The 120113-nt window shown below is 35.0% G+C and overlaps 11 protein-coding genes and 1 long non-coding RNA gene across 21 annotated transcripts; 6 read left to right on the forward strand and 6 right to left on the reverse strand.

Annotated features, from left to right (window-relative positions):
* The first annotated feature begins 2347 nt into the window (after positions 1-2347).
* LOC104891371 (protein DETOXIFICATION 27) lies at positions 2348-17314 on the forward strand. Of its 3 annotated transcripts, none has more exons than XM_010677061.4 (9): positions 2348-3138; positions 4586-5127; positions 5444-5530; positions 5849-5905; positions 5993-6231; positions 6315-6433; positions 6665-6751; positions 6866-6953; positions 17195-17314. In XM_010677061.4, the coding sequence occupies exons 1-8, from the start codon at positions 2821-2823 to the stop codon at positions 6917-6919; spliced, it is 1503 nt and encodes a 500-aa protein (XP_010675363.1). In that variant the 5' UTR covers positions 2348-2820; the 3' UTR covers positions 6920-6953; positions 17195-17314. The 3 variants fall into 3 exon arrangements, with proteins under 3 accessions (XP_010675363.1, XP_048497644.1, XP_010675358.1); XM_048641687.2 differs by lacking the exon at positions 17195-17314 and adding an exon at positions 16869-16956; XM_010677056.4 differs by lacking the exon at positions 17195-17314 and adding an exon at positions 7102-9631.
* LOC104891380 (agamous-like MADS-box protein AGL61) lies at positions 15490-18009 on the forward strand. The gene has a single exon (XM_057394040.1). It carries the CDS (start codon positions 16898-16900, stop codon positions 17798-17800), a length of 903 nt encoding a protein of 300 aa, XP_057250023.1. The 5' UTR covers positions 15490-16897; the 3' UTR covers positions 17801-18009.
* Positions 18010-18355: 346 nt separating this feature from the next.
* On the reverse strand, positions 18356-22257 carry LOC104891366 (uncharacterized). 6 transcript variants are annotated; one of them, XR_008968937.1, is made up of 7 exons: positions 21901-22257; positions 21543-21620; positions 21010-21085; positions 19468-19538; positions 19313-19380; positions 19131-19249; positions 18356-18980 (listed from the first exon to the last, which is right to left on the reverse strand). XR_008968937.1 is itself a non-coding variant. In XM_057394041.1 (6 exons), exons 1-6 carry the CDS (start codon positions 22006-22008, stop codon positions 19213-19215), a joined length of 438 nt encoding a protein of 145 aa, XP_057250024.1. In that variant the 5' UTR covers positions 22009-22256; the 3' UTR covers positions 18990-19212. The 6 variants fall into 6 exon arrangements, 2 of the variants coding, with proteins under 2 accessions (XP_057250024.1, XP_010675351.1); XR_008968936.1 differs by having other exon boundaries at positions 18356-18985; XR_007272945.2 differs by having other exon boundaries at positions 19131-19380; positions 21901-22246.
* A 4427-nt stretch (positions 22258-26684) lies between these two features.
* On the forward strand, positions 26685-33381 carry LOC104891360 (glucose-6-phosphate isomerase 1, chloroplastic). Its single transcript, XM_010677045.4, has 14 exons — positions 26685-27527; positions 28448-28564; positions 28760-28858; positions 28953-29036; positions 29347-29490; positions 29565-29630; positions 29926-29994; positions 30105-30212; positions 30822-30874; positions 30996-31134; positions 32159-32315; positions 32414-32492; positions 32799-32865; positions 32976-33381. The coding sequence occupies exons 1-14, from the start codon at positions 26985-26987 to the stop codon at positions 33108-33110; spliced, it is 1860 nt and encodes a 619-aa protein (XP_010675347.1). The 5' UTR covers positions 26685-26984; the 3' UTR covers positions 33111-33381.
* Positions 33382-41379: 7998 nt separating this feature from the next.
* LOC104891356 (hypothetical protein) lies at positions 41380-52085 on the forward strand. Its single transcript, XM_010677040.3, has 23 exons — positions 41380-41527; positions 41657-41736; positions 42059-42652; positions 44211-44413; positions 44508-44579; positions 44715-44849; positions 45333-45451; positions 45525-45833; positions 46213-46300; positions 46374-46479; positions 46588-46701; positions 47349-47512; positions 47616-47736; positions 47873-48097; positions 48174-48364; positions 48883-49050; positions 49137-49242; positions 49718-49855; positions 50082-50243; positions 50338-50538; positions 50622-50816; positions 50900-50971; positions 51442-52085. The coding sequence occupies exons 2-23, from the start codon at positions 41689-41691 to the stop codon at positions 51592-51594; spliced, it is 3684 nt and encodes a 1227-aa protein (XP_010675342.1). The 5' UTR covers positions 41380-41527; positions 41657-41688; the 3' UTR covers positions 51595-52085.
* A 2266-nt stretch (positions 52086-54351) lies between these two features.
* On the reverse strand, positions 54352-58193 carry LOC104891343 (hypothetical protein). Of its 2 annotated transcripts, none has more exons than XM_010677029.4 (6): positions 57424-58193; positions 57164-57254; positions 56832-57001; positions 55515-55542; positions 55247-55355; positions 54352-54653 (listed from the first exon to the last, which is right to left on the reverse strand). In XM_010677029.4, the coding sequence occupies exons 1-6, from the start codon at positions 57646-57648 to the stop codon at positions 54572-54574; spliced, it is 705 nt and encodes a 234-aa protein (XP_010675331.1). In that variant the 5' UTR covers positions 57649-58193; the 3' UTR covers positions 54352-54571. The 2 variants fall into 2 exon arrangements, with proteins under 2 accessions (XP_010675331.1, XP_010675338.1); XM_010677036.4 differs by having other exon boundaries at positions 56832-56998; positions 57424-58059.
* A 16487-nt stretch (positions 58194-74680) lies between these two features.
* Positions 74681-88410, forward strand: LOC104891330 (rho GTPase-activating protein REN1). 2 transcript variants are annotated; one of them, XM_010677013.3, is made up of 25 exons: positions 74681-74906; positions 75042-75098; positions 75390-75476; positions 75850-75886; positions 76110-76186; positions 76916-76986; positions 77432-77510; positions 78431-78575; positions 79382-79501; positions 80100-80177; positions 80799-80854; positions 80952-81021; positions 81258-81342; positions 81564-81810; positions 82109-82363; positions 82616-82921; positions 83098-83147; positions 84513-84573; positions 84672-84755; positions 85279-85392; positions 85488-85651; positions 85835-85901; positions 86659-86724; positions 86830-87042; positions 87661-88410. In XM_010677013.3, exons 2-25 carry the CDS (start codon positions 75048-75050, stop codon positions 88180-88182), a joined length of 3105 nt encoding a protein of 1034 aa, XP_010675315.1. In that variant the 5' UTR covers positions 74681-74906; positions 75042-75047; the 3' UTR covers positions 88183-88410. The 2 variants fall into 2 exon arrangements, with proteins under 2 accessions (XP_010675315.1, XP_010675320.1); XM_010677018.4 differs by having other exon boundaries at positions 74682-74906; positions 85482-85651.
* LOC125496248 (uncharacterized) lies at positions 82480-82972 on the reverse strand. Its single transcript, XR_008968938.1, has 2 exons — positions 82831-82972; positions 82480-82729 (listed from the first exon to the last, which is right to left on the reverse strand). It is a non-coding gene; the product is annotated as an uncharacterized LOC125496248 (long non-coding RNA).
* A 151-nt stretch (positions 88411-88561) lies between the features above and the next one.
* LOC104891322 (NAD(P)H-quinone oxidoreductase subunit N, chloroplastic) lies at positions 88562-90199 on the reverse strand. The gene is made up of 4 exons (XM_010677004.4): positions 89653-90199; positions 89141-89257; positions 88970-89055; positions 88562-88846 (listed from the first exon to the last, which is right to left on the reverse strand). Exons 1-4 carry the CDS (start codon positions 90067-90069, stop codon positions 88783-88785), a joined length of 684 nt encoding a protein of 227 aa, XP_010675306.1. The 5' UTR covers positions 90070-90199; the 3' UTR covers positions 88562-88782.
* A 7777-nt stretch (positions 90200-97976) lies between these two features.
* Positions 97977-99101, reverse strand: LOC104891313 (heme-binding-like protein At3g10130, chloroplastic). The gene has a single exon (XM_010676992.4). The coding sequence runs from the start codon at positions 98765-98767 to the stop codon at positions 98147-98149; it is 621 nt and encodes a 206-aa protein (XP_010675294.1). The 5' UTR covers positions 98768-99101; the 3' UTR covers positions 97977-98146.
* A 1541-nt stretch (positions 99102-100642) lies between these two features.
* LOC104891302 (hypothetical protein) lies at positions 100643-102368 on the forward strand. The gene has a single exon (XM_048648572.2). It carries the CDS (start codon positions 100982-100984, stop codon positions 102245-102247), a length of 1266 nt encoding a protein of 421 aa, XP_048504529.1. The 5' UTR covers positions 100643-100981; the 3' UTR covers positions 102248-102368.
* A 765-nt stretch (positions 102369-103133) lies between these two features.
* On the reverse strand, positions 103134-104780 carry LOC104891295 (aspartyl protease AED3). Its single transcript, XM_010676969.4, has one exon. The coding sequence runs from the start codon at positions 104704-104706 to the stop codon at positions 103387-103389; it is 1320 nt and encodes a 439-aa protein (XP_010675271.1). The 5' UTR covers positions 104707-104780; the 3' UTR covers positions 103134-103386.
* Between the last annotated feature and the right edge of the window lie 15333 nt (positions 104781-120113).

Below are 120113 nucleotides of genomic sequence, written 5' to 3' on the forward strand. Positions count from 1 at the left end.
CTTAGCTAATATTTGTTTTATATTTGAAATTTCATATTTTGATTTTTGAGTATCTTGTATTAGTGAAAAACTTAAAGTTGTTATATCAATTCATCTTTTTCATTGTATATTTTCTCTCTCCTCTAAATTGGTATTTAGCTTGAAAATAATTCCATAACGGTTTTTGTGAAAATAATAAGAATGACCGCTAAGATAATATATGATTTTCGTTTAAAAAAAAAAGATAATATTTATTTGTTTCTTAATTGATAATTGGTTGATTGATTCCTTTAGTTATTGTAGTTGATATTATTTCCTTCATTGTTACACAATCGGAGGAATTAATTGATTATTGTTAAAATTATTTTTAGCAATGCCACGTGGCATAAGCAAGCATTAGGTCGAAAAGTTGAGGGTGAAGGAGAATAGAGGAAGGTTGAGGTCTTGCCACGTAGGACAATTTTTTCTTGCTTTAATATTATATATGATATGATATGTTTAAAATTTTGCATTCTTCTCAAAGCCTAATCCCTAATTCTATTAAATAAAGCATAAGTTTCTCAATCCCTAAGCAATAATGAAAACCACATGTGGTGAGATGGAAGGAATTATTTTGTTTATCATATACTACCTCCGTTTCATATTAATTCACTTTGACATTTTACACTATTCAAAATTGCACTTTGACCCTCGTTTATGATTTATACGTGAATAAAACATAGTCATGTGGGATCTTGTTAGATTCGTATTAGTATGTATTTTATTAATATGTATTTTTATAATTTTTACAAATACAAAACTAAAGATATTGTCTTCAAAGTTTTGCATTGACATGCGTGAAAAGTGTAAGTGTGTAGATTAAATTGAAACGGAGATAGTATAATATTAGGAAGATGAAGAATTTGATAGCCATAATACAAAATGAATTGCCTTTGCTATATTATAATTATGTTGAAGAATCATACGTTTTGATCTAAGAAGAGCCCAATATTTGGAAAGAATCACCAACCATGTTGAAGAATCAATTATAATATAGTAGCAGCACATTTGAAGAATTTGGAAGGAATTGATTTGGTGCTAATTTGCCTACACACTTCATTGCCTCAATTAAAAGGATTTGCAAAATTACTTTAATAAGTGACACGTGGCAAGTGAATGAGAGGGGTGGAAAAATCAAAGAGCAATGAGAGGTGAGAAAGAATATGGAACTGCCACGTTGGATGTTTTTTTCTTGCTTTAATATTATATATGATGATTCGATATGTCAGGAGAGACTAGAATTTTTTGCACGCGATGCGTGCTTGAATTTTTTCGAACAGAAACTCAATTTTCTTCGGTATAAGAGTCAAAATTTGAACATTAGACATACAAAGTATAATTATCATTAGTTGCAAAATTTGATTGGTTTAGTTTCTGTCACTTAAGTCTCTCACTATTTTTTTTTTTTACTTTTCAAAGTTAAATTCTATGAATAAAATAGAATTTTTTTGAATTTATTTATGATTTCTAATATTATAATTTTTTAGTTGATTTTTGAATTAAGTACAATACTTCATAAATTGTAAAGAAAGTAGACAATTTGATTTCAAGTCAATTTTTTCATAGTTTGTAGTTTGTAAGTGAATTTTTGAATTTTTGTAAAGTTTTTTCTCATTTTAGTGATTTGCATAACGTAAATTATGCAATTTTATGATTTTAATTGACTTGTGAGTGATTATTATAATTATATTTTTGATATTTTTATTTGAAGCCCCCTTTGATTTGTAAGTGAATTTGTAATTTAGCATGGGAAGGGGGTAAGATAGTCTCTTCATTCGGGAACACCATAGTTTCCCCCTTCCCTTATATAATAGAGATATGTTGTACTTTAATTCTTGAATGATATTTTATATAAACCTTTTTACCTTGATAATTTATCGCTATTATATAATAGAAAAAAATACGTCCAAATATATGTAAAAGTTTCATTACATATAGGAAACCGTATAAAAAAGTAAATAATTTTTTCCTTGTCTAATTTCTAAATTCTGATTTCACTACAAATACACCTCTAATTTTTATCATGACCCACCGTTAATTGTGAATGGTCTTGAAATAGCGATTTATAAGTAATTTTTGTATGTATTGAGTTCTATGTTATTAGTTTTAGTTTATATATTAATTTAAAGTTTTAATAAAGTTTCCTGATTATTTGATGATTTGCGTGTTTTTATAACATGATTTTCTCAATTTTATGGGTGATTTATAAAGTTTCTTTTTTGAAGTGATTTGTGAGTGAGTGTTGTAAATTTATTTTCGGTATTTTGATTTTGACATTGCTTTTGTAATTTAGAAAGAAAAGGGGGGCAAAATAGGCATTTCAAAAAAGGACACCATTGCTCCCCCCTTCCCTTATATAATAGAGTTAGGACACCAAAAAAAGAAAAAGAAAGAGTAACTACTTATTTTAATTAAAAAAATAAAAAATGTAAAAATAAAAAAAGAAACTACCTAATTGGTTTAAAAAATAAAAAAATACATTACAAAAAGAAAATCATCAACAATTCAAATATCCTTAATTTATTAAATATAATTAATAATTAATTTAATTTTCTACATCTCCTAAATAAAATTAATTTTTTACATATTTCCACTGTGCATATAAAACTAGTCATTTGTCAACGAAATCCTTTTTCTTCTTCTCGTAGGAAAAAAAACCACCACTTTTGCCTTTGAAAAAATGAATCTTCAAGCTGTGAGACAGCGACAGCCAACAAAATGACAAACAAGGAATCATTGAAAATTCATAGTACTACTACTTAGATTCCAAAATGATTCAGAAAGAAATCCCAGATTCCAAAAATGGTAGAAGAGCAAAAACACCCATTGTTGCTCCATCCAAACCCCAACAATGGAGTTGCTAATGTTAATGAAAGATATGGAGGAGACATATTATTAGAGAATATGAGTGAAACACTTTCCATTTTTGATAGAAAAAGAGAGACATGGGATGAGCTGAAGAAAGTATGGCAGATAGGTGGGCCATCAATCTTTTGCCGTCTTGCCATGTTTTCTCTCACCATCATCACTCAATCATTGGCTGGCCATTTAAGTGATCTTGATCTTGCTGCTTTCTCCATTGCAACCACTCTTCTTATTGCCATAAGCTTTGGCTTCTTGGTATACTCTCTATTCTTTAACGTTTTTGGGTTTTGTTGTCTACTTGCATTTGTTTTGGTATTGATTGTGGAGTTTATCTACGGCCCGTTTGGTAGATGGTTATAAATCGTGGTAGTAGTATTGAATTTTAGTGTAATTCTGTAAGAAAAGTTTTTGTCAATATTAATTATTTTAGGGAGAAAATAGATGTTTTAGCATTACTATGAATAAAAAACTGTGCCACGTGGCGCTCTCCAAATTAAGAAATTGCATAGTATAGGTTTGATCCCGAGACTTCAAGCACATATAATAAAATTTTAACCACTAGGCTATGCTATATTTAGTGCTATTATCATAAAGTATTATATTAATAAATGAAATTTTTTTTACCCGGGCATAGACCGGGCCTAATAACTAGTTTACACTAAAACACGTTACCATTGCCACCATCTATGGCTGCTTACAATAGTTACAAAACGGGGCCATAAACGGCAAATTGTTTTCGGTTTTGGGAAATCTGTGTTGGGGTTCATTTGCGGTAAAAGGAATTTTAGTTTTGATTGTTATTTTGATAGTTGGCTTTATGTCAAACTTTGATGTCAAGAGAAAAAAAGGTGTTTTGGGATTTCTGTGTGTGCATTCATGCCAATTGTGGGGGACTGAAGTAATTAATGGCTGTGTTTATGTTTTATTCAAAGTGAAGAGGTTTTTAAGTAGGATAATTATGGTGTTGTGTAAAGTACTTTTCATTTGGATACCTTGATATTTGGCCTATATTCATCTTGAAATTCTAACAGTTAAAAAAGAAATTTTCAATTTGGCCCCTAAAGTTTTCGAGGATTTGTTCATTCAGTACACTAGGAAAATGTTGAATTATGCTAGATTGCAGACGAGTTAAGTCATAGATTATGTTGTAACGATAGAGTAGCTCTCTGAATAGTGAATAATAATACTAGTTATCTTCCTTGATATATAAAAAATCTTAATAGCACCTTTAGTAACCATTCTTGTAACATTGAACGTATTTTTGATGTTACATGTACATGAAGGAAAATAAATTGTTATTATGTTAGGAGTCACAAAGTGGTACTTTTGTTTCTCCACTTGTTTATATAGCTGAACTGCTAAATGGATTAAGTTTCCAAAAATAGTTTATCAAAGTAGAAGCTTCAAGTCATAGCATGTAAATTGTTAATGGTCAAGAATTTATCACAATTGTATCTCAAGTTAAAACTGAAAAGCTATCAATATGTGCGATCTTGGTGGAGCCATGGAGGAAACATAACTTGTTTTTGTTATAAAATATGATGGGCTGTATTTAACTATTTATTAAGCTCTTGAACCGACAGGCGAGGGCAGCTAGGTTAAGATGCTATGTGCAGTTCAATCTTTTAAGTTATGTGAGAATAGGTTCCTTTTGAGTTCTGACACACTCTATTTTTCTTTTGGGTGGATTTATGATGTTAAGATAGGAATGTCAACCGCATTGGAGACATTATGTGGGCAAGCCTATGGTGCTAGACAACACCACATGTTAGGCATCTACATGCAACGTTCCTGTGTAGTTCTCTTTCTTTGCGCCATTCTTTTGCTTCCCATGTTCATATTTGCGGCACCTCTACTGAAGATCCTAGGCCAATCAGCTGAAGTGGCAGAACGAACTGGCTTAGTGGCAAGATGGTTGATCCCCATGCACCTCAGCTTTGTATTTCAGTTCTCATTTCAGAGATTCTTACAGAGCCAACTTAAAACGGCTATCATTGCTTGGTCCTCTGCTGTATCTTTGGCAGTTCATGCGATTATTAGCTGGATTTTTGTTTATAAGCTCGGCGTTGGCATAGTAGGCACTGCCCTTACTCTTGATTTTTCCTGGTGGCTCTCAGTTTTCATATTTTATGGGTATGTGGTTTATGGCGGGTGTCCTAAGACATGGAATGGTTTCTCATGGCAAGCTTTTACTGAATTGTGGGACTTCTTCAAGCTTGCCTTGGCTTCTGGTGTCATGGTCTTGTAGGTATTTCTAATTCCAAGAATATCATCTTTTCTATATTACTTTTCTAATTCAACACTTGATCCATTGTTTAGCTCTTCTGCGTATTTTATTTCTGTCCAGGATTCTTCAGTCCACTATGATGAACTATCTGATACTAACTCTTGGCCTTGACAGCTTGACTGATGAAACTTAACTTGATGTGTTTATTAATTCATTTAGTTCTTTTGGTGAATTGATTTTTTTGTTGCTACCTTCTATATGTAGCTGGTATAAGTTAATGAACAAAATGTAATTAACTTTTATTTTCCTTGTCAAACATATATTGTGTTCTAGGTTGGAGAATGTCTATTATCGGTTGCTTGTAATAGCATCTGGGGATGCTGGAAGTTCACATGCTGCTGTTGATGCTCTCTCCATATGGTTGGAAATGGATTTATTTCACTGCTTATCACTTATTAGTTTTGTTTCTTAAATTCTCTATGAATCCTTTATTTCATATTATTTGTCTTCTAAGGTTATGCACACATATTAAAAACATTTTAGTTATGACATCAAAATTCCAAATGGATTAGTACTACTTTATTGGTACTATAGAAGACAAATAAATTTAAATTAGCATTCTAAAATTTAGGGGGTAAACAATGTGGAACGAAATGGATATGTGAACTGACAATATAAAATGGAGTACTATATCAAAACACGTTTCTCGAATTATAATTGGAGGTTTTTCATTGACAGTGTGACTTTGTTTGGCTGGGAGTCCATGGTTCCACTAGGAATACTTGCTGCCACTGGGTATCTTCTTCTCCATCATGTCTTTAGTCTTTACAAGCTCACTCTTGTGAAAGTTAAGTTTTAAAGTGTTCTATACTTGGTCTACAGTGTGCGAGTAGCCATTGAGTTGGGGGCTGGAAATGTTGGTGGGGCCAAGTTTGCAGCTAAAGTGTGCATGCTGACATCTTCAGTCATTGGACTGATATTCTTCGCACTGGTCATAGCCATCCCCGACAAGCTAGCACTGATTTTTACGCCTAATTCATCTGTGATTTCTATTGTTCGTGAGCTAGCAGTTATGCTGGCCTCTACCATTCTCCTGAATAGCATTCCTCCAGTTTTTTTAGGTGATTGAATTTCAAGGAAATGAGAAAAGAGTTCAAACAGGTGTTGTTATCACTGTCTGACAGCTCTGTATGATTTTCCTCAGGCATAGCAGTTGGATCAGGTTGGCAAGTATTGGCAGCATATATAAATATTGGAAGCTATTACTTGATTGGCTTCCCTCTCGGAATTTTTCTAGGACGAGTGATGAACTTTGGATATATGGTAAGTCCAAGAGCTACTTGGTTATTCATGTACTCCTATCTTTCCTACTTTGTCGAAATTTCATGTTTGCACAATCTCCAAACTGATCAATGGTGGAAGATACACACAGTTCAAAATGATGATAATGAAGTGCTAGCGCTGAATGATATGAGCTAAAAGTTCTGATTATCTAAAAATTAGATTCGTTTAGATGGCTAAAAATGCCCCTTTCTTTTTCTTCCAAATATACAGGGAATCTGGGTTGGAATGCTTGGTGGGAGTGTGACACAGATACTGCTTCTGGCCACTGTCACAAACAAAATTGGATGGGAAAAGGAGGTACTGAACTTGGAACTTATTAGGACATAATTAACAAGTCCATTTAAATGAATCTGATCTTATTATTCCACAAGATGCTAAGTCCTGATAGTTTGTTATTCTGATTGTGTGCAGGTTCAGAAAGCTCGTGGCAAACATTTCTTGACGAATAAAGTCGTGCATGACTAGGCAATTTGATCTGTGAATTTGATGATTTACAAAGGTTAGTTATATACCAATGGTTTTATGAATACCCGTCCTTTCATATCCTCTCTGCTTTCCTCTATGCCTTATTGCTATGGAATGTGGGTACTCTTACATCTCATTTTCCCCTCGCCCTCCTTTCACTTTCTTCCATAACTGTCTTTCAGGTATGATACACAACACACCAATCCACCGACTCCCCTTGCGCACATTGTCGCTAGCGGGGTGGTAAAATAATTCATTTTTCGCTCGTTTTTTCTTAGGATGAAAATTGAAGTTCTTGCAATAGCAGTCATTCCATGCACTTATTTATCTTTCTATTTCTTTTCTTTAATTAAAATTTTCAAGATTTTCTATACGCATCCACAAAACATGGGTGCAGATCATTTTTGCAAAGACTCGAAAACGGAAACTTGAATCTAATTACACTTCTAATATATGTGAATAGTGTGATAAAGTGATAATTGTATAAAAATTATTTACTGAAAGTGGCATTAAACACCACGATGAACCTATTTGATTCAAGTATGATAAAAGATTGGAATGTCGAACAATTTGAATTTAATCCATACCGTCGTTTTATTACCTCTATTGGGTTTACTATATTTAGAACCTGTTTTTTTTGGACTTATTTTCAGTTCAGTGCAGTTAATTTCAGTTTAATGCAGTTTCTCTCAGTTAAGTTAGTTTCAGTTCAGTTCAGTTTCTCTCAATTCAAAAGAACAGGGCCTTAGCCTCGAATTTGTCTCTTTTTCCTCTATTGTTTCTCTCCCTTCATCTCCTTCTTGTCCTTCCAAACTTATCTTCACTCCCTTTTCTCTCCTGTAAATGCAATCCGCTACCTAATTTTGTTAGGGGTAGCAGTAGCAATTGCGTTATTGTGGTCTATGGAAATCACCGATCTTTCAACCCCTTCACGAAAAGATAAGGCTAAGTCTTACCCTAACATACACAAAGTTATTATCTGATTAGACCTTAAATTTCCATATTTCCCAATGAACAGTTTAACAAGAGTCGAACTACTTTACAAGCTAAGCAACAAGGCGTTTGCTACTCTTAACAGAAGTCTGAACAATATTGAGTTAATATGAGCACATACACAAAGTATATGCAAGAGGCGCTTACAACTAGATACACAACAAACTCTTCATCCTTGTCAGAGTAGTCTTCAGTCATAACTACGTACGGAGTACTTGATTACACCATCTTCTAACCTGTAGTTCATAAGAGCACCCACAATGGCAAGCTTCAACTACTTATTGCTTTGTATGCCACATCAGATTTTCAAACTACAACATTCCTAAACTACAACCTTTTCCATTGGAAATCTACAACCACTTGTAGTTTTTGTATGTCCCACATGTCATCACCATACAACAATTTTTAATGTGAAAGAGTAAAGTGAAAGTGGGGTCCACAAAAAATTGACAAAACAAGTAGCTTTGTGGAGCTACTTGGCTTCACAAAGCAACAAGCTTGTTTTCTCTCCAACAATAGAGCTAGTAGCTCCAACTTTTGGAAAATTGCAAGCTAGGACCTAAGAGCAACCATTGGAGTTGCTCTAAGCATCCATATCACAAGACAGTAGAATACCCTGCAATCCATTACCCGTTTATGTCATTTACGGCCCTTTTAGTTAGTGATCATTAATAGTGGTAATGGTAATAAAATTTAATGTAAATTTGTAAAGAAGTTCTCATGTCAATGACCATGGGAATAAAATTTTATCACAATGTAAATTTGTAAAGAAGTTCTCATGTCGATGACCATGGGAATAAAATTTTATCACAAAACATAGATTTTCCTTTATAAATTTCCATTACCACTCAATACTATCTTTCCAAGTGGTAATGGATAGTAATGAGATTTTACGAAGAAAATGGATATCTTGGGATGGGATAGCATTACCATAGGTAATAACATTAGATTTCTTGTACAGATTTACACTATAATGCATTACCATTCCCATCATTTATGGCTCTCAACAGATAGTTAATGTCAGAAGAGGCGGTTGCGAGTCTGAATTCAGAAGTACACTTAATATGAGTACATGACCCCAAGTGGCTGATCCAGATTTAACTCACGTGGTTTGAAGTACTTTGAAAAAATGCCAAAATAAAACAATGAAAATTGTCAATGCATTAGCAATTATATAACATTTATCTAAGCATTCAAAAAATATAGGTGTATAAAAGGACAAATAAATCCTTTTTCTTTTTTGTAAGAAACATAAATCCAAGTAGCTAGATATTTGCAAACTTAAAATTGGAAGGCAAAAAATTCAAAAGTAATATGTAGAATCACTGTCAGACATTAGTTTGGTATCTAAAAACAATTAAAAGAAGAAATTTGATGTGAATAATCAACTTTCTGGTTTCAACTTTCAAGCTTTGGGATGGTTCTCATAATAATAATCCAAATATTTTTCTTTTTTGCCATTACATGCAGTGTCACCTACACATTTTGAGTATATTGTACATAGGAAATTGAAGAGTTCATATTATTTTGTTAAGATAGCACTTGAACTTGGGTGTTTTTAAAGTAATCAAAAACAGAGATTATTATTCATATGGGTAAAAATTGGGGTTATTTATAAAAAAGAAATGAAGTATAGTAAGTGCTCTATAAAATTAAAACTAAAAAAAAATTAAAAAATAGAGGTCTATATGAATCAAAAAAGAAAAGGAAAAAAGTAAAGTTGTATAGAAAAGAAAAAAAATGTGGGGCCCGTTTGTCATCAATGTAAGTTTCAGCCTTTGATTTTATGAATACAAAAGTTATATGATGTAGTGGCATATAATAGTAAACTTAAAATCAGTAATACTCATACTATACATGTCAATTTTGATAATGGACAACAAAAAACTAGAAACTAGAAAACTGGAGAGAGGGAGGGGGTTGGGGAGGGGAAAAAAGAGAAGGAGGGGGTCGGGGAGAGGAGGAGAGGGGCCGAGGAGGGAGAGGGAGAGGTAGGGGGAACAAAAGGGGAGGGTGGGAGGGTTCCGGGAGGAGAGAGGGAGGGAAAGGGGCCGGGGGGGAGAGGGGGATAGCAGAGAGAGGGGTGTCGTTGAGGGAGAGGGATGGGGAGGGAGGGGAGGAGAGAAAGAAGGGGCGAGGGAGGGGAGAAGAAGGAGGGGCTGGGGGAGGCGGAAGATGGGAGGGAGATGTAGGGGGAGGGGTCGTGGGAGGCGGGAGGGAGACCGAGATGGAGGGGTCGAGGAGGAAGATATATGAGGGGGTTAGGGAGGGGCCAGAGAAGGAGGTGAATGAGGAGGCGTGAGATAGGGAGATGGGGTCCAGGAGATGGGTGGGGAGGAAAGGGAGGAGCCCTGGGAGGGAGGAGGGACAGAGAGGGGGCCGTGGAAGAAGAAAGAGGGACCATGGAGGGAGAGAAAAGGGACGTTAATTACCAGCACAAAATATGTTGGTGGTTACACTCGCGGTGGAGGGGCAATATTATGAAGGTGCGACAAAGGGTTAGTGAGGCTGCAAAGAGGGAGGAGGAAATAAGGATTTGTGGGTTTAGGGGGAACTGAAACAAGGAGGGAGAGGAGTGAGGAATGGAGTTGAGAGCGGTGGTGGCGAATGAGAGGAAGGATTTAAGGTTTAAATCAGAGGAGGGGGAAGAGAACATTCGATTACATCTAGTTGTTGGTGCCTTCGAGCTTTAAGATAGTGTTTAAAGTTTACAACTGGTTGCATCTTGCCTCCCCAATGCTCGGTGTGCGTATGAGTGTAAGAACAACCAGGCCATAATTCGGCTACCGTGTTGCCTCGCCAAAACTTCCTCTCTTATGTTTCTAGTCTGATTGCCGGCCATCACTAACCAAAATAAAAGAAACATTTTATTATGATCAGACAAAGGTAAAAAAATTCAAATGGTTAATGAAAATCACAAATCCATTGAATAATCTCTCCAGTAAAACAAACAAAAATAATTGCAAAAATCACAAATTTATCTATTTTCCAGTTGTAAAAACTTCGCAAAATAATCTTAATCTAAGGATTAATTCACTGCCTCAACAAAGAGCCGTCAAGAAATCATCGCGAGAAAAGGGTAAGTTGTCTCCTGGTAGAGCGGGGTAGCTAGTAGACAAGTACAAGTGTTATGAAATGAAGCGTTTGTCATCTTCTGATCTAGGTAAATACGAGATAGACACTTAATGTAATAAAGTACCTTATTAATTTTAGCACCTTAATAGTTTTAGCTATTAGCTTATCAATTTAAGCTAACTTATCAATTTAAGCTAACTTATCAATTTTGCCTCTTCTTTAGCTAGTGTTGCCAAACAAACAAGTCATAGTATAGCCTAACAAGGGTTCTAATAGGGGTTACAACATACAAGGTATGAAGATATTTTAGTGTACATATAAGTTGGGAGAAACTATGTTGACACAAATCTATATTTCAAATTTTTGTATCGAGAAGGATTATCTGAAATTAGTATCTTTCTCGAAACATGGATTCTATACTATTCTAGTAAATACTACCTCTGTTTTTATTTAGTTGCAACGTTTTGACTTTCACGCTTGCCAATGTACAATTTTAAATCGTTTTATCTCTAATTGTATGTAAGTAAAAATTATAAAAATTTGATATTATGAAAGCTTACATCGAAACGAATCAAACAAGACCCCACATGACTATATTTTGTTTAACATATAAATCAATAAATGTGGTCAAATAAGAGAACATGAATAGTGCAATTTGTCAAACGTTGCAACTAAAAGAGAACGGAGGTAGTATATCTCAAACATATATATACGACGCTTTGACTTGTCAACTACCACACAACATAAAATATCCACCATTGATTCTGATTTTTTACATATTGAGCATTAACCATTCAAAAATAAACTGATTTGAAATCATTTTCCTTCACGTTGACTTCACACGTTTAGGTCGCTTCATTTTTTTTCTTCCTTTTCCCCTCATTTTTCATTATTTAACTAAGGCTGATATATATTTGGGAAAAACGAGTGAGTTGAAGGAAAAGAAGAAAATAATCAGGTGATTGGCACGCGTGTAGTCAACGATGGAAACCTTAATCAACACATTGAAAATTTATTACTTCCTCCGTTCCATTTTAAATGAAACGTTTGTTTTTTCACGCAACCCAATACACTTCTTTAGTCATTAATATCTTTAGTTGTGTATACGTAAAAAATATAAAAAAGTTATAATTTGATAGTATGCATCGAGATGAATCTAACAAGATCCCACTTGACTATGTTTTTTCTTTATATAATAGCGATAAATTGGAGTCAAAATTGATCAATGAATAGTGTCATTTCACCCAATGTTTCATTTAAAACAGAACGGAGGAAGTATATCCTTTCACAACCTTTTCGACGATAAAAAGTAGTTTTTGACCAAAAAAATTGATATTTTATCCTAGATCGGTCATCAAATAATAGAAGCAATCCTTTATTGTAAGAGGTGACTTGTCTTTATACGTGGATCCATTTGAGTAGAAACCGACCATCATATATAATATTAAAGCAAGAAAAAATTGTCCTACGTGGCAAGACCTCAAACCTTCCTCTGTTCTCCTTCACCCTCAACTTTTCGACCTAATGCTTGCTTATGCCACGTGGCATTGCTAAAAATAATTTTAACAATAATCAATTAATTCCTCCGATTGTGTAACAATGAATGAAATAATATCAACTACAAATAACTAAAGGAATCAATCAACCAATTATCAATTAAGGAAACAAATCAAATATTATCTTTTTTTTTAAACAAAAATCATATATTATCTTAGCGGTCATTCTTATTATTTTCAAAAAACCAGTTATGGAATTATTTTCAAGCTAAATACCAATTTAAGAGAGAGAGAGATATACAGAGAAAAAGATGAATTGATATAAACAACTAAGTTTTTCACTAATACAAATACTCAGAAAGTCAAAATATGAAATTTCAAATATAAAACAAATATTAGCTAAGTACAAGCCAATGGGTGCGTTGGTATAACAACTTTAAGTTTTTCATCACACCTATCAAACTTATATAATATAATTAATTTAAAAATTACCTAATTTCAAGCCAATGGGTACATTGGTCTAATAAGTTTTTTTTTAATATTTTCACTTTTGGTAATGAATACCACACCATTATCATGAGATGCTAGCCCCTTCAAGAAAATATGCAAATGTAATAATAATAGTAATGCAAGTTTATTTTATTACCAAACAAGAAATAAAAAGATGATTTTGTTGAAAAAAATATAACACACCATGATTATGACTAGAGATTACATATAACAAAAACAATAACAACTCAAATATTCAATTTTTAGTCCCAAAGTGGTTTAGGTAAGCTAATATGATAATCATAAAAAAATCATATCCATGACCAATACATACTAAAAGTATTTTTTTTAAAAAAACAAAGTTAAAGTGAGAGAGGTAAAATAAGAGTTCATCTATATATATGTTCAAGAAATTGAATTAGGTAAAAAAAAATGAAAACCAATATATAAGCATCTGTCTACTTTAACTAATTTTGACATAACTATGATAATATAAGTTTGGAAAATTTAGATAAGATTAAACAAATTTAGATATAATAATTAAGTGTTTTTCAGACAACTTAAGGGAGAATTAAGAAAATGTCAGACAAGATAAGTTGTTTAAAGATAAAAATGGATATTCTTCTCACTACTAAAAAGTTAAGGTCAAGAGTACATTAAAACATTAATCTATGGCAATTCTCTCTCCAATTTATTGGATATATATTAATATATTATTCTATTATTGCGACAAGAAGGTTGACAACCTTAGGCTTAGGGACTAGGGTCACTCAAATATTTTCCCACATTCTTACATTCAAATGAAACAAACGATATAAGTACATACACTTATGAACTTACGCTTGATACTAATATCATTTTTAAAGAAAATTCACACTTTGAATTTGGCCCATTCTATAAAAATTATAAAATAAAAGAGTAGGAGAGAGAGTGAAAACATGACACATGTGCTTAAATTATAAAATAAAGCTTTCTTTAATTTTTATAATAGTTTGCGAATTATTTTGCAAGTTTTATGAAATATCCAAAAAGAAATATGTTGCGTGTATTAAGAAACTAAGAATAGTAATTATTTTTCTTCAATATAATCCAATATTCTTTAACTAATTATTCTTGCAAAAAAAAAAACTAATATAACTGTTCATAAATTTAACATCCTAAACTCAAATTATATATGAAAGTATGAGTGAATCATGAAGTAGTTGACATTATAGGATATCAATAATTATTTCTTATATGCATGATTAAATATAGTTTCCTTGCTAAAATAGATATTTCTCACTTATTCATCATTAAAGTTAAGCAGCGCCATGATTTTCTTATATAATTAATATTGTATAATACTCATTCATTAGATGAAATGGGGAATGATGTAAGATAAAATATATCATCAAAATTGTGGTCATTTTAGGGAACTACAAGTAAAATAATTATCTTATAATTTTATATAAAAGTAATGTTACAATTTTTAAACCATAAATCGTGTGGACGATATTAGACTGGAAAGAGAGATATCTAATGAGCATTGCGACACTAATTTAGAAGGTGAATCAACAAGATGAGTTAATTGTCAAGCTTATATGTAAAAAAAAAGGGGGATTTATAAGTATTCAAGTTTAATTGGTTTATAATAGAGTGAAACTTTTTGAAAAGATCAAATAAAGTTATTGAATTGGAAAAGTTGTTAATTTATTTAACTTTGTTTTGGTTTTTTTTTTCTTTGATGTAGAAGATAATATTGAAATGTACATCTTATAAAGAACCTATAAAACACACATATATTATACAAGTAGTGCGTATTTATATTTGTTTACATTTTCTAAATTAGTCTTAATGAATATTAAAACTTTAGTTCGCTTAATATATTCGAAAATTGGTTTTAGGAAGAAATTAATGAATAAGGGTTAATTGTGGACCATTGAAGTCACTTGAGGTAGTCTTTGGGAGGTGAAAAGTAAATTGAGAAACCCTGTATTATACTCATTCCGTCAGATGGAATGGGAAATAAGGTATGATACAATATATCATCGAAATTGTGATCATTTCAAGTAGCAACGGGGAATAAGGTATTTAGGAAAAAAGTAGAGTGGGAAACCCTGTATGATACTCATTCCACCAGATGAAATGGGGAATAAAGTATGATACAATATATCATCGAAATTGTGGTCATTTTAGGTAGCAACGTGGAATAAGGTATTTATACCCCGTATGGTACTCATTCCGTCAGATGGAACAAATTTCCTCTGAGGTTTCAAAAAAGGCAATTTTAGTTGGTCGTGTGTCAAAAGTCAAGGACAATCCCTATCGCATGGTGGGTTTGTATCTCCCGAGACCAGTTCTCAGTCATGGCCAATTTTATGTAGCCATTTCTCAGTCATTGGTAAAAATTGCCTAATAGTACTCCTATATCAGAAAGATAATGGGAAGTCTAATACTTTAAGGCCATTTCGAGGAAAAAATGAAGATGTAATGTAGAGGAGTTTTGAGACGATTGCCCCCCCCCACTGGTTATGGGATGAAAACCAAGTTCGTGCAAATTTTCTCCCTGTTGAGGCGGTTGAGATCCTTAACCTTTACCATCTCAACCCTTAGATGATGGCTTTCTATGGGGCTACACCAAAATTGGTATGTTCTACTAAATAAGACCATCACTTTATTAATTTTTTTAAGAATTCCCATACAGTTGTTGGCGATTCTATTGTATCGGAAGTGTGGAAGAAAATCTGGAATTCCAATCTTCCTCCTAAGGTGTTGTTGGCTTTACTTATGATGATATAATTGCTTCTGACTATATTATACTTCCTCCGTTCTTTTTCTACTGCAGCAATTGGGTTTTCACGCTTGCCAATGCTCAATTTTTACTATTAATATCTTTATTTACTATTTAGTAAAATTATACACATTTGATATTTTGAAAGTATATATCAAGACGAATCTAACAATACCCACATGACTATATTTGTCTTTACATAAAAATAACAATATATAGTGAAAGGGTATGATAGTGAATGAATAGTGTAAAAATCTCATTGTTATATTAGACTACGAACGGATGAAGTAGCTTCTTAAAACATTTTGTTTTGCTCTAAAAGAAGTCTTCCAAAACATATGAATATCATGTATCTGTTAAACAACTTTATAATTAATATAAATGTGTATTTCTCTTAAACACAAAGTTTTTTGATCAAGTAGACATAAATAATCGTTTATATGTTTTCGATGTAGCGGATATATAAACATTTTTATTGTATTAAAGTTTCCGTGCATTATGCACGGGTCCAAAACCTAGTTGTTATTTAAAAAGTGACACCCTTTATGATAAAATAAGACGGTCTTATAAAAGATGACAGAATATATCGATTAGTTTTTACTCTTATAAAATGTAGTATTTTTGATAAAAGAACTTCAATTCGAATCAATGTCGAGTGCTTAAATTTATTCCCTTTGAATTTTCCTTTCTATATGTAAATCATACTACATAATATGTTGATGATTTCTTACAATTTTCTAGAGGGTGGATATTATTTTTTGTTCTTTGACAGTAGAGGGTGGATATTATTATGTTAATGATTTCTTACAATTTCATGAATATGCTACTTGCTATATTCTGAGAAGTTACTGCTTTAACCTATATCCTTTTCAATCAAAAAACAAATCATTCGAGAAATCAACAAGAGATATTTTTATATATTCTTCTTTGTTTATAGACACTATACCATTTATAGTTTCCTTTATGTGCGTAGTCTAATGCATCTTGCATATGAACTTTGATCAGTAATTATTGCTTTCCTTTCTTTAAGTATCCTATGAATCATTTTCTCTTAGATTTATCTTCTATAAATTCTCTGTTACATAAGATATAAAGCCAGTCCTAAATGATAGCTGAAAACAAACAGTCCTCTCTACCATATTTATCCCATTATCAATGGCTAACAATAATAACAAGGAGACAGAGGATAGTAAAAAGGGAGCAAGCAAGAAGAGAAACATTGGGAGAAGGAAGATCCCTATTGAGAAAATAAAAGATCCAACCAAGAAACATGTTACCTTCTCGAAACGCCGCCTAGGGCTCTTCAAGAAAGCCAGTGAGCTATGTGTATTATGTGGGGTGGAAATGGCCATCTTAACTTCCTCTGAGAGAGGCAAACTATTCTGCTTTGGCCATCCTAACTCTGACAATATCATCCACCGTTATCTTAACTGCGGGTCCTGCTGTCTAAAGGAACAGGATCATGAGCACGAGCACAAGTTTAGTTCAATGGTTGAAGAGAATAACAGGCAGCACAAGGAGATCAAGAGGAAGATTGATGAGAAAAAGAGGTTTGCTGATCATAACGGAAGTTGTGGGTTTTGGTGGGAAGAAGCTAGTGTTAATGAAATGGGGTTAGATGAACTTGAAGAGTTGAAAGATTCTCTGATGGAGCTTAGGAACAATGTCGCGAAAAAAGCTGATGAACTTAATGTTCAGATGAGCAATATTGTTTTTGATCACATCAATACTGACAACAGCAGAAGTAATAATTCAGGTAGGATTGGGAATGCATACTGTGTAGACAGCGTTTGTAGATTTGATACTCCTGTGCTAGGCATGATCAGTAATAACAACCACCGTGTAGAAGTTCAAAGTAGGGATGGTGATGTCGTTGCCCAGAGCGTCAAATTTACGTTCAAGAATGAGGTTCATATGACGAATGAAACTGATATGTTCAACTTTGCTGTGATGAATCAATATCATCAAGTGTCAGTAACAGAGGATCACAAAGGTACTGCAATGATTCCTGGTGTTGTGCATCAGCAGGGTTTCGAGTTTGGGAATGGGAATCTCTAGGGTTGGCTGAGTTTCCTTTACATTTGACTGATTGAGGCTGCTGGATATTAGTAGTATTAGTACTTGTAATCTTCAAATCTCAGTTGGTGGATTAGATAAAGGGTTTTTGTAATAAAGGTGTTAATTATTAGCAGATCGCAGTCTGATTTTAATCTGTAAACTGCTGCTCAAAGTAACGAAATGTTACATTCTTTTTTGATTCATTTTAACTCAAGATTTAGTTCACATAATTTTGAACTGAATGGAAAAGAGTTTACTAACAATACTATCATGAAATTCAGAAACTGAATTTCAGATAGGAAAAGAAAAGGCTGTATATGCATAAAGAGCGCATATCTTGACTTGAGTTCGTTTAATATCGCTTCAAGCTTGATTTCTCGGATGCTAGTGTCTCTGATTTCTGAAGGTCTATGAACCTCTGATGAATCAGTTTGTTTGCAACTTATGCCACAAAATTCTCGTTTGATTAGATGTAGGAAGTTACACTCACCAAGAATTTGTGATGTGCAAGCAAGTAGCATTTCTTGGAAAGTACTGTTTTTAGGAGACTCAGGGTAGAATACTAACTTCCCATTCATACCTGCTGGCTGCTGCACAGCAAACTGGCATTGTTCCAGAAGAACAGGGCCTCTATTGCAGACTCTGACAATTTACCTCTCCTTTCTACCTCAATTAATAGACACAGTCTTAGTTTTTGTTCATTATTTTTGCACAAGTTTTCTAACATTTAAACATATGTATCCGACAATTTTTGCCAAAGAATTGTTGAACATGGAAGCATGCCTACTGAAAAGCAAGCTACCATTAATCCCCAACTCCTTTTTCGTTTGTAGTATAATGTTCAATCCAATTCCTGATATCAATTTTCTGGTTTCATTTGATAGAAGTAAAGAACATACGAAGCTTCCGCTAGATAATTGCTTCCTATATGGTTCAAAGGCTTATTCGATATTCATTCAACTCATCAACTTTTCCCAGCTGACTTGACAAAGCAATAAATCCCTCGCAGCATCGTCTCTAATTTGAATCATTAATATAGAGGGCCGGACCGACTTTGTATCTGAACCAGGAAGTTAAACATATGCTTCAACTCATTTCAATCTTATACTACTTCAAGGTGAACACCAACTAGCAACAGCCGGCAGATCACCTTCACAACAGCTACCATGGGCCATCAAAACTGCTCTGGTAAAATTCAAACGAGTTCGATGTATATCAAGTATATTACTTGTTAGTACTACATTAGTAGAGATAAACATACATGTCCCATACATCAGCTAAAATAAAAGGCCAAGCGCAAGAAATTAGATGGAAAATGGTAAAGCTATACATGTATTTTCCAATGCTGTTAAAAAGATCAGACTTCTAACTCTCGAGGCTTCACCCATCTCAGCATAAGGTTTGCATTTCAATCAGCTACATCTGGAACCGCATCCCCTGCTCTCTATGCTGTATCCTGTTTAGTTCGCAGTGATCTAAAGCACGATCTCTGAGCATGTTTAGGAGACCTACCAGATAGAATGCTTCATGCCGAGGCCATTGCAAGTTAGAATAAGCCCCTTATAGCGATTTAGATATTCCTACAGCATAAAGATAAGCTTATAAGAAAGTTCATCGACATGAGAGTGATGAGAAGAAACATGTACCAAAGAACTGAGAATTCTTACAATAGTAGTGTAGTCATAAACCATCATCCCTTTCATGTCATATTCTTGCCGCTTTACGGGATCGATCAAAACTGCCAAAGACCATCAAAGAGCATTCCTCATAGTATCAATAAAAACACTGACAGATATAGATGATGGAATCAAGCCCTTTGTTCTGTTACAAATTGCCTTTCTGCAATTTCATGATTGAATAGAAAGCTACATAATGCAATGCCAGCAGATTCATTGGATGGTACTAGATGGCTTCACCAAGACACTAACGACCCGTTTGGTTAGTGGTCATAAATAGGGATAATGGTAATGAAATTTAGTGTAAATTTGTAAGGAAGTTCTCATGTCAATGGTTATGGGAATGATACTTTATCACAAAATATGGGTTTCTCTTTATAAATTTTCATTACCACCCAATACCACCTTCCTAAGCAATGGATAGTAATGAGATTTTAGGAAGAAAATAGATATCTTGGGATGAAGTAGCATTACCATAGGTAATGACATTGGATTTGTAGAACAAATTTAAACTATACATTCCCACCATTTATGGCCTCTTACCAAACGGGTTGTAAAGGTATATTCTCCTCAACTTACCCAAAACAGAAATGTTGAAACACTTGCAAGTATTATGAAACGCACGTCGTATATTAGTATATATATTAATAAATTCGGGTGAGAAGACTTCTTATATGAAAACGTGAGCACACTAATATAGTATCTAATATATAGTTAAGATATAAATCAAGTAAGTTATTGGTTTAAATTACACATATACTCAAACGAGAACATCTGATTTCCTTTAGTGACATTTACTTATTTTCAAGATTTTAGGCAGAGAATTTGAATGTTGATTTTTAAGAAATTTGTCAAACATCAACCAATGGCAAAAAGATGTGGCAAAGGTGGTTAGCATTATGATATTTTCCGATTTTTCCTAACTAGATGCAATGGATCATATTAGTGTGTGCAAAATAAATTCTAGATATTTGAGTGGGTGCAAATGATCAATTCTCAAAAGGAAAAACCACAACTTTTCATACATCTTTTTTTTTTAATACAACGCATCCAAATTAAAGTGGGGTCATTTGGATATGCCTACATTTCCCGAACCAACTTTTGAAGAGTTGTAGCATGTATAATTTCATAAACAAAGTAATCATTCACTATGAGGCAAATATTATAGGACATGTTGACAAACTAAAATCATAGTCAAAGATGATTTCAAAAAAAAAAATCATAAATCCAAAATGTATATGTAGAAAAATACCGAATCTTCAATTAACATTATGAAACACTAACATTGCCTCACCCAAAGTAATGTACAAATTAAAAATACACCCAGAGCCATTACCAATAATCATCATGCAAATGAAGATCAAGGGAAAACCGATTCTTGTGCTGTTTCACATGTGTATGTGGTTCAGACATTAACTAGAATTGAAGCATCGACGTAGAAATCCAACTTGAACAGATTTATAATCTAAAAACCTGAAAGGACGTTAACTAGCATGAAATACATCAACAACAAAATGACCAAGGAGCACTAACCTTGGTAAGCCTCATTTATCTCTTGAAACTTTGATGTAGCACCATCCTGGTCTTTTTGCTTATCTGGGTGCCACTTCTATAATGCAAAGGACAAAAATTTAATCAGAAATTCAGAACATATAACTTCTAACTCCAATGAAACAATAAGAAGTATTCCAATGCCAAGAAGAAAGATTTTATGTTTTGAAAGTAAATCAATAAAAGTCATACGACATCTACAATATAAATCATAATACTTCCTCCATTTCTTTTTAGATGTTACACTTTCTATTTTAGGAAGTTTTAAATTAGATGTTACACTTTTATTTTGGGTAATAACTTCTCTCTATCTCTCTCCTATCACATGTTCATATGGGACTCTTTTGTTTTTCATTCTCTCTATCTCTCTCCTCTTCAAAAATTACTTAGGAGTCCGTGATTTTAAAAGTATAACATCTAAAAAGAAAGGGACGAAGTACAAAGTTTGAAACCCACAAATTAATTACTCCACTTAAGGAATTCAAAACCAGAATTAACAGAATTTTGACACCAACCAGAGCTAGTCGAATGTAATTAGACCGAATTTCTTCCTCTGAAGCATCATAATCAACTTCCAGTATCTTATAATAGTCCTGCACAAAACCAATTTCATCCCAAAAACAGGAAAATCAGTGCAATGCAATAAAAAAAAGCTAACAACAAAACCCATAAACCAAATTCATCCCAAAAGTGCAAAAAAACAACTTCAGCAAGAAAACCCATCAACAAACAGATGAATAACTGATAATTTAAAATAAATAAACAGCAATTTTCGTATTAAGTAACAAAATAACTTACTACCATTCAAGATAAGTTAAAAAACAAAAATGGGGAAAAGAATAAATGGTTGCTGCAAATTTAAGCTAAAAATACCTTGGGTTTAGAAAGAAGAGAGAGAAAATCAAAATTGAAGGAAGATTCTTGGTGTTGCTCATCAGTGTTGTTATTCTCGTCGAACCAATTTTCGTCCCACATCATCATTTTTGTTTACTTTTGTTTTTGTCACTTGTTCTTTAATCTTAAAAATGAGAGTGATAAACCCAGAATCTATAAATTTATGAGGTGAAATTGGGTTTCTTCAGGTTGCAATATGGAAGTAGTGTGTATACTAGGGTTTATAAGAGAGAGAGTAGCAGATAATTTTGTTTTGCATTTCTGGGGAAAATGGAGTCTACGTGTAGTAAAATGGGTGTCCTCGGACTTAGCTTTTGATGAGGCTTTCCTAAAGTATTCATGGGTCTCCCTTCAAAAAAAAAAAAAAAAAAAGTATTCATGGGTCAAGACTCAAGAATGGGGAATTTGAACATCATGTTTTTTTTTTTTTTTTTTTTTTTTTTTTTGACGGGTATTTGAACATCATGTTACTTATTGTACATCACCTCAATTTTAATCATCAAGAGTGTTTTTTTTCACCTTGTTGGATCTGAACTTATTTGGACTGAACTTATTGGACCTGAACTAAATTTATTATACCTTATTAGACCTGATTAAACCTTATTGAAACTTATTGACCTGATTGGAACTTATTGGAACTTATTAAATCTTATTGGACCGAATTGAAACTTATTAAATCTTATTGGACCTAATTGGAACTTATTTGACCTTATTAGACAAATTATTGATGAGTTATAACATAAATATTATCCCTAATGTACTACCCCTCAAAATTTATTATGAAATAATTATTATTTAAATTTACCCTTTAAAAAATATTTATTATTAATTATCTCTTACGATAAATAAATTAACAAAAAAAAATATATTATTTATATACTTGTCTATCTAAACTTTCACCACTAATATATCTAATAGTCTTGTTAATAGTAATATGAATAATAAAATAATAGACAATAATATAAGTATAATACTATACATTGTGCTATTTTAATTCAAAAAATTTAATAATAACATGCTCCCTCCATTTCCTAAAGATCTTCCTTGTTACTGTTCCTACAGATACCAAGGAGAATCCACTTGTGTGGGGGTGGGGGATGGGTAAAGTAGGAGAGAGCAAGAGGTTAAGATAAATAAACAAATAAAAAAAGGTTAAAGTAGGAGAGAGAAATGAGTAAAATTGAATTAATAATGTCATGATGGATCATATGATAGGTACTCCCTCTGTTTTTTTTATCATTCTCACTTTTCTGTGCGCGTTTCCCAATGCACTTCTTTGAACTTAAATATCTTTCATTATATATTAGTAAAAATTATAACGATTGAATATTAATAATGTACTCATTGAGACGAATCAAACAAGACCCCACATGACTATATTTTTTCTTATAGATTGACAACAATTAAAAAGATTCTCTCTAACTATGAATAGTGTCAAGATTCTAAGTGAGAAAGATAAAAAAAACAGAGGGAGTACATGAGAGGGTAAAAAGGGGAAAAAAATTTCAAATAAGGAATAAAGTAAAAGAGGGAAGATCTTTCGAAAACGCACTTAAATGGAAAGATGGAAGATCTTTAGGAAACGGAGTGAGTAATCAGCTAATAGTAATATGAATAATAAAATAATAGACAATAATACAAATATTTAATAAAATAATAGACAATAATACAAGTATAATATGATATAATCATTGTTGTACTTTAATTAAAATTCTAATAATAACATAATCAACTAATAGTGATATGAATAATAAAATACTCCCTCTGGTTTTTTTTTATCATTCTCACTTTCCTATGCGCGTCTCCCAATGCACCTCTTTGAGCTTAAATATCTCTCATTATATATTAGTAAAAATTATAACGATTGAATATTAATAATGTACTTATTGAGACGAATCAAACAAGATCCCACATGACTATATTTTTTCTTATAAATTGTAAAACAATTAGAAGATTCTCTCTAAGTATGAATAGTGTCAAGATTCTAAGTGCGAAAGATAAAAAAAAAAACAGAGGGAGTAATGGACAATAATACAAATATTTATTGATCATTGACTATTTGGACCTTATTAAAACTCATTGGACCTGATTAGACCTGATTGGAACTTATTGGACCTTATTAGACTTGATTGAAACTTATTGCCTTGATTGGGACCTGAATGAAACTTATATGAACTGAAACTTAATTTATTAAGGTGAAGAGAACGCACCCTAAGTCAAGACATTTTGGGTGGGTCATGTTATACTTTGATATTTTACACTATTCACAAATTTCACTTTGACCATCATTTGTGATCTATACGCGAATGAAAATATAGTCATGTGGGATCTTGTTAGATTCATCATAACATATATTTTATTAATATGTACTTTTTATCATTTTTACAAATACAAAACTAAAGATATATGTCATCAAAGTTTTGCGTTAGCATGAGTGAAAATTGTAAGTGTATAGATTAAAATGAAACAGAGGAAGTATAAATTAAGAGTTTCTCATTTTAGTGTTATATTTTATAGAGTTTACGCTATTATTCTTTTCTAGGAAAAATATAATTATCATTAATAAATAGGCACGTGACATCCGTAATAGTAATTTTAAGGAACACTAGGTAAAAATAATATGAATGTTGATCGAGGTTTGCCCAATTATATAAAGTTGAATTGTTTGCTATGTATCATAAACTAGATATTAAACTTTTATTTTCACTTTTAATATGTTGACGTATGTGATTTGCAAAATTATACAAGTTGGATTATTTGCTATGTATCATAAACAAGATATTAAACTTTTATTTTCACTTTGAATGTTGACCTATGTGATTTTGCACAATTATAAAAGTTGAATTATTTGTTATGTATCATAAACTAGATATTAAACTTTTATTTTCACTTTGAATATGTTACGTATGTGATTTTCTCTTTACTTTTATTTAAAAAATTCCAATTGAATTTGTTTGAAATATTTTGCGTCAGTGAACACCATATTATTTTGCATGATTAAGAGTAAGGTTCATATCATATTATACTACTATAACAATGGTTCAATTTGTATTATTTGCACACATCAATAAAAATTCATCTTATTTTTAGACATTTTTTAATTTCTAAGTTCATTAGCTCTAGGTTAAATGAACAAGAAAAACCATTAACACGTCCTTAACTTAAAATCATAAAGCATATTATATATAGAGAATCGTTAAAGTATCAATTAACAATAGAGAATCAATAATATCATGAATATTACTGATAGTTAACACTTAACCATAGTCCATAGAGTAAAGTATTATTATGATCCTGTTTGGGATAAAATATGGAGACCATTTAATGGTTTCTTTAATTTGCTTAAATCTGCCTTCAAATTAAACAAATCAAGTTCCTCCAATCTGTTCAAGTTTGCGTTCCTTCAAGTTGCTCAAGCCTGCTGCCTGCCCTACGCCCTTCATGCGTCCAAAAGGCCATTTGTCTCCAACTTTTTATTGGGTGCTTCTTAGATATGCTTTAAGTCTAATAATATTAAAACTACATTTCTATTTTTTTAGTTGCAACACTTGTTTTTTCACATTTGTCGAGATGTTTTTTTAGACGTTAATATCTCTTATTAGATATAAGTAAAAATTATAAAAATTTGATATTTGGAATCCTCACATTGAAACGAATCTAACAAGACTCCGCTTGACTATGTTTTTTCTTATATAATGGTGCAAAATAACTTAACATAGTTTGATAAATAGTGCTAAAAAGACAAATGATGTAACTAAAAATATGAAGGTAGTATGTAATAAGAGGATAGCTTAGTGGGGCGGGTTTTGTAAAAACCACCTAGCGTTTGTTCGAGTCCAATGGGGATGAGAGGAAATTTTGCAAGTGATGGACGAGAATAAGGATGAAAATCGCATTTGTCATGAGTAATGGGATGTATGTGGATATTAGATTATACCCATTCGAACCTCACCCACCCGCTTCTTATACTCATTGAATGAAAACAGCCTTATGAAATAAACTATTTTATGTATATTTATTTACTTTTTTTTTTTACAAAAACTCTACAGTTTTACACTTGTTAACTTAAGAAGATATCTTAGACATCTTTCTTCATTAGGTCATATAGCTAAACATTAGCAAATTATTTTTTTTTTTCATTAATGAACTCATTCTCCATTTACATCTTATTTAAGTAAGAAAATTTGAACGGAAAAACAAAGGAAAACAAAACAATTAATTCGTCCCTTAACCACACATTTTCTCTCATATATAAGGGCTTGTTCTCTTCGGCATAAAACAGTTGGACTGAACTGAATTGATCTGAACTGAACTGAATTTAACTGAACTGAACTGAAATGAATAGTGATATGTGAGAGTAAAAGTATTGTCAAGAGTTGAACTGAACTGAATTGAACTGATCTGATCTGAACTGAACTGAACTGAACTGAATTGAACTGAATTGAAAATAAGCTGGGGAGAACAGGCTCTAACTCTAAAAATCTTCAAGGTTTTTTTATTTTATAAAAAGATCTTCTTTTTTCTTAACTTACTTTACAGTTTTTCAATTCAATTCAGTCAAATTTAATGGAAAAACACAGCTAAAGGAAAAGAAACAAATGAAAAATCAGCATGAAGTCATGAACCATGGAGAAAAGGCATAAAGGAATCAAAGTCGGTATCAAACATGACAGATACAGAAACCATCAACAGTTTAGCAGCCTAAAAACAATAAAATCATATTCAACCCACCATTTATTTCATATATATATCATTTTTATACAAACAATACAAACCTTTATCATTCACAAAAAGCCAGAGAATCTCCAACCTCCTTTGTTTGCCACAAAACCCATTACTTTCTCCCCCTTCACTCTCTTTTTCCCTGAATTTTAAATACTTTCTCCTGAAAATCTCAACTTCAACTAAATTTCAGTCTTCAGACATTCACTCAATACTTTCCGTTTTTTTCACACATCAAAATATCATCTTACCAACCACTCAAATGGCCTAAAAAAACCTCCTTTTCTACAAGTGTCTCTCTCTCTCCTCGTTTACATCAAAGTTTTTTCAGTCAAACAACAATGGCGGCTTCTTCACTCTCAAATCTCTACTCTTCAACAACTCTCAAACCCAAATTCTCCACCTCCACCAAACACGCCCTTACAGGCCCAAAATCTCTCTCTTTTCGGCCCATTTCATCATTGGCCCGTGACATCTCATCTGATCTCTCAACTTCTTCTACATCTTCTTCTTCCTCCAACAATAATCTTCCTTCTTTACAGAAGAAAAAACTTGATGGGCTTTTGGAAAAAGACCCACGGGCCTTGTGGGCCCGTTACGTGGACTGGTTGTACCAGCACAAAGAATTGGGCCTTTACTTGGATGTTAGTAGAATCGGGTTTAGTGATGAGTTTGTTAAGGAAATGGAGCCCCGTTTTATGAAAGCTTTTAAAACAATGGAGGAACTTGAAAAAGGCGCCATTGCTAACCCTGATGAAGGTAGAATGGTGGGTCATTATTGGTTGAGGAATTCAACTCTTGCTCCTACTCCTTTTTTGAAGACACAGATTGATGTTACTCTTGATCGTGTTTGGGATTTTGCTCAAGATGTTATTTCTGCCAAGGTTTGTGCTTTTTTTAATTATTATTTGATCTTCTGTGCTAAATGAACTTGTTTTAAGCTAAATTTTGATTATTGTTATATTAGTACTACCTTGCCTTTTAATTAGATGTGATATTTTGATTATTTTTATCGGCTCATCGTAAAGGCGAATGAATGTTTTTTTGGGTGTAAATGAGTGACTAAGCGCAGTGATGTAGACGGGATTCGATCCGAGGTCTCAGTACCGCCCACAGGTAGATGATATCCATAGCCGAAAGGCAAATGTAGTATCTAAAAGAAAAGACAGGTGGTATTTGTGGCTTAAAGGGCGGATTTTTTGTTGAGTTTGATGAGGTACTTTGTGAATTGTGAAATCATTGTAGGTGAGAAGTGGAAGATTTGTAGATTGATAGAGAAGTGTGATTGTTAGTGATCAAGCAAATGTGTGGTTGTCTTATAACTAGTACAACCTGAAAAAGGGTGTTATTGTTTTTTAGTAGAAGCTGCCTACATGTAAATGTATATGTAGGTTTCAAGAATTTTTGAGGATAAGTGAACTGGAAATTGATGGAAGTTGGAGGTGAAAAGATGAATCATGGCACTTAATTGGGGAAGTGTTAATGATGAAGATCAACTTTGTAGAAGTCGTGATGAATGACGAATGACATAGGAAGTGTTAAGAATGTACATCAAGTTGAATTGAATATGTTAATTGAAGAATTATGTCATTGATTTTTTGCGGTTGTGCCGATCAAGAAGCATGAGAAATGGGGTGTGTTGGTGTAATTGTAGGAAATTATGTGTTGTGTTGGATAAGAGTTGCATTTTGGCTCTGTGAAAAATTATAATGATGATCATGGTTGTACAAGTATTTCTGTTTCATGGATGTTATGTTTGGACTTTTTGGTATCATGAATCATGATCCACACTTAAGTTTTGCAGATTAAAGCCCCGACTGGAGAACGATTTACCCAAATACTGTCTGTGGGAATTGGTGGTTCAGCGCTCGGGCCTCAATTTGTTGCAGAGGCATTGGCTCCTGACAATCCTCCCCTCAAGGTATCTGATGATATGTCCATGCGCAGTAGCTTCATCGCTTTTGCATTAGCCCCTTTCTGCTCATTATTGTTTATAACCCTCTATGGTTCTTTATTGAGAGTCTATCAACTTATGTTGCTTAACTTTCTCTTTTTCTAGTTATTGCTTTACACTTTCTTTATTAGTTGTGAACATGTGATGTTGTACTCCATGCAGATAAGATTTATTGACAATACAGACCCAGCTGGCATTGATCATCAAATTGCACAGCTTGGTCCTGAGCTAGCTTCAACACTTGTAATCGTTATATCAAAGGTCTGTTTAAAATTTTCTTCTTTGGAAATGCACGTGAATTCCTCTGATGTCAATCTCAACTAGCTGCTTGCATGATTTTCTTCCTGATCATCAGAGTGGTGGTACACCAGAAACAAGAAATGGTCTATTGGAAGTACAAAAGGCCTTCCGTGAAGCTGGATTGGAATTTGCAAAACAGGTTTTGATCTCAGGTCCTTGCTTTTAACTTCTTGTCATAGATGTTTGCTGAAAACATCAATTTCTGATTTGTCTTTGGCTTGGCCGTTGCCGTTAATTTTAGAAATCTTCTGCTTTTAGATTTTCCATAGACCGGTCTTTCAAATGGCTATAAATTCAGTTTCTATGATTTCATGTGTGGATTTTTCAAATGTTATAAGCTTAGGTTTCTCGATTGAAAGTTCTCCTTTGATGGTAAGATAAGAATGCATTGACTTCTATTGCACTTAGATAATGGAACTTATTCTGGTAATGAAATTGCTTTCTTGCAGGGTGTTGCTATTACACAAGAAAACTCATTGTTAGATAACACAGCACGAATTGAAGGCTGGTTAGCTAGATTTCCCATGTTTGATTGGGTGGGTGGTAGAACTTCTGAAATGTCTGCAGTAGGTCTACTTCCAGCTGCCCTTCAGGTCTGGGATCTCACTAAGTATCTAATATTACTTATTTCAGATTATGTACACATTCTGAAGCCATTGTTCTGCAGGGAATTGACATAAAAGAAATGCTTGCCGGTGCAGCTTTAATGGATGAGTCAACTAGGATTCCTGTAGTATGTTCTCGTAACTGTTGTACTTGTGAGCTTATCTTAAAAATGTCAATACTATTATATACTTTATGAAGTAAAAAGATGCAGTAAAATGTTATCTGACTCTAGATATTGTCCTTATTTCTTATTTTCTTACCTTTATTGTGACTAGAGCTGTGATTCTTTTCTTCTGTGGATGAAGATTTCTAAATGACATTCATATCTGTCTCATTAGATCTGGTTGAATTCCCTTTACTTGGTTGAGATACTGATTTTGTCGTCATGCCCATGTTTTCTGATTGCATGACCTTCCTTGCAGCTGAGAGAGAATCCGGCTGCATTGCTGGCTATGTGCTGGTACTGGGCTTCAGATGGTGTCGGTTCCAAGGTATTTAGTGTTATAAAGGTTGCATGTTACCTGAAGATTTTGAAGTTGTTGCAGTTCAATGCAACTAACTGGTAATTTTGCTTCTATCATCCTCTTTTTCAATTCTGCAGGATATGGTTGTCCTTCCTTACAAGGACAGTCTATTACTGTTTAGCCGATATCTGCAACAGCTGGTCATGGAATCACTTGGAAAGGAGTTTGACCTCGATGGAAATCGGGTATGCGAGTTGGATAATTTGTAATCTGTAATGTTCAAATTTAATATCATAAAAGACTGTTTGCTTGGGGATTATTTGCAAATTGCCTCCACTAAGCTTAATTTTATGTCCCTTTGCTTGAAATAATGCCAGTTGAATAGACATCCTGAGCCAGCAGTAGTTACTTTTGGGATTAGATACTGTAGTTGCATAATTTAACTTACCAACTGGCAGCTTGTAAAAAAAAATAATAGACCTTCTCTTCTTATCTCTTCTCTGATCTGTGCCTTCTTTCGTACGACCAGTGATTTAATTCTTTCGTCTGAACCTTCGTATACCAACCGTTATGGAGTGAGCTCCACCTGCGCTGAAATAGTTTCACAATTAAGGTTATATTTAATGAAGATGTTTAATGGGAACATCATGTGTATCAAAAATTCAATATATCACATGCACTAATGCCTCAGGGCCCTCAATAAATTAATTAAGCTCTAATTGGTGATCTCATATGAAAATATCTATTTCACTTGTGTGCAACTTTAAGTCTGCAAGGAGACATTTGTTTCCCTATCTGCACATATGTTTAGTGCTAAGTCCCCTATCTGCAAATTTGTTTCTCTATGGTTATAGGTGAACCAGGGGCTCACTGTCTATGGAAATAAGGGAAGCACAGATCAGCACGCGTAAGCTTTTGCAAATGTTTAATGATGCATCAACACTGCATTATTGGACTTAATTTGAGCCTACTGTATGGCAACACTTCGTCTCAGGACTGCAAGGCCTGATTGGATTACCTTTTTGCAGTTACATTCAACAATTGAGGGATGGTGTCCACAACTTCTTTGCCACATTTATTGAAGTACTGCGTGATAGACCTCCAGGTCATGACTGGGAGCTTGAACCAGGTGTCACATGTGGTGATTATCTCTTTGGAATGTTACAGGTTAAGCTTCTGAAATTGAACTTCACAATGTTAGTTGCATTTTTCATGACAGTGATCTTTTGGAGTACCTCATTGAGTTCGGTTGACAATGTGTTGTTTTCTTTGAATTAATTCACAGCCTTATTTCTTTTATGAAAGATCCTTTTATTCTGGAAGCTCTTTTCTTGGTATTATTGCTTGACTAGCCTGGTATTGTGTTGATCCTATTTTGAACAAGGATGACTCTTGCTTATAGAAAATAAACTTGACTAAGCTATGATACCTTCGATCCAGTATAAAAAAACCTTAGATATGAACTCTATCCTACTTAACTTGTTTGGTGGTTCCACTTCCTGTTTCACTGCAATAATTCAACTTGACTAAGCTAGGCAGCTGAATGAGTGACTTGGGCTTCATTCTTTTCACCCAATTTTTTTTGTCCAAACTTACGTTTGTTGTAAAATTTAACTTCAGGAGCCCCTTATTGCCCCTTAATATGTTGCACGATCTCTGATGTCACTTGTTAAATCTATCTTTTATAGTTCTGGAAATTACATTTATCCCTAATGTGGAAAAGCACAACTGCATCAGTATATTTTAGTCTTTAGAGAGTGTTTGGTGGAAAATGATTTTCCATGGAAAACCGATTTCCAAGGGATTACACAATTGTAAAAGGAAAATGGAGGGGAGATGATGGATCGGGGAAGAGAAAGAGGAAGGAACAAGAAGGAAATTGTGGCAATTCCTTCAGAAAGGAAATTGTGGCATTTCCTTCAGAAAGGAAATTGTTTGGGAAAACTATTTTTTATCCGTAAGAAAATTATTTTCCACCTTTTATAAATCACACGTAAGAAAATGGGAAAGTCAGTTCTCCAGGAAAGTGTTCTCCTCTCAACAGATCACTCTCTTTACTTATTCTTATACCTGAGGTTGCATAATGGCTGTTGCAATTAGTTATCAGGGCACTTTAAGCTTGCAAGCTGATAAAATTGGAAGATTGCCCACTGCCAAGTATCTAGATGTCTGAATAATTGATGCTTTGCAGGGGACAAGGTCAGCTCTATATGCAAATAATCGTGAATCTATATCTGTCACTGTTCAAGAAGTGACACCTAGGTCAGTTGGCGCAATGGTAGCACTATATGAACGAGCTGTTGGGCTATATGCCTCACTAGTCAACATCAATGCATATCACCAACCAGGTAATTTATGTGCTATCAACGAAAATGAGTTCACTGTATACTTTATAAACCTTTTTATCTTGATTCTTATCTGCATGCGTATGGATCCAAATTACTAGGTGTCGAGGCGGGTAAAAAAGCAGCAGCAGAGGTATTAGCTCTTCAGAAACGGGTTCTGGCGGTGCTCAACGAGGCGAGGTGTGTTGACCTCACTCTTCATTATTTCTCCGTCCATCTATAGTTAGTTGTCACAATGTCTCAACCCTCATACTTGAAGATATGATTTTCCGTAAAGACCCTCTATATCTGTTGGAGCATTTCTACTTCATCCCAATTCCTTTATTTCACTAGCGAATGATTCGGGAATCTAATAATCAGCCACTACTACTGTAGAAAAGGTGGCAGCTATTTGTGGACATCCTAAAAGAGTGTATTTGACCATCATTCTGGACTAGTGGTGTATATCGCTGTTCTGCTACTAACGAGTTCTTTATTTGATTGTAGTTGCAAGGAGCCTGTTGAGCCATTGACGATTGAAGAAGTGGCGGAGCATTGCCATTGCCCTGACGATGTAATTCGCTTTTCCCGCTTACATGCTCTTTAAAATGATATAACAAGCTCTTGTATCCAATTAGAGAATGAATTCTAATTCAGACTTTGTTGTACCATGTCTATCCGCAGATTGAGATGATCTACAAGATCATTGCCCACATGGCAGCCAATGATAGAGTGGTTCTTGCTGAAGGCAACTGTGGTTCTCCTCGGAGCATCAAGGCCTTCCTCGGAGAATGCAACGTCGATGAACTATATGCATAGGTTACATAAAAAATATAACAGCGAAAAAATGAGACAACAAAAAACAAAATTTTCGAGTGTTGGACCCTGTGGTTGGGGGATTTGTGTGTCTGGCAGTTCTGCTTGACTGAATAGTGGTATTCTTTCCTGGTTTCTAATATAACTTCTCTTATAGATAACTTAAACCAACGTTAGTATTATGTCATAAACTGCATATTGCAGGCAACAGTGCTCAGTGCACAAGGGAAACAAGAAGATTGAGAAAGATCTATGCCAATTTTGATTGATTTAACTCATAATGCCTCTTGAATTTTGACTTTTGAGTGGAGATAATTTAGAGCAAAAAAATCTTAGATTCTTACTTTATCTTCTCCTCACTTAAGCTAAATTCGTTAATGGTAAAACGTTCAGTCTTTTGGTTTGCAAAGATGCCACCACAACTTTCAGTATTTTGTACATTCTAATACAGCAAAAGAAATAGTAGTAACTAGTAAGACTAATCTATAATACCCCTACTTTTTATTTTTTTATTTTTTTGGCGACAAGGACAAACAAAGGCAACTAATTGACCAACTTACCTAATCTAGCTGTTGTAGCTAGCACAAGGGCTGGCCAATTTCTTGCCTACTTACCTTACGAATTTGGCAAGAACTAAACTTGCTACATAAAGCTTTAATATCATGAACTAAAGTGGAGATTTCAAAGGGCTGTTGATGATTGGCGATTGCTCGGACGAGTTCTGTGCAGTCTGAGTGAATTTGAACATATCTGACCCCTTTGTTGAAAGCTTCGTATAGCCCTTGATGCAATGCACATGCTTCAGTTTGCAGTGGTGTCAGAGCTATATTCTTTGCATTACCTTCAAATTCTTTTATGTTATTTATTGAGGCTGATCAACCGATTCCTGTTCTGGGATATTGCTTCTTATATCTCTTCCAGGCTTTGTCTACTAAAATGATGCAGTTCTCTCGTTGATTCTGATCCGCTGTAACTTCTACCTCAAGCTGGTTGTTGGCTTCGTTGTGAATCATGTTTAATTGTTTCTCTCGGATCTTTGAATCTTCATTCAGTTCCTTAAGGAGGGCGTCCTTGTGCAATAGGATGGATACTGGGTTTTCATTCATATTTCTGAACACAACGTTGTTTCTGTGTAATCAGATAGCCCACAGAGTGGGCTATGAAGACTTTTGATCTCTCAGACTTTATACCATCTTCTTTCCAGAATAATTTTAGGAAGTTTTTAATCCATTCTTCTATAGGTGTTGGGGGAACCGAGCATGCTTTAATTCCCAAGGTAGAACACTCCCACACGCGTGCTGAGATGGCGCAATCCCGGAAGAGGTGGTTTACAGTTTCCTTATGTGTCTGGCAGAGATAACAATTTTCCTGGACCGAAATATTTCTTTTTAATAGATTGGAGCTCGTACCAATGGCTTTGTTCAACAATCTCCAAACGAAAATTTTCCATTTGGGGATGATGTCCATTGACCATAGCTTATGCCAAAACTTTCTGTTATCCAGTGACGTATCCAAATTTCCTTTTTGTATTAAGTAGAAAGTGTAGACGTCCTTGACTCTTAGGGTTCCAGACTTAGATTCACTTCAAATATATTAATCTTCAAGATCTTCTTTGGGAAGATGGGTGGATAAGATTCTGACAGCTGTATCGGTGGGGGCAAAGTCTCCAAATGAGAGGAGGATTCCAGGTTTTTTTTATTTGGTAACATCAAGTCCTTGACTTTGTGGACTCCTATTTCCTCTGGAATGATACCCTCTTTAAGTTTTACTGGATCCCCTCTGAGCCATTTATCAGAAAGAATATCCGTTTGCGAGCCATCTCCTATTCTCTTTGTGAACCCTTCGCGACAATCTTGGATTGATCTGCAGAAGCCGCGAAATCCCTAGGAGACCCTGCCTAACCGAGATCTACGCAGAGCAATGTTTACTAGGGAGTCTTTATACTTAGCATGCAAGATTTGCGAAATCAAAGACTGATTCGAGTTGTGGATCCTTACGACTTGTTTTTCGAGAAGAGCTTTGTTAAATAGATGGATGTTCCTAATTCCAAGACCCCCTCCCCCTTTTGGGAGTTCAAGAGTTCTCATGCTCTTCCAATAAATAGGTATGTAATCCCGAGAGCCGGCCCATAAGAATCTAGCAAAAACGAGTTTATCTTATCAGTTGTTTCTTTAGGAATTAGGAAGACACTAAGTATGTTGAGGCTAAGCATTGCTAGTATGTTATTAATGAGGATGACTCGCACTGCATGAGATAGAGCTAGATGATGCCAACTCGAGACTCTTTTCTCGACTTTCTCAATCAATGGATTAAATTTTCTAGAGCTTCTTCCGTCGATTTCAATGTTACACCCCAAGTATGTCACCAATTCGTCAGCTGAAGGGGTACCTACGATACTTCTCATGAATCGCTTGAAGCGAGGGGGTGTGTTGGGACTGAACATTATATGGGATTTATTGTAGTTGATCACTTCACCTGATACACGACTGAAACAAGATAAAATTTTCTTCACCTCTTCACAAGCTCCTGGCGTAGCCTTAAGGAATATCAAAGAGCCATCTGCAAAGAACAGGTGTGAAACAGACGGACACGATCTAGCTAGACTAATTCCTTGGAACCGGCCTTCATTTACACCATGTGTTAGCATTCTAGACAGGATATCCATTATTAAAATGAAGAGATAAGAGGAGAGAGGGTCTCCCTGTCTGAGCCCACAAGTAGGTTTGAACCGCTTCATAAGCTCACCATTGATAAGGATAGAGTATGAGACAGTAGTGACGCATTGCATGATCCACTGACGGCATATGGTAGGCATTCCCATAGTATTTAGTAACCATTCAAGGAAGTCCCAGTCGACCTTATCGTATGCTTTGAACATGTCTATTTTAAGCGCTGCAAGAACCTGATTACCCTTCTTGTGATGATTTATTATGTTGACTAGTTCATGAGCAATAAGGCAATTGTTCGATAGCAGTCTGCCTGGAACAAAGGCATTCTGATAGGAGGAGACTAGGGTTTTTAAGACTGGCTTGAGCCTGTTTGTGATTACCTTCGAAATGACTTTGTAAATCACATTGCATAAGCTAATTGGTCTGAATTGACTAGCTTCCTCAGGTCTTTCGATTTTAGGAATCAGGCAGATATTCGTAAGGTTCCATTCCTGCAGAATAAACCCTGTAGAGAAGAAGTGGGATACAACTTGCTAAATATCTTCGCAGACTATTGACCAATGCTTCTGATAAAAAATTTCCATCCGGGCCGGGAGCTTTGAGACTCCCCATTTGAAATACAGTTCGCTTGACTTCATCTTTGGAGACCGGATTCACTAACTCCAATTGTTGCTCGTGGGTTACTTGAGGAACTAAGTGTTGAAGTGTGGATAGTTCTTCCCAGTAGTCATCGCTATGGTGAGCTTTTTGATAGATGTTAGTAAAGTGGTTTAGTAACTCCTTATGAATGTCCTCTTTGCTTGAGATCCATCTCCCTGTTGGACTCTTGAGCATAAGAATCTCGTTCCGCTGCCTCCGACGCTTTGCTTTTCAAAAGAACCATTTTGTATTCAAGTCCTCCCATGCCCTCCATTTGCTTTTAGCCCGTTGTCGCCAGAATTTTAGTTGAATATCTAACTTAGCTAGATTTGCTCGTTTAAATTCTTCATCAAGATTTCCCCCATTATTTTGAGGTAGACTATCTTGGATTTCGCCACACTGATTTCCCCCATTTTAGTTGGATTTCGCCACACTGAGAACGAGGGTGGGACGGTAGTGGTTTTAGGGCTGAGGTGGGGTTCTAAATGGAACGATAGTGGTGGTGGGGGTATGTGATGGTTTGGGGTTACTCCTAACGGCTCATTTAATGCCATTAAGGTCACATTTTTCTAATATTAATAAGTGTAGGATCGATAACCATTCATATTAAAAACAAACGGGTTACCATTTAAAATAGGAAAAAAATGAATAAACAATCCCAGCTGTGCTCCCTGTGCTCGACAACAACAGTTTCAACTTCAATTTAATATTGACGAGTCCTAACTTTTTTAACACCCCTTTTACATTGATGGTCCGAACAAATTCTATGACCTACTAAAGTAGGTAAACTTCGTTAATGTTTCAAGAAAACTTTTTTTTTTCCCTATTTTCTTCATCCTCTTTTTTTTTTTTTCCTTTCTCTTTCTTCCCCTGCCCCCTCCTCTATCACCCTCCTCCTCTCCATTTCCCCTCCACCCGATAACCCCCTTTCCATGCCACCTCAAAACCCCTTCCTCTACCATCCCAAAGCACCCTCATCCTTTTGCCACCCTACAACCCCCTCCTATGCCACCTCGAAACACTCCACCCCCTCTCTGCCACTATCCTTCTCCTCTTCCCTCTCCCTATTGCCACCCATCCATCTCCCTGCCACCCATCATTCTCGCCCACATCACGAAACTTCGCGAGTTTTTTTTGTCTTATTCTCCTTTTCGCTTTATTTTTTCTCGTTATGCATGAATCTTAATCTTAAGGATTAGACTAATTTTCTGCAACAATTTAGTGAATTTAAGTTTTCCATAATTTCACGAGTAATATATCCAATTGTTAATTGTACATCTCGTTCTACCACTTTGGTCTTTGATTTTACATGATTTTTTTTTTGTTGAACTACGATTAAAACCGGTGACGAGTTTCATTTGTATGAAATTTTGTAGTTTTCTTATAACTAGGGGTGTGCATTATCGGATATCGGATCAAAATCGAATCCGATATCCGATCTGAAGATCCGAAAACAAAACCGAAACTATAATTTCATTGGGGCGCATGAATTGACCCACTGGCCACTGCTACATTTGTTTTGGGCTTATGGCAGCCAATATGGCATATATTACATAATTTACATTATTGCAGGCAAGCCACTGCTACATTTGTTTTGGGCTTATGTTATGGCTGGGAGCCCATATGGCATATATTACTGAAAATTGAAATGTGCCTAATTACCTACTGCCTAAGCGCCTAGTTGCCTACTGTGACTGATTTTAGCCCAATAAAATGGGCTAGTCTGCTAGCCCATGCCATATTTGGCATTTGGATATTTTAACATAAAAAAGGATTTTCGGATATCCAAAAATTCTAAAAAATATTGTCCGCACTTGATCCGAAAATCCGATATTTTTTCGGATAACCGAGCCGAAATATCTGAAAACCAAAAATCGGATCGGATCACCTAATAGTCGGGTCGGACCATTCGGATCAGATTTTTTTTCCACGCCCCTGCTTATAACGGTTATTTCACCAAATACCCCTGACAAAAAAATTTATTCACAAAATACCCCCACTTTTTTTCAAAATTCACCAGATACCCCTACCCTTTAAAAAAAATCACCAGATAGTCAGATACCCCAAATGTTGACAGACATTAGTCTCTGTTAGTGTTTGTTTACAAGTTTTTCCTAAGTCAACCTAATTAGCCCTAAATCAAACTAATTTAACCCTAAGTCAACCTAATTAACCCTAACTAACCCTAACCCTCTATCACCCCTAACCTACCATCCCCCCCCCCCCCCCAACAACCCAACCCCACCACCCCCAACAACCCGCCAGCCCCACCAGCCCACATGCCACCACCCCACCACCATTTCCATCCCCACCATCCCCCTCCCCCGTAGCCACCAACACGAAACCCACCCCTACCCTCCCCCGCAAACATCAACACTAGACCCACCCCTACCCCTCCCTCGCAGCCACCCTCTCGCAACCCCATCTCCCGCAACCCCTTGCACACAACTTCCATTTCGACGATGGAAGTTGTGTTTCTCGTTCTATTCGCTTGCGGTGGTGGTGGACGACCGAGAAGATGATGTTGACGACGCATCGGAGACTAAGGGAGAAATAATGAGAGAGGGAGAATGAGTGAGAGTCGAAGGCGCTGCTGCGGGCTATGGGAGGGGGACTGGGGGGAGCTGCGTGGGAGGTGGAGGCGGAGGGGGGGCTGGTGGGGATAGGGTTGTTGGGTGGTGGTGGGTTAGGGGAGAGAGGGCATTAGGGTTAGTTAGTTTTTTAGGATTTTCAGGATTAATTAGAGTTTTTTAGGGTTAATTAACACTAATGACTAACGGAGTTAACCGCCGTTAGTCATTAAGGGCATTTTGTGTCATTTTTTTAAAATTTTGGGGTATTTGGTGAATTTTGAAAAAAGTGAGGGTGTTTGGTGAATAAATTTTTTTATCAAGAGTATTTGGTGAAAAAACCGTTATAATTTCTTAGAATTAATGACTTTAAGAGATGAAGCCTTTGGAGAAATTGTGCGCGTAAAATTTTATTTAAGGTCTGCTAGATTGTGTTTTTTTTAAGAGAAGGGGGTAACTAATTAAGAGGAGTGTTGAAGGAGAGGAGGTTTCAAGGGTGTTAGGGGAAGGGGAAGAGGAAGAAGAGTTGGTGGCAGGGAAGGAAGGAGAGAGAAAGATTGAAAGAGGAGGTAGAAAAAGCCGCTTAAAAAAAAGGTAAGAAGGGAAAAGAAGGGGATTAATCCAATTTTTTTTTTACCATTTTAGCAAGTTATTAGTTCACTCGAACCACCAGTGTAAAAGAAATGGTTTGAAGTTAGGATTGCTCAATATTGAATTGAAGTTGGAACTATATTTATGAAGGGACATAGTTAGGACTATCATTATCAACTTCTCCTTGAAAATAAGCTAAGTTAGGGATTACCATTAAGAATTTTCTGTTGGAAAAATTGACAATAGAGGTCTGAACTTTGGGTGATAATTTTTAAAAGATCTGAACTATTGATTAACCTGTGTAGGTCCCAACTTTAGGGGGTCTTAACTTTTAGCGGGCATCGACGACTTAAAACTGAAGATTTTTTTAAAAATCTCACCTAGTTCCTACATCCCTCCCTCAATTAACCCTTCTGAAGTAATCCAAGTTTTACAAGTGATGAAATATTAAGCTAGTTTTAAGTCACTAAGGCCCGCTAAAAGTTAAGACCCTCTAAAATTGGGACCTACACAGGTTAATCAATAGTTCAGACCTTTTAAAAATTATCACCCAAAGTTCAGACCTCTATTGTCAATTTTTCCTTTTCTGTTTATTAATAACTAAAAACTCCAAAACAATAATTAACATGTCTTTTAAGGTAGATCTTATTGTAAATCTCACGTCATAACTCACTAATAAATGATTACATTCATTATTATAATCAATGATTTTTGACCATATCAAAGTCTCCGGCCACATATTTGCTATTGCAAACTCAACATACTTATTGGATAACTCCATAAAAAATATGCTTATTAGTATTTGGTAATTTATCTGCTACTTTAATTATAACTAGTCTTATTTGCACACGATCCATTCATTGATATACAAAAATATAAGTAATTGGTAGAAAAAATATCTTTAAAAATTTATTTCATCACCTAAACAATGATTTTTTTTTTTTAACAATTTAGATACTAAATTGCATCATTTACATAGATGCATTTTAGACATTTTAAGAGACTACCAAACTAATCATGCGTTCACTTATGGAATAGAAATCTAAGGTTTAATAGCATGATGACTGACGACATACATGATCAACCCCATAAATCCACAATGTCACGCTTAAAACGGTGATTAATACAAATTTTAAGAATTTATTCCCAAACTCAAATTAAACAATTCACATTATTCGCAAAGCATAGGCAACAAAATTGGCTGAACAAACCACAGAAAAAAACACAAACGGAACCCGGAAGGTTTAAAGGTTGGATTTTTTTAACAACCAATCTATCTACCGTCGATAGAAGTGACTAATCCCTTCATTCCGAGTGCTCTATCTGAGGGTAAAAAGCTGACCAATAATCTCTTTCCATTCGCAAAGGTTGAGGATCGAACTCTCAAGTCTCAACTGATTAATTAAGGGGAAAAGTGAGCAACCACTATATCAATACCAGTATATCAATTTTTATTTTATTTTTAGGGGAATACCAGTATACCACTTAGTAAGTGGGACCCTTCAATCCCATGTGACAACCCATGAATCTTAAATAGCGGAGAAAATTTCGAGGAGAGAGAAAAAAAAGCTTATGCTACAAGTTGAGTTCCCACTCCAACGTTCGACTGTCACATTTCTCACCTTAATCACCCGCACGTTATTTTATCATTCCTCCCTCACTCCAACCTTTTCACTTTCGTGCTCCTTCTATTTTTGCCATTTTCTTCATATTTCTTCCCCCTCATTTCTTTTTTTAAATATTTTTTATCATACACCCAAAAAAAAAAAACATTAATTTCATACTCTTCTTTGCTAAGTAAGCACCGCTCTCTCTCTCTTTGTTAATCTCGTACTACTTTACTGTTATTTCAAAATTTGATCTTTCTCTCTCTAAAAAAAACCTTGCAGTTTTCTCTCTCCTCCATTTTTGTGTGGTTAGCTTCTCTGCTTCTGTAGCTCAAGCTTTCTATGTGAGTAAACTGCTGTTTTCTGCATTCATGCAATTTTCCCATTTCTAAATTTGGCTTCTTTTTAATCCTTTTTTTCTGGGTACATTTATTTATTGTGTGTAACTATATATATAAATCTGGTTTTGCTAGGTGAACTCAGTTGAAACTTAAATCACACAAAAATGTTCACTCAAGGCCTGGATAACAGTGCCCTCAAATGGGTTAAAGAGGTAATTTTTATTTTTTATTTTTTGGGTATGGGATATTATATTGTGGGTGTTAAATATTTTTTGGGTTTGAATTGAATTTTGGTAATGTGATTTATTTTGCATCTTTCTTCTATTATTTATATGTGTGTTTCAGTTTTTATGTTTTGGTTTTGTTTCTATCTTTGTTGTTTGTGATTTATAGTATTGTGTTGGTGGAAGTTATTAGATTTTGGTGTGATCTTGATAATTGGTGTATCTAATTGTGGTTTTAGTTTTTTTTGGTATGGTTTAAGTTAGTTTCCATATTTTGTTTCCTAATATAGGGGATGAACTTTGTTTTTAGGGTTCTATGGATAGTAAAAAGGAAGAACCCTTTTCAGTGTTAAATCATAGGACAAGGATTGACCCAATTCTAAAAAAGAGCAGCAGCCAAGGTTTTGGGCTGCCACCGCCCGGAAAGTTCCGAAGCGGGCATTTGCCACTCTCTAGAGTCATTCCTGGGGATGACTCAGCTTCTGTTTCTGGTAATGACATCAGTTCTGAGTCTGAGGAGGATGATGTTTATGGTGGGAGGTATTCTTTGGACTCATCCCCACAGGATGAACGTGCTCCTCCTTCGATTGCTAGTAACTATAGATACTCGAATCCAAGATCGTTACCGCCAACTCGAATGAGTTATGGAAGTGATTATCTGTCTTCTGATGTGTATTCGTCGGTGGAGTTTACTGGGAAGAAGGGTGAGAGGTTAAGTAAAGGGAATGGGAGGTACCCAGTTCGGCAGAATGGTTATGCAGAGGATGAGTCTGAAGATTCTGCTGGTAGCTCTGAGTTTTCGTCTTCACAAGTTGGGAGCAACATCCATACAGCTTCTCGTTCACAAGCTCATGTTTCAGAAGGCTATACGTCTAGTGTAACTTCGAGGATGAATGTTGGGAAGGTGTGTTATTTTGCTTTTGATGTATTATATACTGTTGTGAATTTGTAGGTTTGCATATTACTGCATGTTTTAAATCATTTATTGCTGCTTGAGTTTCTCTGAGATTGTGTGATTTTTTTTATCTTAGTTATGAACAATGCTTTAAACTTCTTATTGTATTTGTCATGTAGGTTGATCCTTACAAAATGTATTTTCCTATATAGGATATGGATTCCCCTTATATTTATTTTTCTACATTCTTTCTCTTCAATAGATTATTGTCGCTAGCAGTATAGTATATACTCTTTAGTCTTTCCAACATGTGTGAGAGTATGCATAGTCATTCAATCTTCTGTGAAGCTTTTACTGGTTGGTTTGGAGACAGACTCCAAAGCCTCGAGTATAAACCAAAACCTGTCAGCTATTATAAACCAGAAGTAATACGTGAAGAAATTTTGTTAAATGAAACTATAATTTTCCTGTGATGGATTGCAATAACCTGCAACGGTAAAGTTAGCATCAATGAGGCTCATTTCTAGATACTCATATTCAACTGGAAACTACCACTGCAGTAAATGACACCCAACTTTATTAAGATGAAGGATTCAGTGTAATGAAGTATAGCGAGTCAGCCATGCAATGATGACTAACTGTATAGCCAAGTAGGTTAAAATAGGAGAATATTGTTACAGTGTCGACTTATACCTTCAAATTGATTGTGGTAATTGGGATCTGTGATGTGACAATTTTTTGGCAGGTAGGGACTTAATTCTTGATTTGCTTGTTTGTGAGTAAACCATGTCTAATGAGGATCAAATACTGTTAGGTAATACAAATGTCTATCACTCTTTGCCTAGGGCTTGTAACCCAATTCTCTTGCTAGTTTTTCATAAAAGAATCTGGACATCTTTAAGGAAAATTGAAGGACAAAAGTAAAATTGACTGAATTTTTTGAAATCATATTATACTGAATGCATGCCCTTATTACCGGATCGGGTTTCTAAATACAACTTCTATCATACACCTAGTTCCACCATGAGCGGGGTACAACTGAAGGCTATCTTTGGTTCATTGCTCATTTGAAACCTTCAAATGTGCAAAATTTGCACAATAGGGGGAATTTTAAATGAGCAAAAAATAGCCTTGGGTGTACAATTCAGGGTGTACAATGAATGCACTCAGTTTCTAAACATTCATTCCATCCAAGAGAAAAACATTCATATTGATGCACATGTTATATAGATTTCCCTTCCTAAATTGCTTATAACCAATTTAAAAAAAATCCTTCAATTGTTTTTTCTTTTCAAAAGTTCTGATCCTGCCAGGGAAAATTTAACTGATTAAGAGTCCTGGTAACGATGATATGCATCAGCAAGATGGTGATTGTTGTTAGTTAGCAATGTGATATAGAATTGCTGTGCTCTTTCAGTCCATTATTGCTTTAGGCAAGCGCCTTGGCTGTTGTGTAGTTGGTTCCGCCATCTTATTGTCTCCCCATCCTCCTGCTTTCTTGCTTTTGTCTGTATCTCTGATTTTGTATGTTGCTGATGGTGTGGTGTTGATGAATCATTTCATGTAGGATGATGATGATACTCCAAGTGCACCTCCAGTTTGCAGCTCAGGTCAGGATACCTGCCAGGCTGTGCCTGTAGCCCATGACAAAATATCTGTTGAATCTCATGGTGCTTCTAACAAAATTGAGCCAGATGCTCCCAGCATTACACCATCTGTTGACTGTCAAGGGGCTACTACTGAAAATAAGATTCCGGAACCACATGCAAGGTCTGATATACGGAATCTTGGAACTATGCTATATACACTAGGATTTGCGTTTTCTGGGTTACTTGAGTTAATTATGGTATAATTTGTTTTCCAGAACCACAATCGGTGCAGAATCTGCAGGGTCATCAGGTTCACATGCTGCGCGTCTACCCACATTCCATGCAAGGTACTTATAAACTTTTATGAACACAGTTCACCTCTAGATTTTTTTTTAGCTTCTCTAACTTTTACCATCATGCTACTTGTGCAAAATTGATATTTTCTTCCCTCTTTTTCTTTTGTATTTTGGTAAACAATTCAGCACTCAAGGACCATGGCATTCAGTAGTTGCATATGATGCTTGCGTTCGTCTTTGTCTCAATGCATGGGCAAGGGGTTGCATGGAAGCTCCTGTTTTTCTAGAAAATGAGTGTGCTCTATTGCGGAGTGCATTTGGGTGAGTTGAGCCTCCCCTGATTCTTTCATTGTTGCTACAATTCTTTTTATTATGAGCTTAGGTTTATTGTTCTCATAATGTTTGTAAATTTATTGATCATCTTTATTTTATTATGTCGATGCAGTTGTTTGTACTTATGTAAGCAGTTACAATTGCAATATTAAGTTGATTGGTCTCTCCAACTTCTGAGCTTAGGTTTATTGCTCTCGTAATGTTTGTAAATTTGTTAGTTCAGTCTTTATTATTTTATTATTAACATCTCATAATGTTTTGCCTTGAAAGTTGGAACTCTCTGTTGTCAATTTAATCCATGAATTTAGTCATATTTTTTTTACTCATGTAGAGTGCTAAGACCGTGTTCATAAGCTGTATCTTTACCTAATAAATGATTTTTTCCCAATTTTTACTAATTGTATTTCATAAATGGAGTTTTCTCATGTTTGGGTGTTTATCTCTTTTTTTTTTTTCCTCCCTGTATTACAGTTTGCAGCAAATTCTATTACAGTCAGAAGAGGAGATTCTGGCTAAGCGTGGCTCAGAGGTTGCAGTTGAAGGAGCTCCACAGAAACCAAAGAAAATGATTGGGAAGATGAAGGTCCAAGGTATCTTTAAATATAATCTCTATACTAGTATCAGTTAAACTTCCATGACTGGTCCTAATTCTTTTAATTGCAGTTCGTAAAGTTAGAGTGGGATTGGATCCACCTACTGGTTGCAGTTTTGGGTCCGTAAAGGCTCCAGTTATAAAGTTGGAGTCTGCTAAGTTGCAATTATCCAAGGTGCAAAGGTCAGTTGTGTCTGGATGGCATGCCCTGCGAAGAGTGCATTTTGTACTTCATAAGCCCTCAGATAGTTCGTTGTCACAAAAGAGTCTGGCGTATGTTCAAGCCAGTACTCAATACATAAAGCAAGTTTCTGGTCTTTTAAAAGTGGGTGTTGTAACAACATTGCGTCACAGTGCATCATCTTATGAACCTGTGCAAGGTATGACTCTTCAAGTGAAGCTATATCTCATAGAATGAGACATTCTCTCTCTCTCTCTCTCTCTCTCTCTCTCTCTCTCTCTCTCTCTCTCTAGCATAGATTATATATCCAAGTCCAAGACGCGAAAGTTTTATACAACTCCTTTTTCCATATATGTAGTTGTGGTAGAGCTCATCTTGTAGAATCGAGTAATTATGGATCAAAGTCTGTAGAACTAGGAATACTTACAGCATGTGCAATGATGTCCAAAATGTATTATGTCATTCCTCAGTGTGCTTCACCATGAATATACTATCATGCCTTAGCGAGCTTTCAATTTTTTAAGTTCCTCTAAAGAGATCTCTAATGTGTGGTCATTTCTTTTCCCTGATGCTACCAGAGAGTCATTCCTGTTTGTTAAGATTAAAAAGTTCACCTGAAGACGATGTTGTTCGGATGCAACCTGGCTCTGGCGAAACTCACGTATTGTATGTCTCTTGTTGAATCTCCTTCAATTTCTATTGAATTGCTGTCATGGCATAGTTGTTGACAACTTTACAGCTTTCCAGATGGTCTGGGAGATGATTTGATTCTTGAAGTTCAGGATTCAAAAGGAAAAAGCTGTGGCCGTGTGGTTGCTCAAGTGGCAACTGTTGCTGATGATCCGGTAATTTTTCTGATCCTTAAATCATTCAGTGTAGAGCCTCATCTCTACTGCAACAGCCAACAATAGTGAATAGTGTACAAGAGAAACTTATTGTTGACTTCCTTGCAGAATGACAAGCTGCGCTGGTGGTCGATATTTCGTGAGCCAGAGCATGAGCTTGTTGGTAAAATTCAAGTTTATATCAACTTCTCCATGAGCACTGATGAGAACAGTAATCTTAAGGTAAGATATGTCAATAAATGTCTATTCAGGTTTTTTGTCATAAAGTCCGGGTGATCTTGAACAGGTTAGGAACTGCCAATTTGGTTACAACTAATAGGAACAGGGTAAAATGAGTTATGGTTTGGTTCCTATTTTTGGAAACAAAACTGGTAGAACACCCAAATTAAATTCATAACCCCTCCCCCCCCCCCAAAAGACAGAAATATTAAGATTTTTCATGGCTCAAAAGTAATCAGTACTAGTTACTTTTACAGTATTAATAATGACGGGTAGATGGGTACTCGGATATTGCTCACATCTAGAATGAGCAACCTTGAAATCTTTGTGCATCTTCGGTAAAAAAAATATTCCTTTCCCCTCTCCATAGCATGCAAATTCTTGAACCTTATTTTTTTTAGAACTATACAAGTTTTCTTCTGTAATGGAAATTAGTTAATGGCTTGATGGCCTGTCCAGATTTCGTTTGAGGAGTAAAGCTGTATCTTCCCTATGAAATTTGTCTAGTTTTATTCTTGACACTGTTCATCACAATGACATGTGTTCTTGATACTGTCTATCAAGTTATTTTTTTGTTACTTTTGTTCTTGACATTGTTTATCAAGTGATGATCATAATTATTGTTTTTGCGTGTGCTACCACTCTACCAGTGCGGCTCCGTGGCAGAGACTGTAGCTTATGACTTGGCTTTAGAAGTTGCAATGAAAGTCCAACATTTTCAACAAAGACAGCTACTGTTGCATGGCGAATGGAAATGGTTATTGGAAGAGTTTGCAACTTATTATGGGGTTTCTGATGCATACACGAAATTAAGGTAAATTTTCTCGTACTTTTATCTGTTCTATGCATCATTGTCTTTGGTTGGTCAAGTAACTCATGACATTATATAATTACAATTCAATCTGCTGTTACGACAGATACCTTTCTTATGTCATGGATGTTGCGACACCTACAGCTGATTGTCTCACTCTTGTGTATGATTTGCTTTATCCTGTGGTTATGAAGGGCCACACAAAGAGTACATTAAGTCATCAAGAGGTATGTCAGTTGATGTATAAAGTTATTTTTTTAAAAATAGAGCATTTCCTCCTCCCTTCAACATTATTCATGTGTGGCATACTGCAGTTTGAGCTTCTTCTTGTCCTTGATTAATTGCTTTTCGGCTGCTTATCAGAACCGCATCTTAGGAGAAGTTGAGGACCAAATTGAGCAGATACTTGCTCTGGCATTTGAGAACTACAAATCCTTGGATGAATCACTGCCTTCTGGAATTATAGATGTCTTTCAACCTGCAAATGGGTGTGCGGCTCCAGCTATGCTACCTGCTGTGAAACTTTACACTCTGCTTCACGATATACTGTCTCCTGAGGCACAGAACAAACTATGCAGACACTTCCAGGTTAAGCCTAAATCATTTATATGCACACTGGAAGTTCATTTTTTACTTGAATTCTGCTGAATGTTCATATTTTCAGGCTGCTGCAAAGAAGAGGTCGAAGAGGCATTTGGCTGACACCGATGAGTGTGTTAGTAACACAGGTGAAGGATGCTTGCTGGATCATGTTAGCATGTCCACTGCTTACCAGAAAATGAAATCCCTTTGCTTGAATATCAGAAATGAAGTTTCCACTGATATTGAAATTCACAACCAGCACATACTTCCCAGGCATGTTATTTACTCGTTTCATGTAAAATTTGTAGGTTTGTACTGCAACATTTGTGATAATAATTACTAGCAATGCTGCAACCACCCTGCACGAATGCCACCAAATCTGGGGTCCAGACTTAACATGTGGGTAGCCTATGCCTTACAAGTCGGGTTTATACAATCTCTTAAAGCAGTAAGAGCATAAGAGGTTCTCTGGTATTACGACTAACATGAAAGTAAGGGGGTTGAGACACACTACCAGACAGGATTTGATCAAATTCCAGGCTAAGATGAGATAAAGCCCCTCATGCCCTTACCTGAATCTGCCATATATATATTTTTTTTTTTTTTGATTTTGGGTCACTATTTTTAGATTTGATCTAGGTTACCCTTTCTGACCACCTCTCATATTATTCTTAGGCCCTGGTGCCTGTGAAGTCTAAACACACAATGAGTCCAACACCCCTGCCCTCGCAGTCTTCTGTGAAAAGGAAGAAAACAACACTTCTAACTAGTTGATTGTGTCTCTTATGCAGTTTTGTCGATCTTCCGAATCTTTCTTCATCTATATACAGTGTGGAACTTTACAACCGGATCCGTGAGTTCCTTATTGCTTGCCCTCCGTCTGGTCCTTCACAACACGTGGCAGAACTTGTGATAGCAACTGCAGATTTCCAAAGAGATCTTGCCAGCTGGAACATCAAGTAAATTCAAATATCTTTCCCCCCTTCTTTATTCCAATTTTCTGTTGCATACAACAGATGAAACTCACTGGTTCTTTAATATGTAGTCCCATCAAAGGTGGAGTTGATGCAAAAGAATTGTTCCACTTGTATATTGTTGTCTGGATTCAAGACAAGCGTCTGGCTTTGCTTGAGACCTGCAAACTTGACAAGGTAGTGATACCAACCTATTTGTATTATTTTCTGTTTACTCAAATACTTCAGACTATCAATCTCGTTCACTAAGTGCATTTAACTTCCGTTCATTATTACTAGATTCAAATGCACGTAATGCGAGTTTCAAGTTATAATAGATTAACATCAAATTGTAAAATATTTTAAAAAAATAAAGGGCATTCAAGGTATTTGCCTTATGTAATAGAGACTAATTAGCTTTCAGTTCATGCATTAAGAATAAAAGTCACTTCTGTTCAGTTTTCACAGGTAGTGCAAGTATATTTTTAAGCATATTTCTATGTAGAAAATATAGAACAATTTACGTATTATAATTATTTTTGAAGACTTAGGTGGTGCACATTATGCTCCTGAAAAATTTCTCCCTCTATCCCTAAATGTATATCGACTCTGTTTTGTTGCTGTTATTTCTCTAGTAAACCAAGAAATTTCTCTTAACAACTTTTACCTGCAGGTCAAGTGGTCTGGGGTCCGAACACAACATTCCACGACACCTTTTGTTGATGAAATGTATGAGAGGCTGAAAGACACACTAAATGATTATGAGGTCATTATTAGCCGCTGGCCAGAATATAGCTTTGCCTTGGAAAATGTAAGTTTCAATCTTTTTTTGTGGTTGTGACAGTTCTGTTAATCTTTACTGGAGATAACCTTAACTCATTAATTAGCTATTCAGTGAAATTAAGAAACAAAAATCTTGGGGCTAAAGGTTCTAAGAATTATATGCCATAGATTAGTTGTATCAAATTAATAGACTCTAAAAGGCCTGTAGATATGTATTGTCTATCTGATGTTTTACTATGTGGACGTGCTTTTAGGCCGTTGCGGATGTAGAGAAGGCTGTAGTGGAGGCTCTAGACCGGCAATATTCTGATGTCTTGGCTCCTTTAAAGGAAAATCTTGCACCAAAGAAATTTGGTTTCAAGTATATGCAGAAACTGACTAAGCGAACAGTTAACCCTTATGTTGTTCCCAGTGAGGTACTTTACTTTTTATTCAAATCCTTATGCGGAACTTGAATCCTCATTGGCATGATAGCTTATTCTCTCTCCATGCCGATCTTTGGTTTTGCAGGTTGGGATCCTTCTAAATTCAATGAAGAGGATGCTTGACGTTCTTCGGCCCAAGATAGAAACTCAATTTAACTCATGGGGATCCTGTATCCCTACTCTTGGCAACCATATCCCAGGAGAACGTTTAAGTGAGGTTACTGTCATGTTAAGAGCAAAGTTCAGAAACTACCTGCAAGCCATTGTTGAGAAGCTTGTCGAAAATGTGAGTATCTCTGGATTAAAACTCGTGGCTGAAAGTTCACTGTTTGCTTCTGTGAATTCGCCTTTTAATTTGTTTTTCTGTAGACGAGGCTACAAAATGCAACAAAAATTAAGAAAATTCTCCAAGACTCCAAGGAAAGCGTTGGGGAACCCGATGTTAGAAATAGAATGCAGCCTCTAAAAGAACAGCTGACGAGCACAATGAATCATATGCACACAATCTTTGAGACTCATGTCTTCATTGCTATATGCCGGGGTTACTGGGACCGAATTGGTCAGGTGAGTGGATCAAAACTCAAGATGTAAAATTATGAAAGATTCCTCAATGATGTCTTCCTTAACTTCTTGTACTGCTGATACAGGATGTTCTTAGTTTCTTGGAGAATCGAAAAGAAAATAAAGCATGGTACAAGGGTTCAACAATTGCTGTTTCTGTGAGTATATGGTTCATTTATCATTCCTAAGGAACCATTATTTACATAAAATTTGATCAGTTTGCATTCTTTCTTAAAAATTAAATAAAATCTAGATTCCAGAGATTGGGACTTGCCAGATGCTTATGGTGTGCCAAATTTTTAAATATTGCAACCTTGTACTCCTGTCCTCCATTTCTAAACACGACGTATGGTTGGATACCATTTCTGAGAAATCAATATAATGGACCATAACTATTCTTCATTTCACATCTCTACTATACAACTTGTTTTTTTCTTGGAAATCTTAAGTCAATGGCTATCAATTAAGATATTCTTTCTCAATTTAGAAAGAGGTATACTTGAGTACAAAGTTTTTGCTCTTCTTTGTTTCTTTTGTTTCAGGTTTGGAAGAAACTTTAATGGCAGCAATTTATCAAGAATGGCTTTTGGTTATACTTTATTAAGCTTGCAACTCTTGTATAATGCAGGTTCTTGATGATACCTTCGGCTCACAGATGCAGCAGCTTTTGGGAAATGCTTTACAAGACAAGGACATTGAGCCTCCTCGATCTGTGATGGAAGTTCGATCCATGTTGTGTAAAGATGCCCAGATTCATAAGAGTAACACGTTTTATTACTGATTTAATTTTTTGGAGCTGCTTTAGCTGGATGGGAAGAGCATGTTTCATTCCAGTGGAGAGTTCTCTGCTCTCTTTGTGGTGAAGGTAGCAAGCGGCTCGGCAGCTCCAGAACTACTCAAGTTTGTAGCATAATGTAGATAAGTTGCTGATAGTGAATCCTTTCCAGTTTTGTGAAGTGAAGAAAATATAGTACTCTATGAAATTAGCACATTATAAGGAAATCGTAATATAGAAATTCTTTTTTGTTAATAAAACTATGTCTCCTATTTCCAATCATTATTTTGCTCCTTGTGGCTGCATTAGTGGGTATCAAGGCAATTTGGGAAGCCAATGGATATTCATGTATCTATTGTACTTCTACATCCTTACTAAATTGTCATAGTTTACTTTCAATCATACATTAGGAGCTAGACTATATTTATTAAATAATACTGTAATTGAATCATATATTTAAATTAAATGACACTGTAATTTTAATATTCTTTTTAGAATTGCTGGTATTTTAGGGGTGTAATTTCCCAAATTTTGAGTTACATATGTTTATACGAAATACTCCGTTTTTTTAATTGTTATAGTTTGCTTTGGGGAGAACTGAAATATTGCAAAACAAGGAGGAAGTGTCAAAAAATTTGATTGGTTTAGAGAAATGTAAAAGAAGAATTAAAATATTGTAGAAGAGAGAAAAATTGGTAGGTGAGAAGGTTTTAAGTAGATTATTAAAATGAATGGTAAGGTATATGAGGTAGAAAAGTGTAAAAAGTTGATGTGATACGTTACCAACTTAATATACGAAAAAAGTTAAAGTGTCGTCATTAAAAAAACGGAGGAAGTAATAATTACCTATTCATATACTAACATATTGTATCTTTGTCTTATAAAAGAAATAAGGTGGTGTTTGGTTGGGGTATTTTTAATGGAATGGAATGGAATGACATCCGTTCCATTGTTTGGTTGGGCATATTTAGGGTAGAGTCTCATACCCAAGGGTATCTATCTCCATCCCATCCCCCTAGAATCTCAATCTCCCCTCCTCCCTTAAGGGGTCGTTTGGTTCAAGATATGGAATGGAAAGGGAATGGATACAAATAGAGGAGGGGAATGGTAACAAAGATAGTTACCTTTATTGAGTGTTTGGTTCAAGCCAATGAATGGAAATGAAGGGTAACCATTAACTTCAAGTAATGGATTTTGTTACTTGAGGAGGAGGGAAGGTAACAAATTGGAGGAATCCATTACCATCAAGTAATGGTAAGGGATTGATGAGGGGTTGAACCAAACAAGAAGAAAGGGAATCGGTAATTGATTCCGTTTCTTGAAACCCAAAAATAGTGAACCAAACGCCCCCTAAGTTTCTAACTCCATTTCCCTCAAGTTTAAAACCCTGATTTGTGTGGAAGGGAGAGAGAGAGGTTAAACCCTAGAAGAGAAGCCAGTCGTCGTTGACCACCTTTTTCCGACCACCACCGACCGGCGACCACCTTATTTGAAGAAGGTATGTCCTCTTTTCGTCCCCAAGTTCTTGTCAATACGATTTCGAATTGTTGTTGTTCAATTCTGTAACGATTTCTTGGTAATTACAGTAACAAATTGCTATATTTTTTTCATCTTTCTTTTCTTTTTCATCTTAGGCGTGCTATTTCAAGCATAAGTTGTTTGTTTATTTTCCTACTTTTGTTTAGCATCGATTTGGTTGTATTGTATTGGCGTAATTTTTTTTCTTACGTTATAAAAGAATTATTTCAGTATCTTTTATGAGTATGACAATATTTGTTCCTTTCATTAGTATGCAAACACTTTTTCTATTTTTCTTAAGCTTATTTTTATATTTATCTTGTTTGTTCATATATGACATTCCAAAAGTGAACCAAACAGCAGAAATGTACATTGAATCCATTACAGGATTGAACCAAACAGTTTGAAATTGGTATGAGCCTCTGAATCCATACCACCCTAGTATGGACATCCATACCATTACATTCCAGTTCAGTAAACCAAACAAGCCCTAATATTGTATCTTTGATGAATCAAACTTGCTGATTGAATATTTGAAAATACACTCAAACGTAATATGCTGAAATAAAAAGTGAGTTTTAGGGCATGTTCCTTCCTGATCTTATAAACATTCGAAGTTGATTTTGTCCACTCCCCCCCTTCGTTCCAAATTCCCTATCAATTACTTGGGTAAGTGCCGTAGGTCTAGAGAATCTTGAGCAAGTATGAGAAAAAGTCGGATAATTAAATAAAAAAGAAAGAGGGGAAGACTATGTGATATGTAATATGTTGAGTGCACGGCATTAAATGATGGGTTACAATCTATATGCTCCAACTTTGCCGAGGCCTCGATCATTTTTAGATCAGCTGATAGCTACTCTAAATTGTACTAATGTGACACAATTGCATCTTCCTGTCGTGGGAAAACGAAAGTCAAGATAATCACCTTTCAAGATTCTGCTCGCCTCCTATTTGTCAAAAGCAAATAGAACGTAGCCTCGATAACAAATTTCCGAGCTCGTTTAGTGCTTGTTTGGTTGGATGTAGGAAGTAGTATTTTCTATTATCTCCTAGAAAATGACAAAAGTTGTTTGGATAACATGGAAAATTCTACTTACCTGGAGGCTAAATCCCCCATACTTCCTATGTATTTTTAAATGAACCAAACAACCTCCTATTATATAGCGTTTAGCTAACATATGAGGCGGACCAGCAGAAAAGACATGCTTTTGTTCTATAAGAAGAGACCTGAAAAAAGGCGTAATGTAACAGTTAAGCACCCTGAAACTGATTAATTAAATTAAATGGAGATATTTACATGATTTGATTCGGCTGAGAGATCAATCAATCCAGCACACAAAAGAATGCAATTGCTTTCTACAGATTTTTGTGAAACGTGAAAGGATTGTACATTTTAACAGAACACATGAAGCACCCTCTTCTCCTTGTGACTTGTGAGCTTTCTCGTAAGTGATATTGAACAGATTCAGAAAAGCCTCGATATGACACGGCATGAGGTCCAAAAGGCTGTTGTAGCCACACTAAGAAGTGCAGGATTTTGGTAAATACTGCCATCCAAAACAAGAAAGAAAAAAGAACTTCAGCCAACAAACATATCAATAGATACAAATTTTGAATGAGAATCATGTTTTAACGGGAAAACATTCAGTTAGAAGACATGAGGAAGTGCGGTCAGGATACCACAAATGTTTTGGACAGCAAAATACAGCATAAAATCACGGTCCAAAATCAAATAGTACCCAATGTACAATTTTAGGATGTCTAACAGTTATGGCTTATGATTGGATTATCTAAGACAACACTGCCACTACTTGGATTTGGTAATGGGAGAAAAAAGAACCCAACTATTACATTGGATCTTTTCGTAAAATCATGTTATATTCTTGACAATGAGAAGTTTGAACACAGCTATTTTAGATGGAAGGAATATGTATTATGCAAAGCAGTATGTGCAGCACACAACTCTATCTTAGATCATATTACTTTTAGTGGTAGACATGATAAAGCAAGCCTTTAACAAGTGTTGATTACTTCTAGTAGAATGTCCGTGCACCACCCATTGTACGGAGCACAAATACCAACTGGAAAACACTCAAATGTAGAAAGAACAAACAGAAGAATTGAGGATTAAAAGACCAACCCAATTGCAGTTGCACTCCAGGAAGCAACATTGTAAATTACTTTAGTTCCATCAAATGCTTTTCGCAGCTTCCCCTTTCGGTTCTTAATAGAGAAAGTCTTCCTAAGAGCTGTAGAAAGGTTAGCTGTTTAGTTACATGACTTACATCTCCAATGGCACAGAGACCACACTCAAAGATGTTACAAGTTTCAATAAAGGAAGAGCTTAAAAAAGAAAAGGCCAAATAATTAAACTTCAGAGAAATAGGGACAAAAAATCAAAAGCGTACCTTCTTGGAGTTTATTAGGAGTCAGGTCCTGCAAAATGAAAGACGAGAAGTCAAGCTCAGCAAAATTTACTCCCCAAACCAACCAATAACAGATTCTCCATACTCCTCTGCCATTTCTTCCTCAGAAATAATAGAAGGTATGCAGGACATGATGCAGATCTTTAGACATTCAATCTTATACATCAGGAAAACAAATTGCTAGGTACAAGGTAAAAGGCCACTTCTTACTGGATTAATTGATATCATGAGTCACCGTTAACAGCAAATATGCTACTATAAAGTACAGGCCAACAAGTGACATCATATAGCACATTGCATTCCAGCTAATTCATGAAGTAAACTCATGACAAGGAAACTAGGAGAAACACAGCAAGTATATTTCGTGCTAAAGGAGCTAATACTTCCAGGTGCTATTTGAAAGTCTCTTTTGTGCATAAAGCTTACGAGAAAACTTATAGCCCATCATAGAAGTAGATTGTAAATCTTCACATCTCTTCATGCAAAAGATTAGCTTGAATGCAAAGTGCTTCCAAAAATTAGTGATCATATTTTGTTTGCTCTTCTTTATTAGATTTGACCAGAACTGACAATCTAATGGTAAAAGTCGATAGTTTCATTACTAGTGATCTACTGAACAATGCCTAGGAGAATTGAGATATAAAAGAAAACAACTTAAAAAGTTCTCATACAATGTTAATCTGTAGTTCTTTGAATACAATACAGACAAGACAGCATCAGTTAAAAAAGCCGGGAGATCAATTTCACTAATAGACTGAGTTCATGTCCCAAGTGCTTGAGAATTGAGATGAGGACCTCTACCACTATGCATGCAAGACAGGCACAAAGTAATGATAATTTTTCCGCAATACGCTTTACATGATTCAACTGAATCACCTACCGCCCATTCTAAAATGAGGTCCAACCTCCTCTCACATCTCCCACCTCATCCTCAAACAGGGGAGGAAAAGAAAAGAGAAAAGACTGAATCTTCCGCAGCATATGACCCAAAAATATACCGGTAGCAGCTTCGAAAAAATCATATATCAATTCTCTTTCTCTGAAAATATAGAAGAAAGGGGTCTGCGCCATATCCGCCATAAAAGGGCCGAGCCATAACAAATGAGAGTATAGACGATCGATGATTTGAGTATGCAAGTTACTAGAAACTATGTGAAAGCATATCTCTCATGTAAGCATAACCTCTGTCATTATTCGTTCTGCTCTACAACTCTATTTTTACTTTATATTTCCTTAAATAAGAAGAGATAATGATCTAAGAAAGAAAAAAACTTAAACTGCATAAGTTAGAAAGTATACCTTTGTTTCTTTAAGAGATAACAAATAAGCAGCCATAAAGCACGCCATCCCGTCTAAAATGTCTTCTTGTCTAACAACAACATAGTCTTCCTGATCATCCTCAACATTTCCACCTTCACCTTCCCACAGATCCTTATCATTCACCATATCCCAAGAACTACCTTCTTCTGCTGCCACAATTCATTCACTTAATAAGATGAACTCATATCACACTCAAACCCATTACATCAATCAAAAATTAACACATTAAATTCCCATATATAAAACATCATAATTCTTTTGCATTATACAAAACACTAACATACGCCTCGAAATCGATTTCGAAACTATACCTGGGCGTTTCTGATGAACTGAGAGCTGAGCACTCTCTAGCCTTTCAAGAAATTCCGGACCATCCAACCTAGACTTGATCAAATCACACAACTGCAACAAAAAACACAAACCCCCAAACAAATTTATCATAAACCATCAACTACCATGAACAGAACCTTAATTTTGTCGAAAATTTATCAAGTCAACTAATTTCCACACCCTAATCAACGCAAAATCATCAATAAGAACAAAATTAAAACCAAAATAAAACCAAACTTACTTCATCAGCTTCATGATCTGGTGAAGAAGTAGATCGAGCGGAATTTTCTCTCTCATCATCATCATCGTTTTCATCATCATCATCATCATCAACATGCAAACCATCTGCGCTAAGAGATTCAAGAGCTCTTTGACACTGTTCCATAACTTTTTTCAAAGTCTTCAACTTCACTTTCACTTCTTCTCTATCATTCCTCCCTCTTTCACTGCTTTCCGCCGTTTCCATAACCCTAATTTCACTATCCTACAACCAATTCCCCCAAATCAATTTATAATTCTAACCTAAAAAATCTAATTCAAATTCAACGCTGCCCTAAATTTCCTAATAATTCACTTTTATGAGCTAAAGTAAAATTTCCACTGTACATTAAAAAAAAGATTCAGCTTCAAATTCGCAAAACAAAATCTTTCGTTTTCTCTCTCTAATAAAGGTTGTATTTTTTGGCGATTTTTTGTTTTTTTTTCTATAAAAATAAAAAAAAATTGCCACGAATTTAGGAGATAGAAAATTAAGAGGAGAGAGAGATGAAGTTCTGATTTTTGTTTGTTTTTTCTCCTTTTTGTTTTGGGTGTGAAATGTGAATAATGGAGAATTTATTTTATTTATTTAACCTAAAGTGAAAAAGATATAAAAAGTGATTTTTGTTTGTTTATTTTCAGGAGGAATTATTGTTTTTTTTTTTTGGTAAAGGAGGAATTGTTTTGTTGTTGATAGGTGATACGTCTAGCTTCATCACATGTTGATATTTGTGGTTTTGGCAAGTTGTAGTGTGTAAGGTTGGAAGAAAAGACAAGTAACTCCAATCAATCAAGTTGCCTAGTCCTCTATTGCAATTTGTGGTTTTTCTTTATAATCATCTCACATGAAAAATAAGTATATGGAATGTTATTTGGCATGTTTTTACTATTTTGAATTATTTGTAGTACAATAGTTGTCACTATTTGATATAGATAGAAGAATGCACTATTATGATTTTAGCTAGGTATACTCGTTGTCAATTCTTTGCCGACAAGTTTTATAATCGAGTGACTAAAACCATTTCAAATAAAAATAAGCTTATCTGATGATTAGGTTGTTGCAAAGTGCTGGAAATTACTAAACTGTAATAATTATACTTCAAACACTATACCACTACGTGTTGATTATCTGTAACATTTAACAAATATTGTCATCATTGGGTCCGTGACAACTCATAGTAGACTATGAGTTTATGACTATTAATCTTCACGGTACTTGATAGTCATAAGTTTTGTAGGTGTAGGAAGAGATTTTTGCATTTGAGCCTTTTTAGTTAGCGTAAGGCTTTACATTTGAATTTGGAATTCGATCGGACCTTGAAACGTAGTATTGATATTTGTTGAGTTTGTTTCGGCTTTAGAGTTAGAGCACTAACATCCCAAAATTTCCAAAAATGATAAATATGCACCACAAATAAGTCATATGATCATTTAAATAAACCATTTGCATGTATTCTCGTAATAAAAAAATATTTTAGACACTTATTTTAACATCCATGTATATAACTCCTTTTAGGGTCACAAGTTTACTCAAATCACGTCATAATATTATAATAGGCATTTCCTTTCGCATCTTCGAGTCATCGAAACACCAAAAATCAATCTACACGTTATATTTTTTCATTTATCTCAACACATGTGATTATTCATGATCTCAATTTTCACTATCATTACTTCATCATTTTCCCATTAATTTAAAATGTATTGATCCAATTTCACAATTACAAGGTAAAAAGGCAATTTAATTAAAATTAAAAAGTTAGATTAAGCAATTAAACTATCTCATACATTCACCACCTAACTACCAATTAGGGCTGTTAAAAAATATCCGATCTGAAAATCCACCGATCCGAAATTTCGAATATCCGATCCGATTTTAAGCTTTCGGATCAAAAATCCAAAAACGTCGGGCTTTCGGGTCAGAATTTTTCAAAAAAGTCAATGTTCCGATCCGAAAATCTGGTGATCCGACCCGAAAATTTCGTATCGGAATTCCTTTGATCTGAAATTTTCAGATCGGATCGGATCCGATATCCGACAATGAACAACCCTACTACCAATCCACCACCCACCCGAAATCCCGAACACCACCGTTGTCGCCGTCATTCTTTCACGAACACCATCAACACCACCGCCAGTAGTGCGCTACGAGTGTGTTAGAGGAAGCTAGGTGAGAGGGAAATCTAGTGGGGCTTCTTTGTGAGCGTGGAAGAGGAAACTAGAGGGAAAGAGGGAGATGCAGTGGAGTGAGGGAGGCGTCAGAGAAGAGGAAAGAGAAAGAGTGAAAGAGGGAGAAGGAGGGAGGGAGATCGCAAGAAGAGGAGAAGGCGATGCTGAAGGAGAGACGACATGGAGGAAGAGATGCGACGATGAAGAGGAGGCCGTGAAGGGAAGAAGGCGACATGGAAGGGGAAGCGGCAGGGAGGAGGAGGGATAATGAATGGGAGAATGCAATTGAGAAGGGGATGCAACAAGCGAAGATGAAAAGCAACGGGGAAGAGGAGGCGAAAAGGATGAGAGGTCGATGGTAAGGTTGGCTGAGATAGCGAAGGTGCGGGAGGCAGTTGAGAGGAGGAAAGGTTGTAACACCCCGATAACTCTCTCTTTTCAGAAATACCTTTATAATATAAAAGTAGAGAATTACCTAAGTATTATCTCCCGTGTGATAACGTATCGGCTTATTCAGAATTTTGCAGCGGAAAATAAATAATTAATAAATATATAAATAAATAAGTATTTCGAACTCAAACCATCTAAATGAGTCTACTCAAACAACTTAACAAAATATGTTCTTATTAATGCAGAAAAGTAAAATATACTAGTTACATATTCTCTCCATTCCAGATTCCCAATGATGCACATTTGCGAACCTGTAATGTCAATGCTATACTGAATCTGCTCACGAAAATGGGTCATCACATGATCAATAAGGCAAAGCTATGATCACAATCACAAATAAAGCAGGTAATCAACAAAGCTGAGTACTACATACTAAACATAAGCATTCCTAACATGATACTAAATAATAACATGCAGGGATAAATAATAGTATAATCATATAACATTCTGCAGATAAATTTAACTGAACTAAACTCTCCTTTTTATTACTTTAAATGGAATAGTTATTGGAACTGAGTTGTCTTATCTACTAATGCCTTCACCTACGAAGACGAAATACGGGTGCTATTAGGCACTACAATGCATTTCAGATTCACCTGCGATATCGAGGAACTTTTGCTAACTGAAAAGGGGATGGTGATCAATCCATCTCCTGTAAAAAAAGCCATGGCTCGCTCACCATGTACTCCAACTCCTGATGTCCAACTCTAGACGTGCACCAGTCTAAAGTCTATAACTATCCTTATTACATTTTACGTTCTTTACAAGTTATTACTTGTTATGACACACATACAAGCAACCCATAAACAATAATTCAAACATGCACAATTGAACTTCTTTTATCTTGGGATTTAACAAGTGATCACAACTTACAATTCAAGACTTACTTTCTTTTAATCTCAACTTTCTTATTCGTTGGACCTAGCCAATAATCAAACTTACCTTTGAAAAGGCATAACTTATCAACTTACCAAATAAGGCTCGCAGTCCTTATAATTAGTGAAAATAATACTTATAACGGAACACATGAATAACATGATTCAATCTCTATAACATTTATTAATTCCCCATGTGAATTAATAAATAAAGTTCCCATCCATATGCTTGCATCAATCAATCCATACAAACATAACAATCTTAACTCAAACAATTTCAAAATCACATGTTTGCACCAGGCATAAAACATGTAACAATCAATCATGCTAGAAATCACATATGAACTTAATAAGTTCCAATACATGATACTAAAATTTCTTTCTCCTTAAATCATGATACTAATCACATAACACATAGGTATGTACGTACCTTGTGTAAACTAGTCGGCATACCACTTTTAACTCCTTAAAAGTCTCCTACATAATATTCTCCGCCTAGAAATCAATATAAACTAAAATCAATACTCTTAATTAAAAATACAGCAACTTCAAAATATTTAAAATCCCCTTTAAACATATCCAAGTAATTAACACCCTAAAAATCCATGCTTTAATGATTAAAACTTCAATCTAACAATAATAACCAAATCTGAATTTTTATTCTTATAATATATAATATATATAAATCAAGATTATTTATTAAAACAGTAAGTGAAGGGTGGTGCTTGCAGTAGTTCGAAGGGGGCAGGCTTGGTTTGCACAGTGGTGTTGGTGTTTCGCCATCGACATAAAGTAGAGGAGAGAGAGTGGTAATGGAACTTTGGAGCTTCCCTTGCCGATGCTTTTCGATGAGATTTCGAGGGGGTGGCATGGGAGGAAGGAGGGACGATGGGGTGGCAGAGACAATGGAGGGAGCTGCAATTGGGAGAAGGTAGTAAGGAGAGGGAAAAAGGATGGAGAAAGTAGTAAACCATGTAAAAAAAAAAAAAGTAAAAACAAAGATTAACCGGTAAAATGGGTCAACAATCAACTGGGACCATTTTTGTAAAACATACCCCAAAGTTGGGACTACTCAGAAATAATATTTAGTTGGGACTGAAAATGGCGGAACGTCCATAGTTGGGACTGTACCTGTCAATTTTTTCTTAAATAAATGATCATACAACTTACAACCCAAGATTAATTCCTTCTTATTTCAATCCTTCTTAATTTGTTGAACCTAACCAACAACCAACTTACCTTTCAAAGGCATGAATTATCAACTTACCAAATAAAACCCACAGTCCTTATAAAGTAGTGAAAATCTCTATTACATAAGGGAAGGGGGGAGAAACGGTGTCCTCTTTTGAACCGACTATTTTGCCCCCCTTCCCTTTCTAAATTACAAAAGGAATCTCAATACCAAAATGGGGGTCAAACAAAGCCATCGAAAATTAATTTTCAACAATCACTCAGAAATCACTTATATGAGGAAACTTTACAAATCACTCATAAAATTGAGAAAATCACGTTGTAAAAATCACGCAAATCACTCAAATGATCAGGGTACTTTACAAAAACTAAAAATTAACTTACAAACTAAAACTAATACACTAGAACGTCAATACATACAAAAACATTCACAAAATTCCTTTACACATCATTGTTCTTAATAACCATTCACAATTACATACTCACAAAAATTACCTATAAACACAAATTTGAGAAAAACATTAGATTTTGACAGTGATATCACACATTCGTCCATCGGCGGTTTGCGAACTTTCAAATAGGTACATAATTCTTTTAATCTTCAAAGTTATTTCACATTAGTCGACTGTTATGTAGTTGAAAAAATGGAGATAATAGCAATTAGTTGAAAAGGGCTTTTATATAATTAGACTTAAATTTGATTCATTTTCATATAAAATTAGAAAACAAGATGTGTATAAAATTTGATTCATTTATGACACTAATGAAAAAGTTACAAATTTAGTTCTTTTTTTTATATTCCAATATAAAATTTTTGCCCAAAACTTTTGCAGAATATCAATGTTCAGAAATAAATTTTGAAAACAAAACAATATCAAACCTTTTTGCGAACAACTTTTGCAAAAAGCAATTTTCAGGAAAAAAAATTTACATTAATTTGCGAAAACCATTTCATGCGAAATCAGATTGTGTATGAAAAATTTGAAATTTTATTTCACCTGTAATTGAAACTCAAATTGTTCAAATTTAGAAAAAGAGAAAAATTAAAAATGACCATTTCATGCGAAATCAGATTGAGTATGAAAAACTTAAAATTCCTTTCAAATATATTTGAAACTCAAAGTGTGAACTTAGAAAAGGAGAAAAAATTAAAATGATGAAAATTCTTAAATATATCAATTTGTGAAATCATAATTTAGAAGTTAGATAAGGAAAAAAAAAAAACTGAAGTTGTAACTTTTCGGTTACAATTTTGGGATCATAGAGAAATTATTGAAATTCATATCAAAACCTATTATAAATTACAAAAATGAATAAAACCAAAAAAAAAAAGAATATGACGACATTTAGTAAAGAACATCATATTGATTATAAAAGAACATGCGCATATAAGACTTGAGAAACAAAAAACTATTCAAAATTACAAAAATGAATAACAACATAAAAAGAACATGGAAGAATCTTATTCACAAAATGGAGGTGAACTTAAATACTTCCTCCGTTTCCTTTTAACTCGCTACACTTTCCATTATGGGAAGTTTCACATTACTTGCTACACTTCTTTTTTGGGCAATAAACTCTCTCTATCTCTCTCCTCCCACATGGGTCCTTTTTCTTTTTACTCTCTACCTCTCTCTTCTCCAAAAATTGCCTAGGAGTCCGTGAAATGAGAAGTGTAGCGAATAAAAAGAAACGGAGGAAGTACTAACTTGCATTTTCAGTTTGTTTACTACTTAGTATTAGGCCTAAAAATATCATCGCACGCATCGCGTGCACAAAAGACTAGTAATAATATAAAGGAATACATGATTCAATCATGATCCAACTCAATAATTAAATATATTTTAATTCCCCCATGTGAATTAATAAATAAAGTTCTCAACCAACATGTTTGCATCAATATTCCATACCAAACATGATATTCATCTCATAATTAAATCTCATACTTAACATATTCGCACACAGGCATAAAACATGTAAAATCCAATCACAATAGAAATCATATATGAACTCACAAAGTTCTTATACATGATACTACATAACTTTTCCTTCCTAAAATCATGATACTACATCAAACAATGCACAGGTATATACGTATCTTGTGTAGACAAATTGGTAGGTCACCTTTAACACCTTAAAAATAGCCTCCAGAGTAAATTCCACCTAAAACAACCAATAGAATTTAAAATCAGTACTCCAAATAAATTGCAGCAACTTTAAAATATTTCAAATCCCCTTTAAAAATATTCAAAAGTTATTTTTATCATTAAAACCTTAATTACTTATATTACCTAGCATAATATTACTATACTAGTCATTAAAATCCATAAATTCCATTAATAACAACCTTTCTAAAATTTCAGCAACTTACAAATTATTAAAACTCCCTTAAACATACTTAAACATGCTTGAATTCATAAGTTAAATCAATTTCATAGTTTATACTCCCTCCGTCCCATAATATAGTGCCTACTTCATTTTTGGTGGGTCAAACTTTAAAATCTTTGATTGAATATTCTCATTTTTGTATATATATATATAAAAAAAACATATTCATGTGAGATCTTGTTAGATTCGTCTCAATGTAGAGTTTCATAATATCAACTTTATATTTTTTATTAATACGAAATTGAAAATATTAAAGGTCATAGTTATATTTTGGAGACCGTGTGAAAAAGGAACAAGCACTATATTATGGGACGGAGGAAGTAATATGCTACTATGATTTTTCAATCTTTAACACCCTAAAAATTCATGCTTTGATAATTAAAAACCCAATCTATATATAATAATTAAATCTGAATTTTTATTTTTTTCAATACATAATTTATATAATCATAGATTCATCATTAAAACAGTAAATTAAAGCTTCTAATCATAATTACTAGTAAAACAAAACACAAAAACATAATCTTTAATCAAAACTTGAGGAGGAAGAAAAGAATTAAACCAACACAACAAAGAAAACAAAGTAGGAGAGGCGCCGGCACACTCTGGCAGCGGCGGCAGCAGTAGCAACTCGGCGGTGGTGGTGATTGTGGAGTCGTGGTGTTTCTCGGTAAAGAAGAAAGTGTTTCTTAAAGGAGAAGAAAGAAAGAGGAAGGAAGAAAAAATAACGTGAAGGGAAAAGAACTAGGGCCGCCGGTTTGTGTATGTGTGAGGAAAAAGAAAGTTTTTGTGTGGGTAAAATATTTGGATTCAAGGTATCTATATGTATGTTTTCTTTTGGACTTAGGAAAAAATTGGGTTTCAATAGAGTTTAATGATGAATAGGATTGATGATTAAAACTCCTAACATCATTAGAAGTAATTTTTCTAGTCCACTTAGAATTTGGATTCCTCAAGCCCATTTAAACTTCTTTTTCAAATCCAAATAGTATTTCAAATATTTTTCAAAGCATGCCTTAACAAAGAGGATTGTTAAACATCGCCTATAAAATACTTAAAATCGCACAAAATTTCACATGAATATACCATAATACCCTTATTTATATTTTCTGATTTTTTACCCTCTTCTCTCTCATCCACTCTTTCATCTTCTTTTTCCCTAAACCACCACCCTTTACATCTGCCACCACCACCACCCTTCACCTCCATTAGAATTACCTCTCCTTCAGCGTACCACCACTGTTAGAGGATATTGGGCAATGTCGTCTTTGATTTATTATCATTCTTCTTATAATGTCTTTTCGGATCAATGACGCTCCTCAACTTCAAGAGTTGGAGATCATATTTTAACTCAGGCGTGACGACTAGGGCAACCATCGTTGTGTCTTTCAGTTGTTTGCGGAGTAATTTGTTGACTGCCATAGGATTATTTGGTGGAACGTATGAGCCAGTGGTGTCTTCGAAGAGGCAAAATTTTTTTAGAAAGGGCGAACGTCCGGCCAGGACCATCACCCCATGGCACAAACGTCCGGCCAGGACGTTCCGGCCATGGGTGGAACGTCCTGGCCGGACGATCGCCCCATGGCCGGAACGTCCTGGCCGGACGTTCGTGCCATGGGCGATCGTCCTGGCCGGACGTTTGCCCTTTCTAAAAAAATTTCGGTTGGTGGTGGGTGACGGGAAGGTGGTGGTGTTGGGGAGGTAGGGGATGGCAGGGGTGGCGGGGATGGCAGCGGCTAGCCGGGGTCGCAGGTGGTGGGGGGATGGTGGGTGGTGTGAAAAAAAAAAGGGTAAAATTGTTTAAAAAATAATTTTTGGGCGATTTTAAGTAGTTTTGGGGGCGATAAATAGAAGTTCAGCTTAACAAAATATTTTAACTTCCTTAAATCCTTAAAATAATTCCTTTGACTTTCAAAATAGTCAACCTTTTTAAATAAATAAATCATTTAAAACTAATCTATGTTTAAATAAATAAATAAATATATATATATTAAAATATATTTATAAAATCCATAAATTTACGGGGGAATTACATATAATCACTCTGAAAGACATAACAAACACATGTTGCATTCAAATATTATTATTCTAAATTTATCGCTGCCAAATAGTAGATAAATTCTTCAAAAGGTAACTTATTTTACAGTAAGTAATAAATTTAATTAATATTATAAAAATTATGAGTTATCATAATTACATCTTGATGATAATAGATAATTACTCCCCCTTCCTCAAATAGAGTTCCTATTTTTTTTGGACATGAGTATTAAAGAGAAATAATAAGTGTGTCATTAGTTGTATTAAATCAGAATTATTAAATATTGAAGTTGGTACACTATTCATCAATGGTTTATCGGGGAGATAGAATGTGGGTCAATTTACAAAGTCATATTCCCTCTGTTTTTTATCATTCTCACTTTCCTGTGCGCGTCTCCCAATGCACCTCTTTGAACTTAAATATCTTTTATTATATATTAGTAAAAATTATAACGATTGAATATTAATAATTTATTAATTGAGACGAATCAAATAAGACCCCACATGACTATATTTTTTCTTAGAAATTGAACAAAATTGAGAAGATTCTCTCCAAGTATGAATAGTGCCAAGATTCCAAGTGAGAAAGATAAAAAAAACAAATAGAGGGAGTATCATTTATGAGAAAGTGAGTAATATAGTAAAAAGTAAAAAGTAAATAATATTTTAATTGATGGGTCTATACCAAAAAAATGATAAATCTATTTGGGACACACATAAATGAAAAAAAATAAAAACTCTATTTAGGAACGGAGGGAATAATATTTATTGAAAAAAAGTCATTCACATTTCATAAAATTTATACTCCGTACGTTATAATAAACTCTAAGACAATACTAAAAATGACATACGAATATCATCTTTGTACTTTTACTAGGAAAAAGGAACGATAAATAATAATAATAATAATAATAAAATTATTATTATTATTATTATTATTACTACTAGTAATAATAGTAATAATAACAATAACCATAATAATTAAAATAACAACAATAATAATAATAAATTTTTGTATTCGAAAATTTAAGCAGAGAATAACAAATTTACTTGATATCGGTTGAACTAAAATTGTATGGATCAAACCTTAAAAGAAATATAGTTGAACTAAGTTAATCTATGAAATCCAATCTACTACATTAGTTAGAAGCTGAAAATGGAAAGGTTGGAACATAATCAATTTAGGGGAAAAAAATAACAAAAGTTAAATTAATTGAATTAAACTGAATTATTTGATTCGAACCGTAAATGAACTAATGGATTAGATCGATACCTCTATTTATTTTCATATATCAATTGACCTTTTAACGTTGAAATGAAATATTCTAAACAGAAGCTTGCAACACCATTACAATTAGCAACTCAAAACTTGACTCACTTCTCAACAACTTTTGACTCCAGAATACGAAAAAAAAAAGGTTGAATAATCAAATTGTTGGCAGTGAACTTTTCACCAGCTTCTAAACTTTTATGTTGGCAGTGAAATTCTAAAGGAAAAATGAAGTAAAATAAATTAATAAAACTTAAGAGTACCACTTAAGCATTAATCGAAAAACCGTATCAAACAACATGTTAACCGCCACCTGTTTGTATTCCACGACTCATCAAGGTGAGTAAAATATGAATCCATATTTTAAACACTATATATCATCCTCATTTATCATCATCGAGATGGGTTACTATTTACTTTACAAATTAGCAATATTCTTAACAAATTTATATAAGGATATTTTAGTCATTTTTATTTAATTCACCCATCCTCTTACAGTTAGTTTAAGATAATAGTAGAGAGGAATTCCCCGCCAAATTTCACACCCTAAAACAAAAGAGAGAAACTTGCACTAAACTTCTGGTTCGTCTTCTTTGCAGTTCGCACACAGTAAACTTCACGGCGATTTCACTTCACGACGTTTCTTTGCACAATTATTCCCACTAATGTAAGTCGTTCTCATTTTTATTTTTTGTTGAATCTTTGTGTTTAGGTTTTTAACAAAAATGGCAAACCGGAACTTTCGATTATCGAACCGAAAATGTTGTTTCAAAACGGTGAACCACTCATGAATACCCCTAATTAAAACTGATCAAGTAACAAAAAATGTGACTGACGTGTTATTTGCTTTTTGTTAACATTGTTTCTCTATGTATTCTCTCTAATCCTATGTAATTTGGATGATTAAGAATCTAAAATCTGAAATCGACTCAAATTATTGGTCTTAAAAATGCACATTACATAGCGATCTGAAATTACAAATCAAATCATGCATGCCATTTGAAATTCTCAAATTTAAAGCCAAAATTTTCTCACATTTGCATTCTTTTGTTTAATTCTCTTGTCCCTTTATCTCTTTCGATACACCAACTCTATATATCTTTCTCACATCTTTATTATCTCTAATATATAAAAATATAGTTATTAATAATATAATGATATTTTTTGATATAATATCCATAAAAGGTATATATAAATATTATAAAATTAAAATTTATATAGAAGTCATGTAAAAGCCAAAAAGAAAATTTCTTCGTTGTCCAGATCGAAAATCAGAACTTCAAAAAACTTGATCAAACAACTGTTTATCTTTTTTGGTTTCAAATGAAAAATCAAACATTCAAAAACTTGAATCTAATTAGCGCACTAATACGTAGGCCTCTAAATTATCATAAATTGAGCAGAATGTGCTTTCCTGTTAAGATCAAGGTTATGTAATGCATTTTTTAGGAACGTGTTTCAGCAACATCACATGAATAATAGTGTACGTAGTACCCAGATGAATCAAAAACATACTTCAATACTATTTCTCCTTTAAGTGTTGAAAATTGGAGAACCAAACCACTTGGTACACCACATAACTCTTTGCATTGAATAATTGGAACTAAGAAGTGCATATGTCCATCAGGGGTGATTCTGTCCACATAATTATGATCACTCACATTTGAGAAAACTGTCTTATTTAGCATATGTCCACACACGTGATAGCATTTACACCATTTCACTAGAGTCATAATTATTGAAACAAGAATCATGTCAATCGAGATACTAACATTGGCAACACACTAATACGAACAATACCCAACTGCAAATGATTCTGCATGAAAATACGAATGTCCTATTGTAATTAGAGATTCACTTACATCTACTGATCCACAACCTTATCTTCCGGGCTTACAGTTTTCTATTTCCCCATCAAGTCATAACAAGCTAATATCCCAATGTGCATTATGTGATACCACTTTAGCATGATGAATAGAATACTCTTCATTTAATCTTCGAGCCATAAACAATAAAATTGGATATTTTGTTGTATCCATAGGATGTGCACATGTATTACCCACACAAAATCCTGACAACAAAAAAGTCTACCACCGTTGCTGTAAGAACAAAAAACCAAAACAATGGGTTTCGATTCCCGACTTAAAATCTTATATTTTGGGTCCTATAAATAGAGAAAATATTCATGGCATTATATAATATTACAGACATATATTAACAATTTTAAATTGAAATTTGAAAAGTGAGATTCTTGAACGTACCACAGTAGAAGTGGGTGGAAGATTTCCGTCATTTATCTTTAAGGTGAGGCATCCGGACGGAAGATTGATGAGTATGATATAGTAGTATAATTTTTGAAGGTAATATCTCTTCAGTGGGTCTCAACACGCAATGTTATTTATAACTTAAATCGATTGATAATTAAAACTAGGGATGAGAATGAGCCTCACCTTTCGCGAATAATTCAGGATCGACTCAGTCGAAGCTCGATTCGTGTTGGCTCGATTCGAGACATTAATGAGGCGAACTGAGCTAGGCAAAGCTCTGTTCGAAAGCTCGTAAACGGGCTCGATTCACTAGGGGAAAAAACATAAAGGGCTGCGCAGGAAGGGCTGCGCTTTTCGTAAAAGCGCAGCCCTACTAGTGAAGGGCTGCGCTTATTTAAAAAAGCGCAGCCCTACTAAGCAGAAGGGCTGCGCTTTTTAAAAAAAGAGCAGCCCTTCACTAGTAGGGCTGCGCTTTTTTAAATAAGCGCAGCCCTTCTGTAGGTAAGAAGGGCTGCGCTTTTTAAAAAGCGCAGCCCTATAGTGAAGGGCTGCGCTTTTTTAAATAAGCGCAGCCCTTCCTGAAAAATTTGAAATTTCGGAATCGCGGGCTTTGAAATATTGAGCGGGATTCGTCAAATATATTATCCCTCATTCTCTCTCCTCTCTCACGTCCCTCATTATTCCTTTCCTCCTTCTCTCTCATCCTCTCTTCTCTCTCATCCTCTCTTCTCTCTCAAAAACTCCCATAAACATTTGCGACAAAAACCTTGAAATGATTTCCACTAAACATGGCGACGGAGTCCGATTGCCTATTATGATACCTTTTCGGAAGCGGAACGAGCCAACGAGTCAAACTCACCGCTACGCCGTGATGTTTAGGCTTTTTAAGCCATCCGAGTTCGTTTAAGCCTTCAAATACCCATTTTAAGTTTTTCCGAATTTTTTTTTTTCCTTAAATTATGTATTTGGGTTTTGTTTTATGTATTTAAACATTATTAGGTTGTAGTTCTTGTATTTTCAGATCTATAATGTTCTTGTATACTTCTCTTTGTTATATATTTTGATTAATGTTCTTGTATACTTCTCTTTGTTTTGATTAATGTTCTTGTATACTTCTCTTTGTTTTGATTAATGTTCTTGTATACTTCTCTTTGTTTATTTTGATTAATGTTATTCTTGTATACTTCTCTTTGTTTATTTTGATTAATGTTATTCTTGTAATTCTCTTTGTTTATTTTGATTAATGTTCTTGTATACTTCTCTTTGTATATAATTTCTTGTATTTTCATCTTTGTTTTGATTAATGTTCTTGTATACTTCTTGTATACTTCTCTTTGTATATTAGTTTTTGTTCCTTTTTTTCATTTTCGTTTCATTCTTTTTATTGTTTTGGGTTTAGTATTTTCGTTTCGTTTCTCTTCTCTTCTGTTTAATTTCAGAAAATGTGAGATTATGAGTAAAAAAATGACAAAAATTTTTTTTATTTTTTTATTTTTTTTTTTGGTAGGAAGGGCTGCGCTAGTTAGGAAAAAGCGCAGCCCTTCTAGCCCAGAAGGGCTGCGCTTTTTCCTAACTAGCGCAGCCCTTCTGGGCTAGAAGGGCTGCGCTTTTTCCTAACTAGCGCAGCCCTTCTAGCTTAAGGGCTGCGCTTTTCTAGCGCAGCCCTACTTAAAAAGTGAAGGGCTGCTACTGAAAGGGCTGCTGTCAAAAAGCGCAGCCCTACATGCCTTTTTTAGCGCAGCCCTTCTTCATTTTTCCACTAGTGATTATTCCTTTATATAGAATAATAATATATTTATATGTTTACATGAATATATTAAACTAGATATCACACAATAATAAGTTAATAATATATTTTACAGGCAATAATTTCGGGCAAAAGCCTCGGATCGAAAATCACGCGCCAAAAAACGCTAATTCGAGTCGGGTCATTCGACTTTTTGGACCAATTTCGGTCTGGGCCTAGAATTAGCCTAAATTTTCATATTTACATCACCCATGACCTAATTTTTTTGCTCAAAATGATTATCTAAAGTTTCCCTCCAAGTAGGATAGAGAAAACCACAGTTTTTCTTAGTTTTTTTTGAAATGTTTAATGATTTTTAATAAATAAAATTACCAAATAACCACTCATATTTCAGTTAAAATAAAAGAGACAAATATAAGTGTATTTCTCCATTTAAATGGTAAAATGGTGGCTATAGTCAAATTTCACCCACAAGGTTGAATAACTAGTGAACATTAGTGTGAATGCTAGACTTAAATGACCTAAAGAGCTGTAAATCATCCGTTATCACACTATGACATGCCACTTTGCCAGTACACTAAGGCACGTTGTAGTATTTTTCTGTTTAGTTTCCTCACATAAACATTGTAATTTTCCAGCAAGAGGTGATATAATATTAAAATCATCAATATTTAAGTATGAATGATAGATTTTCAGTAATAACGATTTTCGTAATCGTCAAATTCACTAGTGTATCCTACTGTCTTGTGCATATAATTATCACATACTAGTATATCTCTATGCGTGAAATGTGTATGGTTATACACTAACACCACTTAGTATGTGTAAGTCATCCTTCCACATCTCATCATACTTAAATGCTCTAACAACATTTCTGACACCATTTATACCGAAAAACTTGTATGTGCAATTTTGACATTTATTTTTATTAAGAATTAAGTATTTAATGATGAAACTAGGGTAAGTAAGGATTAAATGCAAAAGTATAACTTGAATGTTGATTGATACGAACGAATTTATGTGAATTTAAGATTTTACCAAGTTTGATGCATAATTTTAAGAAAATACGTACATATATCAAATACAATAATCTTAAAGTAGATTTTTTTTTTTTTTTTTGAATAGTAAAATTAATTCATTAATAAAAGTCATACGACATCTACATAAGCAATCGAATTAAACAAATACATAAGTTGAATCAAACAAAAATTTCCTTCATAAAAACTACGATCGTCAAACGAATCTTGCAATGTGGAACATCTCCCGCTTATATCGCTGGAAAATACAGCCTTGTTGGAGAGACAATCTAACGATCCCTTGTAGTCGTGAGGATGATTTCCGTCGGATTCATCTAACCATATTCGAAAAATTGATAACCTTTGTGATCCCGCATAATTCTTCACCAACAAAATAATTTCACGGCAATCCATTAGATCTAGTATCCCGGATTGTAACCTATAGAAATTCCCCCTCTAAAAGAGGAGAAAAACCCTGTCTTTCGAAGGAGGTCGAAAAACCTTGTCTTTCGAAGGAGATCGAAAAACCTTTTCTTAAGAAGGAGACCGAAAACCCTGTCTTTCGAGGGAGAAATCGTTATTGGAAACCTAAAAAAATAAAAAAACAAAGGTGGGGGCTTTCCAACGGTAAAAACCGATGGAAGCCCCTTTAAAAATCAACAATGGAGGCTAGGGTTTTTGAAAGTAGAGAGGAGAGAGGGGAGAGAGACGGGTGAATTATCTATGTTACAAGTTCTAGGCTTTTTGCAACAAACTTTAAGAAATGAGAAAAGAGAGTATAATTGACCCACTTGTCCTTGCTACTAGTACTGTAATTAAATGGGGAGAGAGAGAGAGGTGAAGTAGGTGAAGTAAGGGTAATATAGTCAAGTTATCCCATAAGCTTTCCTAAAAAGGAAAATGTTGTAACTAATAAAAAAACCTAAAAGTAGAAATTGTTGCAACTAAATAAAAACAGAGGTAATAGTTACAAAGGTTTTAAAGGCTCATAATACTTCAAGAACAACCAAATTGTTCCATTAGAGTAATTGAGTGAATTAGGCAAAGAAAAGATTCCACCATAGAAGCTAATCATTGCTAAAAATCACAATTAGGATAATCCTCATATAAAAAACAATACCACTAAACTTCCAATATCATAGAATAAACCCCACACCATTATTGTTTAATGCAAGTTGCAAACTAGATACATATAATAAACATCCAATAGGTCAATCATGAACTTAAATCAAGAGCCATGATTTAATCACCCTAAACAACCCATCTAAATTTGTGCCACATAGACACAAATCCAATCTTCTCACACTTGAAAAACACAAGATTATTTCTCTTTAGGATTAGATTACTCCGTCCCAAAATATAGTTCCCATTTCCATTTTGGGTGTCCCAAAATATAGTTCCCATTTCCATTTTGGGTGTCCCAAAATATAGTTCCCATTTTCATATTTAGTTCCACATTTTTCCGTAATTTGCCTAGAAAAATCGTGTCCCGTCATTTATTTGCTTCTTGAATTTTGTTTTTTCCTTTGTTTATTCAACCAAAATGTTACAATTAATGCTCTTTCACCAATTATCTCCATTCTCTCTCCTAAAATCATTTTTTCCCATACAACATTTATTTAAATAAACAAAAAATCTTTACTATCCCAACTTGCATAAATTACCGTGAAAAAGGGAAATGAGAACTATATTTTGGGACGGAGGGAGTAATTAGATTAGTAACCTCATAAATAAAAGATTATGAAGTGTATAAATATAGAAACTCAAAGAATTATACCAATAGTGCCTTCCACGTTTAATTCCCATAACAACACCTCCATCTGACACGTGTACAACTACCGTTTTACCCGGGCCCGCTAAATTGGGTCTCCAACGAGGTTTCCGTTGAAGACGAAAAACCAAACAACTTCCATTTTTTCTCCCTTTCACTTTTACACCCTTCAATCTTCTTCTCTCTTTTGTTTCTTTCTCAAAATTTTGTAAAAGTTTTAACCTTTTTTCTGGGTTAGGGTAAATATCCCTTTTAATCTTAATTGCAAATGTTGGGTTTTCAAAGGTACCCACATTGTTGAATTTGTTATATATGATGTTATGAATTGTGGGTTTGTTTTTTTTTTTTTGTGAAAAAAGTTATTAAAGTTTTGATTTTTTTTTTTTTTTTTGACGGGAAAGTTTTGATTTTTGGTTGTAGGATGTTATGATGAAGGAGCAATCGATGACTAACAAATCCACCGATGGTTCCACCCAGGTATTAATTTAATTATGAAATGTGGTAGCTAGATTTTTATTTTTTGATGTTGTTACATTGTGTAATGTTAATTGTATAAGTTTGTGTTTGTTATGTTTGTTTATCTGGTTATTAGTCAATGGATTGATATGGAATTTTGTGAATTTGGAATTTCTATTCATTTTCTTTATTAATTATGGGCTTTAATTGAATTGTAGTTTTTGATCATGTTGAAATGTTAAATGTTTCCAACTGTATTTGTTGTGAAGTTTAAATGTGAGTAATGGAGTCATGCCATTGTGCTGATTTCAGGGACCACCACAAGGAGAGAATGTCGCCGCTGCTCCTCCTCCTCAAGCGGGGCCACCGGAGCATCAGACCTCACGGTCCCGAAATCAGGTAGCTAAGAGCCTTCATTTTCTGAGGTTATAATTGTTTTGCCATTATAGTTTATCTATTCTTGTTGTTGGATGCGTTTTGTATCTTTTTTATGTTTTAGAAATACTGTTGTTTTGATATTTGAATTTGGGTTTAAGTTTGATTTGTTGTTCATACATGTTGAAGGGGTTCTTGAAATGCCACACATTTGATTATGCATAGTTATATGGTGATTATTGATACTATGGTTTATTTATTTGCCTTATGAAGTATTTTGAGTTTTCTAAAAGAAGAGGGAAGATCGTGCACTTTCTGTTGGAAGAATATGTGCAATTTTATTTTCTTTCTTGTGATTTAAGTGAAGTACAAGCTTAATTACTTCAATTGCTTGCAGGTGTTCAAGAGCGGGCCGCTATTTATATCATCCAAAGGTGGGTTTTTATTAATGTTCTTTTTGATGTTTTTTGCACTCTGAAAATATGGGGTGCTTCAGTTACTTGTATTCCAAGTTTGCTTTCTTTTTACTCCATAAACTGGCATGAGAATCAAAGAGCAAAGTGCATAGCTGACTCAACTAGAGCTGTATATGTTACAAGTATCGAGGTGAAATTAATAATTTACATTGCGACTGATATTGTTCATTCTTTCATCCAGGAATTGGATGGACGTCTTGGAAGAAAAGATGGTTTATACTAACACGTACATCTCTAGTCTTTTTCAGAAGTGATCCTGTGAGTTCTTTGTCTTTTCTAGTGAAATTATTTTCTGCATGCTGACTGGTGAAATTTGATTATATCCATTCTGTGCGCGTCCCCGGGGGTAGAATTAGCTTTCATCAATAATGTGCGGATAATGTAGCTTTTCTCTTTCCTTGAGCAGTTGAATATGGATACTAAGTCTTTTGATATTTTCATGGAAATATTTTGAATATATGTCTAGGTGCATGATGCCTCATGTTCCATTTTAAGCATATTAATCAAGTATTTTTACAAAGGACTACAAATAATGCGAAATTTTATGCTGTAACTATGGAACAGGAAAATTGACATCTCTGAAACAGAATGAAAGAATCGTATTGCAGGATTATTTTAACATTTCTTTCATACTATGCTGTGCACTCTTGCTGTCATAAAATCAATGTTCATGTTTCAATTGATATGTCTTGGAACGGTAGTCATCTATTGCAGCGCTATTTCTCCCCATAATTTTTTTTAGTACCAATGTCTTATTCTTTTTCTTAAGATTATCTCTAATTTCTTCAATTTTAGAACTCAGAAAGTTAATTTCACAAAGGAGTTGACAAAGTTCAAAGCCTATTTCTCTTGAATTTTGGTTTAGAACTAATATCAGCCACTAAATATTATTATCTGTAGTATTTTTTCACCAAGACTGTTCTCATATGTTTGAATGAGAAAGAGAAGAGTCTTATATGAAGAATCTGTTCATTGTTTTATTTTCAGAGTCTAGCGCCTCAAAAGGGTGGTGAGGTGAATTTAACCCTTGGTGGCATTGACCTCAACAACTCAGCTAGGTAAGGGTGCTGTAATGCTGTTTATGAGCTCGTTTTGTTTCTTTACTAGCTTGAAAATTGCAATGCATAAAATTTTAAGATATGAGTCTAATGAAAATTGCCCCTCTACCAGCTTCACCTATGTTACTCGGACTTGGTACCCATGTCAGACAACTACATGCCTAATGTCCAAACCGTCTACTCTACGTTAATTTCCTATGATTTTGTCCCGTAATGAAATGTCCAAGAATTTACATCCATGTTGGAGTGTTGATGATCTGACACGGGTACTTGGGGTAAAATAAAGAGTCTGAGTAACATAGGTCTTCATGTGATGTGGTTAAGGCTTCTCGTATCTGACATAACAACAGTGTTGAGATCCATATTGGGTTGTATTACTATCGAATTTAGTACTTTTGTGCTGATAAATGAAGTCACTAGCCTGATGATTTTTTTTTTCTGTTAGTGTGGAAGTCAAAGCAGATAAGAAACTATTGACAGTGTTCTTCCCTGATGGTCGGGATGGACGAGCTTTTACACTTAAGGTGCTTCTTTAAATCCCGTATCTTTTAGCCACTGAAATAGCCCTTTAGAATACAGTTTATCAACTTCCTGCTCCAAGAAGAACGATTTGCTTACCTTTTTTTTTTTGACAGATGATTTATTTACCTTACTTTACCATTGTTTCATAGTTCTCCAAATTCTATTGCTGCAAACTTGGTTTCTTTTTTTTAAAAAATTTATGTTTTACCTTACTTTAACATTTATTTTCAAATTATTGGTGTAGTTGTTCGTAAGTCGTCAAATATAGTAGGCTACAAAACATTAATTGGTAATGAGCTACTGGCCTTTGCCAATTGTTTCAGGAGTTACTAAAACAAAAATTAAGTGTGATGGTTGATTCAGAGTCATGTGAAGGATCTCGCCATCCCAAAGAGGAAGCTCAAGAAATTTTTACTTAACTTATTTTAGTAGGACTTGTCACCAATTAGCCTTTCTTTTCTTAAGGAGGTTGGTTTTTTGAAAATTAGTAAGGGTAAGTAGTTAGTGATCTTGCTGTATGTTCAAGGTAAAAAGGGTTCAAATGTGGTTTAGAGATAAGATATGGAAACCAGAGGCTTTATTAGAGTTCTCTGATAATTATGGAATACTTTGAGGAATCAGAATACTGGTTATGATACTTATGAGCTTCATGAATTGAAGCAAACTAATTCGGGTCGTTTTAGAAAAGACGTAGTGCATGTTTTTGCCTTTTGCTGATCCCTCTAGGAGCCACACATTCTCTCTCAAAGTATCTTTTATGTGGTTGAAATAAATTTTGAATTCATCTCATAGAATGATTGAAGAGAATAATGTCAATTATGTTTTCCTTTAACGATGAAGTAAAGAATAAAAGTAGGTTGGCTAGTCCCGATGATATAAATATATAATTGTCTATCTTTTGCCTTTCACATGCTGTTTGCAGGCTGAGACTTTAGAGGATCTACAAGAGTGGAAGACTGCACTCGACAATGCTTTGGCACTGGCGCCAAGTGCAACCAACAACGCTGGACAAAATGGGATTCTTAAAAGTGATCAGGCTGATGAAGCTAATGGTGCTGCTGATCAACGTATGCTTTTGTTTTGCTATATGCAGCGTGTGTGCTCCAGTTTTGCTTTTACTTAATCAATAACGTTTCTAAAAAGTGCAGTGCTTCTCTTTGGGCGTTCTCACTTTAGACACTTCCCCCCCCCCCCCCCTCCCCCACCCTATTGAGTTTCTTGTTGATGATAAGAAAATCAAGAGTGTGTTATGATGGTGCTCTCTTCATAGGTTAAAAAAATTCAGCCTATGTGCTGAGATTGGAAATTGAATGACAAGAAACAGCCTAGTGCATGAAGCTCCAAATTAAGTCAATTTGGGGCTTATGTACACATGGCCCTTAGCTTGTTAGTGAAGGACGTTGCTCATGCTGTACCACAGCCTAGTGCATGAAGCTCCAAATTAAGTCAATTTGGGGCTTATGTACACATGGCCCTTAGCTTGTTAGTGAAGGACGTTGCTCATGCTGTACCTCAATTAAGATTGATGACAAAAATTCTTGTTTGTAGTTCAGCTAAAAGAAGTATATTTTGGTGGTCAAACATTAGTATATTGATTATGAGCTCCCTACAGAGTTCTTGCATTGGCATTCAAGTTACTAAACTCTGTCACTTTCTTCTGGAAGCTTTTGAACATTTTTATTTCTTGATTTTACATTTTGCTATCAGTTGCGTTTCTTTTTCATTCGTGATTCAATTTTCCCTTGGCTACAATTGTTTGGACTTCTATCAATACTACTTGATGTTAGCTTTATAAATTATGCTCTCTCTACCAGTACTTTTTTTTTAAACAGTCAGGAGGCGTTGGGGTAATATTGTTAATTTTCTTTTACAGAGACAGATGGGCTACCTGGAAAATCTATGGTAATTGGTAGGCCAATTTTACTTGCTTTAGAAGATATTGATGGATCACCTTCTTTCTTGGAGAAAGCCCTCAGATTTGTTGAAGACCACGGTAGTTTCCTTTTCTTCCCTGGACAAGCTTTAACCCGTAGACTGAAATGCTCTACAGTGTACATGTTTGGTGCTCGATGATAATGATAATATTGTTAATTAATACTCTGCTAAACTTCTGTTTTGACTTGACATTTTCTCTCAAGTTTTATATCACTAGAACATGCTTTTTCATAATTTATCTCGTGCTGCATCAGTTCTTTTCACACCGAGCCATGGAATTGCAAGACATGATATATCTCTTGATCTTAGTCATTTAGGCTATACTAAGTATTTTGCTAGGACCTGATTCTGGAATTTACTTTTGTGAAATATTGATGTACGCCTTTCTCCTCTTGTCCTCTTGTTTGTATCCTTGATTCTGATCGGTTTGGAAAGGGATGGGGTGGGTGAGGGAGGATTTGGTTTCTTATTTTTATGAATAGAAGTTTTCCTTTTTCTGTCATGCTACCCCCTTTTATTGATAACTTATACATGCATCTTGTGTAGTTATTCCAATTTAATGGAATTTATATTGATGCTTATATCTAGCTGAAAAGTTACTGGTATAATGGTGTAACTTGTTTTGATAACCATTTTAATTTTGGCTGCTGGTGCAGGAGTCAGGGTTGAAGGAGTTTTGCGGCAAGCTGCAGATGTTGATGAAGTTTATCGTCGAGTTCGAGAATATGAACAGGGTTTGTTTAACGATACTCTTGTCTCTGAGGCAAAAACTTATCATATCTCGCAAGAAGAATCCTAATGTATACATTGAGGAGTCTTAATTTTGAAAATACCGCTTCCCCTTGATCCGGCATTGAAATAACCTTAAGTCATAGGTTCAACCTTTTAGATTCATCCTTTATGGTGAGCAAATGATCCAGGATATATTGAAGATTATGGACATACCAAGCGCAGAAAGCTGTTTTTCACTTTACCTTAAATGTCCTGTATTTGCTTTACATAGAAAAGACATAAAGGAGAATTGATATCTAACAATTACGTATCTGGGTACGTAACTTTTGGGCTGTTGGACTTAGAGTAGTTCAGTTAATCTGTAGACATATGTTTTGAGTCACATATGACTATCAATTAGATATTCTCAAATCAGTGTTACTTTGCCTCAGGGTTGTGTTAGTAGTCTAAACAAAATTTCTGCACCAAAGAGCGTCATATCTTCCTTTCAATTTGATCATTAGATTCTCAAATATAATATATTGATCCATTTGTTTAGGCAAAACTGTAACATATCAGGGTTGTTATTAGTCTAATAAAATACTTATTTTGTTGGCTTATGCTGTAATTTAATTTCTATGTAGGAAAAACTGACTTTTCCGCAGATGAGGACGCTCATGTCATTGGTGACTGTATTAAGGTATATGTTCTGATAATATATGCTAGATTTTTTTTGCTTGCTGCAGTATGTGTCCTGCATCATTTTTTGATTTGCTATCTTTTGGTGCAATCTTCAGTACATCTTAAGAGAATTACCATCTTCTCCAGTTCCAGCATCCTGCTGCAATGCGCTGTTAGAAGCATTTCGTAAGTTGCTACATAAAATTTTGTTTCTTCCATGAACTTCTGATTTAGCTGGCAGGATTAACATTCATGTTTTTGAATGAATCACAACCATGAGGCTTTTGCCATACTAAAATCATTCAGCATATGGTAACCCCACAATTCTTCATTTTGATTCAGATTTTTGTACACTTATAGATATAATGTTGAAGTATATGTTTTTCTTGCTGTTATATTTTAATGGTTACTATCATTTCTAGGAAGCGATCGCAACAATAGACTTAATGCTATGCGCACTGCAATACTGGAGACATTTCCGGAGCCAAACAGACGGTTACTGCAGAGGTAACTAATGCAAATTATTTTCTCTGCGTCCATGTGATAGATGCTTTTACCATATCTGCGTGATCCTTTTCATGTTCAGATTTCAGCTCCTGCAGAACATATGTGTTGTGCACTTGTGCATGAGATAGTAGTGCACCATAATCAAACCATTATGAAGTCTAAATTTGAATGAAAATCACATATTAGTGTTCTGGGCTTAGTTCTTTGTTCTTTATCTTCAGAATTCTCCAGATGATGCAAATTGTGGCTTCGAATAAGACAGTCAATCGAATGAGCACATCAGCAGTGGCAGCTTGCATGTCTCCTTTGCTTCTCAGGCCCCTTCTTGCTGGTGATTGTGAACTTGGAGATACACATATGGATGTGGCTGGAGATGGTTCATTCCAACTTCTTCAAGCAGCAGCAGCAGCAAACCATGCTCAAGCTATCATTATAACACTATTAGACGAATACGACAAAATATTTGGGGTAAATATCAAATTCCCTCTTCATATTTGTTCTGAGGATGAATAAGCAGTTCTATTTTCACTTTACCTTTGATATGATTTCTTTGTATTAGCTACATAGAAGCTTCTTATCGACGAGACTTTTAAGATCTCTTTTTACCATAACATAACTCAGAATTCTCTTCATTTGATGCCTTTTATTCAATAGTATGGTCGTCCTTAGTCATATATTGTTGAATTAACCAGGGCATTTTCTGGATTAAATCTCATGCATTTTGTGTATTGGTTTGTACTTTACGGTCCTTAAAATTTCATTTCAGGAAGGTTCGATGTCGGATACTGGATTATTCTCCGACTCTGATGAGAGTGGGAGTGGGACAGAAGAGGCCAGTGATGATGATATGTATGAGGATGATGATGATGATTACCTTGAAGATGATGACCATGAGGATGCATCAGATGATCACGATGAAACAGATGATCATGATGAAACAGATGATGACTATGAACATTCAGTAACTGAAACATTAAGTGGCAGTGATGACCATGGAGAGAGTGATTCTTGTGATGATAAGGCTAGTACTTCATTAGCTTCTTGTTATTACATGCATAGAATATTTGTCTATTATGATATTTCTTGTTAGTCGTAACATATTTGGTCTCAAAAAAGTCAAAAACCAACCATATTCGATGGATTTCAAAATTACATAATTTACTTCTATTATGATAAATCTGAATTGTATATACTACATAAAATTACAACTTTGGTCAGTTACTCCTCGCATTTTCTTACAAACTGCTGACACCGTATACTTTTTGGTGTTCAGCATAGTAGAAGGTCAAGCTCAATTGTCAGGCCTCCTGCAACAGATCATATTAATGTAGAAAACCAGAGATCATCATCAGCTTCACCTCGTACTCCAGAATCTCAGCGTGATCATCTGCAAGGTGTTGATGATAACATAAAGAGAAATGATGATAGATTGGTGACTAAAGTTGACTCTAGAAAAATACAAAGAGATATTCCAGCAGAGACAAGTACCATTAAAGAATTCGATAGTTCCAGCCAAATGTCATCAACTAAGTTCTTTGGATCCTCTCAAGTCAGACGCCAAAGGTGGGGAAGAACATCGGTAAGTCTGTTGTTTCCTTTATAACCCCCACTTTTCTTATAGTTGCTTTCTGTCAGTTGCTTACTCATTCAAGTTTTGGGCTTACAAATATTTGTTGCAGTATATCTTCTTTCAAAGTATTTTGTCCTTTTGAACTCTCAACAGTACTAACTATAACTGTTTTCTCTCTTATCCAGGCAAAGAAGAACCTTTCGATGGAATCCATTGATTTCTCACTTGAAGATGAGTAAGTTTTTCATGGCCTTTTGACTGATAGGTTATTAATTATTTATGTATTAAATTGCCAACTATTTTCTGTCAAATTTAAGTAGTTTATGTACTAGATTTTGGATCTTTATATCCTGATATCCATGTAGATGATAACTTTATGATTTAGCTTTTAGTTTCCGAAGTTATGTACTTGTAAGTTGTAAGGCATTAATTCTTACTTTGGGGGCTGTTTTAGTATCTGCCTTTCCAGCTTCTAAGAGCTAACAAAGTCAGGTATACCATTATATGTATTTGGATAATTCATCTGTGTTTTGGTATGTGAATATTTGATGCTATTCTCTGTCTGCTCATTGTCTTGGATACTCATCACTATCTTAGCATTATATGCTATAATTGTCACCACCATACCTTGAAGTACATGATTTACTTTCTCTGTCCCTAGATGTATGCTCCATTGCATTTTCCGGGGTCAAAGTTACCATACCTTATTTGTGATTTACTCTCTCTGTCCCTAAATGTATGCTCCATTGCATTTTGTGGTGCCAAAGTTTAAGAACTTTGAGCACGTATTCTCACCATACCTTATTTGTGATTTACTCCCTCTGTTTCTAAATGTATGCTCCATTGCGTTTTTGGGGGTCAAAGTTTAAGAATTTTGACCCCATATTTTGACCAACATGTAAGAAAAAATATAGTCATGATATATCTTGTTAGGATCATCTCAAAGTGTATCAAAAGTACGTACTTTCTATGATTTTTACTAATGTGTAATTAGAAATATAGTTATTTGAATATGCGTCTTGGAGACTGTGATAATTCCGATGTAGCGTACGTGAAGGGATGGCGGGATTATTTATTATTTTCCGGTTCGCTTATCACTTTATCTACCATATGTTCGCCTCTAGTTTTATAGAAACAGCCATGCTGCTTGGGAAACGCCAAGGCATGGGCTTTGGAGCTAAGATTCCCATGATTCAGCGATGGGATCTATCCTAGGTTTTGAGTGTTAATCCCCTTATTTGTAGAAATGGTACTATTATTAGTTGCTAGAAAATTTCGGATTTCTTTTGAGTTGTAGCCTAAAAAGTGAAGACTAGGAGATATGCCAAAACGTGTGGCACTCTATCATTTACTGATATCGAGCTTTATTATGTTAAGGTTTAATAATAAAAAATTAGTTAGTGTGGTGTACCTTTTCTGGATAGGTCCGATAAGTAGTTGAGAAGTATTCACATATATAAGGTGTCATGTTGGAAGTAAAAGAGGAATCCTAATAACATGAATGCTCTGGAGTCCGAAAGTTTTCCGTCACAGTAATCTTGATATCCCCTTGCCTTCATCATACTATGATCATGTTGCTGATTTTTCAGCTCTTTTACAGGGATGAAATCCAAAGACTTGAGGCTGCCAAGCTTGAGCTGGAAAATAGAATTGAAGAAGAGGTAGAAGCTATGCGTTGTTTCAATATTGTAATTTTTCCTGTACCATTCAGTCATTTTACTTAATGATATTAATACATGTACTTCATGCCTCATTTTAGGCTAATGGTAACGCAATTTTGCAAGCAAGTTTGGAGAGACGAAAGAAAGCCCTACATGAGCGTCGCCTAGCTCTTGAGAAAGATGTATGCTTTACATTTCCTCCATTGTTTGTTGGGGTGGGGTGGGGTGAGGAGGTTGTAGATGTCTTGTTTCTATTCCAAGTTATTTTAATTAGGGTAATGCTAAATGCAGCCCTTAGGGCTGCATATAAGCATTACATATCTTTCCTAAACTAGTATAAAGTTGGTTATTTATGACAAAAAGCATGCATTTATCAAGGTGATTAATGCTTGTTTTACAAAATAATTTCCATTTATAGGTTCTTATATGCAGCCCTAAGGGCTGCATTTAGCTTTTCCCTTCTAATTATATATAGCTTTATGCAATTTAAGAAAACGAATCATCTATAAATTATGGGTTCCAAAATACTGTGAATACATATAAGGTAAATACAGTTCTCTCTTATAATATGTATGGATTTGTTTCCTCATACTGTTGCCACATCATTCTTATTAATAACATGGTGAAACTGAACAAATTAGTTATGTGGTTGATGTTTGGGTTTCATCACCTTCATAATTCTGCTAGGATTAATGGTACACACAGGTGATTCGGTTGCAAGAACAGCTACAAAAGGAAAGAGATTTTCTAGCAACTCTGGAATCTGGATCTGAATTTGATATTTCTCAAGTGCCTGATTCAGCAAGTATTGATGAAAAGGTTAGTTTACTGTAAAAACTTCTACGACTGTAGCCTGTATCATTCTGTGATTTCTATCCTGTGATTTCTGACAAGTTTTTCTGTTCAAGATGAAGGTTGAGATTCAAAAAATTGCTTTAGCTGAGGAAAATTTTAGTAACTTGAAGCATAGACTTGATGATATTGATGCAGAGCTTCATCATCCACATGAGCAAAACGCATTCTTTCTGCACCAAAGGAACAATAAATTACACGACTCTTTAAGTCAAGGGACTATGTTGTAAGAACACTCATGCATGCTCATCATCATCCTCTGATAGCTTTTCATGAGAGTTTAACTTAAAGCTGATTGCTTTACCAGCTGATTAGTGCTGGCATCAATTGAAAATGTTGAGTTACACTTGAAATGTCTATATACCAATCCAATGGAGTGTCCAGTAATTGCTGTTCCTTGACATCGCAGGGTAAACAACAAGGACAATGAGATGAAAGATGAGTTACATCTTAATGAAAGATCAAGCAAAAATGAGGTAACTCATCTTATTTCATCAATATATTTGAGTTTAAGCTGGCCAGCAGTGGTATTAAATGCTGGGGGAGAAATCATGTGTAGCTCAGATATAGAACAAGCTTGTACATCTAAGTAATGTGCTTAATAAGTATCTAGAGGTTTTCCAATGAAATTGAGGTTTTCCTTGGCTCCTTGTTAACGCGTGCAATTAGCATGTGGGAGGTTTTTCCTTGTGTTATATTGTCATAAACTTAGTATAAAGGGATGGATTTGTACTCAATGTATACCACAATGCATGTCCTTTTTAATATTTCAAAAAAGTTTATACTTGAAGATTAGAAACTTAAGAAGATTATTGAATCAATATGCATTTATTAAAGCAAGAGGGCAATCATATGGTATAAACAAAAAGGTTATTGTGGAATGACATGGAGAGATAGCATCTATTATCATAGCTATAATGTTCTTGCGCGTGTTATCATGTCAAGTTAGTTTGCCTAATCTGTATTAGTGTGCGGCAGCCGTCTTTTGCTCTGTTTATTCTTTTCCTTTAAAAAATCAATTCCAAGTGTACCAATTCAATAATTTCAACCCCTTCAACATGTTAATATTTTTACCACTAACTGGCTTATCTTATGTCTGGTTCTTGTCGTCTGTGACTTGCCAGATCAGCTTTTGCTAGATCTGGGCTCTGGATGCTGGTTGATTGATTTCTATACCCAATGTGGAATCCGTTATCAGTAGTTCTTTTTTCTTACAAAAGAGTGGCTTTTCAGGGACAACAGGATTCTAACATGGATGGAGCTGATCGTGATAATGAGGGAAATAATGATTCAGCAAAGGTAGCTTACTGAAAATATCTATATTCTGGTTGATTCTTTAATATATCTTTTAGTGCTGTATCTTTAATTTTCATCTCTTTTCTTTGTCATTATTGCTTTGGTAAGATTAAAATTGAGCGGAACTTTAAAATGGATGGAGATGATCGTGAGAATGACCGGAAAAATGAATCATCAAACAAAAACCAGAACCAGGCGAGTGATGTATCACGAGGCAGTTCTTCCAAATTCGGATGGTTTCCAAGTAATTCATCATCCACGGATTCCCCAATCCCCAAGGGTAGTCCCTCCACTTCAAGAAAGTCGAGTTTAAAAGGCGAGGTAGGTCTATTTTCCATCACAGATACTCCACAATTTTTTATCTCCATCTTAATATTTGAAGTAGACCAGAACAGTTCAGCTAGCGAAGCTTTACTGCATGGTGGTGTTTAAATATGAAGAGTTCATCCTAAGACCTAATTTACAATGTCATTATTTTGCACTAATGTCAAAAAATAGCTTAATTCTGAAAATTGGGATGTCAGGCTGAATGAATTGGGCCTTATATTACATACTCTCTTAACAAGTAGACATGTCCTAGTGTTTTACTCAGCTACTTCATATAAAATTTTGTACTCTTTCCACCATGTTGACTTTTATGCAAATACAAGGACTACAATTAATGAGTATGTTAATACTCTTCAAGAGCATCAACTAATAGTAAGTATAATGATTAATGGGAATAAAGACCTTTTTTTTTGGAATATATCAACTAACCTGGACAACAAAATGGGACAAAGCAAAACAAAAAAAGGTGGACAGTGTCTTTGAAACGAAGGGAGTACCTTTTTGGCCTGAATTGAAGTGTGAGTTTGATGTAGGCATGCTAATAGAAATTGATGAACAGTTGAAAATTGCATTTAAAATTTCTGAAGCTAAAAATATTCTTATTCATAACAGGGAAATAGCTCTACCACTTCTGCACTGTCCAAACTGACAACCCGGCTCAACTTCTTGAAAGAAAGACGTAATCAAATCGCAAGTGAGCTCCAAAACATTGACAAAGGTCGAGGATCTTCAACGCAACCCACCCTAAGCCCTGGGAAAGGAAAAATTCCGGAACCTATCCATACAGCCCACAATCCCGACAAAAGTCAAGGTTCCGAAGCTACCTTCTCGGAGAACTCGGAAGATCGTGTGCACCAATCATCACATAGTTCAGGCAAGGGTTCATCAACAGAAGTTGATAACAGGAATAACAAGAAGACTGATAACAAAGACAACAAAAAGACTGATAAGGACAGCAACAAAAAGACTGATAAAAAGGCTTCGAGCTCAAAGTCAGATTCTTCTTCATCACAGAATCAGCAGCAACTTGATAGAATAAAGTCAGAAGGAGGTCAATCATCATCAAAAAACTCAGATAAAGCTCGACGACAAGATGGTCAGCATTCTAGTACTCCTAGGACACTATCTAGATGATTAGTAGTCCAAAAATATGAAGTTCTTTTACTTCTTTGACAGTCATTAACAGGGTTACTTAATTACGTGGTACTACATGGTTTTTTATATTTATTAGCATCAGATTCAGATTAGTGTTATAGTGGTGACTTCAATACACAGTGTCAAGACCTCATTGAACCCTCTTTGTACAGAACCACAGTTGGATGATTCTTTTATAACTGAAATTGGAAAATTAGTTTATTCTTTTGTTTTTCTCTTTTATCAGTAACTTTTGGTACAAAATTTACAACTCATGTTCTGTAGTTTCCTACTTGAAAATAGGAGAAAAGTGTTGATTTCTTTTGCATGTAGTTGATGATTCTGACAAGATTTGTTTGCAATTTTATAGTTGTTCTCCTTAAACAGCAAAAGCCTCTTTAATTCACTTCTACTTCATCTGTTCTGTATACAATGCTGTACAACTAATCACAAACCCCAATTTAACATACAACGATGTCGTCTCTTGCAAGTAAAATGATATAATTTTTGGAGATCAGCTTTTCTTAAGAGTGAAAGAAAAAATATATATCTCCTGAAAATAGTTTTCAAGATAACCATGTTTTCTTTCAGTAGTGTCTTTCATGCTTCCTGCAGTGGTGCTAGTCCTGCGATCTCCTTGAGCGGCTTCCACATGAATTTCCTCCTATTTACATACATCAAGATGAAGATAATCAATGTTCAAAAATCATCTCCATTGTTTTGTTCCAATATGTTTTAAGTTGCAATGAATTTATCAGCAATTAACCCAGAAAAGTATTAAGCATACCAGTTGCCACATTCTGCTATTACCCTGACTTTGGGTCGAAGAGACGGAAGCAGTGCCAGAAATTGCAGTTCAGATTTGGATAGAACCTGAGCAATTCACAACATATAATGCAGAAAATATTATTACTACTATTCTATTGTGTCAGTTAAAGAACCCTTAAATTTAATTTACCTTGGCTTCAATTACCCAGACAACAAGGCCCTTAGCATCAGAAGGAAGTGCTTCAAGCCTGTAATCAATTTCTGGTGGAAACCACCACCTTGCTATGGGTTGCTTCCCTAAATGAGGCTGTACTTCCGCAAACCCGACATAAGAAAAATAATTAGTGGAAAGAGGAAAACTTGAGCTAGAGAGAGCTACCAAATATGGTCTGTTAGCCTATGTTATTCGGACAATTCATTCATATCAAGTACTCGTGTGGGATCTTTGGCTCTGAATAGGACACTCGTAACTTAATTTTGGATCAAAATCATAGAAAGTTTACACAAAATATCCGACTCTACCATTAGGCACCTACCTATGACCCACACGAGTACCTGAGTCTGAGTAACATAGTTGTCAGCTATAATTGTCATCTCTGCATCTCTTTTGTGCATGAGATTTCATGTCATCTCTGCATCTCTTTTGTGAATGGATCAATGAAACAGTACAATATTCTGATAGAAAAAAGTTGTCAGACTCACAGGGCAAACAGGGTGAACCTTGGTGAGGGTGGCCTCAGGGTCACCAAGTCCACGAGCCGAGATATCAAGAAAATGGTACCCCTGGTACCGAAGGCGGTTCAAGTATCGGCCCTCATAGCCGCCCTCATGTGGGACGTATATAGCAAGGGATTTATGCTCCTCCACATCGGATAACCACGTCCCAAGATCAAACTTCAGAAGATCACCTCCTATGAAATCCTTTATTCCAATTCCACTGCTACACCTGATCACATTCCTAGCTCTCCTTTGCACCCGATTTCTGCTTCCTGTGCTGCTGTTTTTTGTTAAATCTATTGGACTGATGATGCAGTGTAATGATTTGTTTGGCAAATGCTGCCTTTTCTGTTGGATATTGAAGGAGGGCATCCCATGTTGTAATGAAGTCATGGCAGCCATACTTTTATCTTAAAATTATCTCCCTTTGATTGGATTTTATCTTGTGTAATAGAAGTAGTATTAAAGAGTCCATAATAGAAGAGTTTGGAGGGTATAATGAGCAAGGCTGAGGTAGTGTGTGCAAATATTTGTATGGTGTAGAAGGAAGATAAGGAAAGGAGAGTTTGGCTAATGCAATCGTTACTGCTCATCAGTCAACGTAACAACTGGTGATGTGGGAGCCTTTTTAGCTTATAGTAGAGTCGTTACTTAAGGGGCCCCATGTCAAAACAATATGATTTACAATCCTATTATGATCAAATATGGTAACCAATGCTAATTCATGCAAGTTATCATTGATAAAAGAAAAACCTAAAGAAATCATTGTTTCATTCTTCACATATCTCCAACACACAAGAAATCAACAAAATACAACAAGAATCTACAAACTGCTGGTGCACATGAAAATACCAGGAGAATCTAGTACACCGATCAAAATGCGTTCACGTGTATATACAATAAATGAACATTAAGTGAAAAAAAGTAAATGTCTTTGATTTTCCATAAGGGGATTCGATTCTACAATGTTCTTTTATATAAGACACAATGTTTGAAACTATGACCAAATTTGCATTTATAATTTACTACAGTAACAATTAGTGTTGTAATGAATTTTTTAAAAATTTAATTCATAATATTCAAAAACTAAGATTAAATGTATATTTTAATTAATCAATAGAGTGAAAATTGAAACTCCCGTTTTATACCCAATTCATTTTCCCAAAAAAGTTGCTTATTTCGAGTCAAAAGCTTCCTTTGCTTTGATTTGCTTAATCAGAAAACAATTATTTATTTTAATATGTGTTTTCCAATTTTATTTTCATTTTTTTGCAACTTATCAGATTTTATTTGAACTTAATCTTACGTTGTAAAAATATGTCAAATTTTGTTTTTACTTTTTTTTTGCTGAACTAAAATCATATTAACTTGTTAGACCTTAGTAGTTCTTATTAATTCTTATGGACTCATTTTAACTTATTAGTTACTCCCTCTGTTTGTTTTTAATTTACTTACTCAACTTTTGGGAACCAAAGAGGAAGTACAAAAGCATAGAAGAGAAACTAAAAAGGTAAACTAAAGACATGTTACTAAAAATAGAAAGTATAACAATGTGTGAATTAGAAAAGGGTTTTGCTAAACAACGTTCTAGAATTTCTTAGTAATGCCCTAAATATAGTATTTTTATACCGTATTTATATACTTGCATTTCTTTCCTCTCCTTGACTCACTTCCCTACCCTCCTCCTCCTCCTCTAATTTCAAAAGTTCCCGCCACACCACCACCACCACCACCACCACCAACGTATCCCAACACACCACTACCACCCCCTTCTTCTCTCCTCTGTTTTTTCTTCATTTTTTATCGGCGTCGTTTATACTAGGAAATACTAGGGCGTCTGTTTAGCAACCCACCACCAGCGATCATAAAAACAGATGAAAAAAGAAATTGTGTAGATCATAATCACAGGATCTAATTTCCGTTTCAGTAATTATATATATAAATTGTAGTGATACTTGTATACTTGAATAGCTGAATTAAGTACTTAATTAGTGTTAGAAAGGCTACAAAGATTATGCAAGGATCACGAATTTGACTACGAGAAACAACGAAGAACAATCTTCTAGGCACGATACGCTTTCCCAAAAGCAATATTCCGACCCTTACTTTGAGCACGGGTTACACAGAATTCACTCTCGAGATACAAAGAAGAACAACAATGTTCTTGCTCACTAAGAACAATGTCAATTAAGAACAAATGTGTTTTGGATTTGCAATGATGAATTAACCTTTGTGCTTGAGTGTTTTAGATAGTTTTTCAACATCATTCAATCATACGAGAGAGGTGCCATATATATAGAGGATCATTATAATGTCTAAAACTTACGTTAAAGCATAAAAACCGCTCAAGGAAACAAGCAATGTTCCGCGAAAAACCAAACCGGCCAACAAGGAGCACTTGCTCCATGCTGGAGCGCTCGCTCGTCCATGGAGCGCACGCTCCATGGACCTGCAGTCCCTATGGCTTCATTTCCTCGATCCCTGCCCAATCTGAGCGAGTGCTCTATCTGAGCGAACGCTCTATATAGGCATCCTCTATATCCTACGTTGTTAAGTCACGACACCTTAACCAAGTGATTTAATACAAACATAATCATGAATCTAATCATACAAATACTCTAAATCTCCAACAATCCTTCCCCATTTAGAGTATTTAAAAGATTATTGCACAACATCACCATAACAACACAATCTCATGCATAAATGAAAGTGTACAAAGATTTGAACTCCCGCTTAGTATAATACACATTCCAAGTAATCGTATCCAAATGGTGTCGATAAACGATTGAACCATTAGCAATACACAATGATAACTTGAAGATACTATACACACAAGATTAACTACTTGTTCTTAATACAAACTCGACACTTAAAGCCATGTGTCCATATCAATTCATAAGTGCATCAAAGCTATACCCCACTAGCTCCTTGAAGCGGCCAAACTTTGCACTTACATAGGTAGATCTCTTAGAAGAAACATGCTCCTATGATAAAGCATAATGTCAAGAGACCTACTAAGATTATACAACCTCTTAAATCATCACAGATTTATAGAACTTTACCTTGGATGATTATATTAGTTCTTTCAATCATCAAATAAGAAAATTAATCTTATTGAACTCAAGACCCAACGTCTTATTGGGCGTTAAGTTAAGATTTCCCTACTCGTGATTTCAATGGGCACCAATCCTAAATCGATTGTCATCCTTTTTACCGTATCTCTAGCTAAAGCCTTAGTGAAGCAATCCGCTAGATTATACGTAGTCTCTACATAGTCAACTGTAATAGCACTATCTTTGATCAATCCTTGGACATAACTATGTCTCACACCGATGTCCTCGATTTATCATTGTAAACTTGACTATAAGCCCTTGCATTACTATCACAATGTATAGCAATAGGTGAAATCGGTTTTGGCAACAAAGGTATCTCAAACATGAGATTCCTTAACCACTCGACTTCTTTACTTGCCGATGACAGAGCTATAAACTCTGATGTCATTGAAGAATCCGCAATGCAAGTTTGTTTTTTGGAAGCCCAAGATATAGCACCTCCCCCAAGGAGGAATACCTATCCACTTGTGGAGGAATGATCTTCTCTATTAGAGATCCAACTTGCATCCGAATTCCCTTCTTAAATCGAAGGATATGCACTATAGAACAAAGCATAATCCATGATTTTCCTCAAATACTTTAATACTCGACGAATAGCTTGTCAATATTCCATACTAGGATTATTATACCTACTTAATTTCCTTACCGCAAACGTGATATCTGGCCTAGCACTCGTCATAGCATACATTAAACAACCTATAACCCTCGCATACTCAAGTTGAGACACAACAATACCATCATTTGGCAACAAATTTTCACTTGGGTCCATAGGAGTTGAAACAAGAGAACAATTACTAACATTAAACTTCTTGAGCACTTTCTCAATGTAATGAGATTGTGACAAGATCAATTTTCCATTGCCTCTCTTAATTCTTATACCTAAGATGACATATGCCTCTCCTAAATCTTTCATGGAGAATTTTGAAAGTAGAAAGGATTTTGTCCATTTAGCTTGTGACAAATCCGTTCCAAAAATCAACATGTCATCTACATATAAGCAAATCATGACACCATTACCGTTGTCATCAAATTTGTTATACACACACTTGTCTGAATTGTTCAACTTGAAACCATTAGACAACACAACCTCATCAAACTTTTAATGCCATTTCTTTGGTGCTTGTTTTAGCCCATACAAAGATCTAATTAACTTGCATACTTTGTGCTCCTGATCTTTGATGTGTTCATTATTCATCGATTATTTGCTCTAATCCCCTTAGTTTTGATAGTCGATTTGGGCTCTTTTGAGCTCCTTCTTGTGGATTTGATGTGTTTGGAGCTCTTGTCGTGTTTTGCAGGTTTTGATACAGATTAGGCACTTTTTGCATTTATCTGAGTCACGACACGGAAGTCTAGCACTCACACAAGGTCCAAGGAGCATCCGGAAAACCACACAAGCATTTTGGTTGGATTCCACGAAGAAAAAGACAAGGAAAAGACTTCGCCCGGTCGACGGGGCGGCGTGGCCCGACCGGGCAAAGTTTCATACTTAGCCACTGCAACATTCGAAGAAGAACACGTTCACGCGCCCGACCGGGCGGATTCGCCCGGCCGACCGGGCGAACTAGAATACTTGGGTTTTCACCCTTCATTTCGCCCGGCCAACCGGGCGACCAGACGAAGAAAATCACTTACGCGCCCGACCGGGCGGAATTTTTCCTTCGTCGTAGTTTGCTGATCACCGTCGCCCGACCGGGCGGTAGCTCGAGACGCGTTTTTTCGGGTTTTTTTACCCGATTTTGTAAGAAGTATAAATAGATTTTTTATATTTTCGAGAGACCTATCTTATTTTCTACGTTTTTTAGAGCAAAACACTTAGTTTATTCTCTCTAGTTTTGTTGAACTTTTACATTGGAAGATTAAATAGATCGTCGATTTCCTTTTCCATCGTTCTTCAATCATTTGGTATTCTTCTCTACTTAGTTTAATTTTATGAATTCTTTTACTTTGATTATGTTTATTGCGTTTAATATCATCATGAGTGAGTAGTCTATTTCTAGGGTTTAGAGAGGGAAGCCATGTTTATACCTTTTTGATTGTAGTTTGATGTTCTTCAATAATTGGATTGAATTAGAATAATTCCTATTGATTTGTTATACTTGTTTAATTCATGTAATTGCAATCCAATCATGAGTTATGTTTAGCTAATAAGAATTAGAATCGAAAGATCATATTCATTAGAGGCTTATTACAATAGGTAGATTTGATTATGTTGAGCGACCGTACTGGCATATGTAAATCTAGGAGTTGTTAATGCCTGACCAAGGATTAACGAAATACTTCATTTATTTGAACCTTAATCCAAGTGTTGTTGAACTATATTATATTGATTAAACTGGTATAAGCATGGTGGACCGATCGATTGCCCTAGACTTTTAATTAATTGATAAATCTCCATTTTTCTGCGTTCTAGTTCATTCTAGCTTAGTTATTAATTCCTCAATTATTTTCCTCTCTGGAAGTAGTTAGATAATTGATATAAATCTGTAGAACTACTCTCCATGTGGATCGACCTGTATTTGCTAGTTTCTGCCAAACAGACACCGTGCACTTGCGGTATATTTTAAAACGCATCAACCTTTCACGACAAACCCTTCTAGTTGTCGCATGTAAACCTCTTCCTCTAGTTCTCCATTCAAGAACGTTGTCTTGACATCCATTTGATGGATCACAAGCATATCAATAGCCGCAAGAGCTATTAATAACCTTATAGTAGATATTCTAGCAACAGGTGCATATGTATCGAAATAATCAATACCCGGTTTTTGTGAAAAACCTTGAGCCACAAGACGGGCTTTGAATTTATCAATAGTCCCATCCACTTTCATTTTCTTTTTGAAAATCCATTTACACCCCATTGGTTTACACTTAGGAGGTAAATCAGCTAGAACCCAAGTGTTATTTCCCATGATGGAATCCATCTCATCATCAATTGCCTCTTTCCAAAAAGCGGCATCTTAAGACCTCATAGCCTCATTAAACATTAAAGGATCCTCTCAAGAATTTCTTCATACAGTTGATGTGGAGACTGTTGTATAAGAAATCCTTCAGAAATCGTTTTCTCCATTGAATTGATAATCCAATTTTCGGATCATTTCTGATCAACTTTTGTATATTTGTATCATCAACATCAGGTCTCTTGCTTGATCCATCAATGAAACAAAGCTTGTTTTTGGCTCCAAGTGCCATTCGAATCACTCAATTCCAGCTCAGAAAATTATCGCCATTAAATTTGTGTGCAGCAAGTTGTTGTTTTGGATGATCACCAGAACCTAAGTAGAATGGATCACTATATCCAATGTTTGAGGTTTTATTAGTTAACTCAGGTGTATTTGGAATTAAATTTCCAGCAGCTTCATCCATTTTTGAGAATTTTGAAGAAAATTTTAAGACTAGAATGATCAGGAAATGATCAAATTTAAATCTGATTGTGTTAGAACGTGAAGATTCAAGCAGAAAATGATCTTAAGATCCCTTTGCACCTCTGATACCATGTGAATTCAACCTACTAAAGTTGAATCAACGCGGAAAACAAAGGATATTTCAAAGAGAATTGAAGAGAAAAAAGTAAGAATGTGTTTATTTCTGTATATCTCTCTACAAACTAAGAGAAATCCATATATATATATATATATATATATATATATATAGCTGAACTAAAACTTCTCTTACAAGCTTCTAACTAACTTTATCCTCATAATTTACAAGTAACAACTTATTTACACGTCGGGTCATTCGAATCACGGCAGTTTTACTATAGATCTATCTAAAATTGTATTTGTATACTTTTCCATACTCTTTCTTTCCCAAATACTACCTCCGTTTCAAATTAATTGTTACACTTTGACATTTTACACTATTCACAAATTGCACTTTGACCCTCGTTTGTGATTTATACGTGAATAAAAACATAGTCATGTAGGATCTTGTTAGATTCGTATTAGTATGTATTTTATTAATATGTACTTTTTATAATTTTTCAAATACAAAACTAAAGATATATGTCCTCAAAGTTTTGCATTGGCATGCGTGAAAAGTGTAAGTGTAACAATTAATTTGAAACAGAGGTAGTATAGTCTACACATTTGACATTTTAGGTTGTTAAAACCTTTTGATTTTCAAAGCAATATTACACATCTTATTTTGCCTACCAAATAAAAAATACTTCTAACTCCGATCTCTATAACACTTTTTATCATTAAAATAGGGTCTTGCTATTCGCCGCCCTATAATTACCTACTAACGCCCTAAATACAGTATTTTTATACAGTATTTGTATACTTATCTTCTTCTCACTTTCTCCCCTTCCTTCACTTCTTCCAGACCACCACACCACCACTACCACCACCATCACTACCACCACCACCACCTGTGTTCGTTGCTGCTGCCGCACCGCCACCACCGCTGTCACGTCCACCACCACTGACCTTTCTTCTCTCTCCCCTTCCTTAACTTCTTCCACACCCCCACACCACCACAACACCACCACCACTTGCGTCACAGATTCCGCACCACCATTATACCACACCACCACTGATGTCAAACACCGACGTACCACCACCATCCAAACCCTTAGACTGTTTTTTTTTATAAAAAAAATAGAGAGGCGTCCACCATGGACGCCCCACCAATGGTGGAGGCGTCCATGGCAGGCGCCTCACCCTGCGGTGGGGCGCCTGTCATGGACGCCTCCACCAATGGTGGGGCGTCCATGGTGGGCGCCTCTCTTTCTTTTGATTTTTTTTTTAAAAAAAGTTGGAAGGCGTCCACCATGGACGCCCCACCACCGGCAGAGGCGCCCATGGCAAGCTCCCCACCGCAGGGTGAGGCGCCTGCCATGGACGCCTCCTCCGGTGGTGGAGCGTCCATGGTGGACGCCTTCCAGCTTTTTTTTTCTGTAAATTGAATTGGGGAAACAGAGGAAAAGAAGAAGGGTAGTGGTGTGCCGGCAGCTATGGTGGTGGTGGTTTGCGGGCGGCGCAGTGGTGTGCCGTCGGCTGTGGTGGCGGTATTGCGCCGGCACCGGTGGAGTGTGTTGGAGGCAGTGATGTGGAAGATGATAATGGAGGGGAAGTGAAGAAGGAAGAGGGGGAATGAGAAAAGAGATGAAAATATGAAATATATTCATACCGTATAATACACGTATTTAGGGCGTAAATAAAAAATTTTAGGGCGTTATTTAATTTAACAAATGAGTTAAAATATAATATACACATCGATATGAATTTGATAAGATCCCTAATTTTTCAATCAATACATATAATACAAGAATTACCAAAAGAAACTAGAGTTTCATCCTTCACAAAGTTTTATACTATCACTACACACACAAAGATAAATCAATCAACAAAACACTAACCAAAATCTTATTCAACAGGTATCATAACTTCATTAGTCCTAAGAGGGGGAAGTGTCCAAGGTGGATTATATCTTGCTAGCATATACTCTCCAACCACCTTAACACCATCTTTCTCCAAAGCACTCTTCAATTTCTCCACCTTATCCTTCACCACCACATCACTCGCTACTCCACTAAACTTCACCACCCCATACTTCTTCTCCCCTTCCTCCTTGATCACTACCCTCTCATCCAATGGCTTAGGCGCGTCCTCTGCTGTCTTATACTTAGCAGGCAGTACAAACTGCATGCTCACCATCTTCGCTTCGCCTTCTCCGTCGCCGTCTTTTGTAACAACTGGCGCTGTCATGGCTATCTTCTCGGCCGATGCGGCGCCAGTGTCTTGTGTTATAACTGGTGCTGTCATGGCAACTTTTTCAGCCTTGGTATTTTGGGCTTTGCCTACTACACCTATGTAGTTGGCTAAAATGGAGAAACCACCATCTTTTTTATCTTTCATTTGGGATGGATCATATGTAATTTGAGCTATAACTGATGGTGGGTATTTACGAATTTCATACTCATTTGTAGATTGAAGGACCTCATACTTTGGAGTTTCTACTGTGATTTTTCCCAAGATTAAACCCATTTATTATGGATTTTTTGAATGAGATTAGTGAAAAGCCTTTCTAAAATTGTTTGAGATTTTTATCCAAGGAATGTGATATATATCTCAACTTTTAAATTTGTAGGCTCCTCTTAACTTGAGAAAGGGGTAATCGTAATACACAAATAATCTAATACTTAATATCTAATTTAGGATACCATTTGTGATTTGTGCTCTATTTGTGGTTAGTATGATAAGGAGGAATTGTGGACTTTATTTCTCCACGTCTGTTTTAGATGCAAAAAAATATTTTGTGCTCTATTTGTGGCTAGTATGAGAGGATCAGAGGAGGCTTTTGATCAGGATATTCTCGCGTCCTCCCTCTCGGGTGTGAAAAAAAGTGAACAATTTTAGAGTTCGGTGAATCTTGGATTCATATTAAGTTTGTGGCATGTGGGACCAAAAACCAACTCACATGAGACTAGCTAAACTTGGTAAAAAAAAAAAAAAAAACTCAAATGAGTCGATCTAATAAATCACTAGTCTTACAGTTATATGCACGTGATGCGTGCGAAAGCATATAAAATTCTTCATATATAAGAAAGATAGAGATATGATAATTTTAAATTTTTTAATAAAAGTATGTAGTTAGTCTTTATTTTTTCTATATTTTATTTTTTGGTAATCCCCATGTGTCGACATACTACCTCCGTTTTCTTTTAGTTGCAACGTTTGACAAATTGAACTATTCATGTTCTCTTATTTGACCACATTTATTGATTTATATGTTAAACAAAATATAGTCATGTGGGGTCTTGTTTGATTCGTTTCGATGTAAGCTTTCATAATATCAAATTTTTATAATTTTTACTTACATACAATTAGAGATAAAACGATTTGAAATTGTACATTGGCAAGCGTGAAAGTCAAAATGTTGCAACTAAATAAAAACAGAGGTAGTATATAATAGATATTGTTCTTTTTCTCAACTGAAAAAGGAGGATAACATTATAGCTCATTTTGTGGCAATATGGAATACATGGGATACTAGCTAAGGACACGATGAACATGTTAGTACGATCCCTTTCCGCAAAGCCTCCTTATTTTTGGTGGATCTTGCCTGAATAGGCTCTCGATGGTTATCGTTATGCCAATAAGTAAAGAATAATAAATCTATTTCGCTATATTATCCACTTTTTAATATATGCCTATAAAAACTCAAATTATAATAATGGGAACTAAGAGAATCATTATTTATCTTGAATTTTACACTAATACCCTTGAAACTAGATGATTGAGTCCACTCTTGACAATGAAATTATGCTTTCTCCTTTTAAGAGTTTGAGGTGTCCGAAAAAAAAGGATGAAATCAAAAATAAGAGTTGACAAATAAGAATATTGAGCACATCTTATGCCAAAGATGACAACAATGCATGACAAGGAAAAAAATGCATGTCCGAATTACATGGTCCTAGTAGATTTTTTCTCAAAGCCTAAAAATTGGATTTCCAACTGCTTTGCCCAATTTTATCATAGCCATTAGCCGCTCTACCTTCAAATCCTCTTCCTCTAAATCTAATCCCATTTTTAACACCCTAATATCTCTCTAAAACACAAAATCACTATAATAATTAAAAAGCCTTCATCTTCAATTGCTGACCAAATTAAAAGCCTTCTTATTCTTCATTGAATCAGAAAATACTTCAAGGTTAAGATTTCTCTCATCATAATTAGCTAATTAAATGCAATTAATTGATTAATCATGCTGTTGTGATAGAGAATTCTCTCAACCTGGGTCAGCCAAAGAAACAAAAAGTCCCAACAAGTATTATTAATGGAGGTAGAAAGAATACTTCAATTGTTATATTTGAAGCATAAAGACAAAGATTATTCACGTCTATCTCTCGTGGGTGGAAATCATACTGCTGCCAGGTTTTGTACTCGCTAGGAAACCATACGTCTTTTTTTTCTTTCTTTTAGCTTTCAAAGGTGCCTTAAAATATATTTTCTTCACAACTTTACCCTAGCTAGCTAGCTATAATTTTCTTAAAAGAAATTAAGCCCTTTTAGAAAAAAGTTATTTCATTAGCTTGATCTAGCTCTTAATTTTTCACTTTTGTGTTTCTCATCAGCAATCATTCTGCTATTGTTGATCAGCAAGCTCCAATACCTGTGAACCCTCCACCATTATCGAACCTTCGTGCTTAAAACAACCTTATATACATATATATATATCTAAAACACGAAGCAAGAAAAATGCAGCTCAAAAACATGAACATGGAGTTACCTTACGTATACAACAAGCACAACAATGTGCATGTATTGCATGGAGATTACTCATCTAGATTTTTTGTTATCGTACGACACTCAGAATCGAGGGCGCTGTTAAAAATCCTCGCACAAGCTTTGGTGCTCGCCCTCCTAATCATGGTATTAGCTGGAGTTTTTGGAGGATCCAATTCTAAAGAGAATGATAATAATAATAATAATAATAGTCATATTGTTTTACCAAATTACAAAAGCTTGATGAACCCTTCTGAGAATTCGAACGCAATCACATTGGTATTTCGAGATCTTGCAAATGAAGGATTGTGGACAGACAAGGATGAATATCTGATTGTTAGTAACTCAAAAGAAGAAATAATTCAGACAACAAACAAGGCATCAGAAAGCCTTACAATTTCACCATTAGATACTACAAAACAAAGTTCTATTAACAATGAGACATTCGATTTCTCGTTCAGTGACTGCTTGGAAGGATCGATTGAAGGTTTTTTAGACCGTACTCTGAAGATAGGCGGAGTAATGGTGGTTCAACTTAACGAAAAGCCATCAATGGCATTCGAGGTAGCAGCAAATTACAAGATTGTGTACTTTAGAAAATTCAGCAATTGTACATTCATAGCAATGAGGAAAGTGAATACAATAATGCAATCAATAATATCAGCGAGCCAAAGGAAGCTATTACAGTTTTTATCAGAGGAAAAGAAAGCCGTCCTAGGGAACCTTGAAGACGTACTATTGGAGCCACCACGTTCAGCGACAGGGAAGTCGAAAACATACCTAAGGAAAACAAAATTTCTTCCTGATCTGTTGAATGACTCCTTAGAAGGGTACTCTAGAAGAGTGTACATTGATGTAGGGGGTGGTCATGGATCAACTCGTTGGTTCGAGCAAAACTACCCAACTCGAAACAAAGATTTCGATATGTATAGGATTGAGACGGTCCCAGAGACGGAGGTAGAGTCTGATGATGCATGGGAAGGTCCACCAACACAGATGGGGATATCGGATTGGTTGTGGAGGAATGTTAAGGCAGAGGAGTATGTGGTGATGAAAGCTGATGCAGAGGTGGTAGAGGAGATGTTAAAGAGTAAGGCTATTGCTCTTGTGGATGAGCTTTTCTTAGAGTGTAAGCCCTTTGGTAAAGGAGGGACTAGCAAAAGAGCTTATTGGGAATGTTTGGCTTTGTATGGAAGATTAAGGGATTTTGGTGTTGCTGTGCACCAGTGGTGGGGATAATATATTCTTTTACTAGATATTCTTATTAACTTTATTATCTAATCTAGATTTTAATTAATGTATCAGAGAAGATCAATATATACATTTGTACGTCTTCATTTTTGTTTTAAAATGTATCAGGACAGGGGAGATCTATATATACTTTGTCTTCGTTTTTGTTTTAAACATATAAATATAATGTTTATTTCTTGCATATATTTATTGAATACCACGTACATCTGTAATGATCGATAATAAAAACCTAGCTCACAAAAATTCTGCTACGTGCATTGGTAATTATATTCAAGAATTTCAAGCAAAAATATATATGTTTTTAGCTCAACGTACACCTACCTACATGCTAAATGCTAATGTCAATATTATTGTGCTTAGAATGAGTAACACAAAAATTGATGTGGGTTATAGAAGAGAGAAAATTTCGCAACTTTTTATTACTTTTTTTAGGTGTTAGGATGTTCACTTTAGCAGTTTAGCCTTTACTCAACATCAACCAAACCTTATGGGTAATGTGATAAGACTTGGGCAATATATAAATGGTTCACTATTTACTAATTATAGGAACATGTTAACATTTTTCCATCTCTTGACCAATTTTACCATCGTAATTAAAAATGCTCTTAAAAAAATTATTATAAAGCACCATTTTTACTTGAACTTTTTAGATCTGATTGTACCCAATAATTTTTAATTGCCTCATATTTTCACACTTGCTATGGACCTAATTAATGAACCCTAATTAAAACCTAAAAATAATTTTTACTTATTTCTGGATAAAGGGCATGAATTATTCCTCAAAAAGAGTGGATGTTATATATTCATTTTTGTTATATCATGAAATTTAAACCCTTTTATTGTTTAAATCTTAGCATGTCATAAAGAAAGAGTATGCAAAAACATAGAATTTTTCATAACATGACAACAATTGATTTCTTTCCATCAAATAAACTACAAGATGAGGTAAAAAAATAATTGAAAGTTTCTAGTACTACCAACTACATCCCTTTCTTTTTAGTTTTGGGAGTTGATATATAGTAGTAGTATTACTTTGGTAATACTCGTAATGTGGTACAACCGTACAAGTACAACCTTGCTTATTACTCCAGAAAGTTTAACTGCTAGCAGTAAGTCAGTAACTACTTTTAGTTACAGATTTCACGAGCAAATCCTATGCGAGAATTGGCAGTATCGTACAGAACTCTAAGGTTCTGTTGTTGCCAACTTGCTATTATATTGATCACAGAATTCACGCTATTTGCCGCCATTGCTAAGCAAGCCATGTTACCAGCACTACTATGGATCAAAGTGTTCTCCATTGGTAATTTTAAGTCTAACCCTTCAAAATGTAGGGTCACTGTGGGGGGCACTTGCTCATGAATCACAGGGAAACATGTATCAAACACTCCAATTGAGCTAAATGGTCCTTGGACTTGCTTCCTATACTCGTCTCGGATCGCGTAGTAAGCGGGCCCGACAAACCGGGTTAGGAGGGTACCCGAATCGATGATGGTCCCGACCCCGGTGTTGGGGTCGAATGTTAAGTGTTGTTGTGGGATGGGTACTTGGACCCGGCCCACACTCACTGCGACTAAGTTTACGTAGTAGAGTGAGGGCCGGTGTGGGTTTTGGAGGAGTGGGGTGGTTTTAATTGATCGAGGTTGGCCCGTTGGGCCGAGCTTGAGTGACCCGGAGAAATAGTAGGACTTAAAGCTTGGTAGGCAATAAGAGAAGATTCCATTGTAAAGAGATTTTGATTGGTAGGTTAATGATAAGGGCCCACGGCCCAAGCCCAATAAGCCTTGTGGTGGGATTGAGTTGCCTGAAACAGCATTAATGCACCCAAATGCATAATTAGGAATAACATCTTTGTCAAATGACAAAGAGTCATGTGATAGTGTCGCTAACAAAGATGAATCTCCACCATACGATTGATTAAATCGACAAGCTCCATACCCGGTTGTTGGGCATGAAATAAGCCCATAGACTTGGGTACATTGGGCCGAAGAACAGTCCATCGGCCCGAAAGTCGACGAAGAATTAGGGAAGAAAGTATTAGGGGAACAACCTAGGCAGCCCGTGCAAGGGACCCATGCATTATCCGTACTCGTGTCCAAAACCATAAACATGAGTTGGGCCGGAGTCCCGATCTTGGCCCGGACCAAGTAGTTGCCTATGTTAAGGACTTGTTGGCCCGACGCTATCGGGGCGGAAGTCTTTCGGGCCGCTAAAGAGTCCAAGTATGCAACCCTCTTAGTGTCTTTAGAGGCCATGTTAAGGACAATGTTGGACCATGGTTCGGGTTTTCGAGCCTTGAAGGGTGAGCAACCACCATAGATGTGCAAGATGGATAGATCAGAGGAGTCGGGCTTCGAAGAGGGGCATAATAATGATGGCTTAGCACTTTGGGTGTTTGTGATTAGAAGAGCAAAGAAGAAGAAGAGTGTAGTAGCCAAGTACTCCATGTTGAGTCACTTATTGGCTATCTTTCACTCTTTAGATTTCTTGTGTTTTGGATAAGATGTGTGTTCAATTGTGCATGGAAGAACCACCTATATATAGTGAGTTTTGGACGTGGTTAACTACTAAAATACCCTCATCATATAAGTATAAGGAGGGGTGTAATTGTAGGTTTATGTGGCTATATTGTACTTTGTAAAGTTGACTTCTATATAATTGTAACTTTGTAAGCAGTATTTACAGAATTTGGATTTATCACTAACTCTTTGAACATACTAATTGTATTACACATCATCTGTTCAATAATTTAATTACTTGCAATAGTAATTAGCTTCATTTTGACATGAAAATCTGAAATTAAAGAAAATTGAACAAGTACAGTGAAAAGGTTAGTGGGTAGGGGATTGAAATCTAGATACGATCTTTTTCACTATTTCTCCCGGGAAACTGTTAGTTTATTTTCCATATCAGTGGTCAGAATTACAATTTTTTTTTAAGAGAAATTTCATTAATTGAAAGCCAAACGGCATCTACAATAGGTATTAAAGTAAAACAAGATACAATTAAACAAGACTAAATCAAATTCGTCTTCGAAGAAACTACAATGAACCGGATCAAACAATACAGCACAACCCCCTTAAATTTGCTGAATCAAGCAGCTATTGATGAGGAAGTCTATCATTCTGATATAGTTTGGGAAGCATCCGAGATTCCAATACCTTCATGTTGAGTCTCGAACTTCAACCAATGAGTAAAATTTCTCATACCTAAAAATAAAAGAACCATACTCACAACTCCCATAGGGGAGAAGGAGATTTCCAAAACAGAAACTAAAAACCCCATAACAGGTTTGAGAAAATCTCATAAAGAGAGACTAATCTATACTAATATATTAAAAGGCGTGTGTAAACAAGAATCGGTGCCACGTGGCGCTCTCCCTAAGAGAGTTCTACTCCATGTAATCCACAACAATAAAAAGAATTAGAAATGACATAGTATAGGGTTTGATCACGGGACCTCAAGAACACATACTAAAGTCTTAACCACTAGAACAAATAACATTAGTGTTATTATCTTAAATTATAATATTAATCAATGAAAATTTATCTTACCCGAGGCGTAGCCCGGGCATAATAACTAGTTTATTGAACAAAACAAGAAAATGAACTAAAAACTGAAAATAAAAGGGGAAAATGGGCTTACCATGGATGAAAACATCCATGGCAGCCCCGAATTGATGAAGAAGGGGTAGGGGAGGCTAGGGTTTGAGAGAGAGAAAAGGAGAGGGTACTAAAGCGTGAATGTCTCATTAAACTTAGTGGTCAGAATTACATGACAGTTCATAAGGGTAACAATTTTTAAGGTTTGGAACTAATTATTAGATCCGAGCTATGCTCGAGTAAGAAAAATTTTCATTTATTAATATTATAAAATGACAACACTAACAACTTGGTCTAGTGCGTGGTTAAAACTTAAATATGTGATTGAAGTCACTAGATCAGATTTTATATTATTTAACTTTAATTTTTTATTGTACATAGATTACATTAAGTATTTAAGTAAAACGCCCTTAAGAAGAGTGTCACGTGACACCATTACTTGTTTAGGAACGTTTTTTAATAGATTTACTAGTTATCAAGCCCAACATATGCCCCGAATAAGAAAAAAATTCTTTTATTAATATTGCACTTTAAAATGTTAACACTAAATACAACTTGGTCTAGTGGTTAAAATTTTAGTATATGAACTTGAAGTCACGGGATCAAAAACTATATTATGTACTTTCTAATTTTTATATTGTACATGGATTACATAAACTAAAAACTCCCCTAGCGAGAGCGCCACGCGGCACCGTTCCTTGCTTAGGAGCACCTTTTAATATATCTATATATAGGGCCTGTTTTGGCAAAACTAGCAGTTCTAGTAGCTGTTATGGTAGCTGCTAGTTGTCTACTAGTTGTTGTTGTACATTAGCGTTTGTTTATTAGGAGTGTTTGACAAAAGTAGCTGTTGAGATTGTAAAATACAATAAATGACATTCATTATACAATGTTTATTCACTAACCGCCACCTATAAATCTCAAACGTTACTTGTATTAACGTTCTACAACCGGTACTCGCTAATACAACCACTACCTCACCAAACACGCATAATTTTCTTAAATAGTATCTTGCACTTTGTCCAACCGCTACCCGCTACCTAAAACACTAATACTAAATAGTGCCATAGATTATATGAATGAGTGCATTAGCATCTTTGAGGGCAACAAAGTCAACAATGCATAATATTAAAAAAAACGGTGGAATACAAAGAGCTCTTAGCTAAGGAGGAATTAAGATGACCAATAGAAAAGCACATTTAATAACTGTAAAGATAGTACAAGACAAATTAGCTTAAAAGATTGGAGGGAAGCCTGCAACTATAAAACAATGCAACATAATATAAAAAAGACAAGTAGAAGCAAGATACCAAATTAATACTCCATTGAACCAGAGGAAAAGGCCGAGATCTTCTAATAATAAACTCAAAGGGACGACGACATCTATCACATGATCTGAAGGAAGTACATATGCTACATTATTGTAAATATGTATTGGATATAGTGTTACCTTAATCTACTTAAGAGTAATGTTAGGATATGTACTGCTTATGTACTGCAGGTGAAAACTTTATTCACTCCAATAATTATTTACCTGATCGATATGACCTTCATCGGTAAAAATACCAGATTTTCAGACTTAGTTGTACTAATAATTTTACTGTATGTTAAGGAGACATGATGTGTTCCTCCAACAAATCTACTTAGTTAAACCTAGCTTCTATGTAAAGGGTCCTGAAAAAAGCTTGACATACCACATATCGAAGTTGGTGCAAATTAAACAGACACAATTAAAATTTTGGTATGGCTATATTGATTAATTTATCATAGTATATAATAATACGTTTGAAAATGATCCTATTACTAGAATGAAAACTAATTAAACTGAATTGGTATCGTCCGGATATAATTCAAATTAATTTGACCTAACATAAATACGATTTAAACAATCATTTTGGACCTCTATATATAGCTCTCCATTTGTGAACATGAGAAAATGCAAGCTTTAAAATTGAAATATATATACAAAAATTGATTAAGAAAATTGAAAAACAAGTAATATTTGCATGTTGTTTTAAATATAGGTAAAGAACGATCTCTTACATACCTCTATTTGAAGCCATAATTTTATTAAGGGAAACCATAAATGTTGGGTATGAGATCTTTAAGTTTTGGAAAAGAAAATAAAGAACATTTATTACATATTATTGTTTGATATGACGGGTGAAGTCATTATAAAATAATGGTTTTTGTTTCTAAAGATAATTATTTTCACCTAATTAATAGCTTTTTTAACTCTTCGGTAACACATTAAGTTACCCTCCTCGAATACTTATACGAGTATATATACTTGGAATGAGATTTTAATTTGTTAGAAATGAGATTGATAAACCATTTATATTATGATATGAGGGATGGGGTAATGGTTTCTCCTTTTATTTTCAAAGTAATTGTTCTCACCCAATTATTACCATGGCCAACGCTATGGTTATATATATATTGTGTATTTGTATTATCCTCCTTGATCTTCTTTTTCGATATTGGATATAAATATTGGATAATATTATATGTAAAAGGATAATATTATATTGTAAAGGGTAGCATGGTACTTGCATAATTATAGGTCTGCTTGATGGAGAACTCCTTGCTGATCCCACATATTATCGTAGTATGGTTGGTGCATTGCAGTACTTAACTATGACTCGTCCTGATATTGCTTATGCTGTTAATATGGTGTCCCAGTTTATGCATGCTCCTCGTACTACTCACCTTCATGTTGTGAAAAGAATTTTCAGATATCTGCAGGGCACTCTGGATTATGGACTTTATTTATATAGCAACAGTTCTCCTACTGTTGTTATTGCCTATTCTGATGCAGATTGGGCAGGGTGTCCTGACACACGGCGTTCTACTACTGGATATGATGTCTTTCTTGGGAAGAATTTAATTTCCTGGCGTTCGAAAAAGCAACCTACTGTCTCCAAGTCCTCCACTGAAGCTGAATACAGGGCAGTTGCCTACACAGCTGCAGAAACTATTTGGCTGAAGCAACTTCTTGCTGACATTGGCCATTTTCTCCGTCGTCCTGTGATTGTCTATTGCGACAATGTCTCTGCTACTTATCTCACTGCTAATCCAGTTCATCATGATCGTAGCAAACATATCGATGTTGACTATCACTTTGCTCGAGAAATGGTTGCCAAGGGAGGTCTTATTGTTCGACATGTTCCTACCCAGTCTCAGGTTGCAGACATTTTTACTAAAGGCCTATCTACTGACTTGTTTACTAAACATCGTACCAATCTATCCGTTGTTTCACCCCGTAAAGATTGAGGGGGTGTATTGGATAATATTATATGTAAAGGGATAATATTATATTGTAAAGGGTAGCATGGTACTTGCATAATTATAGGTCTGTATTATAAACACTATATATATTGAATATCAGGGTTAACCTACATCAGGTTAACACAATTATTTCCCACACTTGTACAATAAACACTACATAATAGAGGTAATGAATATTGTTTTCAACTATCACTGGTTTCTTTTTTTATTCTCTTTTCATTTCATGAGTTGAAACAAATATCTAAACAAAAGCTACTATTCCTCCCTTTATTTGATCTCATTTCCTTTCATTTTACGGCACGACACAAACATACACTTAGTGTCTTCTTTTCTTTTGACGTTTGACGGACACTTAATGAGTTTGTGTAATTTTAAGTACAGCGTGTACATATATAGTAAACATGTTACTAAAGCACTAATAATTGTGATCCGCAATGTACACAACCTAAAATTTCTTAATACATCGATCATGCATTATTAACAATCATTCAAATCCTCTAAAAAGGCTACTTAGTGAAGGGGACATAGTTTGAACATAAAACGAATAAGGCCAACTCGTGAACTAGTTGGACTACTTTGGAGTTTGTTTCGAAAGTGGAATGAAGCTGGAACTTTTTGTCCATAGGATAGGAGGATACAAAGCCACCCACGAGAATGAGTCTGAGGGGTCAGCTAAATCACGGGCTTGCAGTGACTTCGGACTCTTGAATTATCTATCTCCAGTAATCCATATTCTAATTATTATTTTATAACTGTCCAAATATTCTGTGTAATTCCTCATTATATTTGGTTTAGGACCATTTTTAGTCGACTATAATCAGATTCGCCTGCAACAAAATTATTTGTATAATTAGTAAATGCAAATCCCAGAGCATCTATTGACTAGTATTACCTTTTTTATAGAAGTAAGTTGACTTTTGTCTATATGTATGTGAGTTAGTAGATAAAAGTATATAATTGTACTAAATTAATTAATATGAAATATTAAATAATTAGTATTGTGTGTGTTAGATGCACAATACATTTATTGTGGACAAGTCCACTTTCAGCTAAAACGAGTGATTTCTTAAGGGCATGTTCTCCCCAGCTTATTTTTAGTTCAGCTCAGTTTAGTTCAGTTCAGTTCAGCTCACCTCCATTCTTTTGTAATCACTTTGTTAAATATTATTATTATGTTGGTCTAATTTATTTTACTAATTACTCATATTATTTATTTTTATATCATTATTATTAAGTATTATTATTATTATTACTCACAAGTTTTAAAGTTATTGAGCAAGGTCTCAAAGAATTTAGAATTGAGTTATTTATAATGTTCGTTGCATTCACTTGTTAAAGAAAGAAGAAATTAATTTAATTGCTAGACGTATTATTATTGTGATTGTGTCTCACATAATGGGCTTTGGCAATAAAACTCTTGGATGGATCCCCCATGAGTATTGAACATAAGGGGGGAGTTAGTGTGAAACTATACTCCTGCATATAGCTTAGCATGACGATGTAATGCTTTTATTTTATCAAGCAAGTTTATGGAATTCCAATTATCAAGATCTTTGAGTGGACTAGGGTCACTCGTATTTTTATCTCTGAGATGTTGAGTCTAGAGGCTCACTCTCACCCTCTTTCATTACTAATAAGCTTAAATTCTCGAGTCAAGTTATTTAAAGTTCATGGAACTTTAGTAAGAGGTGTGGATCTCTTACACAAGAATAGTAGCCCGTATGATCCAAGAGGAGGACGTGCCCGTTCATTGCCAAATAATATAAAAGAAAGTATTTAGTAAGTTCAGTTATATGCTTGTCGCATGTAGAGTCATAAAAAGAGCAAGCCGGAGTTGTTGAGGATTGCATGCATTATTAATTGCATCAGTTAGTTGTGTTATGTACTCAACGTTGCTGATGTATGTGTTTCTTTGTTTTCTTTTGGTTGTTGTTTTTCCTCAAACCCTGTGATGATCCATTTGGGAGCAGAGTTTAGAAAGAAGTTGCAGTACAAGTTCTTGATGTGCATGGAAATCATAAGCATCCGGATGGGATTTTAGTACAGAGTACTTTCTTATTAAGTTATTTGAATTTATTTTGACTTTACTTGACCAATGGGTCAAGGTTTGACTCTTTTGAAGATGGGACTAGTATGGGATAGTCTCGGAGTTTGTAATTCATTTACATACTTTCTTATTTCAGTTGTATTAAAGTATTTCAGTTTATTTTAAAAGACTTCCGTTGTATTCTCTTATTAGCCTTACGTATTATCATGCGTGGCATAACAACTCTCGCAATTTCTCCTAGTATATAAGGAGGAGTCGTGGGGGTGTTAAAAAGTGGTATCAGAGCTCCAAGGTTTATATTACCTTATTTTACAAAAGTTTTCGAACTCAAAAGTATTTCAAAGTCGAATTGCAAAAAGGGAAGGGAATTGCATATGCATATGTACATTGCGTCGCATTAGTCACTAAGTCTCTATGTGCCTTAGATTAGTAAGTGTTTTAAAGTTCTTGTAGCACTTTTGATGTGTTTTATGTGACTAAGTGTTTGATTGCAACGTGATTGACATTTTCTACTTGCATGGAGTCCAGTTTGGACTGAAAGGTGTAGTATGACTACAAAGTAGTGCTAGTTTTGCTCTAATCTACTACTCTAGTAAGAGAGTTAGTATAAAAGTCCCTTAGAAAAGAAAGTGATAATTAAATGTCAGCATGGCATTTCTTAGTAGTTTTGACCTATATTGAGGGTCAATAAGCGATTTTTGAGTCAATTTTTTCCTTCTTAGGCAGATCAATGGCCGATAGAAACGCTAGAGTTGATGCTCAGCTGAGGAATTTAGTCCGAGTGACTACGAATTTAGCTAGAAGAGTTCCTTCGAGGAAGAAGTCTGTTGATTGGTTTAAGAGGGTTAGTGATAGTAAACCGCCTTCTTATGATGGGAAGGGTGATCATATTAAGCTTGAGAACTGGTTTAGGGATTTCGAGAAGCTATTCGATGCTATCCAATGTCCAGATAATAGGAAGGTAGCTCTAGCTGCATATTACTCAAGGAGGAAGCCGGTTTTTGGTGGTCGCAACATAAGGAGACATTAATGGCGAGGCCTGACTTTGATTGGAAGGCTTTCGGAGGAGCTATGAAGGAGAAATTTTATCCCAATTTCTTGAGGAGGCAAAAGGCCACTGAGTTTGATGAGTTGAAGCAGGGTGACATGACAGTGGAGCAGTACTATGAGAAGTTTGTAGGATTGATGAAGTTTGCTCCAGAGTTAGTACCTACTGAGGAAAGAAAGGCTATTAGGTTCGAGACTGGACTTAGTCTTGAGGTGAAGCTTGGGCTAGGAGGTTCAACTTTCAGGACCTTAGAGGAAGTGTACTAAGAGCTGCTCATTTAGGTTCCTATTTGAAACAAGCTGGAGTTGAGAGCTCAACAACAAGAGAAGGAGAATCCTAGTCAGAATTTCAGAGGAACGACAAGAAGTTCAAGCCTCAAATAACTTTCACCAAGGAGGACAATCTAATGGCCAAAGGAATGGAGGCCAGATCAACAACAGAAGGGTGGGAATGTGTTCTAATAAGGGAAGGGAAGGAGACGAACGAGTGTATTTCTGCAAGAGGTGCCCCAATCATCATGGAAAGGATTGCGAAGGAAAGCTAGTGGAGTGTAACTACTGCCACAAATTGGGTCACCGAGAGTATGAGTGCTTCTCCAAGAACCCTGAGTTGAAGACTGACAAGGGTAAGAGCGGAAACCAGTTTGGTCAGGGCAATCAAACCATCAGGAGGCAACAACTATCAAGGTGGGTAACAGAAGAACAAAGAACAAGTCGTTTTGAGTGGAGCTGGCCCTAGTGTGCCTGTAGTGGCAAAATTGAATGTCATAAGTGCTAGGGAAGCTGAGACGTCCAAGGACGTAGTTACGGGTAATGTTTCTATTGATTCCACTTTTGTTAAAGCTTTATTTGATTCGGGAGCCGAACGTTCATTTGTTTCAAAGTTAGTTGTTTCAAAATATGGCTTAGAAACCCTAGGATGTTGAAATTCCTATCATGTTACCATCTGGGGAAGTAGTAACTTGCTCAAGAAGTATATGAGAACGTCCTTGTGAGAATTGGGGATGTAGACTTTGAAACCAACCTCATAGAGTTTCCGTTGGAAGATTTGAGATCATTTTAGGATGGATTGGCTTAAGGAGTATAAAGCCGAGATTCTTTGTGGAGAACAAAAAGTGAGATTGAGGAATAAGATGGAAAAAGGTGACTTTCAAGACCAAACCACAAGAAGGTAGAATTAAGATCATTTCAGCCTTAAGTTTGGTGAAGCAAGTGCAAATGGGAGCTCCGTTATTCTTGTGTAGTGTGCAGAGGTTGGAAGAAGAGAAGCTTAAGATAGAGCATGGTCATAAACCATGAATAAAAAATCAGAAATTTGGACCGTCTAATACAAATAATACAATGTACAAAAACACTAGTAAAAATGTACATTTCAGGCACCAAGTAAAACGTTCAAAATAATATGTATAAGTAGATATTTTTATAATCGAAAATTATAATTATAATCGTAATACAAACACGTACTTACCACACTATCACATTTTATACTTTGCACAGACACGAGCACTACATTGCCTGTTTAATATAATTAACGCAGATAAGAGCATTATACACCTACTAAGCAATGCCACACATAAAAACACATTGTAGAAGCATTATAACCTTATCAAACAGAAATGTAGGTGTAAAAATATATATATGTTTATACTTATCGGAAAATATATTAGTAAAATATAATTTTACACTCAAATAATAATAATTAACGCGCGAAAAGTTTCAGAGAAATTTTGGGGTGTTACATATTTCCTCTTTTTGAGAGTCTCAACAAATCCAAACCTTCTCTTATCACCATAACGTTAGAATTGAGATGCATCCACTTTCTAGCTTTCTCTTCGAGCCTCGCTCGACTTCGGGTTGAGAAATCTGCTACTGCGGCTGCTGCTGCTGCACAGAGTAGTACGTACACTTTCATTTGCCGGCGGTGAATGAATCAATGTTCCCAGCGTGTTTTTGTTAAAAATTATGGGTGGAGCTGTGGTGGTAAAGATGAGTGGTATTTTGGTGTTGTCAGTTGTGAAGAGGGAAGGGGGAGAAAAGTGGGGCATCGATGGTGGGTGAGGTTGTTAGAATATATGTTAACATTCTTGTATATTATAGGATGATTTGTTAATCCTTGTATTTAGGCAACTATAGAGTAGTTTCCTTAACCTTGAATTGGAATTGAATGACCATTACAAACAAGAATGCCACGTTTATTGCTCAAATCAAAATAAGAGAGAGGTTACCTTGCACGGAAGTCATATGAGAAGTCGCTCTAGTGTCCATGTACCAATTTGCATCGAGTACATTAAGGCAAAGGGTGTACATGACAGCTTCAATATCCGTTGTTGTGGGTTGTCCAGAAGCTGCTGCTTGGTACGCCTGTGGACGAGAGCCCAACACTCTTGGGCATGGATACATGGTAGGTTGTCTGCCTAGAGTATTGGGCCTAGCCCAATTAGTGGTTGGATAGGGGCGTAGAGGGAATTTCCATGGCCACTGCCAAGGCCATGGACCACTGGCACTCCCCCATTGTTGCTGCCATCCAATGGGTCCGGGGCCCTGCTGCTGCTGTCTGTTGGCCTGACCACCATTCCAGAGACCTCCCTAGCCACCCCCACCATCGTGGCCACCACCTTTGCCACCTTTACTACCACTTGATTTTTTATTGTTGTGATAGTGACAATTTTGACCCTTTTTCACACCACCCGAATGATATGAGTGAGAGGAAGAGTTCGGCAAAGACTCGTCAGAATCCGGTGAGGCCGCAACCATAATAGAGGTGGCTCCGGTGGCGGTTTGCTTGGCAAATCCGGCTTCTTCGAAGGTAAGCATCGAACGTGCTTGATAGAACAAAGGAAGAGGATTCGTTTGTCTTATCAATGTACCAATTGTACTATATGATAAGGTGAGATCCAAAACTAACTGTAAAACAAATCGATCATTAGAAATGGGAGAACCAACATTCTTAAGTTGATCGATAATTCCTCAAGCCTTTGACATTAGGCCGAAGCATTTGGAAAATCCTCCATAGAGATATGAGAGAATTCTTGCTCAAGGGCAACGGTACGAGAGTTCTTGTTATCTTGGAATATGTCCCGAAGGTGGTTCCAAGTTGCCATGGCAGTAGCATCGGGTTCAATGATTGTATGGAGAAGATCAGTTGAGATAGTGGAATAAATCCACTGGAGAACCGTGGCGTCAAGGGTCGCCCATAATTCTTCATCTATAGTGGTAGGTTCCTTCACCGAGCCCTCCTTCAGTGGTATGATATGGTGAAGAACGAAGTGAGATCCAGCATGAACCTTAAATAGTTCAGCCCAAGTAGCATACTACACCATTGTTCATCTCAAGAAGAATAGGGATATTATTCTTGATGTTTGAAACTGCAAGAGCAGTGTGAAAAGAAGAATTGGCTTTAGTGTCACCCATGGCTGACATTGAGGATGTGAAAATGGTGGTAGTAAGCTGGGTTCACGGCGGAAACGTGAAGAAGAAGAAGAAGAAAGAAGAAGAAGAAGAAGAAGAAGAAGAAGAAGAAGAAGAAGAAGAAGAAGAAGAAGAAGAAAGAAGAAGAAGAAGAAGAAGAAGAAGAAGAAGAAGAAGAAGAAGAGGGGATCTGGGTTAGGCTACTTGATAAAATGAAAGAATATAATCCCTTGATTACTTCTATTGGCATAATTAGTTTATATACATTAGCATCCTATCCAAACTATGCTACAAATAAGGAAACTACTCTATAGTTACCTAAATACAAGGATTAACACATCATCCTATAATATACAAGAATATTAACATATATTCTAACAATATGAATGAGTGTTTGAAATATACATGGAGTTCCACACCAAGTTATGTCATCCCACCTTTGGTAGTTGTCCGTTTAGCCATTTATACCCCTCCTTGGTTGTATAAGGCTTCTCGCCATCAAGCCATTGATCAAAACTACCATACCCAGCCTTGACAATCTCCTTAATTTTGCAGATGCTCTTCCAAGCCCAACTTGCTGATTTGCGAGCTTCATACTCCCAAAAATTTGAATCTTTATTATAAACATGGTGCACCCATTTAACCAAAGGAGGTATCCCTTTTGAGAAATTTGTCAAACATATTTACCTATTGCAGCCATGTTTCACACTACGGGTGTGTTTTTATTACCTACACAAGTGATGAACACGTATTTAACTATCTCATTGTAAAGGTTTTGTTTTGTTTTGAAAATATTTTGAAATAAAGTAGTCGCCAACAAGTCTTTAAAGGAAGACTAAGCTCGTAAATATAATTGGATATTGAAAAACATAGGGACAGACTTAGGGACTTGTCCAATATAGATTTCCTCGTCATACCTCAAAGTTGGTCAATGAACCAAATATTGAGTTTGGTGTGAGTATACGAATATGATCAGGAATCACATTCGTCCATTGATGGTCTCTACTTAATACAATTCATGTCTATATTTATGCAATCAAACAATCAAGCAATATATTTATGTTAATTTATAAATTAATCTATGTCAGTTCATTAAACACGCAAAAAGACTATTTTTTAGTGACATGTTACTATGCAATCAAATTACAGAATACCAAATCCAATTGTCCAAATTATATGAATTTAGCATTACAACGTTTATTTAGGTCTTTGATTAGCAATAATAAACATGTGCCGTGATGAAAGCGTTAAAGCATACAACATTCATATGACTATATTAATGTATTGGAAAGATAAATGAAAAGAAAGAGTAGAGTTTATAGAAAAAGATACAAGAGAGCGTTAATTCCTTTAAGGATCTACATCATGACAAGTAGATTACAAGTAAAATAAATAACTAATTGGATATGACCCTCAAGAATAATACATTTGTCGTTCGCATGAGGAACAATCTTGAAACTTGAATAGAATTTGAATGTAAATTAATGGAGTTTGAATATGTTTTTGAATGTTTTCCATATTGTGAGAGTGTATGTAAGTGTATGTGAATTTATGTGTGGAAGTTCGTAGGAAAGTGTGTTCAAAATCAGGTGAAAAGTAAGTCTATTTATAGGAACACGAAGAAATCGGGTAAGATATGATGATGTGCGACACGCAGGCCTATGGCGCTTGACTGTCACATTTTAGTGTTCTAAAAATCAAATGATAAATACTTAAGTTACGAAATTTCGACAAATGTAAATTGAATTCCATGTCTTGTATTTTTGTACTTCATTTTCCAAAAATTGACTATGTTGTTCTAATTATTAGTACATTTGTTTTAATTTGTTGTTCTAAAACCATATGATATACGCCTTTGCTAGAACACCAACAAGAACATATTCATATTTTTCTGAAAATTGATAGTATAGGGTGAAGAAAGGGTAAGAAGCAACGAGAGACAAAAAAAATATCATAAATAAAACATGAAAATAATATATTATACAACTTGTGCCTTATATTCTTAATTTTCTAGCACGTGTTCTAAAACTCATACAATATGTTTATGTTCTAGAAAAAGTTAAGTATGTTCTAAAACTGTTACATATGTTCTAAATCTAGATATGCTCTCATATACTTATATATTTTCACATAAAGACTCATTCTCACAAACTCCCCATATAAACCAAATAATAATAAATAACTCCTCAACCTCTTTGATTCCCATCCCTTCCTAACAACCTCCTACGCTTCAACTTTCAGACCTTTTTTTATTTTTTAAAACACAAATTTTTATATTTGTTGTTGAGATTTCTCCTTCAAACGAGAGAGAGTTTTGCAAAACTTTAATTAGGTAGTGAACAGTCTCGACTAGAGCCCCAAATTTTTTTTAAAAAAAAATATAGAAAAATTTTGTAGCTAAAGTAACTTATTTCTGACTTCCTCTCTATACTACTGAACTTCACCCCATAGCCTTTACAAGAGTAGCAGCTATAGGTACAACAAGAAGTTATGTTAAACAGAAGCTAAACTAACTAGAGACATACAGTGTATAGCTACAGCTATTAGTGTAGCACTAGGACAAAATTTACAAGACATAAGTAGAGAAGTATAACAAAATATTAAGAAGATAAATCACATATTATCTTTAATGTTATCACTTTATCTCTCTCGCGAGAAATTTTCTCTAATGGAAAAAAAAAAAAAAAACAATTCCTGAAATGGTTATAAATTTACAAGTTCATCTCCTCAATTCAAATTTTAAAATTTAGGAATTCAAATAATTACACAAATAGATTTTGAAATCTTGATGATGAGGTCTGGCGGCAGAAAACAAGAGAAGATTACTAATGTGTGAAATCATGACAGAAAACTCGGGCTGCCTCAAAAATAATGAATTATAGAAGAAGTGAGGAGATGAAAGTGATGTTGGAGAAAGAGAAAATATCAGTAACTTCAACTGTGTTTGATTGATTAAAAGCAAAGTATTATGTGAGATTTCTTATTTTGCTTGTACTTTTTTATTTTCATATACTTCCAATATCATAATACTTTTTGCTAGAGTTAGATAAGTGAATTTTCTTTAAATTACAAATATATTTAAAATAATTATGCATTTGAATATTTATATAGGGCGTCGTTTTTTAACGTCGGTACAAGGCTTCCATGTTATTGGGATAATTATTGTAAAGTCTATCTAATGCATGGGCCTTTTTGATGTTTTATAAAATTTGAAAGAAAATGCAATAGCATTTTTTATACTTCAATCTTTAATCTTTTAATAGGATGTATATGTTTTTTTTTTCAAAAATTGTTAATAGAAGAACAATCACTAGAGTAACCTACCACATAGGAACACAAATTCTCCAAAAACTTTAATCATGATATAATATCAAAGTATGGTATTAAACTCAATACTGTATATTTTTATATATATAAAAAAAAAAAAGAATAATTGTATCAATATTATAATATGGGGAGGATTATTAAAGATGTTTGAGGTGAGTTATTATTATTAAATAACCAGATAAAAGGACTTCTAAATAGAATATTGATCATAAAAAAATCTTTTGATGGACCTTAGAAAAGAACATGGAGTTCTATATTAATATACTAATATAAATATTTTGAAATAGTTTAGAATATAATATTAACACACAAGACATAACTGTGTATTGCACAGGATTAAATCTTGTTGATATATAGAGCAAGGTCTATTATATAAGTCACGATATTTTGCATCCTTATGTTGTTGGTTTTGAAGCAATGATACACAATTTCCAGAGTCCTAAGGCTATAATTGTTTTACAAGTCAACGATTTTAAGGACGTAAAGTGTGTTTTCTTCGCCAAAAAATAAGTGTTAGGTCTAATAAATTTAATAAGTTTAGATAGATTCAATTAAGTTCAAATATAAAAAGCTTTTATAAATTGTTATATGTATTTATAAGCTAATTAAAGTATGTATAAACTGATTAAAAATATGCATAAGCTAATAAATGATGCATAAACCAAGAGGAATATAGCTTAAACTAATAGTAGTATTTAAACATGTTTTAGATTTTAAAAAGGAAAAATTAACAAGAAAAATCCCAACTTTCAGCTATTTTCTCCTTACTTTAGATTATTCCAAATAATCCTAACTTTGAGGGAATCTTTTCAAAATAAACCAAAATATCACTTTTCTTGCCCACACTAATACGTTTTAGGTCTATAACATATAGAAATTTAATAGTTTGGATTATTTTGAAAAGGTACTCTTTAAAACTGGGATTACTCTAAAATAATCTAAAGTTGGAATTATTTTCAGAAGATTGGTGAAAGTTGAGATTATTTATGTCAATTTTTCCTTTTAAAAAACGTAAATATAAAAAATTGATGTCAATATTGTATATATACTGATGGGAAATGTTCTAAAGTAGTAAGAAAATGGCTTAAAATAATCAATGAAATTATGTTGTGAACTCTACTCGTCTTCCCAATCG

The sequence above is a fragment of the Beta vulgaris genome, chromosome 1, assembly GCF_026745355.1.
Source record: "Beta vulgaris subsp. vulgaris cultivar EL10 chromosome 1, EL10.2, whole genome shotgun sequence".
NCBI lineage: Eukaryota > Viridiplantae > Streptophyta > Magnoliopsida > Caryophyllales > Amaranthaceae > Beta > Beta vulgaris.

Excerpts from the sequence above, each read along its gene's own strand:
- LOC104891343 (XM_010677029.4), bottom strand. The coding sequence starts at position 57,648 with ATGGAAACGGCGGAAAGCAGTGAAAGAGGGAGGAATGATAGAGAAGAA. Across the intron at positions 57,255-57,423 it reads CAGATCATGAAGCTGATGAA|TTGTGTGATTTGATCAAGTC; the intron begins GTAAGTTTGGTT and ends TTTTTGTTGCAG. Across the intron at positions 57,002-57,163 it reads AGTTCATCAGAAACGCCCAG|CAGAAGAAGGTAGTTCTTGG; the intron begins GTATAGTTTCGA and ends GAATTGTGGCAG.
- LOC104891380 (XM_057394040.1), top strand. The coding sequence starts at position 16,898 with ATGGCTAACAATAATAACAAGGAGACAGAGGATAGTAAAAAGGGAGCA.
- LOC104891313 (XM_010676992.4), bottom strand. The coding sequence starts at position 98,767 with ATGGGTTTAATCTTGGGAAAAATCACAGTAGAAACTCCAAAGTATGAG.
- LOC104891330 (XM_010677018.4), top strand. The coding sequence starts at position 75,048 with ATGATGAAGGAGCAATCGATGACTAACAAATCCACCGATGGTTCCACC. Across the intron at positions 75,887-76,109 it reads GCTATTTATATCATCCAAAG|GAATTGGATGGACGTCTTGG; the intron begins GTGGGTTTTTAT and ends TCTTTCATCCAG. Across the intron at positions 85,902-86,658 it reads AAAGATCAAGCAAAAATGAG|GGACAACAGGATTCTAACAT; the intron begins GTAACTCATCTT and ends GTGGCTTTTCAG.
- LOC104891366 (XM_057394041.1), bottom strand. The coding sequence starts at position 22,008 with ATGATGATGTGGGACGAAAATTGGTTCGACGAGAATAACAACACTGAT. Across the intron at positions 21,621-21,900 it reads CTCTTCTTTCTAAACCCAAG|GACTATTATAAGATACTGGA; the intron begins GTATTTTTAGCT and ends GGTTTTGTGCAG. Across the intron at positions 21,086-21,542 it reads ATTACATTCGACTAGCTCTG|AAGTGGCACCCAGATAAGCA; the intron begins GTTGGTGTCAAA and ends TTTGCATTATAG.
- LOC104891356 (XM_010677040.3), top strand. The coding sequence starts at position 41,689 with ATGTTCACTCAAGGCCTGGATAACAGTGCCCTCAAATGGGTTAAAGAG. Across the intron at positions 45,834-46,212 it reads ATCTTATGAACCTGTGCAAG|AGAGTCATTCCTGTTTGTTA; the intron begins GTATGACTCTTC and ends TGATGCTACCAG. Across the intron at positions 49,051-49,136 it reads CTTGCCAGCTGGAACATCAA|TCCCATCAAAGGTGGAGTTG; the intron begins GTAAATTCAAAT and ends TTTAATATGTAG.
- LOC104891302 (XM_048648572.2), top strand. The coding sequence starts at position 100,982 with ATGCAGCTCAAAAACATGAACATGGAGTTACCTTACGTATACAACAAG.
- LOC104891371 (XM_010677061.4), top strand. The coding sequence starts at position 2,821 with ATGGTAGAAGAGCAAAAACACCCATTGTTGCTCCATCCAAACCCCAAC. Across the intron at positions 6,232-6,314 it reads CATTCCTCCAGTTTTTTTAG|GCATAGCAGTTGGATCAGGT; the intron begins GTGATTGAATTT and ends GATTTTCCTCAG. Across the intron at positions 6,752-6,865 it reads AAATTGGATGGGAAAAGGAG|GTTCAGAAAGCTCGTGGCAA; the intron begins GTACTGAACTTG and ends GATTGTGTGCAG.
- LOC104891322 (XM_010677004.4), bottom strand. The coding sequence starts at position 90,069 with ATGGCTGCCATGACTTCATTACAACATGGGATGCCCTCCTTCAATATC. Across the intron at positions 89,056-89,140 it reads TCTGGGTAATTGAAGCCAAG|GTTCTATCCAAATCTGAACT; the intron begins GTAAATTAAATT and ends TGAATTGCTCAG. Across the intron at positions 88,847-88,969 it reads ATAGCAGAATGTGGCAACTG|GAGGAAATTCATGTGGAAGC; the intron begins GTATGCTTAATA and ends GTATGTAAATAG.
- LOC104891360 (XM_010677045.4), top strand. The coding sequence starts at position 26,985 with ATGGCGGCTTCTTCACTCTCAAATCTCTACTCTTCAACAACTCTCAAA. Across the intron at positions 29,037-29,346 it reads GATTGGAATTTGCAAAACAG|GGTGTTGCTATTACACAAGA; the intron begins GTTTTGATCTCA and ends GCTTTCTTGCAG. Across the intron at positions 30,213-30,821 it reads TTGACCTCGATGGAAATCGG|GTGAACCAGGGGCTCACTGT; the intron begins GTATGCGAGTTG and ends CTATGGTTATAG.
- LOC104891295 (XM_010676969.4), bottom strand. The coding sequence starts at position 104,706 with ATGGAGTACTTGGCTACTACACTCTTCTTCTTCTTTGCTCTTCTAATC.